Consider the following 144179-nt stretch of genomic DNA (forward strand, 5'->3'; position numbering starts at 1 on the left):
TGCTGCAATCGCTGTGACACTGTAACGTAGCGTTTCACATGCAGATACACCTGCAGTCACACACAGAATATAGGCATGCTGCAGCCGCTGTGACACTGTAATGTAGCGTTTCACATGCAGATACACCCGCAGTCACACACAGAATATAGGCATGCTGCAGCCGCTGTGACACTGTAATGTAGCGTCTCACATGTAGATACACCCGCAGTCACACACACAGAATATTGGCATGCTGCAGCCTCTGTGACACTGTAACGTAGTGTCTCACATGCAGATACACCCGCAGTCACACACAGAATATAGACATGCTGCAGCCGCTGTGACACTGTAACGTAGCGTCTCACATGCAGATACACCCGCAGTCACACACAGAATATAGGCATGCTGCAGACGCTGTGACACTGTAACGTAGCGTTTCACATGCAGATACAGCCGCAGTCACACACAGAATACAGACATGCTGCAGCCGCTTTGACACTGTAACGTATCGTCTCACATGCAGATACACCCGCAGTCACACACAGAATATAGACATGCCGCAGCCACTGTGACACTGTAACGTAGCGTTTCACATGCAGATACAGCCGCAGTCACACACAGAATATAGGCATGCCGTAGCCGCTGTGACACTGTAACGTAGCCTCTCACATGCAGATACAGCCGCAGTCACACACAGAATATAGGCAAGCCGCAGCCGTTGTGACACTGTAATGTAGCGTTTCACATGCAGATACACCCGCAGTCACACACAGAATATAGGCATGCTGCAGCCGCTGTGACACTGTAACATAGCGTTTCACATGCAGATACACCCGCAGTCACACACAGAATATAGACATGCTGCAGCCGCTGTGACACTGTAACATAGCGTCTCACATGCAGTAACACCCGCAGTCACACACAGAATATAGGCATGCAGCAGCCGCTGTGACACTGTATCGTAGCGTCTCACATGCAGGTACAGCCGCAGTCACACACAGAATATAGGCATGCTGCAGCCGCTGTGACCCTGTAACGTAGCGTCTCACATGCAGATACACCCGCAGTCACACACAGAACCTAGGCATGCCGCAGCCGCTGTGACACTGTAACGTAGCGTCTCACATGCAGATACACCCGCAGTCACACACAGAATATAGGAATGCCGCAGCCGCTGTGACAGTGTAACGTAGCGTCTCACATGCAGATACTGCGGCAGTCACACACAGAATATAGGCATGCCGCAGCCGCTGTGACACTGTAACATAGCGTCTCACATGCAGATATACCTGCAGTCACACACAGAATATAGGCATGCCGCAGCCGCTGTGACACTGTAACGTAGAGTTTCACTTGCAGATACACCCGCAGTCACACACAGAATATAGACATGCTGCAGCTGCTGTGACACTGTAACATAGCGTCTCACATGCAGATACACCCGCAGTCACACACAGAATATAGGCTTTCCGCAGCCGCTGTGACACTGTAACGTAGCGTCTCACATGCAGATACACCCGCAGTCACACACAGAATATAGGCATGCTGCAGCCGCTGTGACACTGTAACGTAGCGTCTCACATGCAGATACACCCGCAGTCACACACAGAATATAGGCATGCTGCAGACGCTGTGACACTGTAACGTAGCGTTTCACATGCAGATACAGCCGCAGTCACACACAGAATACAGACATGCTGCAGCCGCTGTGACACTGTAACGTAGCGTCTCACATGCAGATACACCCGCAGTCACACACAGAATATAGACATGCCGCAGCCGCTGTGACACTGTAACGTAGCGTTTCACATGCAGATACAGCCGCAGTCACACACAGAATATAGGCATGCTGCAGCCGTTGTGACACTGTAACGTAGCTTTTCACATGCAGATACAGCCGCAGTCACACACAGAATATAGGCATGCTGCAGCCGTTGACACTAACATAGCGTCTCACATGTAGATACAGCCGCAGTCACACACAGAATATAGGCATGCTGCAGCCGCTGTGACACTGTAACGTAGCCTCTCACATGCAGATACACCCGCAGTCACACACAGAATACAAACATGCTGCAGCCGCTGTGACACTGTAACGTAGCGTCTCACATGCAGATACACCCGCAGTCACACACAGAATATAGATATGCCGCAGCCTCTGTGACACTGTAATGTAGCGTTTCACATGCAGATACAGCCGCAGTCACACACAGAATATAGGCATGCTGCAGCCGCTGTGACACTGTAACGTAGCGTCTCACATGCAGATACACCCGCAGTCACACACAGAATATAGGCATGCTGCAGCCGCTGTGACACTGTAACGTAGCGTCTCACATGCAGATACAGCCGCAGTCACACACAGAATATAGGCATGCTGCAGCCGCTGTGACACTGTAATGTAGCGTCTCACATGCAGATACACCCGCAGTCACACACAGAATACAGACATGCTGCAGCCGCTGTGACACTGTAACGTATCGTCTCACATGCAGATACACCTGCAGTCACACACAGAATATAGACATGCCGCAGCCGCTGTGACACTGTAACGTAGCGTTTCACATGCAGATACAGCCGCAGTCACACACAGAATATAGGCATGCTGCAGCCGTTGTGACACTGTAACGTAGCGTTTCACATGCAGATACAGCCGCAGTCACACACAGAATATAGGCATGCTGCAGCCGTTGTGACACTAACATAGCGTCTCACATGCAGATACAGCCGCAGTCACACACAGAATATAGGCATGCTGCAGCCGCTGTGACACTTTAACGTAGCCTCTCACATGCAGATACACCCGCAGTCACACACAGAATACAGACATGCTGCAGCCACTGTGACACTGTAACGTAGCGTCTCACATGCAGATACACCCGCAGTCACACACAGAATATAGGCATGCTGCAGCCGCTGTGAAACTGTAACGTAGCATATCACATGCAGATACAGCCGCAGTCACACACAGAATATAGGCATGCTGCAGCCGCTGTGACACTGTAACGTAGCGTCTCACATGCAGATACACCCGCAGTCACACACAGAATACAGACATGCTGCAGCCGCTGTGACACTGTAACGTAGCGTCTCACATGCAGATACACCCGCAGTCACACACAGAATATAGATATGCCGCAGCCACTGTGACACTGTAATGTAGCGTTTCACATGCAGATACACCCGCAGTCACACACAGAATATAGACATGCCGCAGCCACTGTGACACTGTAACGTATTGTCTCACATGCAGATACACCCGCAGTCACACACAGAATATAGGCATACTGCAGTCGCTGTGACACTGTAACGTAGCGTCTCACATGCAGATACACCCGCAGTCACACACAGAATATAGGCATGCTGCAGCTACTGTGACACTGTAACATAGCGTTTCACATACAGATACACCCGCAGTCACACACAGAATATAGGCATGCTGCAGCCGCTGTGACACTGTAACGTAGCATCGCACATGCAGATATACCCGCAGTCACACACAGAATACAGACATGCCGCTGCCGCTGTGACACTGTAACGAAGCGATTCACATGCAGATACAGACGCAGTCACACACAGAATTTAGACATGCCGCATGCAGATACACCCGAAGTCACACGCAGAATATAGGCATGCTGGAGCCGCTATGACACTGTAACGTAGCGTCTCACATGCAGATACAGCCGCAGTCACACACAGAATATAGGCATGCTGCAGCCGCTGTGACACTGTAACGTAGCGTATCACATGCAGATACAGCCGCAGTCACACACAGAATATAGGCATGCTGCAGCCGCTGTGACACTGTAACGTAGCGTCTCACATGCAGATACACCCGCAGTCACACACAGAACATAGGCATGCCGCAGCCGCTGTGACACTGTAACGTAGCGTCTCACATGCAGATACACCCGCAGTCACACACAGAATATAGGAATGCCGCAGCCGCTGTGACAGTGTAACGTAGCGTCTCACATGCAGATACTGCCGCAGTCACACACAAAATATAGGCATGCCGCAGCCGCTGTGACACTGTAACATAGCGTCTCACATGCAGATATACCTGCAGTCACACACAGAATATAGGCATGCCGCAGCCGCTGTGACACTGTAACGTAGAGTTTCACTTGCAGATACACCCGCAGTCACACACAGAATATAGACATGCTGCAGCTGCTGTGACACTGTAACATAGCGTCTCACATGCAGATACACCCGCAGTCACACACAGAATATAGGCTTTCCGCAGCCGCTGTGACACTGTAACGTAGCGTCTCACATGCAGATACACCCGCAGTCACACACAGAATATAGGCATGCTGCAGCCGCTGTGACACTGTAACGTAGCGTCTCACATGCAGATACACCCGCAGTCACACACAGAATATAGGCATGCTGCAGACGCTGTGACACTGTAACGTAGCGTCTCACATGCAGATACAGCCGCAGTCGCACACAGAATACAGACATGCTGCAGCCGCTGTGACACTGTAACGTAGCGTCTCACATGCAGATACACCCGCAGTCACACACAGAATATAGACATGCCGCAGCCGCTGTGACACTGTAACGTAGCGTTTCACATGCAGATACAGCCGCAGTCACACACAGAATATAGGCATGCTGCAGCCGTTGTGACACTGTAACGTAGCTTTTCACATGCAGATACAGCCGCAGTCACACACAGAATATAGGCATGCTGCAGCCGTTGTGACACTAACATAGCGTCTCACATGTAGATACAGCCGCAGTCACACACAGAATATAGGCATGCTGCAGCCGCTGTGACACTGTAACGTAGCCTCTCACATGCAGATACACCCGCAGTCACACACAGAATACAGACATGCTGCAGCCGCTGTGACACTGTAACGTAGCGTCTCACATGCAGATACACCCGCAGTCACACACAGAATATAGATATGCCGCAGCCTCTGTGACACTGTAATGTAGCGTTTCACATGCAGATACAGCCGCAGTCACACACAGAATATAGGCATGCTGCAGCCGCTGTGACACTGTAACGTAGCGTCTCACATGCAGATACACCCGCAGTCACACACAGAATATAGGCATGCTGCAGCCGCTGTGACACTGTAACGTAGCGTCTCACATGCAGATACAGCCGCAGTCACACACAGAATATAGGCATGCTGCAGCCGCTGTGACACTGTAACGTAGCGTCTCACATGCAGATACACCCGCAGTCACACACAGAATACAGACATGCTGCAGCCGCTGTGACACTGTAACGTATCGTCTCACATGCAGATACACCTGCAGTCACACACAGAATATAGACATTCCGCAGCCGCTGTGACACTGTAACGTAGCGTTTCACATGCAGATACAGCCGCAGTCACACACAGAATATAGGCATGCTGCAGCCGTTGTGACACTGTAACGTAGCGTTTCACATGCAGATACAGCCGCAGTCACACACAGAATATAGGCATGCTGCAGCCGTTGTGACACTAACATAGCGTCTCACATGCAGATACAGCCGCAGTCACACACAGAATATAGGCATGCTGCAGCCGCTGTGACACTGTAACGTAGCCTCTCACATGCAGATACACCCGCAGTCACACACAGAATACAGACATGCTGCAGCCACTGTGACACTGTAACGTAGCGTCTCACATGCAGATACACCCGCAGTCACACACAGAATATAGATATGCCGCAGCCTCTGTAACACTGTAATGTAGCGTTTCACATGCAGATACAGCCGCAGTCACACATAGAATATAGGCATGCTGCAGCCGTTGTGACACTGTAATGTAGCGTTTCACATGCAGATACACCCGCAGTCACACACAGAATATAGGCATGCCGCAGCCGCTGTTACACTGTAACGTAGCGTCTCACATGCAGATACAGCCGCAGTCACACACAGAATATAGACATGCCGCAGCCGCTGTGACACTGTACCGTAGCGTCTCACATGCAGATACACCCGCAGTCACACACAGAATATAGACATGCCGCAGCCGCTGTGACACTGTAACGTAGCGTCTCACATGCAGATACACCCGCAGTCACACACAGAATATAGGCATGCCGTAGCCACTGTGACACTGTAATGTAGCGTCTCACATGCAGATACACCCGCAGTCACACACAGAATATAGGCATGCTGCAGCCGCTGTGACACTGTAATGTAGCGTCTCACATGCAGATACACCCGCAGTCACACACAGAATATAGGCATGCTGCAGCCGCTGTGACACTGTAATGTAGCGTCTCACATGCAGATACACCCGCAGTCACACACAGAATATAGGCATGCCGCAGCCACTGTGACACTGTAATGTAGCGTCTCACATGCAGATACAGCCGCAGTCACACACAGAATATAGGCATGCTGCAGCCGCTGTGACACTGTAATGTAGCGTCTCACATGCAGATACACCCGCAGTCACACACAGAATATAGACATGCCGCAGCCACTGTGACACTGTAACGTAGCGTCTCACATGCAGATACAGCCGCAGTCACACACAGAATACAGACATGCTGCAGCCGCTGTGACACTGTAACGTATCGTCTCACATGCAGATACACCTGCAGTCACACACAGAATATAGACATTCCGCAGCCGCTGTGACACTGTAACGTAGCGTTTCACATGCAGATACAGCCGCAGTCACACACAGAATATAGGCATGCTGCAGCCGTTGTGACACTGTAACGTAGCGTTTCACATGCAGATACAGCCGCAGTCACACACAGAATATAGGCATGCTGCAGCCGTTGTGACACTAACATAGCGTCTCACATGCAGATACAGCCGCAGTCACACACAGAATATAGGCATGCTGCAGCCGCTGTGACACTGTAACGTAGCCTCTCACATGCAGATACACCCGCAGTCACACACAGAATACAGACATGCTGCAGCCACTGTGACACTGTAACGTAGCGTCTCACATGCAGATACACCCGCAGTCACACACAGAATATAGATATGCCGCAGCCTCTGTAACACTGTAATGTAGCGTTTCACATGCAGATACAGCCGCAGTCACACATAGAATATAGGCATGCTGCAGCCGTTGTGACACTGTAATGTAGCGTTTCACATGCAGATACACCCGCAGTCACACACAGAATATAGGCATGCCGCAGCCGCTGTTACACTGTAACGTAGCGTCTCACATGCAGATACAGCCGCAGTCACACACAGAATATAGACATGCCGCAGCCGCTGTGACACTGTACCGTAGCGTCTCACATGCAGATACACCCGCAGTCACACACAGAATATAGACATGCCGCAGCCGCTGTGACACTGTAACGTAGCGTCTCACATGCAGATACACCCGCAGTCACACACAGAATATAGGCATGCCGTAGCCACTGTGACACTGTAATGTAGCGTCTCACATGCAGATACACCCGCAGTCACACACAGAATATAGGCATGCTGCAGCCGCTGTGACACTGTAATGTAGCGTCTCACATGCAGATACACCCGCAGTCACACACAGAATATAGGCATGCTGCAGCCGCTGTGACACTGTAATGTAGCGTCTCACATGCAGATACACCCGCAGTCACACACAGAATATAGGCATGCCGCAGCCACTGTGACACTGTAATGTAGCGTCTCACATGCAGATACAGCCGCAGTCACACACAGAATATAGGCATGCTGCAGCCGCTGTGACACTGTAATGTAGCGTCTCACATGCAGATACACCCGCAGTCACACACAGAATATAGACATGCCGCAGCCACTGTGACACTGTAACGTAGCGTCTCACATGCAGATACAGCCGCAGTCACACACAGAATATAGGCATGCCGTAGCCACTGTGACACTGTAATGTAGCGTCTCACATGCAGATACACCCGCAGTCACACACAGAATATAGGCATGCCGTAGCCACTGTGACACTGTAATGTAGCGTCTCACATGCAGATACAGCCGCAGTCACACACAGAATATAGGCATGCTGCAGCCGCTGTGACACTGTAACGTAGCATCTCACATGCAGATACACCCGCAGTCACACACAGAATACAGACATGCTGCAGCCGCTGTGACACTGTAACGTATCGTCTCACATGCAGATACACCCGCAGTCACACACAGAATATAGACATGCCGCAGCCGCTGTGACACTGTAACGTAGCGTTTCACATGCAGATACAGCCGCAGTCACACACAGAATATAGGCATGCTGCAGCCGTTGTGACACTGTAACGTAGCGTTTCACATGCAGATACACCCGCAGTCACACACAGAATATAGGCATGCTGCAGCAGTTGTGACACTAACATAGCGTCTCACATGCAGATACAGCCGCAGTCACACACAGAATATAGGCATGCTGCAGCCGCTGTGACACTGTAACGTAGCCTCTCACATGCAGATACACCCGCAGTCACACACAGAATACAGACATGCTGCAGCCGCTGTGACACTGTAACGTAGCGTCTCACATGCAGATACACCCGCAGTCACACACAGAATATATATATGCTGCAGCCTCTGTGACACTGTAATGTAGCGTTTCACATGCAGATACAGCCGCAGTCACACACAGAATATAGGCATGCTGCAGCCGTTGTGACACTGTAACGTAGCAATTCACATGCAGATACACTCGCAGTCACACACAGAATATAGGCATGCCGCAGCCGCTGTTACACTGTAACGTAGCGTCTCACATGCAGATACAGCCGCAGTCACACACAGAATATAGACATGCCGCAGCCGCTGTGACACTGTACCGTAGCGTCTCACATGCAGATACAGCCGCAGTCACACACAGAATATAGGCATGCTGCAGCCGTTGTGACACTGTAACGTAGCGTTTCACATGCAGATACAGCCGCAGTCACACCCAGAATATAGGCATGCTGCAGCCGTTGTGACACTAACATAGCGTCTCACATGCAGTAACACCCGCAGTCACACACAGAATATAGGCATGCCGTAGCCGCTGTGACACTGTAACGTAGCTTCTCACATGCAGATACAGCCGCAGTCACACACAGAATATAGGCAAGCCGCAGCCGTTGTGACACTGTAATGTAGCGTTTCACATGCAGATACACCCGCAGTCACACACAGAATATAGGCATGCTGCAGCCGCTGTGACACTGTAACATAGCGTTTCACATGCAGATACACCCGCAGTCACACACAGAATATAGACATGCTGCAGCCGCTGTGACACTGTAACATAGCGTCTCACATGCAGTAACACCCGCAGTCACACACAGAATATAGGCATGCAGCAGCCGCTGTGACACTGTATCGTAGCGTCTCACATGCAGGTACAGCCGCAGTCACACACAGAATATAGGCATGCTGCAGCCGCTGTGACCCTGTAACGTAGCGTCTCACATGCAGATACACCCGCAGTCACACACAGAACCTAGGCATGCCGCAGCCGCTGTGACACTGTAACGTAGCGTCTCACATGCAGATACACCCGCAGTCACACACAGAATATAGGAATGCCGCAGCCGCTGTGACAGTGTAACGTAGCGTCTCACATGCAGATACTGCCGCAGTCACACACAGAATATAGGCATGCCGCAGCCGCTGTGACACTGTAACATAGCGTCTCACATGCAGATATACCTGCAGTCACACACAGAATATAGGCATGCCGCAGCCGCTGTGACACTGTAACGTAGAGTTTCACTTGCAGATACACCCGCAGTCACACACAGAATATAGACATGCTGCAGCTGCTGTGACACTGTAACATAGCGTCTCACATGCAGATACACCCGCAGTCACACACAGAATATAGGCTTTCCGCAGCCGCTGTGACACTGTAACGTAGCGTCTCACATGCAGATACACCCGCAGTCACACACAGAATATAGGCATGCTGCAGCCGCTGTGACACTGTAACGTAGCGTCTCACATGCAGATACACCCGCAGTCACACACAGAATATAGGCATGCTGCAGACGCTGTGACACTGTAACGTAGCGTTTCACATGCAGATACAGCCGCAGTCACACACAGAATACAGACATGCTGCAGCCGCTGTGACACTGTAACGTAGCGTCTCACATGCAGATACACCCGCAGTCACACACAGAATATAGACATGCCGCAGCCGCTGTGACACTGTAACGTAGCGTTTCACATGCAGATACAGCCGCAGTCACACACAGAATATAGGCATGCTGCAGCCGTTGTGACACTGTAACGTAGCTTTTCACATGCAGATACAGCCGCAGTCACACACAGAATATAGGCATGCTGCAGCCGTTGACACTAACATAGCGTCTCACATGTAGATACAGCCGCAGTCACACACAGAATATAGGCATGCTGCAGCCGCTGTGACACTGTAACGTAGCCTCTCACATGCAGATACACCCGCAGTCACACACAGAATACAAACATGCTGCAGCCGCTGTGACACTGTAACGTAGCGTCTCACATGCAGATACACCCGCAGTCACACACAGAATATAGATATGCCGCAGCCTCTGTGACACTGTAATGTAGCGTTTCACATGCAGATACAGCCGCAGTCACACACAGAATATAGGCATGCTGCAGCCGCTGTGACACTGTAACGTAGCGTCTCACATGCAGATACACCCGCAGTCACACACAGAATATAGGCATGCTGCAGCCGCTGTGACACTGTAACGTAGCGTCTCACATGCAGATACAGCCGCAGTCACACACAGAATATAGGCATGCTGCAGCCGCTGTGACACTGTAATGTAGCGTCTCACATGCAGATACACCCGCAGTCACACACAGAATACAGACATGCTGCAGCCGCTGTGACACTGTAACGTATCGTCTCACATGCAGATACACCTGCAGTCACACACAGAATATAGACATGCCGCAGCCGCTGTGACACTGTAACGTAGCGTTTCACATGCAGATACAGCCGCAGTCACACACAGAATATAGGCATGCTGCAGCCGTTGTGACACTGTAACGTAGCGTTTCACATGCAGATACAGCCGCAGTCACACACAGAATATAGGCATGCTGCAGCCGTTGTGACACTAACATAGCGTCTCACATGCAGATACAGCCGCAGTCACACACAGAATATAGGCATGCTGCAGCCGCTGTGACACTTTAACGTAGCCTCTCACATGCAGATACACCCGCAGTCACACACAGAATACAGACATGCTGCAGCCACTGTGACACTGTAACGTAGCGTCTCACATGCAGATACACCCGCAGTCACACACAGAATATAGGCATGCTGCAGCCGCTGTGAAACTGTAACGTAGCATATCACATGCAGATACAGCCGCAGTCACACACAGAATATAGGCATGCTGCAGCCGCTGTGACACTGTAACGTAGCGTCTCACATGCAGATACACCCGCAGTCACACACAGAATACAGACATGCTGCAGCCGCTGTGACACTGTAACGTAGCGTCTCACATGCAGATACACCCGCAGTCACACACAGAATATAGATATGCCGCAGCCACTGTGACACTGTAATGTAGCGTTTCACATGCAGATACACCCGCAGTCACACACAGAATATAGACATGCCGCAGCCACTGTGACACTGTAACGTATTGTCTCACATGCAGATACACCCGCAGTCACACACAGAATATAGGCATACTGCAGTCGCTGTGACACTGTAACGTAGCGTCTCACATGCAGATACACCCGCAGTCACACACAGAATATAGGCATGCTGCAGCCACTGTGACACTGTAACGTATTGTCTCACATGCAGATACACCCGCAGTCACACACAGAATATAGGCATGCTGCAGCCGCTGTGACACTGTAACGTAGCATCGCACATGCAGATACACCCGCAGTCACACACAGAATATAGACATGCTGCAGCCGCTGTGACACTGTAACATAGTCTCACATGCAGATATACCCGCAGTCACACACAGAATACAGACATGCCGCTGCCGCTGTGACACTGTAACGAAGCGATTCACATGCAGATACAGACGCAGTCACACACAGAATTTAGACATGCCGCATGCAGATACACCCGCAGTCACACACAGAATATAGGAATGCCGCAGCCGCTGTGACAGTGTAACATAGCGTCTCACATGCAGATACTGCCGCAGTCACACACAAAATATAGGCATGCCGCAGCCGCTGTGACACTGTAACATAGCGTCTCACATGCAGATATACCTGCAGTCACACACAGAATATAGGCATGCCGCAGCCGCTGTGACACTGTAACGTAGAGTTTCACTTGCAGATACACCCGCAGTCACACACAGAATATAGACATGCTGCAGCTGCTGTGACACTGTAACATAGCGTCTCACATGCAGATACACCCGCAGTCACACACAGAATATAGGCTTTCCGCAGCCGCTGTGACACTGTAACGTAGCGTCTCACATGCAGATACACCCGCAGTCACACACAGAATATAGGCATGCTGCAGCCGCTGTGACACTGTAACGTAGCGTCTCACATGCAGATACACCCGCAGTCACACACAGAATATAGGCATGCTGCAGACGCTGTGACACTGTAACGTAGCGTCTCACATGCAGATACAGCCGCAGTCGCACACAGAATACAGACATGCTGCAGCCGCTGTGACACTGTAACGTAGCGTCTCACATGCAGATACACCCGCAGTCACACACAGAATATAGACATGCCGCAGCCGCTGTGACACTGTAACGTAGCGTTTCACATGCAGATACAGCCGCAGTCACACACAGAATATAGGCATGCTGCAGCCGTTGTGACACTGTAACGTAGCTTTTCACATGCAGATACAGCCGCAGTCACACACAGAATATAGGCATGCTGCAGCCGTTGTGACACTAACATAGCGTCTCACATGTAGATACAGCCGCAGTCACACACAGAATATAGGCATGCTGCAGCCGCTGTGACACTGTAACGTAGCCTCTCACATGCAGATACACCCGCAGTCACACACAGAATACAGACATGCTGCAGCCGCTGTGACACTGTAACGTAGCGTCTCACATGCAGATACACCCGCAGTCACACACAGAATATAGATATGCCGCAGCCTCTGTGACACTGTAATGTAGCGTTTCACATGCAGATACAGCCGCAGTCACACACAGAATATAGGCATGCTGCAGCCGCTGTGACACTGTAACGTAGCGTCTCACATGCAGATACACCCGCAGTCACACACAGAATATAGGCATGCTGCAGCCGCTGTGACACTGTAACGTAGCGTCTCACATGCAGATACAGCCGCAGTCACACACAGAATATAGGCATGCTGCAGCCGCTGTGACACTGTAACGTAGCGTCTCACATGCAGATACACCCGCAGTCACACACAGAATACAGACATGCTGCAGCCGCTGTGACACTGTAACGTATCGTCTCACATGCAGATACACCTGCAGTCACACACAGAATATAGACATGCCGCAGCCGCTGTGACACTGTAACGTAGCGTTTCACATGCAGATACAGCCGCAGTTACACACAGAATATAGGCATGCTGCAGCCGTTGTGACACTGTAACGTAGCGTTTCACATGCAGATACAGCCGCAGTCACACACAGAATATAGGCATGCTGCAGCCGTTGTGACACTAACATAGCGTCTCACATGCAGATACAGCCGCAGTCACACACAGAATATAGGCATGCTGCAGCCGCTGTGACACTGTAACGTAGCCTCTCACATGCAGATACACCCGCAGTCACACACAGAATACAGACATGCTGCAGCCACTGTGACACTGTAACGTAGCGTCTCACATGCAGATACACCCGCAGTCACACACAGAATATAGATATGCCGCAGCCTCTGTAACACTGTAATGTAGCGTTTCACATGCAGATACAGCCGCAGTCACACATAGAATATAGGCATGCTGCAGCCGTTGTGACACTGTAATGTAGCGTTTCACATGCAGATACACCCGCAGTCACACACAGAATATAGACATGCTGCAGCCGCTGTGACACTGTAACGTAGCAATTCACATGCAGATACACCCGCAGTCACACACAGAATATAGGCATGCCGCAGCCGCTGTTACACTGTAACGTAGCGTCTCACATGCAGATACAGCCGCAGTCACACACAGAATATAGACATGCCGCAGCCGCTGTGACACTGTACCGTAGCGTCTCACATGCAGATACACCCGCAGTCACACACAGAATATAGACATGCCGCAGCCGCTGTGACACTGTAACGTAGCGTCTCACATGCAGATACACCCGCAGTCACACACAGAATATAGGCATGCCGTAGCCACTGTGACACTGTAATGTAGCGTCTCACATGCAGATACACCCGCAGTCACACACAGAATATAGGCATGCTGCAGCCGCTGTGACACTGTAATGTAGCGTCTCACATGCAGATACACCCGCAGTCACACACAGAATATAGGCATGCTGCAGCCGCTGTGACACTGTAATGTAGCGTCTCACATGCAGATACACCCGCAGTCACACACAGAATATAGGCATGCCGCAGCCACTGTGACACTGTAATGTAGCGTCTCACATGCAGATACAGCCGCAGTCACACACAGAATATAGGCATGCTGCAGCCGCTGTGACACTGTAATGTAGCGTCTCACATGCAGATACACCCGCAGTCACACACAGAATATAGACATGCCGCAGCCACTGTGACACTGTAACGTAGCGTCTCACATGCAGATACAGCCGCAGTCACACACAGAATATAGGCATGCCGTAGCCACTGTGACACTGTAATGTAGCGTCTCACATGCAGATACACCCGCAGTCACACACAGAATATAGGCATGCCGTAGCCACTGTGACACTGTAATGTAGCGTCTCACATGCAGATACAGCCGCAGTCACACACAGAATATAGGCATGCTGCAGCCGCTGTGACACTGTAACGTAGCATCTCACATGCAGATACACCCGCAGTCACACACAGAATACAGACATGCTGCAGCCGCTGTGACACTAACGTATCGTCTCACATGCAGATACACCCGCAGTCACACACAGAATATAGACATGCCGCAGCCGCTGTGACACTGTAACGTAGCGTTTCACATGCAGATACAGCCGCAGTCACACACAGAATATAGGCATGCTGCAGCCGTTGTGACACTGTAACGTAGCGTTTCACATGCAGATACAGCCGCAGTCACACACAGAATATAGGCATGCCGCAGCCGCTGTGACACTGTAACGTAGCGTCTCACATGCAGATATACCCGCAGTCACACACAGAATATAGGCATGCTGCAGCCGTTGTGACACTAACATAGCGTCTCACATGCAGATACAGCCGCAGTCACACACAGAATATAGGCATGCTGCAGCCGCTGTGACACTGTAACGTAGCCTCTCACATGCAGATACACCCGCAGTCACACACAGAATACAGACATGCTGCAGCCGCTGTGACACTGTAACGTAGCGTCTCACATGCAGATACACCCGCAGTCACACACAGAATATATATATGCTGCAGCCTCTGTGACACTGTAATGTAGCGTTTCACATGCAGATACAGCCGCAGTCACACACAGAATATAGGCATGCTGCAGCCGTTGTGACACTGTAACGTAGCAATTCACATGCAGATACACTCGCAGTCACACACAGAATATAGGCATGCCGCAGCCGCTGTTACACTGTAACGTAGCGTCTCACATGCAGATACAGCCGCAGTCACACACAGAATATAGACATGCCGCAGCCGCTGTGACACTGTACCGTAGCGTCTCACATGCAGATACACCCGCAGTCACACACAGAATATAGGCATGCCGCAGCCACTGTGACACTGTAATGTAGCGTCTCACATGCAGATACAGCCGCAGTCACACACAGAATATAGGCATGCTGCAGCCGCTGTGACACTGTAATGTAGCGTCTCACATGCAGATACACCCGCAGTCACACACAGAATATAGGCATGCCGCAGCCACTGTGACACTGTAATATAGCGTCTCACATGCAGATACAGCCGCAGTCACACACAGAATATAGGCATGCTGCAGCCGCTGTGACACTGTAATGTAGCGTCTCACATGCAGATACACCCGCAGTCACACACAGAATATAGGCATGCCGCAGCCACTGTGACACTGTAATGTAGCGTCTCACATGCAGATACACCCGCAGTCACACACAGAATATAGGCATGCTGCATATCATTATAGTCAGCAGAAGCTGTATGGGCATCCTATTTGCATCGCTGAGTCACACAGCGCTCACACGTTATGTTTAACGTGACTTGAAGTGGACACATCTGTATATATCAGCAGGCTAGGATGCATGCTCTTGTTTCCAACTACCAATCCATCTCCATTTTGCCTTCAAACTCCTTGAGCATATTGTTTACAACCGGCTTACCACCTTTCTTTCCTCCCACTCCCTGCTTTACCCATTTCAGTCTGGCTTCCGTACTCTCCACACCCTGGAAACTGCCCTGACGAAAGTCACCAATGACCTCCATGCTGCCGAGTCCAAGGGCCACTACTCTCTGCTCATTCTTCTCTACCTCTCTGCTGCTTTTGACACTGTTGACCCCCCCTCTTTTGCTGCAAATCCTTCACTCCCTTGGTCTACATGATACTGCCCTCTCCTGGTTGTCCTCCTACCTCTCCTCTCATGACTCTACTACCCCACTAACGGTAAATGTTCCCCAAAGTTCTGTTCTTGGACCTCTCCTGTTCTCTCTCTATACGTCTTTAGGTGAGCTCATCAGCTCTTTTGGCCTCCAATATTATCTCTATGCTGATGACACTCAGCTCTACTTACTGTACCCTCCCCTGACCTCTCCAACTCACTTGTATCTCTGGACCTGATTCAGAGCCAGACGCTCTGAATCAGGGCCGTCCCTCCTCCCACAGGTATAGCGAGCGGCCAAAATGATGGTCGCGATGGTCAAGATCATCGGGCTTGCGATGAGACCCTTGCGGTAGGGTCTCGCTGCCGCAAGCCCTGGAGTGCTTTTTTCCACTGACATCACGTGATGTCAGTGGGGCCGGCCCCAGACAGTAGGCATTCCCATGGGAACGCCTCCGTCTGGGCAGCCATGCCCACCAAAGGGGGCGTGCTGTCAATCACCATCGACAGCACACCCCCTTTGGTGCGAGACCCATAACGGCTTGGCCGTCGTTATTCGGGTCTCGCACATGCGCACAACGGAGCCGCCTCCGTCATGCGCAGTTGGGCAACATCAACCTGCCTGCGAGCGCTCACGAGCGGGTCTGAATCAGGCCCTCTGTCTCTTTGCTATCGCTTCCTGGATGTCCCAGTGCTTTCTTAAACTTAATGGGCCAAATGTAAAAGGGTGAGAGAGTTTAGCAGTAAACTCTCACACTTTTTAAACTTGCCTAATGTAATAATAATTTTATTTATATAGCGCTTTTCTCCTAAAGGACTCAAAGTGCTTTACATTTGCCTTTACAGTACAACACACAAAATAAGCTTAAACAAGGGACATTAGTGAAATGCTTGGGTGAAGAGGTCTTGAGTCTATTTTGAAGGATCCTAGAGTGGAGGCCTCTAGATCTGTGCGGGGAAGTAAGGTTGGAGCCCCAAAACTGAAAGCTCAACCCCCAGACGAATTCCGGGAGAGTCTAGGTACTGTTAATAGCCCTTCGTCAACGGATCACATGCTCGCGTGGGATGGTAAGGAATCAGAAGCTGCTTTAGATACCTTGAGCCATGGTCATGTAGGGCTTTGTAAGTTAGTAAGCCAATCTTGAAACTATTTGCCATCTGACAGGCAGCCAGTGAAGGGAGTTGAGGCTATGTGGCTGGAACGGGGCTGGTTGGTCAATAGCCTGGCAGCTGCGTTTTGTACCAACTCCAAGCGGTGCAATTCTTTTGCTGGGAGTCCAAAGTAGAGTCCGAGCACATGGAAAGTCTCATGTTTTTACACTCAGAAAAACTCTTAACTATTTAAACTCTCATCCAGATGTTTTCCCATTTTGAAGATAAAACTCGACCATTGTGAGAGTGTACTGCTAAACTCTAGTGTGTACAGACCTTGTTAGTGGCGGGATCCGGCATCGGCAAGTGCATACACACTTGCCGATGCCTGCAGCGACAGAACGATGGAGCAAGCCATGCTGCATTCGGGAGCATGGCCCCCGCTGACGATATCGCCCGTCGGTCCTGCATGCAGGTCCGACGGGCGATGTGGCTGACGACGCTCGGGAGCGAGCATCGTCAGTGACATAGCAGGTACACACTATTGTGTCCAATCTGTTGCTTCGATCCACCAGATCGGACGACATATCGTCTAGTGTGCACCCAGTATAAGACTGAGCTGATCATCTTCCAACCCTCCCGCAATATCATCAATTGACAGCTCAACTATCACCTCTAGCCCCCAGTGGGTACTGTCTTGGAGTTATCCTGGACTCCTCCCTTTTCTTCAAACCACACATTCACCACCTCTTGCAGTCCTGCCGCTTCCATCTCGAAAATATTTCCAGGAACAGACCCTTTCTCACCCTGGATGCTACGAAGACCCTCATCATCTCTAGGTGGAGCACTGTAACCTCCTCTTATCTGGCCTCCCACCTTTCTCCACTTCAATCGGTCCTTAGTTCTGCTGCTCGGCTCATCTTTCTCTCCAAACGTTCTACATCTGTCTCCCCTCTCCTACAAGCCCTACACTGGCTCCCCTTCCCCTTCAGATCCCAATTCAAGGTTCTCACACTCATCCCTCACATCTCTGACCTCATCTCTCATCCGCCCTTTTCGCTCTGCAAATGCACACCGCCTCCCCTGCCAACTAATTACTTCCTCCTCCAAGATTTTGCCTGTGCTGCTCCCCACCGCTGGAACTCTCTCCCTCTCCCCATCAGACTCTCCACAATCATTCAAACGGGCTTTCAAGACTCACTACTTCACCAAAGCCTTCCAGCTCCCATCCTAACCCCCTGCTCCATGCTCTTTCCTCCCTCCCCGTCTCCCCCATCCAGACTGTCACCCCTGCCCCTCCCCATTAGAATGTAAGCTCTCACGAGCAGGGCCCTCTACCCTCGTGGTTTTCCTTCCGATTACCTTCGGCACACACCTGAACGAGATCAGCCTGATTTGGCCAGATCGGGATGACAAATTGGGCACACCGTGCAGTGTGTATGCCCGATTTGTGCGCTTCCATGCGATATCGTGTGACTGGCCGCGTTATCGCATGTGAGGCTGTACATATTAACGAAGGACGGAACAGTGATCGTTCCTGCGTTCAACTCTTGTGTGTACCAGCCATCGTGCAATGTCCACAGTGAAGGCAAATCGGCCCGAAACATGCCCTGCACTAATGAGTGTCTGACCTCACCATGGCACCAGCTAGGGCGGTTCTGGGTAATTGCTGCCCCTATGTATGTGAGGCACGGACTCGTCGTACACACACAGAGCACGGGCCGGACTCTCTACCCCCCCTGTCAGTGGTCATCGCCGCCCGCAGCAGCAACACCACAACCTACTACCCCCTCACACGTACACAACCGTCGCCATCTTTCAAACTCCGCACGAAGCCTTCTGATTGGTCCTCCTGCCAGTAACTGACCCGCCAATCGTCCGCTCCTATCCGACAGCCAACCGTGAGCACTTTTACAACCCCGAGCTGGTTTGAATCGTAGCCACGCCCCCCGCCACGATGATCTCCTGGGTGTAGGCGGGGAGAGGGACGGACTGTTTAGCTGCGCTCTGACCAATCAGCTTAGGCGGACGTCTGCCTGCGGACCAATGAGAGCGGACGTTACATCCGTTTGTGCTGTGTGAGCGGCGCGGCCAGTATAGTGAGTGTGAGGAGTCTCCGCTGGACGGGATGTGAGTGATGGGCAGCCGGTGACAGGAGGTGAGTGCGGGCTCCCCTGAGTCAGGTCACTCACATACTGACCGCCAGGGGGTCACTAATCTGCTGCTGTAGCACTACAAGCCCCAGCATGGCCGGACAGCTTAGTGTATTAGACATGACTGGAGTAGGGTCACTGTCTGCTGCTGTAGCACTACAAGCCCCAGCATGGCCGGACAGCTTAGTGTATTAGACATGACTGGAGTAGGGGGTCACTGTCTGCTGCTGTAGCACTACAAGCCCCAGCATGGCCGGACAGCTTAGTGTATTAGACATGACTGGAGTAGGGTCACTGTCTGCTGCTATAGCACTACAAGCCCCAGCATGGCCGGACAGCTTAGTGTGTTAGACATGACTGGAGTAGGGGGTCACTGTCTGCTGCTATAGCACTACAAGCCCCAGCATGGCCGGACAGCTTAGTGTATTAGACATGACTGGAGTAGGGGGTCACTGTCTGCTGCTGTAGCACTACAAGCCCCAGCATGGCCGGACAGCTTAGTGTATTAGACATGACTGGAGTAGGGTCACTGTCTGCTGCTATAGCACTACAAGCCCCAGCATGGCCGGACAGCTTAGTGTATTAGACATGACTGGAGTAGGGGGTCACTGTCTGCTGCTGTAGCACTACAAGCCCCAGCATGGCCGGACAGCTTAGTGTATTAGACATGACTGGAGTAGGGTCACTGTCTGCTGCTGTAGCACTACAAGCCCCAGCATGGCCGGACAGCTTAGTGTGTTAGACATGACTGGAGTAGGGTCACTGTCTGCTGCTGTAGCACTACAAGCCCCAGCATGGCCGGACAGCTTAGTGTATTAGACATGACTGGAGTAGGGGTCACTGTCTGCTGCTGTAGCACTACAAGCCCCAGCATGGCCGGACAGCTTAGTGTATTAGACATGACTGGAGTAGGGGTCACTGTCTGCTGCTGTAGCACTACAAGCCCCAGCATGGCCGGACAGCTTAGTGTATTAGACATGACTGGAGTAGGGGCACTGTCTGCTGCTGTAGCACTACAAGCCCCAGCATGGCCGGACAGCTTAGTGTATTAGACATGACTGGAGTAGGGGTCACTGTCTGCTGCTGTAGCACTACAAGCCCCAGCATGGCCGGACAGCTTAGTGTGTTAGACATGACTGGAGTAGGGGTCACTGTCTGCTGCTGTAGCACTACAAGCCCCAGCACGGCCGGACAGCTTAGTGTATTAGACATGACTGGAGTAGGGGGTCACTGTCTGCTGCTGTAGCACTACAAGCCCCAGCACGGCCGGACAGCTTAGTGTATTAGACATGACTGGAGTAGGGGGTCACTGTCTGCTGCTGTAGCACTACAAGCCCCAGCATGGCCGGACAGCTTAGTGTATTAGACATGACTGGAGTAGGGGTCACTGTCTGCTGCTGTAGCACTACAAGCCCCAGCATGGCCGGACAGCTTAGTGTGTTAGACATGACTGGAGTAGGGGTCACTGTCTGCTGTTGTAGCACTACAAGCCCCAGCACGGCCGGACAGCTTAGTGTATTAGACATGACTGGAGTAGGGGGTCACTGTCTGCTGCTGTAGCACTACAAGTGATGTCAGTGGGGCCGGCCCTAGACGGTAGGCGTTCCCATGGGAACGCCTCCGTCTGGGCAGCAACGCCCACCAAAGGGGGCGTGCTGTCAATCACCATCGACAGCATGCCCCCTTTGGTGCGAGATCCATGTCGCTATGCGGGTCCCGCTTGCGAGCGGGTCTAAATCAGGCTCTCTGTCTAATACTTTCCAGAGCGCGGACATCCTGTGGTAAGCGGCGATCCTAGATGTCCCCTAGCGCATAGATCAGGGACAGAATAATACATCTCCTGCAGTCTATCACATTGGCCTGAGTTAATGATACACGTTCCAGGTATAATGTGATAGCGGTGCTAATGATACACGTTCCCGGTATAATGTGATAGCTGTGCTAATGATACACGTTCCAGGTATAATGTGATAGCTGTGCTAATGATACACGTTCCAGGTATAATGTGATAGCGGTGCTAATGATACACGTTCCCGGTATAATGTGATAGCGGTGCTAATGATACACGTTCCCGGTATAATGTGATAGCGGTGCTAATGATACACGTTCCTGGTATAATGTGATAGCGGTGCTAATGATACACGTTCCCGGTATAATGTGATAGCGCACGTTCCTGGTATAATGTGATAGCGCACTTTCCTGGTATAATGTGATAGCGCACGTTCCTGGTATAATGTGATAGCGGTGCTAATGGTACACGTTCCTGGTATAATGTGATAGCGGTGCTAATGATACACGTTCCCGGTATAATGTGATAGCTGTGCTAATGATACACGTTCCCGGTATAATGTGATAGCTGTGCTAATGATACACGTTCCCGGTATAATGTGATAGCGGTGCTAATGATACACGTTCCTGGTATAATGTGATAGCGGTGCTAATGATACACGTTCCTGGTATAATGTGATAGCGGTGCTAATGATACACGTTCCAGGTATAATGTGATAGCGGTGCTAATGATACACGTTCCCGGTATAATGTGATAGCTGTGCTAATGATACACGTTCCAGGTATAATGTGATAGCGGTGCTAATGATACACGTTCCAGGTATAATGTGATAGCGGTGCTAATGATACACGTTCCCGGTATAATGTGATAGCGGTGCTAATGATACACGTTCCCGGTATAATGTGATAGCGGTGCTAATGATACACGTTCCTGGTATAATGTGATAGCTGTGCTAATGATACACGTTCCAGGTATAATGTGATAGCGGTGCTAATGATACACGTTCCCGGTATAATGTGATAGCGGTGCTAATGATACACGTTCCCGGTATAATGTGATAGCGGTGCTAATGATACACGTTCCTGGTATAATGTGATAGCGGTGCTAATGATACACGTTCCCGGTATAATGTGATAGCGCACGTTCCTGGTATAATGTGATAGCGCACTTTCCTGGTATAATGTGATAGCGCACGTTCCTGGTATAATGTGATAGCGGTGCTAATGATACACGTTCCAGGTATAATGTGATAGCGGTGCTAATGATACACGTTCCCGGTATAATGTGATAGCTGTGCTAATGATACACGTTCCAGGTATAATGTGATAGCTGTGCTAATGATACACGTTCCAGGTATAATGTGATAGCGGTGCTAATGATACACGTTCCCGGTATAATGTGATAGCGGTGCTAATGATACACGTTCCCGGTATAATGTGATAGCGGTGCTAATGATACACGTTCCTGGTATAATGTGATAGCGGTGCTAATGATACACGTTCCCGGTATAATGTGATAGCGCACGTTCCTGGTATAATGTGATAGCGCACTTTCCTGGTATAATGTGATAGCGCACGTTCCTGGTATAATGTGATAGCGGTGCTAATGGTACACGTTCCTGGTATAATGTGATAGCGGTGCTAATGATACACGTTCCCGGTATAATGTGATAGCGGTGCTAATGATACACGTTCCCGGTATAATGTGATAGCGGTGCTAATGATACACGTTCCCGGTATAATGTGATAGCGGTGCTAATGATACACGTTCCCGGTATAATGTGATAGCTGTGCTAATGATACACGTTCCCGGTATAATGTGATAGCGGTGCTAATGATACACGTTCCCGGTATAATGTGATAGCGGTGCTAATGATACACGTTCCCGGTATAATGTGATAGCGGTGCTAATGATACACGTTCCCGGTATAATGTGATAGCGGTGCTAATGATACACGTACCCGGTATAATGTGATAGCGGTGCTAATGATACACGTTCCTGGTATAATGTGATAGCGGTGCTAATGATACACGTTCCTGGTATAATGTGATAGCGCACGTTCCTGGTATAATGTGATAGCGGTGCTAATGATACATGTTCCTGGTATAATGTGATAGCGGTGCTAATGATACACGTTCCTGGTATAATGTGATAGCGGTGCTGATGATACACTTTCCTGGTATAATGTGATAGCGGTGCTAATGATACACGTTCCCGGTATAATGTGATAGCGGTGCTAATGGTACACGTTCCCGGTATAATGTGATAGCGGTGCTAATGGTACACGTTCCCGGTATAATGTGATAGCGGTGCTAATGGTACACGTTCCTGGTATAATGTGATAGCGCACGTTCCTGGTATAATGTGATAGCGGTGCTAATGATACACGTTCCTGGTATAATGTGATAGCGGTGCTAATGATACACGTTCCTGGTATAATGTGATAGCGGTGCTAATGATACACGTTCCCGGTATAATGTGATAGCGCACGTTCCTGGTATAATGTGATAGCGGTGCTAATGATACACGTTCCTGGTATAATGTGATAGCGGTGCTAATGATACACGTTCCAGGTATAATGTGATAGCGGTGCTAATGATACACGTTCCCGGTATAATGTGATAGCTGTGCTAATGATACACGTTCCAGGTATAATGTGATAGCGGTGCTAATGATACACGTTCCCGGTATAATGTGATAGCGGTGCTAATGATACACGTTCCCGGTATAATGTGATAGCGGTGCTAATGATACACGTTCCCGGTATAATGTGATAGCGGTGCTAATGATACACGTTCCCGGTATAATGTGATAGCGGTGCTAATGATACACGTACCTGGTATAATGTGATAGCGGTGCTAATGATACACGTTCCTGGTATGTGATAGCGCACGTTCCTGGTATAATGTGATAGCGGTGCTAATGATACACGTTCCTGGTATAATGTGATAGCGGTGCTAATGATACACGTTCCTGGTATAATGTGATAGCGGTGCTAATGATACACGTTCCTGGTATAATGTGATAGCGCACGTTCCTGGTATAATGTGATAGCGGTGCTAATGATACACGTTCCTGGTGTAATGTGATAGCGGTGCTAATGATGCACGTTCCTGGTATAATGTGATAGCGCACGTTCCAGGTATAATGTGATAGCGGTGCTAATGATACACGTTCCTGGTATAATGTGATAGCGCACGTTCCTGGTATAATGTGATAGCGGTGCTAATGATACACGTTCCTGGTATAATGTGATAGCGGTGCTAATGATACACGTTCCCGGTATAATGTGATAGCGCACTTTCCTGGTATAATGTAATAGCGCACGTTCCTGGTATAATGTGATAGCGGTGCTAATGGTACACGTTCCTGGTATAATGTGATAGCGGTGCTAATGATACACGTTCCTGGTATAATGTGATAGCGGTGCTAATGATACACGTTCCTGGTATAATGTGATAGCGGTGCTAATGATACACGTTCCCGGTATAATGTGATAGCGGTGCTTATGATACTCGTTCCCGGTATAATGTGATAGCTGTGCTAATGATACACGTTCCCGGTATAATGTGATAGCGGTGCTAATGATACACGTTCCCGGTATAATGTGATAGCGGTGCTAATGATACACGTACCTGGTATAATGTGATAGCGGTGCTAATGATACACGTACCTGGTATAATGTGATAGCGGTGCTAATGATACACGTTCCTGGTATAATGTGATAGCGGTGCTAATGATACACGTTCCTGGTATAATGTGATAGCGCACGTTCCTGGTATAATGTGATAGCGGTGCTAATGATACACGTTCCCGGTATAATGTGATAGCGGTGCTAATGGTACACGTTCCCGGTATAATGTGATAGCGGTGCTAATGGTACACGTTCCTGGTATAATGTGATAGCGGTGCTAATGATACACGTTCCCGGTATAATGTGATAGCGGTGCTAATGGTACACGTTCCTGGTATAATGTGATAGCGCCCGTTCCTGGTATAATGTGATAGCGGTGCTAATGATACAAGTTCCTGGTATAATGTGATAGCGGTGCTAATGATACACGTTCCAGGTATAATGTGATAGCGGTGCTAATGATACACGTTCCCGGTATAATGTGATAGCTGTGCTAATGATACACGTTCCAGGTATAATGTGATAGCTGTGCTAATGATACACGTTCCAGGTATAATGTGATAGCGGTGCTAATGATACACGTTCCCGGTATAATGTGATAGCGGTGCTAATGATACACGTTCCTGGTATAATGTGATAGCGGTGCTAATGATACACGTTCCCGGTATAATGTGATAGCGCACGTTCCTGGTATAATGTGATAGCGCACTTTCCTGATATAATGTGATAGCGCACGTTCCTGGTATAATGTGATAGCGGTGCTAATGGTACACGTTCCTGGTATAATGTGATAGCGGTGCTAATGATACACGTTCCCGGTATAATGTGATAGCGGTGCTAATGATACACGTTCCCGGTATAATGTGATAGCGGTGCTAATGATACACGTTCCCGGTATAATGTGATAGCGGTGCTAATGATACACGTTCCCGGTATAATGTGATAGCTGTGCTAATGATACACGTTCCCGGTATAATGTGATAGCGGTGCTAATGATACACGTTCCCGGTATAATGTGATAGCGGTGCTAATGATACACGTTCCCGGTATAATGTGATAGCGGTGCTAATGATACACGTTCCCGGTATAATGTGATAGCGGTGCTAATGATACACGTACCCGGTATAATGTGATAGCGGTGCTAATGATACACGTACCTGGTATAATGTGATAGCGGTGCTAATGATACACGTTCCTGGTATAATGTGATAACGGTGCTAATGATACACGTTCCTGGTATAATGTGATAGCGCACGTTCCTGGTATAATGTGATAGCGGTGCTAATGATACACGTTCCTGGTATAATGTGATAGCGGTGCTAATGATACACGTTCCTGGTATAATGTGATAGCGGTGCTAATGATACACTTTCCTGGTATAATGTGATAGCGGTGCTAATGATACACGTTCCCGGTATAATGTGATAGCGGTGCTAATGGTACACGTTCCCGGTATAATGTGATAGCGGTGCTAATGGTACACTTTCCCGGTATAATGTGATAGCGGTGCTAATGGTACACGTTCCTGGTATAATGTGATAGCGCACGTTCCTGGTATAATGTGATAGCGGTGCTAATGATACACGTTCCTGGTATAATGTGATAGCAGTGCTAATGATACACGTTCCTGGTATAATGTGATAGCGGTGCTAATGATACACGTTCCCGGTATAATGTGATAGCGCACGTTCCTGGTATAATGTGATAGCGGTGCTAATGATACACGTTCCTGGTATAATGTGATAGCGGTGCTAATGATACACGTTCCAGGTATAATGTGATAGCGGTGCTAATGATACACGTTCCAGGTATAATGTGATAGCTGTGCTAATGATACACGTTCCTGGTATAATGTGATAGCGGTGCTAATGATACACGTTCCCGGTATAATGTGATAGCGGTGCTAATGATACACGTACCTGGTATAATGTGATAGCGGTGCTAATGATACACGTTCCTGGTATAATGTGATAGCGGTGCTAATGATACACGTTCCTGGTATAATGTGATAGCGCACGTTCCTGGTATAATGTGATAGCGGTGCTAATGATACACGTTCCTGGTATAATGTGATAGCGGTGCTAATGATACACGTTCCTGGTATAATGTGATAGCGGTGCTAATGATACACGTTCCTGGTATAATGTGATAGCGGTGCTAATGATACACGTTCCCGGTATAATGTGATAGCGGTGCTAATGGTACACGTTCCCGGTATAATGTGATAGCGGTGCTAATGGTACACGTTCCTGGTATAATGTGATAGCGGTGCTAATGATACACGTTCCCGGTATAATGTGATAGCGGTGCTAATGATACACGTTCCTGGTATAATGTGATAGCGCCCGTTCCTGGTATAATGTGATAGCGGTGCTAATGATACACGTTCCTGGTATAATGTGATAGCGGTGCTAATGATACACGTTCCCGGTATAATGTGATAGCGCACGTTCCTGGTATAATGTGATAGCGGTGCTAATGATACACGTTCCCGGTATAATGTGATAGCGCACGTTCCTGGTATAATGTGATAGCGGTGCTAATGATACACGTTCCTGGTATAATGTGATAGCGGTGCTAATGATACACGTTCCAGGTATAATGTGATAGCGGTGCTAATGATACACGTTCCCGGTATAATGTGATAGCTGTGCTAATGATACACGTTCCAGGTATAATGTGATAGCTGTGCTAATGATACACGTTCCAGGTATAATGTGATAGCGGTGCTAATGATACACGTTCCCGGTATAATGTGATAGCGGTGCTAATGATACACGTTCCCGGTATAATGTGATAGCGGTGCTAATGATACACGTTCCTGGTATAATGTGATAGCGGTGCTAATGATACACGTTCCCGGTATAATGTGATAGCGCACTTTCCTGATATAATGTGATAGCGCACGTTCCTGGTATAATGTGATAGCGGTGCTAATGGTACACGTTCCTGGTATAATGTGATAGCGGTGCTAATGATACACGTTCCCGGTATAATGTGATAGCGGTGCTAATGATACACGTTCCCGGTATAATGTGATAGCGGTGCTAATGATACACGTTCCCGGTATAATGTGATAGCGGTGCTAATGATACACGTTCCCGGTATAATGTGATAGCTGTGCTAATGATACACGTTCCCGGTATAATGTGATAGCGGTGCTAATGATACACGTTCCCGGTATAATGTGATAGCGGTGCTAATGATACACGTTCCCGGTATAATGTGATAGCGGTGCTAATGATACACGTTCCCGGTATAATGTGATAGCGGTGCTAATGATACACGTACCCGGTATAATGTGATAGCGGTGCTAATGATACACGTACCTGGTATAATGTGATAGCGGTGCTAATGATACACGTTCCTGGTATAATGTGATAACGGTGCTAATGATACACGTTCCTGGTATAATGTGATAGCGCACGTTCCTGGTATAATGTGATAGCGGTGCTAATGATACACGTTCCTGGTATAATGTGATAGCGGTGCTAATGATACACGTTCCTGGTATAATGTGATAGCGGTGCTAATGATACACTTTCCTGGTATAATGTGATAGCGGTGCTAATGATACACGTTCCCGGTATAATGTGATAGCGGTGCTAATGATACACGTTCCCGGTATAATGTGATAGCGGTGCTAATGGTACACGTTCCCGGTATAATGTGATAGCGGTGCTAATGGTACACGTTCCCGGTATAATGTGATAGCGGTGCTAATGGTACACGTTCCTGGTATAATGTGATAGCGCACGTTCCTGGTATAATGTGATAGCGGTGCTAATGATACACGTTCCTGGTATAATGTGATAGCGGTGCTAATGATACACGTTCCAGGTATAATGTGATAGCGGTGCTAATGATACACGTTCCCGGTATAATGTGATAGCTGTGCTAATGATACACGTTCCAGGTATAATGTGATAGCGGTGCTAATGATACACGTTCCCGGTATAATGTGATAGCGGTGCTAATGATACACGTTCCCGGTATAATGTGATAGCGGTGCTAATGATACACGTTCCCGGTATAATGTGATAGCGGTGCTAATGATACACGTACCTGGTATAATGTGATAGCGGTGCTAATGATACACGTTCCCGGTATAATGTGATAGCGCACGTTCCTGGTATAATGTGATAGCGCACTTTCCTGATATAATGTGATAGCGCACGTTCCTGGTATAATGTGATAGCGGTGCTAATGGTACACGTTCCTGGTATAATGTGATAGCGGTGCTAATGATACACGTTCCTGGTATAATGTGATAGCGGTGCTAATGATGCACGTTCCTGGTATAATGTGATAGCGCACGTTCCTGGTATAATGTGATAGCGGTGCTAATGATACACGTTCCTGGTGTAATGTGATAGCGGTGCTAATGATGCACGTTCCTGGTATAATGTGATAGCGCACGTTCCAGGTATAATGTGATAGCGGTGCTAATGATACACGTTCCTGGTATAATGTGATAGCGGTGCTAATGATACACGTTCCTGGTGTAATGTGATAGCGGTGCTAATGATGCACGTTCCTGGTATAATGTGATAGCGTACGTTCCTGGTATAATGTGATAGCGGTGCTAATGATACACGTTCCCGGTATAATGTGATAGCGGTGCTAATGATACACGTTCCCGGTATAATGTGATAGCGGTGCTAATGATACACGTTCCCGGTATAATGTGATAGCGGTGCTAATGATACACGTACCTGGTATAATGTGATAGCGGTGCTAATGATACACGTTCCTGGTATGCGATAGCGCACGTTCCTGGTATAATGTGATAGCGGTGCTAATGATACACGTTCCTGGTATAATGTGATAGCGGTGCTAATGATACACGTTCCTGGTATAATGTGATAGCGGTGCTAATGATGCACGTTCCTGGTATAATGTGATAGCGCACGTTCCTGGTATAATGTGATAGCGGTGCTAATGATACACGTTCCTGGTGTAATGTGATAGCGGTGCTAATGATGCACGTTCCTGGTATAATGTGATAGCGCACGTTCCAGGTATAATGTGATAGCTGTGCTAATGATACACGTTCCTGGTATAATGTGATAGCGGTGCTAATGATACACGTTCCTGGTGTAATGTGATAGCGGTGCTAATGATGCACGTTCCTGGTATAATGTGATAGCGTACGTTCCTGGTATAATGTGATAGCGGTGCTAATGATACACGTTCCTGGTATAATGTGATAGCGGTGCTAATGATACACGTTCCCGGTATAATGTGATAGCGGTGCTAATGGTACACGTTCCTGGTATAATGTGATAGCGCACGTTCCTGGTATAATGTGATAGCGGTGCTAATGATACACGTTCCTGGTATAATGTGATAGCGGTGCTAATGATACACGTTCCTGGTATAATGTGATAGCGGTGCTAATGATACACGTTCCCGGTATAATGTGATAGCGGTGCTAATGATACACGTTCCTGGTATAATGTGATAGCGGTGCTAATGATACACGTTCCTGGTATAATGTGATAGCGGTGCTAATGATACACGTTCCTGGTATAATGTGATAGCGGTGCTAATGATACACGTTCCCGGTATAATGTGATAGCGGTGCTAATGATACACGTTCCCGGTATAATGTGATAGCTGTGCTAATGATACACGTTCCCGGTATAATGTGATAGCGGTGCTAATGATACACGTTCCAGGTATAATGTGATAGCGGTGCTAATGATACACGTTCCCGGTATAATGTGATAGCGGTGCTAATGATACGCGTTCCCGGTATAATGTGATAGCGGTGCTAATGATACGCGTTCCCGGTATAATGTGATAGCGGTGCTAATGATACACGTACCTGGTATAATGTGATAGCGGTGCTAATGATACACGTTCCTGGTATAATGTGATAGCGTACGTTCCTGGTATAATGTGATAGCGGTGCTAATGATACACGTTCCTGGTATAATGTGATAGCGGTGCTAATGATACACGTTCCTGGTATAATGTAATAGTGCTAATGATACACGTTCCTGGTATAATTTGATAGCGGTGCTAATGATACACGTTCCTGGTGTAATGTGATAGCGGTGCTAATGATGCACGTTCCTTGTATAATGTGATAGCGTACGTTCCTGGTATAATGTGATAGCGGTGCTAATGATACACGTTCCTGGTATAATGTGATAGCGGTGCTAATGATACACGTTCCCGGTATAATGTGATAGCGGTGCTAATGGTACACGTTCCCGGTATAATGTGATAGCGGTGCTAATGGTACACGTTCCTGGTATAATGTGATAGCGCACGTTCCTGGTATAATGTGATAGCGGTGCTAATGATACACGTTCCTGGTATAATGTGATAGCGGTGCTAATGATACACTTTCCTGGTATAATGTGATAGCGGTGCTAATGATACACGTTCCCGGTATAATGTGATAGCGGTGCTAATGGTACACGTTCCTGGTATAATGTGATAGCGGTGCTAATGATACACTTTCCTGGTATAATGTGATAGCGGTGCTAATGATACACGTTCCCGGTATAATGTGATAGCGGTGCTAATGGTACACGTTCCTGGTATAATGTGATAGCGGTGCTAATGATACACGTTCCTGGTATAATGTGATAGCGGTGCTAATGGTACACGTTCCCGGTATAATGTGATAGCGGTGCTAATGATACACGTTCCTGGTATAATGTGATAGCGGTGCTAATGGTACACGTTCCCGGTATAATGTGATAGCGGTGCTAATGATACACGTACCTGGTATAATGTGATAGCGCACGTTCCCGGTATAATGTGATAGCGGTGCTAATGATACACTTTCCTGGTATAATGTGATAGCGGTGCTAATGATACACGTTCCCGGTATAATGTGATAGCGGTGCTAATGATACACGTTCCTGGTATAATGTGATAGCGGTGCTAATGATACACTTTCCTGGTATAATGTGATAGCGGTGCTAATGATACACTTTCCTGGTATAATGTGATAGCGGTGCTAATGATACACGTTCCCGGTATAATGTGATAGCGGTGCTAATGATACACGTTCCTGGTATAATGTGATAGCGGTGCTAATGATACACGTTCCCGGTATAATGTGATAGCGGTGCTAATGATACACTTTCCTGGTATAATGTGATAGCGGTGCTAATGATACACGTTCCTCTGTCCTTTGATGCAGAAGAGCTAGTCACAGCAACACCATTTATTTCTGTTATTATTTAGTAACATTTTTATTTTATTTTCTGTTCCAGATATTTGATTGGTGGAGTTACCGCAGAGCAGCGCCATGAGTTGGGTGGTGGAAGAGTGGAAGGAGGGTCTGCCCACAAAGACCCTGCACAAGATACAGGAGCTGGAGGGTCAGGTAGATAAACTGAAGAAGGAGCGTCAGCAGCGGCAGTTCCAGCTGGAGTCTCTGCAGGCGGCCATCCAAAAACAGAAACAGAAGGTAGGATCACGGGAGAGAGTAATGCATGCCGACACGGGAAGGAGGATCGCGCTGACCGCGTCCTTTCCATCTGCTGTGCTCTGGCCTCAGACCGATGATCGTTTGGTTTGATGAACACACGCACAAGACGCGCTAAATTACAGCCGGCGTATGTCTTATGTTTCCTTTTCTCTTCACTTTAATAATGCGGTATTTGCCTTTTGATGTTGCTAGCGCAGAGATTGACCTCTATTTCCAATTGAACTCCAAACAAAACGCGGCGATACGTTATTTCATTATCTCACATATTCTGTTTTGGTGTATAAGTTGTGAAATGCACCACGGAGTCAACCCAAGACAGTCGGCTCATCCTGCGGCTTTTATTCATTGTGTTTTCTATGTTGTGGGTGCCCTGAACAGGTGGAGAGCGAGAAAGGAGAAGTAACTGCGCTGAAGCGAGAGAATCAGAGTTTAATAGAATTATGTGACAACATGGAGAAGACCAGACAGAGACTGACTCAGGAGCAGCAGGTGAAGGACACTCAGCTCAACATCCTGGAGGGGCAGCTCAGCGCCAGCAAGAAGCACATTGACAAGCTGGAGCTAGAACTGAAAAGGTTAGCATGCTGGGTAACATACACGTAACATGATGCTGGATGTAGTTAGCATGCAGACCTGATGCATGCATCCAACCAAATTTAATAACATCTACTTCTGCCTCTGTGGTATTTCCACCCTTAAAAGGTGCATACACACTAGACGATATGCTCCCTGAGCGATATCGTGTAGTGTGTCCCCGGCAGGCTGTGCTCAATGTCGTTCATGACATTGAGCACAGCCGCTGAACGATATCATTAGCGATATCGTTCAGCGCCGGGCTCTCTCACCCATTCCCTGACATGCAGCAACCTGACGAGGTCGTCAGGTTGGCCTGCATGTCAGCCCGATGAACGAGGATGACGAACGACCCGCGGGAACGCGCGTCGTCGTCATCGTTCATCTTTTTTGTGTTAAAAATGGACGATAAAGTGGACGACTGAACGATAACGATATCGTTATCGTTCAGTCGTCCACTTTAATCGCCCAGTGTGTACGCACCATTAGTGTCTGCGATTACTGATGTTGGTACGGAATCGGTATGAAATGCCGCCGGCCGCACGGCCGGTGGTTCGATTCCCGTCAGCGGCAGGCCGACATCAGCAGAGTTCTGAGCAGCGGAAGCCCGACAGCGCTGGAAATCCCGATCGTGGATAGGTAAGTATCCACTAACCTAACCCCCCTAACCCTAACCCTCCTTAGGGGTGCCTAACCCTAATCCCCCCTCTTAGTGCCTAACCCTAACCACCCCCTTCCCCGCTGCCTAAACCTAAGTCCCCCGGGGGGGTGCCTAACCCTAAACCTCCCTCCCCCTAGCCTAACCCTAACCCTCCCGAAAGGATGCCTAACCCTAAGTTATCAGGATGCCGGGCACCGGTCTCCCGGTGTCGGGGAAATGTGGGCGTCTAAATCTGGGATATGACAGTCGGGAAGCCGGCTGCCGGTATTTAGGCAGTCGGCTTCCCGATTGCATACCGTTGGTACATTCACACTGTTCTCCGTCACTCAAGTCCTTTCCATTGCAATGAAATCCTGTCTGTTTCTTTAATCTCAGTCTGTAGCCATTATCAAACTCCTTATACTGGGCGCATATTTTGTTAAACAAGTACCGTGACTGCGTTCCAGCTTAGATTAAGACCTTTGGGCCTGATTCAGAAATGGACAAAACCGCACACGGGAAGCCGCACACGGGAAGCCGCACACAAGCAACTGTGCAATTCCATCCATTTAAAATGCAATGCAGAAGGAGGTGTCACACACGTCCTTGCTGCATTTGCATGATCCCAGAGCTGCGACCGAGGTTGCAGCCTGGGGTCACCTTTGGAGCAATCGCGACAACTGGTCGCGATTGTTGCCGATGCTTCTTTGGCCAGGCTGCGGGAGCTAAAGCTTCCGGCAGCCCGGCTTGGTCCTGGCAGCTGGCAAGGCCAGGAAGTCAGCGTGCACCCACACAGACTCTGGCCTCGTCCCTCCGGAAAACGGGGGGGTGACGCGCCCCTTTTCCGTTAACGCTGCTAGGTAACGCTTCCGCTCCGCCTCCCAAACGCCGCAGCCTGTCAATCAGGCTGTGGCTGGGAGACACTGCAAGCGGACTCGCAGTCGGAAGGCTGCACATTCGCAGTACACTTCCTGCGCATGCGCAGTCCTCCCACCATCGGAGATGTATGCTAACCCGATGGTTAGTGCCCATCTCTGAATCCGGCCCTTTGTGTCCTGGTAGCACAGATTAGATTGTATTGATGCCAGTGGTGATGGGCAGCTGTGTGCAGAGCACTGTGGGCCCAATTCAGCAGGAGGAGATTTCCTGGCCTCTTTCCCCATCTGCGATGACCGGTCTGCGTGACCACGTGGTCACTCAGCTGGCCAGGGATGCAGGTCAGATCATTAATGCATGCAGGCGGCATGACGGAATTGCAAAGCTGCTTGTGTGTAGTTTTATAATACCGTCCGCTACTGAACCACCACCAGTGTGTGAAAGCAGAGATTCGGATAATCGCTATAGTTATACAAACTCATTAGTTAGATGCACTAAAAAGTGTGTCTAACCAATAGTAGAAAACAGGTCTGTAATTCTAGTTATGTAAGAAACCGTTTGCATCTATTCTATCCGGTTGAGTCTACAGTCCCTTAATGGCTACTGCGCATAGTGTGTGGTGTCTCCTAGGATGAGTGTTCTCTGATAAATCTGTAACACTTCTATCTGCCCTGATATTCTTACTCCTGCAGTCGTCATGGGCTGGGACAAGCAGGAGTTCTATGATCGTGGTAGAATTTCTGTCATTCCTTATATAGATGTAACAATATGAATATTCTTTCTTGCGATGGATATTTTTAGATGAAAGGTGGTTTATATCCGCTTCCTAAATAAATGTATATTTCATGTAATATGGACTCACAATCTACAGTGCTATCCTCTAATTTGGTAGTGTTCGACCAAAGTGGTTTATTGTATAATTGTGCTGACCAAAAAACTACAGATCATTCTGCATAGTTCTGGTCCTGTGCTTAAACATGGATATCCTTAAAACGTGTACTGTTATGGCGGCGTTTGGGAAACTCTGGCCTAGTGGCTTAGAGAGATGCAGACGATATTGTATATGAAGTCATTGGTGGCCTGTCCAGCTCCGGCAGCAGAGCAGTAACCAAAACAGACACCTTTGTTTGCTGATAGTCTGCACCGAGGGATAACACAAACCTTATATATATCTTATATTATATTATATTATTGTAATTTATTTCACTCTTCTGGGCACAAATAGTCCATGTATTTTGTAGCCACTGTCCTGCTACCAATATGCCAGTATATATTGTGTCCTTACCGAATGTCTCTGTTATACAGGTATAAGAATGATTTGGAGAGAAGCCAGCAATCGTTTAATGCCGGGGACATGTCTGTCTGTGTTACTCCTCAGAAAAGTGTTACTGTCTCATTTACACCCGTTAAGTTCAATGGTAACTGTAATTCTCCCTTTTTTACTGGCATTTAAATCGCTACTTAAGAAGAACATCTGTAACGCAATCCATTTGTTTTTCAGATCCTAAGTACGAGGAACTGCAGGAGAAGTACAGCGCTGAGCTGGAAGAGAGGAAGAGGCTGGAAACTGAGTTAAAAGTCCTTCACATTAAAGTAAGAATAAGCCCCAATACTAATTATTATATATATACTCATATTCGTGTTGTAAAATTAGATGAATTAAATCACTTTTCCCAGATTATTCCACTTGATACCACCCCTAATAAATAAAGATATATATATATATATATATTTCTACTTCAGGGTCCATAGGGGTCCACAGGGTGACCTTGGGGTATAGCTGGATCCTGGATCCTCGGGCACCACGGAGTTAAAGCTTTCAGCTGCTCCCTGGATGCACTTGGGTCCAACCTCCCCTATACCCCGCCCCCGAGCCACAGGCACCTCAGTTTTAGATGGTGCCCGGCCGGAGTCGGGTCACCCTGCGGGGTGGGCTGCTGGAGCAGCCCCCTAAAGCTTTTAATTTTTTATTTAACTTAGTTAAATTTATTTATTTATTTTTTACTACAGTTTTTCTACAGAGCGGCAGCGCTGGGCTGTCTGTACAGACGCCCACGCTGCCGCTCCTTCTCCCTGCTGGCGCCGCGACGCCAGCACTGAACTGGGGATCGCGGCGGGGGAAGCCAGAGTCTGTACTAGCCGGACTCTGGCTTCCCCCGGGACTGCTGCCGGAAGACGCCGGGGAGATCAGGTAAGCCGCGCACCGCTGATTAGCGGCGGTGCGCGGGTTCCTTTCAAATGCAGTCCCATGCCCCCGGTCTAGGGGACAGACCGGGGGCGCTAGCGGTGGCGGCGGGCCCCCCCCTCCAGCGGAGGCATACCCCGCCAGACCACTAGACCACCAGGGTTAATATCGCGGCAAGCGGGATGCCGGCAACCCGGGGGTTAATATGCTAGCCAGGGGAGGAAGCCTTCCCTGTCTAGCGGCTCCTCCCCTCAGCTCAGCGCGCCTTTCAGCTCGTAGTCTGGCGTCGCTGAGCTGCAGCTACTCGGCCACTCCTCCTCTGAGGTCTCCAGCGGCCATTTTCTTACTGGCAGCGTGGATACTCTCAGGGAGCACGCGGACCGGTCCCCCTGTGTACCTCTCCCCTGCAGAAGGACAGTGTACACAGCGCTATTGCCCTCCCAGACACTGAATCTGGGAGGTTGATTGTAGTGGAAAGGTGCAGTGAGTATATCTTCCTGCATGGTATGTGACTTTTGCTAGTGCTGCCTGTCTGTGTCTTTTTTCTACTTACTGTCAGCCTATACCTATCCCTTTCCTTCTCCTACAAGCCCTACAGGTGTGCGGGGGAAGGGTGTTTCTACTGACCTCACCTATATAGATCACGTATTGGTGAGGTCCGTCACATACAGTTGTGTGCTACACGGTGCCATATTGTGGGCTGTTGTCCAGCACACGGGTGAGTGCGCACGTTTTCTTCCAACGTCATGTCCGAGGAGGAGATTGAGCACTCCGGGGCTCCAGCATTGTTCTCCTGCAGGCGCTGTTCTGCAGGAGTGGATAGGGAGGATTTGTCACAGGACGGCCTGTGTGGACGGTGCCAGGCGCTCCCTGGTATGTCTAAACCTCCCATGTCGCAGGAGCCACCATGGGCGATGTTTTCCCAGGTGCTGGTGTCCATCGCGGACCGTCTGTCGGTCCCGACTGCCGCCCCTACTAGGGCGTTGCCCCTGCCTGCCATTCCCCGGGTGTCCCACAATTATTGCAGACTCCCCCGGGGTCTCAGCCTGTTGGTCCCTATGCGGGGTTGCCAATGTATATTCAGTCCACCCCTGTGGCACAGCAGGCTGTGGTGCCGTTTCAGGCTCCTGTGGCAGCTCCTCCACCCTGGGTGGATGCGCTTTCCCACACTGTCCAAGATTTGGCGGCAACATCTTCGGCTTTTCAGTCGATGTTGCGCAGTGATGTGCCCTCCAGGGCGTCTAAACGCTCAGTCATGGCGCAGGCTGCGCATCTTCCGGATTCTGAGGTGTCCTCGGATGATGGTAAGGTGCAGGATGACTCTGCCTCCGATGCCTCAGTCCAGGAGGTAGACAGTAAGTCTTCCATCAATGTGCGGGCTCTGGTTAAGCCGGTGCAGGCCATTCTTCTGATTGAGGATGAGGCACCCGCTCCCAAGTCGAGGTATCCTAGTTTTGAAAGAGCTAAGGTTACTTCTGCAGCGTTCCCCTTGTCTGATCAGTTGACTGATCACATGGCGGTGGCCTGGCAGACACCCAGTAAGCGTTTCCTGCCACAGAAACGCTTGGCGTCCAATTATCCATTCCCGGAGGCGCATTGTAAGAAATAGGAAATTCCGCCTGCAGTCGATTCCCATGTAACACGCCTCATCAGGAGTGCTACTTTGCCATTGCCGTCTATATCCTCGCTGAAGGATCCTACGGACAGGAAGGTGGAGACTTGTTTAAAGTCTATTTATTCTCTCTCAGGGGCGGTAGCCCGGCCATCCATGGCCATCTCCTGGGTGGCCAAGGCCATTGAGGGGTGGGCCAACGCCTTGGAGGACGCGTTTACGGATGAAGCTCCGGACGTCCAGAGGGCGTTGTTAGGACAGATGAGAGATGCCGCCTCCTACAATGGAGAAGCATCTTTGGATGCTAGCCTGTTGACCTCTAGGGTTTCGGCGGCAGCAGTGTCTGCTCGTAGATCCTTGTGGTTGCGGTCTTGGAGAGCAGACGCGGATTCAAAGAAAGGCTTGGAGGCCTTACCTTTTAATGGAGAATTACTATTTGGTCTGGACCTGGACAAAATAGTAGATACCCTGGCGAAATCCAAGTCAGCCTTCCTCCCTTCAGCTACTACACCTGCTAAGGTCCGGAGCTCGGCCTTTCGTTCCTTTCGGGTTCAGGGCAAGGCAAAGGGTCAGTCCTTCCCGAGGCAGTCCGCACCCAAGACCGCCTCAAAGCCAAAGAAGCAAGCCTGGAGTGCTAGGCGCCCTTCTTCCAAGCCAGAAGATAAGCCTTCTGCGTGATGGGACGGGCCTCCCTCTGGGGGACCCCAGAGTGGGAGGCTGACTTCTTCAATTCGCCCAGTGCTGGCACAATACCACCACGGATGCCTGGGTGCGAGAAGTGGTCTCCCTGGGGTACGCCCTGTCTTTTCGGCACAGGCCGCCTTGCCAGTTTTTTTTGCACAAGTCCTTCTCAGGACAAAACCAAGGCCTTGCAGGTTCAGGAAGCCATAGAGGCCTTGCTGACGTCGGGGGTCATTATACCCGTACCACAGTCTCAACGTGGGATGGGGTATTACTCTACGCTGTTTCTGGTGCAGAAACCCAATGGCTCTCATCGCCCCATCCTCAATTTGAAGTCCCTGAACAGGTTTCTCAGGGTTCCCAAATTCAGGATGGAAACTTTGCGTTCCATCATTCTGGCGATGGAACCGGGGGATTATATGGTCTCCCTGGATATCCAGGACGCCTACCTCCATGTGCCTATAGCAACATCGCACCAACAGTTTCTGCGGTTTGCTATTCTCCACAACCACTACCAATTCAGGGCTCTACCCTTTGGTCTCTCCTCGGCACCAAGGGTATTTACCAAGGTGATGGCGGTCATGGCGGCTCACCTTCGGAGCCAGGGGATACGGTTGCTACCGTATCTAGACGACCTCCTCTTGCTGGCAAGCTCCCCGGAGGTACTGATCCAGCATCTCCACCTGACGGTCGCTTGTCTACAGGCGCACGGCTGGTTGATCAACTGGAAGAAGTCCTCCCTCATCCCATCACAGCGGATGGTTCATTTGGGGACCCTGCTGGACTCTCGTCAGCAACGGATTTTTCTGACTCCAGAGAAGGTCTCCTCCTTACAGCTGCGGATTCACGGCTGTCTGAGCAGTGGCATAGTGTCGGTGCACTCAGCGATGAGAGTTTTGGGGTCCATGGTGTCGGCATTCGACATGGTGGAGTTTGCCCAGTTCCATTCCAGGCCCTGCAGGGGCTAATTCTTTCGGAATGGAACGGATTGCCACACAGGATCCGCTCTCAGATGCTGGTGTTGTTCTCGGAGGTGCGTCTGTCCCTAGCCTGGTGGCTGCAGACAGCTCATCTCCTAGAGGGGCGCCCCTTTTGGATCCCGGAATGGGTTCTGCTCACGACAGATGCCAGTCTTGGGGTTGGGGGGCGGTGACAGGCTCCTTGTCACTTCAGGGTCGTTGGTCGGCGGAGGAAGCGATTCTTCCCATCAACATCCTGGAACTGCGGGCAGTATACAGAGCCCTGCAGTCGTCCGGCACCGCTCTTCACGGAAGGGCCGTTCAGGTGCAGTCAGACAACGCCACCACGGTGGCGTACATCAATCACCAGGGAGGGACTCGCAGTCGAGCTGCGATGTCGGAGGTGTCCCGCGTCCTGGCTTGGGCGGAGCGCTATCTTGCAGCTCTCTCGGCAGTTTTCATCCCAGGAGTCCTCAATTGGGAGGCAGACTTCCTCAGCCGTTACGACGTGCATCCCGGGGAATGGTCGCTTCATCCAGAAGTATTCCAACTACTCGTGGACAAGTGGGGGCTGCCAGAGCTGGACCTGATGGCGTCCCGTCACAATCACAAGCTGCCCGTGTACGGGTCAAGGACAAGGGACGCAGGCGCAAGTCTGATAGACGCGCTGTCGGTGAGATGGCTGTTTCAGCTGGCTTACTTGTTCCCTCCAATATCTCTGCTGCCTCGGGTCCTGCGCAAGTTCAAACAGGACGGAGGCACACTGATCCTGGTGGCCCCAGCGTGGCCCAGAAGGCCGTGGTACTCCGATCTGCGGAGCTTGTCCATCGACGCTCCGTTCCTCCTACCTCAACGGCGGGACCTGTTGTCTCAGGGGCCCTGTCTTCACCCGGATCTGAGTCGACTATCTTTGACGGCGTGGCTCTTGAGACAGCCGTCCTGAGGTCTCGGGGCTTTTCTAGCTCCGTTATTACCACCATGCTGAGGGCGCGCAAGCCTGCTTCCGCGAGGATCTATCACAGAGTGTGGCACACTTTCTTTCAGTGGTGCGAAGCCAGAAACTATGATCCCCAGGTGTTCCGGGTTTCGCGTATTCTGGCTTTCCTTCAGTCGGGTTTGGACTTAGGATTACGTCTTTCCTCGCTGAAGGTGCTCGTGTCTGCTCTGTCGGTGTGGTTCCAGCGCAGGATCGCTGCTAGGCCGGACGTACACACCTTTTTCCAGGGAGTTTTGAGAATCCAGCCTCCCTTTGTGCCACCTGTGGCCCGTGGGATTTGGCGGTGGTTCTTCGGGCCTTACAGGGTCCGCCTTTTGAGCCCTTGGAGTCAGTGGAGCTCAAGTGGCTAACTTTTAAAACTGTTTCCTCTTGGCAATTGCTTCTGCCAGGAGGGTTTCAGATTTGGGGGCGCTTTCTTGTCGTCCCCCTTTTCTGATTTTTCATCAGGACAGAGCGGTGCTTCGCACTCGTCCTGATTTCCTGCCTAAGGTGGTTTCCAGGTTCCACATTAATCAGGAAATTGTTGTACCAGCCTTTCAGTCGCCTGATCTTTCGGCTGGGGAGACTTCCTTAGACGTCCGTGCACTCCAGGTTTATGTGGACCGGACTAGTTCTGTGAGGAAGTCGGATTCTTTGTTTATCCTCTTTGGTTTTCACAAGAGGGGTTGGCCTGCCAACAAACAGACTCTAGCCCGTTGGCTTCGTTCTGTTATTATTGAGGCTTATATGCAGGAGGGTTTACCTGTTCCAGCCTCTGTTAAGGCTCATTCCACTCGGTCTGTGGGTCCCTCTTGGGCTGCTAGCCGTGGCGCCTCTGCTGTTCAGCTCTGTAAGGCGGCCACCTGGTCTTCCATTCAGACCTTTTTGAGGTTCTATGCGTTTGACACCTTTGCCTCTCAGGATGCATCCTTTGGGCGCCGGGTTCTCCTATCAGCACAGGAGCGTCCCCGCCCTTAGTTGGACTGCTTTGGGACATCCCCAAGGTCACCCTGTGGACCCCTATGGACCCTGAAGTAGAAAACAAGAGATATGGTAAGAACTTACCTTTGTTATCTCTGTTTCTACGAAGTCCATAGGGTCCACAGGGCACCCGCCCTGACGCACCTGTCTTCATATGGGCTGTGTGACTGGTCACCGGTTTTCCGTCTCCCGTTTCTGTGAGTATGGTTCTTGTGTGTTCCAGTCTTCCTTCTCTCTGTTTCGTCTCCTCCTCCGGCCTGGGCTGCTTACCAACTGAGGTGCCTGTGGCTCGGGGGCGGGGTATAGGGGAGGTTGGACCCAAGTGCATCCTGGGAGCAGCTGAAAGCTTTAACTCCGTGGTGCCCGAGGATCCAGGATCCAGCTATACCCCAAGGTCACCCTGTGGACCCTATGGACTTCGTAGAAACAGAGATAATAAAGGTAAGTTCTTACCATATCTCTTGTTATTTGGGGCAGTGACTGGGTCAGATGTGGTGATAGAGCTGCGCAGTGCTTCTCTGGCTGTGTATTAGGGGCGGTGACTGGGTCAGATGTGGTGATAGAGCTGTGCAGTGGTTCTCTGGCTGTGTATTTGGGGCAGTGACTGGGTCAGATGTGGTGATAGAGCTGCGCAGTGGTTCTCTGGCTGTGTATTTGGGGCGGTGACTGGGTCAGATGTGGTGATAGAGCTGCGCAGTGGTTCTCTGGCTGTGTATTTGGGGTAGTGACTTGGTCAGATGTGGTGATAGAGCTGCGCAGTGGTTCTCTGGCTGTGTATTTGGGGCAGTGACTGGATCAGATGTGGTGATAGAGCTGCGCAGTGGTTCTCTGGCTGTGTATTTGGGGCAGTGACTGGGTCAGATGTGGTGATAGAGCTGCGCAGTGGTTCTCTGGCTGTGTATTAGGGGCAGTGACTGGGTCAGATGTGGTGATAGAGCTGCGCAGTGGTTCTCTGGCTGTGTATTTGGGGCAGTGACTGGGTCAGATGTGGTGATAGAGCTGCGCAGTGCTTCTCTGGCTGTGTATTAGGGGCAGTGACTGGGTCAGATGTGGTGATAGAGCTGCGCAGTGGTTCTCTGGCTGTGTATTTGGGGCAGTGACTGGGTCAGATGTGGTGATAGAGCTGCGCAGTGGTTCTCTGGCTGTGTATTTGGGGCGGTGACTGGGTCAGATGTGGTGATAGAGCTGCGCAGTGGTTCTCTGGCTGTGTATTTGGGGCGGTGACTGGGTCAGATGTGGTGATAGAGCTGCGCAGTGGTTCTCTGGCTGTGTATTTGGGGCAGTGACTGGGTCAGATGTGATTATAATCTGGTATATTTAGAAGTATAATCTCTGGCGACGGTAACTAAGATGGAGGAGTGTCCATACGTGCTGCGCCTAAGACTATTTTGCGGTTGTTTATATAATCACACCACTTGTGCATTATAACTGTTCTGTTACCTAATGTATAACGGCCAATGCTTCACTTGGAACCTTTTATGTTTCCTTCTCCAGATGGTGAACCAGTCTTCTCAGCCCTCTTCGCAAAACCCCATAAATCACCGCGACATTGCACGACACCAGTCCTCCTCCTCTGTGTTCCCTTGGCAACAAGAGCCGACACCAGGCCGCGCGTCATCCAGCAGCCGTGACTCTTCACTTAAGAGGAGTTTCCCTGCAACCCAGTGTCCATGGGAACAAGAGGAGACGCCAAGCAAAAGAAGCTTTAAACCGGAGAGTGGGAACCGAAGTTTCTGCGACTCCTATAACAATTCAGCAAACGAGCAACTTAAGAACCAAAATCAAGGTGATCTTCATATTTGTGGCTTTTCCCCCATACTTTGTAAATCTTGTAGTTGTCACCTCTTTACCTCTTTCTCTGTAGAGACCTTTGCTAGATGCCTGAAGCTTCTCTCCAATATGCATTTGGTGCATGAGTCTGGATGAGTCCTTAAGCACTGATAGTCTGGCTGTCCTATGTCTGAGCTGACCACATCTTCTGCTGTGAGCTAGCACTGATAGTCTGGCTGTCCTATGTCTGAGCTGACCCACTTCTGCTGTGAGCTAGCACTGATAGTCTGGCTGTCCTATGTCTGAGCTGACCACATCTTCTGCTGTGAGCTAGCACTGATAGTCTGGCTGTCCTATGTCTGAGCTGACCCACTTCTGCTGTGAGCTAGCACTGATAGTCTGGCTGTCCTATGTCTGCGCTGACCCACTTCTGCTGTGAGCTAGCACTGATAGTCTGGCTGTCCTATGTCTGTGCTGACCCACTTCTGCTGTGAGCTAGCACTGATAGTCTGGCTGTCCTATGTCTGAGCTGACCACATCTTCTGCTGTGAGCTAGCACTGATAGTCTGGCTGTCCTATGTCTGCGCTGACCCACTTCTGCTGTGAGCTAGCACTGATAGTCTGGCTGTCCTATGTCTGTGCTGACCCACTTCTGCTGTGAGCTAGCACTGATAGTCTGGCTGTCCTATGTCTGAGCTGACCCACTTCTGCTGTGAGCTAGCACTGATAGTCTGGCTGTCCTATGTCTGCGCTGACCCACTTCTGCTGTGAGCTAGCACTGATAGTCTGGCTGTCCTATGTCTGTGCTGACCCACTTCTGCTGTGAGCTAGCACTGATAGTCTGGCTGTCCTATGTCTGAGCTGACCACATCTTCTGCTGTGAGCTAGCACTGATAGTCTGGCTGTCCTATGTCTGCGCTGACCCACTTCTGCTGTGAGCTAGCACTGATAGTCTGGCTGTCCTATGTCTGTGCTGACCCACTTCTGCTGTGAGCTAGCACTGATAGTCTGGCTGTCCTATGTCTGTGCTGACCCACTTCTGCTGTGAGCTAGCACTGATAGTCTGGCTGTCCTATGTCTGAGCTGACCCACTTCTGCTGTGAGCTAGCACTGATAGTCTGGCTGTCCTATGTCTGTGCTGACCCACTTCTGCTGTGAGCTAGCACTGATAGTCTGGCTGTCCTATGTCTGAGCTGACCCACTTCTGCTGTGAGCTAGCACTGATAGTCTGGTTGTCCTATGTCTGAGCTGACCCACTTCTGCTGTGAGCTAGCACTGATAGTCTGGCTGTCCTATGTCTGTGCTGACCCACTTCTGCTGTGAGCTAGCACTGATAGTCTGGCTGTCCTATGTCTGAGCTGACCCACTTCTGCTGTGAGCTAGCACTGATAGTCTGGCTGTCCTATGTCTGAGCTGACCCACTTCTGCTGTGAGCTAGCACTGATAGTCTGGCTGTCCTATGTCTGTGCTGACCCACTTCTGCTGTGAGCTAGCACTGATAGTCTGGCTGTCCTATGTCTGAGCTGACCCACTTCTGCTGTGAGCTAGCACTGATAGTCTGGCTGTCCTATGTCTGAGCTGACCCACTTCTGCTGTGAGCTAGCACTGATAGTCTGGCTGTCCTATGTCTGAGCTGACCCACTTCTGCTGTGAGCTAGCACTGATAGTCTGGCTGTCCTATGTCTGAGCTGACCACATCTTCTGCTGTGAGCTAGCACTGATAGTCTGGCTGTCCTATGTCTGAGCTGACCCACTTCTGCTGTGAGCTAGCACTGATAGTCTGGCTGTCCTATGTCTGCGCTGACCCACTTCTGCTGTGAGCTAGCACTGATAGTCTGGCTGTCCTATGTCTGTGCTGACCCACTTCTGCTGTGAGCTAGCACTGATAGTCTGGCTGTCCTATGTCTGAGCTGACCCACTTCTGCTGTGAGCTAGCACTGATAGTCTGGCTGTCCTATGTCTGAGCTGACCCACTTCTGCTGTGAGCTAGCACTGATAGTCTGGTTGTCCTATGTCTGAGCTGACCCACTTCTGCTGTGAGCTAGCACTGATAGTCTGGCTGTCCTATGTCTGAGCTGACCCACTTCTGCTGTGAGCTAGCACTGATAGTCTGGCTGTCCTATGTCTGAGCTGACCCACTTCTGCTGTGAGCTAGCACTGATAGTCTGGCTGTCCTATGTCTGAGCTGACCCACTTCTGCTGTGAGCTAGCACTGATAGTCTGGCTGTCCTATGTCTGAGCTGACCCACTTCTGCTGTGCGGAAGCACTGAATGGGCCCACTCATATGCTACTAATAAGTTAGTGTGCCAGGTGGGTTGGATGAATATTTACTATGAACACGAATGCTGGCTTCACCATAACTGTCCTAACTTCTTACATAGCAGAGAATCCTTTCATCTGACTTTTTTAATTTAAAACACAGCTGCCGTAGCCGCAATAGGATGCGAGCGGTAGTGCAGGTTTAGGGTACAACCCCACCAAGCCTCATGTACTGTTCAGTGGTCTTCTCACTATCACCGAACTGAAGTGGGTGCGCCACTGTGGATGGAAGGAGCTGATGGCTCTCGGGGCCGGTAGTCCCAGCCTATCCTAGTTATACAAGTAGATGGGACAGGAGAGTATTGTAACCTGTTGCTTCAGTTCTATCAGTTAAATTATATATATCTGACCTAAAGTGTAAATCTGCTCAGTTTATACCGTCTGTCATGGCTGTCAGTGCCGGCTTCCCCCCAGCTGGGATCTGGTAAACGTGGTGTTGACCCCCTAATGTAACAGTGACTAATTCTGCATAATGTTCTCAAAGCTAGTTCTATGGTTACTAATTATAATGGATTTAATTCCCTTCACAGAGCTGAGATCCAAAGTTACCGAGCTGGAGCTGCAGCTACAAGTTCAAGAAAAAGAGCTGAAAAATCACCTTCACAAACTCCAGGAGACTCGGACCCTGTTAGAGAAGTCCCAGGCCGAGCTGGCGGAGAGAGACAAAGCCCTGACTAAGAGCCGCGACGACTTTGCCCGGGTTACGGCGCAGCTCGAGCAGTCTGCAGACAAGGTACCTGGCATATGCATGTGGCTCTAGGTCCCCACCGACAGATGGCGTCAGGTAGACCTAATGGTAATTGTACTCCAGCATTGCTACCAGTTGTACCACTTGCGTACAGTATTTACTATACCTCCCCTTGCTAGCAGTACACTGGCCTGTTATCGCTTAGATCTACACTGGTCCCACTATAAAGTTTGCCTGAAATCTAATGTTTGCCTGATTGCGTATCTGTATGTGAGTCAGCGACCCTTATTGAGACTAGTGTTAATGGCTAGTAATAGTATATACTGTATGTCTGGTATTAATGGCTAGTAATAGTACATACTGTATGTCTGGTATTAATGGCTAGTAATAGTACATAGTGTATGTCTGGTGTTAATGGCTAGTAATAGTATATACTGTATGTCTGGTATTAATGGCTAGTAATAGTACATACTGTATGTCTGGTATTAATGGCTAGTAATAGTACATACTGTATGTCTGGTATTAATGGCTAGTAATAGTACATACTGTATGTCTGGTATTAATGGCTAGTAATAGTACATACTGTATGTCTGGTATTAATGGCTAGTAATAGTACATACTGTATGTCTGGTATTAATGGCTAGTAATAGTACATACTGTATGTCTGGTATTAATGGCTAGTAATAGTATATACTGTATGTCTGGTATTAATGGCTAGTAATAGTACATAGTGTATGTCTGGTATTAATGGCTAGTAATAGTACATACTGTATGTCTGGTATTAATGGCTAGTAATAGTACATAGTGTATGTCTGGTATTAATGGCTAGTAATAGTATATACTGTATGTCTGGTATTAATGGCTAGTAATAGTACATAGTGTATGTCTGGTATTAATGGCTAGTAATAGTACATACTGTATGTCTGGTATTAATGGCTAGTAATAGTATTTCTACTTCAGGGTCCATAGGGGGTCCACAGGGTTGACCTTGGGGTTATAGCTGGAACAGGATCCATGGGCACCACACAGTTAAGCTTTTAGCTCCCAGGATGCACTTGGGTCCTCCTCTATACCCCGCCCCCGAGCCACAGGCACCTCAGTGTAAGCTGGTGCCCGGCCGGAGTCGGTCACCGCGCAGGGGGGCTGCAGGAGCAGCCCCCAGAAGCTTTTTATTTTAAGTTAAATTTTATTTAGTTTTAATCTATTTTTACTACAGACGGCAGCGAAGGGCTGTCTGTACAGACGCCCACGCTGCCGCTCTGATCCCCGACTGGCGCCGCGACGCCAGTACTGATCTGGGGATCGCGGCGGGAGGATAGAGTCCGTACTAGCCGGACTCTGTCTACCTCCCAGGACTGCTGCCGGAGTCGCCGGGGATGCAGGTAAGCCGCGCGTCGCTGGCTAGCGGCGGCGCGCGGAATGCCTTAAATGCAGTCCTTTAGCCTCCGGTCCTGGGGACAGACCGGAGGCTGCTGGCAGTGGCGGCGGGCCCCCCCCATAACCCGTGGGACCACTAGACCACCAGGGATAACCGGCAAGCGGGAAGCCAGCATCCCTGGGGTTATCGCCAGCCAGTGGAGGAAGCCTTCCCTGTCAGCGGCTCCTCCCCTCAGCTCAGCGCGCCTTTCAGCACGCAGTCTGGCGTTGCTGAGCTGCAGATTCCTCGGCCACTCCTCCTCTGAGGTCTCCAGCGGCCATTTTCCCACAGTGGCAGCGCAGATCTCAGGGAGCACGCGGACCGGTCCCCCTGTGTACCTCTCCCCTGATTAAGGACAGCGTACACAGCACTATAGCCCTCCCAGACACTGAATCTGGGCAGGTTGATTGTAGTGTAAAGGTGCAGTGAGTATATCTTCCTGCATGGTATGTGACTTTTTGCTAGTGCTGCCTGTCTGTGCTTATTTTCTACTTACTGTCAGCTTATACCTATCCCTTTACTTCTCCTACAAGCCCTGCAGGTGTGTGGGGGAGGGGCGTTTCTACTGACCTCACTTATATAGATCACGTATTTGTGAGGTCCGTCACATACAGTAGTGTGCTACTCAGTGCCATATTGTGGGCTGTTGTTCAGCACACCGGTGAGTGCGTTTCACTTCTACCCTGGTGCCAGATATATAATATATTCTGTCATGTCAGATGAGGAGGTTGAGCGCTCAGTGGCTCCGGTGTTGGCCTCCTGCGGACGCTGTTCTGCAGGAGTAGATAGGGAGGATTTGTCACAGGATGGCCTGTGTAGTCGATGCCAGGTGGCTCCTGGCCCATCCAGACCTTCTCTGGTGCAGGAACCACCGTGGGCAATGTTTTCTCAAGTGCTGGTGTCTATTGCGGACCGTCTGTCGGTCCCGACTGCTCTCCCTACTAGGGCGGTGCCCCAGCCGACCATCCCCCATTCCCCGGGTGTCCCGCAGTTATTGCGGAGTCCTCCTGGGTCTCAATCAGTTGGTCCCTATGCGGGGTTGCCTATGTATATACAGGCTTCCCCTGTGCCGCAGCAGCCTGTGGTACCTTTTCAGGCCCCTATGGCGACGCCTCCACCATGGGTGGATGTGCTCTCCAACTCAGTGCAAAATTTGGCGGCCGCTTCCTCGGCTTTTCAGTCAATGTTGCAGACTGACATGCCTTCTAGGATTTCTAAACGCCCACTCATGACACGGGCTGCTCAGGTATCGGACTCAGAGGGTTCCTCAGATGATGGGGAGGTCCCTGATGACACTGACTCGGACGCCTCGGTCCAGGAAATGGATACCAAGTCGTCCATTAATGTGCGAGCACTAGTTAGGGCGGTGCGAGCTATTCTTCTTATAGAGGATGAGGCACCGGTTCCTAGGTCGAAGTTTCCTAGTTTCAAAAAAACTAAGGTGGCTTCTGCGGTGGTTCCCCTGTCGGATCAGTTGACGGATCATATGGCGGTAGCTTGGCAGGCGCCCAGTAAGAGATTCCTTCCTCAGAAGCGGTTGGCTTCTAATTACCCCTTCCCTGAGGCACATTGTAAAAAATGGGAAACTCCACCGGCGGTGGATTCCCATGTCACCCGTTTAACTCGGGGCGCCACCTTACCATTACCGTCGATATCCTCGCTGAAGGATCCCACGGACAGGAAAGTTGAGACTTGCTTAAAGTCTATTTACTCCCTCTCCGGGGCGGTGGCCCGACCGTCCATGGCCATTTCCTGGGTGGCCAAGGCCATTGAGGGGTGGGCCAATGCATTGGAAGATACCTTCCCGGACGACGCTCCGGATGTCCAGTGGGCGTTGTTGGGACAAATGAGGGACGCCGCTTCTTACATTGGAGAAGCTTCTTTAGATGCTAGTCTGCTGACCTCGCGGGTATCGGCTGCAGCGGTGTCTGCCCGCCGATCCTTATGGTTGCGGTCCTGGAGAGCGGACTCTGATTCAAAGAAAGGTCTGGAGACCTTACCTTTCAATGGGGAATTACTATTTGGTCCGGACTTGGACAAAATAGTGGACACCCTGGCTAAATCCAAGTCGGCCTTCCTCCCTTCGGCGGCACTGCCTGCTAAGGTTCGGAGTTCGGCTTTTCGTTCCTTTCGGGTTCAGGGTAAGGCGAAAGGTCAGTCCTTCCCGAGACAGTCTGCGAGTAAGACGGCCTCTAAACCCAAGAAGCAAGCCTGGAGTGCTCGGCGCCCTTCTTCCAAGCAGGAAGATAAACCTGCGGCCTGATGGGACGGGCCTCCCTCTGGGGGACCTCAGAGTGGGAGGCCGACTTCTTCAATTTGCCCAGTGCTGGCACAATACCACCACGGATGCCTGGGTTCGAGAAGTGGTCTCCCAGGGGTACGCCCTGTCTTTTCGGCACAGACCACCCCACCAGTTTTTCTGCACAAGTCCTTCTCAGAACAAGACCAAGGCGTTACAGGTTCAGGAGGCTATAGAGTCCTTGCTGAAAGCAGGGGTCATTGTTCCCGTTCCTCTATCACAACGAGGGACGGGGTATTATTCGTCTCTGTTTCTGGTGCAGAAACCCAATGGTTCTCATCGCCCTATCCTCAACTTGAAGTCTCTGAACAAATTCCTCAGAGTTCCCAAGTTCAGGATGGAAACGTTATGTTCCATCATTCTGGCGATGGAACCGGGGGATTACATGGTGTCCCTGGACATCCAGGACGCCTACCTCCATGTTCCGATAGCATCTTCACACCAGCGGTATCTGAGGTTCGCTATCCTTCAACACCACTATCAGTTCCAGGCGCTACCCTTTGGTCTCTCCACGGCACCGAGCGTGTTCACGAAGATTATGGCGGTCATGGCCGCACATCTTCGGAACCAGAATGTACGGCTGCTGCCGTACCTGGACGACCTCCTGTTGCTGGCGAGCTCCCCGGAGGTACTGCTTCAACATCTCCACCTGACGATCGCTTGCCTGCAAGCGCACGGGTGGTTGATAAATTGGAAAAAGTCCTCTCTGATTCCATCACAGCGGATGGTTCATTTGGGAGCCCTGCTGGATTCGCGTCAGCAAAGGATCTTCCTGACTCCGGAGAAGGTCGCCTCACTACAGCTGCGGATACGCAGTTGCCTGAGCTGTTGCCGCCTGTCGGTCCATTCGGCTATGAGAGTTCTGGGGTCCATGGTGTCGACATTCGACATGGTGGAATTTGCCCAGTTCCATTCCCGGCCCCTGCAGGGGCTGATTCTATCAGAATGGAACGGGTTACCTCACCGGATCCGCTCTCAGGTGCTGGTGTTGTCTCCGGACGTTCGGCTATCTTTGGCTTGGTGGCTTCAGACAGCTCATCTGGTCGAGGGGCTCCCATTTTGGATCCCGGACTGGGTCCTGCTCACGACGGATGCCAGTCTCCGGGGTTGGGGGGCAGTGACCGGCTCTTTGTCGCTTCAGGGTCGTTGGTCAGCGGAAGAAGCACTTCTCCCCATCAACATCCTGGAACTGCGGGCAGTATACAAGGCCCTGCAGTCGTCCGGCCCCGCTCTTCACGGAAGGGCGGTACAGGTGCAGTCCGACAACGCCACCACGGTGGCGTATATCAATCACCAAGGCGGAACTCGCAGTCAGGCAGCGATGTCGGAGGTGTCTCGTATCCTGTCTTGGGCGGAGGGTCACATTCCAGCGATCTCAGCGGTCTTCATCCCCGGAGTCCTCAATTGGGAGGCGGACTTCCTCAGCCGTCACGACGTGCATCCCGGGGAATGGTCGCTTCACCCAGAGGTGTTTCAGCTACTCGTGGACAGGTGGGGACTGCCGGAGCTGGACTTGATGGCCTCCCGTCACAATCACAAGTTGCCCGTTTACGGGTCAAGGACAAGAGACGCAGGTGCAAGTCTGGTGGACGCGCTGTCGGTGACATGGACGTTTCACCTGGCGTATCTGTTTCCTCCGATATCCCTGCTTCCTCGGGTTCTGCGGAAATTCAAGCAGGACGGCGGCATGCTCGTGCTGGTAGCTCCGGCGTGGCCCAGACGTCCTTGGTACTCCGATCTGAGGAGCCTCTCCATCGACGCTCCGTACCTTCTTCCTCAACGTCGGGACCTGTTGTCTCAGGGGCCCTGCCTTTACCCGGATCTGGGTCGGCTGTCTTTGACGGCGTGGCTCTTGAGACAGCCGTCTTGAGGTCTCGGGGCTTCTCCAGTTCGGTAATTGGTACGATGCTCAGGGCACGCAAGCCTGCTTCAGCACGGATTTATCACAGAGTGTGGCACACTTACTTTCAGTGGTGTGAGTCCAGACTTTATGATCCTCAGGTGTTCCGAGTTTCTAGGATCTTGGAATTTCTTCAGTCAGGATTGGATCTCGGCTTACGCCTTGCATCTCTGAAGGTTCATGTGTCCGCCTTGTCCGTGTGGTTTCAACGGCGGATTGCAATACTACCAGACGTTCACACCTTTTTCCAAGGTGTTCTCAGGATCCAGGCTTCGGTTAGGAAGTCTGATTCCTTGTTTATCCTCTTTGGTTTTCACAAGAGGGGTTGGCCTGCCAACAAACAAACGTTAGCCCGTTGGCTTCGTTCCGTTATTTGTGAGTCTTATGCACAGGAGGGCTTACCTGTGCCAGCCTCTGTTAAGGCTCATTCCACTCGTTCTGTGGGTCCCTCTTGGGCTGCTAGACGTGGCGCTTCTGCTGTTCAGCTGTGTAAGGCGGCCACTTGGTCTTCAATTCAAACGTTTTTGAGGTTCTATGCGTTTGACACCTTTGCCTCTCAGGATGCATCCTTTGGGCGCCGGGTACTCCTTTCAGCACAGGAGCGTCCCCGCCCTTAGTTGTACTGCTTTGGGACATCCCCAAGGTCAACCCTGTGGACCCCCTATGGACCCTGAAGTAGAAAACAAGAGATATGGTAAGAACTTACCTTTGTTATCTCTGTTTCTACGAAGTCCATAGGGTCCACAGGGCGCCCGCCCTGACGCACCTGGCTTCAAATGGGCTGTGTGGCTGGTCACCGGTTTTCCGTCTCCTATTGCTGTGAGTATGGTTTCTTGTGTGTTCCAGTCTTCCTTCTCTCTGTTCCATATTCTCCTCCGGCCTAGGCTGCTTACCAACTGAGGTGCCTGTGGCTCGGGGGCGGGGTATAGAGGAGGACCCAAGTGCATCCTGGGAGCTAAAAGCTTAACTGTGTGGTGCCCATGGATCCTGTTCCAGCTATAACCCCAAGGTCAACCCCAAGGTCAACCCTGTGGACCCTATGGACTTCGTAGAAACAGAGATAACAAAGGTAAGTTCTTACCATATCTCTTGTTATAATGTATGTCTGGTATTAATGGCTAGTAATAGTACATACTGTATGTCTGGTATTAATGGCTAGTAATAGTACATACTGTATGCCTGGTATTAATGGCTAGTAATAGTATATACTGTATGTCTGGTATTAATGGCTAGTAATAGTATATACTGTATGTCTGGTATTAATGGCTAGTAAGAGTATATACTGTATGTCTGGTGTTAATGGCTTGTAATAGTATATACTGTATGTCTGGTATTAATGGCTAGTAATAGTATATACTGTATGTCTGGTATTAATGGCTAGTAATAGTACATAGTGTATGTCTGGTATTAATGGCTAGTAAGAGTATATACTGTATGTCTGGTGTTAATGGCTAGTAATAGTACATACTGTATGTCTGGTATTAATGGCTAGTAATAGTATATACTGTATGTCTGGTATTAATGGCTAGTAATAGTACATAGTGTATGTCTGGTATTAATGGCTAGTAATAGTATATACTGTATGTCTGGTATTAATGGCTAGTAATAGTACATACTGTATGTCTGGTATTAATGGCTAGTAATAGTATATACTGTATGTCTGGTATTAATGGCTAGTAATAGTATATACTGTATGTCTGGTATTAATGGCTAGTAATAGTACATACTGTATGTCTGGTATTAATGGCTAGTAATAGTACATAGTGTATGTCTGGTGTTAATGGCTAGTAATAGTATATACTGTATGTCTGGTATTAATGGCTAGTAATAGTACATACTGTCTGGTATTAATGGCTAGTAATAGTACATAGTGTATGTCTGGTGTTAATGGCTAGTAATAGTATATACTGTATGTCTGGTATTAATGGCTAGTAATAGTACATACTGTCTGGTATTAATGGCTAGTAATAGTACATAGTGTATGTCTGGTATTAATGGCTAGGAATAGTACATACTGTGTGTCTGGTATTAATGGCTAGTAATAGTACATAGTGTATGTCTGGTGTTAATGGCTAGTAATAGTATATACTGTGTGTCTGGTATTAATGGCTAGTAATAGTATATACTGTATGTCTGGTATTAATGGCTAGTAATAGTACATAGTGTATGTCTGGTATTAATGGCTAGTAATAGTATATACTGTATGTCTGGTATTAATGGCTAGTAATAGTATATACTGTATGTCTGGTATTAATGGCTAGTAATAGTATATACTGTATGTCTGGTATTAATGGCTAGTAATAGTATATACTGTATGTCTGGTATTAATGGCTAGGAATAGTACATAGTGTATGTCTGGTGTTAATGGCTAGTAATAGTACATAGTGTATGTCTGGTGTTAATGGCTAGTAATAGTATATACTGTATGTCTGGTATTAATGGCTAGTAATAGTATATACTGTCTGGTATTAATGGCTAGTAATAGTACATACTGTATGTCTGGTATTAATGGCTAGTAATAGTATATACTGTATGTCTGGTATTAATGGCTAGTAATAGTATATACTGTATGTCTGGTGTTAATGGCTAGTAATAGTATATACTGTATGTCTGGTGTTAATGGCTAGTAATAGTACATAGTGTATGTCTGGTATTAATGGCTAGTAATAGTACATAGTGTATGTCTGGTATTAATGGCTAGGAATAGTACATACTGTATGTCTGGTATTAATGGCTAGTAATAGTACATAGTGTATGTCTGGTATTAATGGCTAGTAATAGTATATACTGTATGTCTGGTATTAATGGCTAGTAATAGTATATACTGTATGTCTGGTATTAATGGCTAGTAATAGTACATAGTGTATGTCTGGTATTAATGGCTAGTAATAGTACATAGTGTATGTCTGGTATTAATGGCTAGTAATAGTATATACTGTATGTCTGGTATTAATGGCTAGTAATAGTATATACTGTATGTCTGGTATTAATGGCTAGTAATAGTATATACTGTATGTCTGGTATTAATGGCTAGTAATAGTATATACTGTATGTCTGGTATTAATGGCTAGTAATAGTACATACTGTATGTCTGGTATTAATGGCTAGTAATAGTACATACTGTATGTCTGGTATTAATGGCTAGTAATAGTATATACTGTATGTCTGGTATTAATGGCTAGTAATAGTATATACTGTATGTCTGGTGTTAATGGCTAGTAATAGTATATAGTGTATGTCTGGTATTAATGGCTAGTAATAGTACATAGTGTATGTCTGGTATTAATGGCTAGTAATAGTGTATACTGTTTCTACTTCAGGGTCCATAGGGGTCCACAGGGTGACCTTGGGGTATAGCTGGATCCTGGATCTTCGGGCACCACGGAGTTAAAGCTTTCAGCTGCTCCCAGGATGCACTTGGGTCCAACCTCCCCTATACCCCGCCCCCGAGCCACAGGCACCTCAGTTTTAGATGGTGCCCGGCCGGAGTCGGGTCACCCTGCGGGGTGGGCTGCAGGAGCAGCCCCCTAAAGCTTTTAATTTTTTATTTAACTTAGTTAAATTTATTTATTTTTTCTCTAGAGCAGCAGCGCTGGGCTGTCTGTACAGACGCCCACGCTGCCGCTCCTTCTCCCTGCTGGCGCCGCGACGCCAGCACTGAACTGGGGATCGCGGCGGGGGAAGCCAGAGTCTGTACTAGCCGGACTCTGGTTTCCACCGGGACTGCTGCCGGAAGACGCCGGGGAGATCAGGTAAGCCGCGCACCGCTGATTAGCGGCGGTGCGCGGGTTCCTTTCAAATGCAGTCCCATGCCCCCGGTCTAGGGGACAGACCGGGGGCGCTAGCGGTGGCGGCGGGTTCCCCCTCCAGCGGAGGCATACCCCGCCAGACCACTAGACCACCAGGGTTAATATCTTGGCAAGCGGGATGCCGGCAACCCGGTGGTTAATATGCTAGCCAGGGGAGGAAGCCTTCCCTGTCTAGCGGCTCCTCCCCTCAGCTCAGCGCGCCTTTCAGCTCGGAGTCTGGCGTCGCTGAGCTGCAGCTACTCGGGCCACTCCTCCTCTGAGGTCTCCAGCGGCCATTTTCTCTGTGGCAGCGTGGATACTCTCAGGGAGCACGCGGACCGGTCCCCCTGTGTACCTTTCCCCTGCAGAAGGACAGTGTACACAGCGCTATAGCCCTCCCAGACACTGAATCTGGGAGGTTGATTGTAGTGGAAAGGTGCAGTGAGTATATCTTCCTGCATGGTATGTGACTTTTGCTAGTGCTGCCTGTCTGTGTCTTTTTTCTACTTACTGTCAGCCTGTACCTATCCCTTTCCTTCTCCTACAAGCCCTGCAGGTGTGCGGGGGAAGGGTGTTTCTACTGACCTCACCTATATAGATCACGTATTTGTGAGGTCACCGTGTAGCACACAACTGTATGTGACATACAGTTGTGTGCTACACGGTGCCATATTGTGGGCTGTTGTTCAGCACACTGGTGAGTGCGCACGTTTTCTTCCTAAGTCATGTCTGAGGAGGAGATTGAGCACTCCGGGGCTCCAGCATTGTTCTCCTGCAGGCGCTGTTCTGCAGGAGTGAATAGGGAGGATTTGTCACAGGACGGCCTGTGCGGACGGTGCCAGGCGGTCCCTGGTACGTCTAAACCTCCCATTTCGCAGGAGCCACCATGGGCGATGTTTTCCCAGGTGCTGGTGTCCATCGCGGACCGTCTGTCGGTCCCGACTGCCGCCCCTACTAGGGCGTTGCCCCAGCCTGCCATCCCCCATTCCCCGGGTGTCCCACAATTATTGCAGACTCCCCCGGGGTCTCAGCCTGTTGGTCCCTATGCGGGGTTGCCAATGTATATTCAGTCCACCCCTGTGGCACAGCCGGCTGTGGTGCCGTTTCAGGCTCCTGTGACAGCTCCTCCACCCTGGGTGGATGCGCTTTCCCACACTGTCCAAGATTTGGCGGCAGCATCTTCGGCTTTTCAGTCGATGTTGCGCAGTGACGTGCCCTCCAGGGCGTCTAAACGCTCAGTCATGGCACAGGCTGCGCATCTTTCGGATTCTGAGGGGTTCTCGGATGATGGTGAGGTACAGGATGACTCAGCCTCAGATGCCTCAGTCCAGGAGGTAGACACTAAGTCTTCCATCAATGTGCGGGCTCTGGTTAAGGCGGTGCGGGCTATTCTTCTGATTGAGGATGAGGCACCCGCTCCCAAGTCAAGGTATCCTAGTTTTAAAAAAGCTAAGGTTACTTCTACAGCGTTCCCCTTGTCTGATCAGTTGACTGATCACATGGCGGTGGCCTGGCAGACGCCCAGTAAGCGTTTCCTGCCACAGAAACGCTTGGCGTCCAATTATCCATTCCCGGAAGCGCATTGTAAGAAATGGGAAACTCCGCCTGCAGTCGATTCCCATGTAACACGCCTCATCAGGAGTGCTACTTTGCCATTGCCGTCTATATCCTCGCTGAAGGATCCTACGGAAAAGGGTCAGTCCTTCCCGAGGCAGTCCGCACCCAAGACCGCCTCAAAGCCAAAGAAGCAAGCCTGGAGTGCTAGGCGCCCTTCTTCCAAGCCAGAAGATAAGCCTTCTGCGTGATGGGACGGGCCTCCCTCTGGGGGACCCCAGAGTGGGAGGCCGACTTCTTCAATTCGCCCAGTGCTGGCACAATACCACCACAGATGCCTGGGTGCGAGAAGTGGTCTCCCAGGGGTACGCCCTGTCTTTTCGGCACAGGCCGCCTTGCCAATTTTTTTGCACAAGTCCTTCTCAGGACAAAACCAAGGCCTTGCAGGTTCAGGAAGCCATAGAGGCCTTGCTGACGGCGGGGGTCATTATACCCGTACCACAGTCTCAACGTGGGATGGGGTATTACTCTACGCTGTTTCTGGTGCAGAAACCCAATGGCTCTCATCGCCCCATCCTCAATTTGAAGTCCCTGAACAGGTTTCTCAGGGTTCCCAAATTCAGGATGGAAACTTTGCGTTCCATCATACTGGCGATGGAACCGGGGGATTATATGATCTCCCTGGATATCCAGGACGCCTACTTCCATGTGCCTATAGCAACATCGCACCAACGGTTTCTGCGGTTTGCTATTCTCCACAACCACTACCAATTCAGGGCTCTACCCTTTGGTCTCTCCACGGCACCAAGGGTATTTACCAAGGTGATGGCGGTCATGGCGGCTCACCTTCGGAGCCAGGGGATACGGTTGCTACCGTATCTAGACAACCTCCTCTTGCTGGCAAGCTCCCCGGAGGTACTGATCCAGCATCTCCACCTGACGGTCGCTTGTCTACAGGCGCACGGCTGGTTGATCAACTGGAAGAAATCCTCCCTCATCCCATCACAACGGATGGTTCATTTGGGGGCCCTGCTGGACTCTCGTCAGCAACGGACTTTTCTGACTCCAGAGAAGGTCTCCTCCTTACAGCTGCGGATTCACAGTTGTCTGAGCAGTGGCAGAGTGTCGGTGCACTCAGCGATGAGAGTTTTGGGGTCCATGGTGTCGGCATTCGACATGGTGGAGTTTGCCCAGTTCCATTCCAGGCCCCTGCAGGGGCTGATTCTTTCAGAATGGAACGGATTGCCACACAGGATCCGCTCTCAGATGCTGGTGTTGTCCTCGGAGGTGCGTCTGTCCCTAGCCTGGTGGCTGCAGACAGCGCATCTCCTGGAGGGGCGCCCCTTTTGGATCCCGGAATGGGTTCTGCTCACGACAGATGCCAGTCTCCGGGGTTGGGGGGCGGTGACAGGCTCCTTGTCACTTCAGGGTCGTTGGTCGGCGGAGGAAGCGATTCTTCCCATCAACATCCTGGAACTGCGGGCAGTATACAGAGCCCTGCAGTCGTCCGGCACCGCTCTTCACGGAAGGGCCGTTCAGGTGCAGTCAGACAACGCCACCACGGTGGCGTACATCAATCACCAGGGAGGGACTCGCAGTCGAGCTGCGATGTCGGAGGTGTCCCGCGTCCTGGCTTGGGCGGAGCGCTATCTTCCAGCTCTCTCGGCAGTTTTCATCCCAGGAGTCCTCAATTGGGAGGCAGACTTCCTCAGCCGTTACGATGTGCATCCCGTGGAATGGTCGCTTCATCCAGAGGTATTCCAACTACTCGTGGACAAGTGGGGGCTGCCAGAGCTGGACCTGATGGCGTCCCGTTACAATCACAAGCTGCCTGTGTACGGGTCAAGGACAAGGGACGCAGGCGCAAGTCTGATAGACGCGCTGTCGGTGAAATGGCTGTTTCAACTGGCTTACTTGTTCCCTCCGATATCTCTGCTGCCTCGGGTCCTGCGCAAGTTCAAACAGGACGGAGGCACACTGATCCTGGTGGCCCCAGCGTGGCCCAGAAGGCCGTGCTACTCCGATCTGCGGAGCCTGTCCATCGACGCTCCGTACCTCCTACCTCAACGGCGGGACCTGTTGTCTCAGGGGCCCTGTCTTCACCCGGATCTGGGTCGACTATCTTTGACGGCGTGGCTCTTGAGACAGCCGTCCTGAGGTCTCGGGGCTTTTCTAGCTCCGTTAATACCACCATGCTGAGGGCGCGCAAGCCTGCTTCCGCGAGGATCTATCACAGAGTGTGGCACACTTACTTTCAGTGGTGCGAGGCCAGAAACTATGATCCCCAGGTGTTCCGAGTTTCGCGTATTCTGGCTTTCCTTCAGTCCGGTTTGGACTTAGGATTACGTCTTTCTTCACTGAAGGTACACGTGTCTGGTCTGTCGGTGTGGTTCCAGCGCAGGATCGCTGCTATACGTACACACCTTTTTCCAGGGTGTTTTGAGAATCCAGCCTCCCTTTGTGCCACCTGTGGCCCCGTGGGATTTGGCGGTGGTTCTTAGGGCCTTACAGGGTCCTCCTTTTGAGCCCTTGGAGTCAGTGGAGCTCAAGTGGCTAACTTTTAAAACTGTTTTCCTCTTGGCAATTGCTTCTGCCAGGAGGGTTTCAGATTTGGGGGCGCTTTCTTGTCGTCCCCCTTTTCTGATTTTTCATCAGGACAGAGCGGTGCTTCGCACTCGTCCTGATTTCCTGCCTAAGGTGGTTTCCAGGTTCCACATTAATCAGGAAATTGTTGTACCAGCCTTTCAGTCACCTGATCTTTCGGCTGGGGAGACTTCCTTAGACGACGTAAGGGCACTCCAGGTTTATGTGGACCGGACTAGTTCTGTGAGGAAGTCGGATTCTTTGTTTATCCTCTTTGGTTTTCACAAGAGGGGTTGGCCTGCCAACAAACAGACTCTAGCCCGTTGGCTTCGTTCTGTTATTATTGAGGCTTATATGCAGGAGGGTTTACCCAGCCTCTGTTAAGGCTCATTCCACTGGGTCCGTGGGCCCTTCTTGGGCTGCTAGCCGTGGCGCCTCTGCTGTTCAGCTCTGTAAGGCGGCCACCTGGTCTTCCATTCAGACCTTTTTGAGGTTCTATGCGTTTGACACCTTTGCCTCTCAGGATGCATCCTTTGGGCGCCGGGTTCTCCTATCAGCACAGGAGCGTCCCCGCCCTTAGTTGGACTGCTTTGGGACATCCCCAAGGTCACCCTGTGGACCCCTATGGACCCTGAAGTAGAAAACAAGAGATATGGTAAGAACTTACCTTTGTTATCTCTGTTTCTACGAAGTCCATAGGGTCCACAGGGCACCCGCCCTGACGCACCTGGCTTCATATGGGCTCTGTGACTGGTCACCGGTTTTCCGTCTCCCATTTCTGTGAGTATGGTTCTTGTGTGTTCCAGTCTTCCTTCTCTCTGTTTCGTCTCCTCCTCCGGCCTGGGCTGCTTACCAACTGAGGTGCCTGTGGCTCGGGGGCGGGGTATAGGGGAGGTTGGACCCAAGTGCATCCTGGGAGCAGCTGAAAGCTTTAACTCCGTGGTGCCCGAGGATCCAGGATCCAGCTATACCCCAAGGTCACCCTGTGGACCCTATGGACTTCGTAGAAACAGAGATAACAAAGGTAAGTTCTTACCATATCTCTTGTTATGTCTGGTAGTAATGGCTAGTAATAGTACATACTGTCTGGTATTAATGGCTAGTAATAGTATATACTGTATGTCTGGTATTAATGGCTAGTAATAGTACATACTGTATTTCTGGTGTTAATGGCTAGTAATAGTATATACTGTATGTCTGGTATTAATGGCTAGTAATAGTATATACTGTATTTCTGGTGTTAATGGGTAGTAATAGTATATACTGTATGTCTGGTATTAATGGCTAGTAATAGTATATACTGTATGTCTGGTGTTAATGGCTAGTAATAGTACATAGTGTATGTCTGGTATTAATGGCTAGTAATAGTATATACTGTATGTCTGGTATTAATGGCTAGTAATAGTACATACTGTATGTCTGGTATTAATGGCTAGTAATAGTATATACTGTATGTCTGGTATTAATGTCTAGTAATAGTACATAGTGTATGTCTGGTATTAATGGCTAGTAATAGTACATAGTGTATGTCTGGTGTTAATGGCTAGTAATAGTATATACTGTGTGTCTGGTGTTAATGGCTAGTAATAGTACATAGTGTGTGTCTGGTGTTAATGGCTAGTAATAGTACATAGTGTATGTCTGGTATTAATGGCTAGTAATAGTATATACTGTATGTCTGGTGTTAATGGCTAGTAATAGTACATAGTGTATGTCTGGTATTAATGGCTAGTAATAGTACATACTGTATGTCTGGTATTAATTGCTAGGAATAGTACATACTGTATGGTATTAATGGCTAGTAATAGTACATAGTGTATGTCTGGTATTAATGGCTAGTAATAGTACATAGTGTATGTCTGGTATTAATGGCTAGTAATAGTACATACTGTCTGGTATTAATGGCTAGTAATAGTACATACTGTATGTCTGGTATTAATGGCTAGTAATAGTATATACTGTATGTCTGGTATTAATGGCTATTAATAGTATATACTGTATGTCTGGTATTAATGGCTAGTAATAGTATATACTGTATGTCTGGTATTAATGGCTAGTAATAGTATATACTGTATGTCTGGTATTAATGGCTAGTAATAGTACATACTGTATGTCTGGTATTAATGGCTAGTAATAGTATATACTGTATGTCTGGTATTAATGGCTAGTAATAGTATATACTGTATGTCTGGTATTAATGGCTAGTAATAGTACATACTGTATGTCTGGTATTAATGGCTAGTAATAGTATATACTGTATGTCTGGTATTAATGGCTAGTAATAGTATATACTGTATGTCTGGTATTAATGGCTAGTAATAGTATATACTGTATGTCTGGTATTAATGGCTAGTAATAGTACATACTGTATGTCTGGTATTAATGGCTAGTAATAGTATATACTGTATGTCTGGTATTAATGGCTAGTAATAGTACATACTGTATGTCTGGTATTAATGGCTAGTAATAGTATATACTGTATGTCTGGTATTAATGGCTAGTAATAGTACATACTGTATGTCTGGTATTAATGGCTAGTAATAGTATATACTGTATGTCTGGTATTAATGGCTAGTAATAGTACATACTGTATGTCTGGTATTAATGGCTAGTAATAGTACATACTGTATGTCTGGTGTTTTCCCCAGAGGACTTTCTCCGGTTACAGCACAAGGGTGCGGCGCTGTATACTAACCGTACTGTGAATGATGTATTTCAGTGTGCGCAGGCCGAACAGAAATTGAAGAAGGTTTCGGAGGAGTTGAGCTGCCAAAGACAAAATGCAGAGAGCGCTCGTCTGGCTGTGGAGCATAAACTAAAGGAGCGAGAGAAGGAAAATCAGCAGGTGATATAACTTACTATATGTACTATTCCTCCCATAGGCCGTGCTCTGGAATGGCAGCATATTGCAGCTGTGGTGTTGCCCAATAGCAGATACTTGCTCAGGGTGGTTGAATGTATAATATCACCAGCGGTTTATGTAGCATGTTATTGTACGTGTGATGTGCGTCCTGCTCTCTAACGCGTGTTGTGTACTTAGGAGCTCTTACGACAGCAGAATTCCTTCAAGAACATGGAGCAGCAGCTGAATCAGGTGAAGACGAAACTGAACCAGGAGTCCCAGCAAGCTAAGAACGAGTTTAACGCAATCCAGGCGGAACTTGATCGTGTAAGACCCTTACCATACGTTTACATTGCGCTTTTGTATTATCACTGGCTTTTGTCACAGAGGACGTCTTAGGCCCGTATTCAATTAGTTTTCCGTCCGCGATAAAGTTTTGGTTGCCTGATTTTCCGCCTGCATCACGTGTTTTGGATGCGGAAACTTATCGTGCGCGCCCCCGCTTTTTCGCCCTAGTCAATTCCAGACCACGTGAAAACGGCAACCCGTGAAGACGGAACAGGCGGAAAGTGCTGTCAGAAATGGGGATATCTGCCTGTACCCCCGAAAAAAGATGCAGTAACATTGGGGATCAGTCTACTTGTGCCTGAATAGCCCTAATAGTTATTTGGGGAACGTAAGTTGTTTCAATAGCGTCTTATTAGCGCCTTTGCACAAGTGGTGAAGAACGGCATTAAGTAGTAATTTTGGTGAAAATAAGTACCCCTGGCACATTTGGGGTACATGAAAATGGGTGCTAGCATGTCTTAATGTCTCTAAAGTGAAGTTTTAATAAAAGTGAAATTCCTCCGTCATACATGCACCTGCAATCCCAAAAACACTTGGCCCCTTCTTAGAGCACCCCCAGAACCCTGTTTCGCTAGTTTTTCAAGTTGTCCCCCCACTTTGAGCTTTTTTCCCCCCAAAATTAAATTACTTTTTTGGGGTGTTAAGTTTTTTCCAGGAATTTTTTGACGCAGTTGTCCTTTGGGGGTCTGTCCCAAGGGTTCTGAGTCGTCTCCCCATGTTTGCACCCCAAAATAAAAATGTTTCCCTTCTCTTTTCCTGCTATTCAGAGGCGAATCTTTTTCGCCAATTACATTGCATTGACACCCGGCTGGAATAAAATACGGAGGTAAGTTTCTGCCACACGTAAAACCCCGATCCGCGATACTTTTCCGCAGATTTCGGCTTTTCGCGTCTAATTGAATAAGGCCCTTAGTTCTGAAAGTAACTACGTTTTCAGGTAAGATTCGCGGCCTCCGGTTCTCCCTGAGCGCATCATCCAGTGAATAATTACATCTGATCTGGTTCCGTTCAATGAAAACTATTTTAAGCCTTGTCAAAAACTCCTAATTGCAAAGAGATTGCCTCAGGCCGGGCACAGTAAAGGCAGCTGATCACCATATATGTGTTTAGGGGGAACATATAGATGTTACACAGGATGGATAGTAACTGCCGTTGGAAAGTGACCCTGCTGTGCCCTGTGTGCTGTCATTGGGCCCTATTTACGAACCAGCGGGTTTGAGGTGAAAATTTAAAGCTGCACGAACTGTAAGTGTAAAGCTCGTCGTGCGTTACACTTAATGTAAAGCACTTACAAAAGCCGCCGTTTCGGAAGTAAAGCCCATTGTCCCATAACGCTAATGTAGTACTATATGGCCAGACCAGGTACTTCATCTCGCTATGAAGCAGTGATTTCACCTTTGGTTCCCGGCCGTCTGATAGGCTGCATGTTTCATAGAATGTCCAGCATCACCAGTCCTTTCTGACAGTCAGTAATTGGTGGTGTCAGTAAACCCTGGGTGGTACAGTGTTTCCGACTCTACCCCGCTGCGCCCGCAGTCCTTTGCCATAGTTCCAGAGGTGATGGTGGAACCCCAGGAGCTGAGAGGGGAGATTAGATGCACAGAACCAGTGCCTGAGCTATGCTAAGTGCCCTGCTTACTACGTACATTGATATTTTGTCTTTGGTGGCGCTTCTCTGTGTAATGTTTATGTGACTGTTCTTGTTAAGTGAACTTTTTGTTGTTCTGCAGGTGACGCACGGGAAGAGAATTTTGGAGAGTGAAGTAGAGGAGCTGAAGCAGAAACTTCTCAGGACAGAACAGGCTCTGCTTGTAAGCGAGGGTCACGGAAGTGATTTCAGGAGGAGCCTGGAGGTAAAGAATTTCTAACGTCTGCGAGTTTTACATTTGGAAGCGTTATCTTATGTAACCTGTAAAATAACGGTCAGCAGTTTATGTAAGTGATGCTCAGAGATTATTTTCTTTTTCTCTTTTGTCCGATCTGGGAGACACAATCCATGGCATTAATCTGACCAAAGTAAATAAAAATAAAATAAAAATGAACCCGATGGGGTAAAAATATTGTGGAGCGATGTTTGGGAGACGGAGGAGATGAATACCCCTTTTCCACCAAACACCCGGCTCAAACCCAGGACACTGAGCACGGGTCGGAGCCGGGTTTTACCCCTTTCATACTAGTGGCTGGCCCGCTATGTATGTATGAGAAGCTGTATGATTTCTAAATCTTTGTCCCCTGGCAAGGTCTGTATAGTACAATTTATTATTTTTTCTTTAAAATTACTTTTGTTAGGTTCAATCTTTGCAAAGTCTGGTTGCTGTGGGTTTCGGCAAATATGGTATTCTAGCACCAAATATATTATATCAGACTTTGCTCTATTTCTTCATTATTAAGTATGTCCATAGAATGATCCCACAGTACAGAGGTTCCCAAATTCAGTTCTCATGGCACCATAACAGTCCACATTTTAAGGAAATCCATGTTTCTGTACAAGTGACTTACTGAATTAGTACCCCGTTCATTTTGATTAAACCATCTGTGTGCAGTCATGGAGATCCTTTAAAACCTGGACTGCTGAAGTGCCTTAGGACTAAGGGCCTGATTCAGACCCGCTCTCGAGCGCTATGCGCTCGCAAGCGGGTCCATGGTGGCCCAGTGCGCATGCTCGAGACCCGGATAGCGACGGGCAATACGTTGCTCCGGGTCTCGTACCAAAGCGGGCGTGCTGTCTATGTTGAGTGACAGCACGCCCCTTTTGGTGGGTGGGCCGGAGGCGTGGCTGCCCAGACGGAGGCGTTCCCATGGAAACGCCTACCGCTTGGGGGCGGCCCCACTGACCTCATGAGTGATGTCAGTGGGAGTGCTTTCGGCTCTGTTAGAGCCGACAGCACTCTATGGCTTGTGGCAAAGAGACCCTACCACAAGGGTCACGTCCCAAGCCCGATGGTCGCGATGGTCTTGACCATCTCGATCATCTTCCTGGCCGCTCGCTATAGCTGTGGGCAGTCACCCACAGCTATGCGAGCGGCCAGGAGGCCGCTCTAAAAAAACAGAAGGCCGTCCCTGATTCAGAGCGAGCGCTCTGTCAGAGCGTCCGGCTCTGAATCAGGCCCTAAGGTTGGGAACCACTGCCGCAGTAGGTTTACCTGCTTGGACAGGGTGATGTCTTCTCTGTATGTTTGGGTGAGCGTCATGTCTGCTGACTGCGCCATCATGTGAACTTCAGGGACTGTTAGATGCACCGTGCTGAGGGCTGTGGGTTGTACGTTGCTGAGGGCTGTGGGATGCACGTTGCTGAGGGCTGTGGGATGCACGTTGCTGAGGGCTGTGGGATGCACGTTGCTGAGGGCTGTGGGATGCACGTTGCTGAGGGCTGTGGGATGCACGTTGCTGAGGGCTGTGGGATGCACGTTGCTGAGGGCTGTGGGATGCACGTTGCTGAGGGCTGTGGGATGCACGTTGCTGAGGGCTGTGGGATGCACGTTGCTGAGGGCTGTGGGATGCACGTTGCTGAGGGCTGTGGGATGCACGTTGCTGAGGGCTGTGGGATGCACGTTGCTGAGGGCTGTGGGATGCACGTTGCTGAGGGCTGTGGGATGCACGTTGCTGAGGGCTGTGGGATGCACGTTGCTGAGGGCTGTGGGATGCACGTTGCTGAGGGCTGTGGGATGCACGTTGCTGAGGGCTGTGGGATGCACGTTGCTGAGGGCTGTGGGATGCACGTTGCTGAGGGCTGTGGGATGCACGTTGCTGAGGGCTGTGGGATGCACGTTGCTGAGGGCTGTGGGATGCACGTTGCTGAGGGCTGTGGGATGCACGTTGCTGAGGGCTGTGGGATGCACGTTGCTGAGGGCTGTGGGATGCACGTTGCTGAGGGCTGTGGGATGCACGTTGCTGAGGGCTGTGGGATGCACGTTGCTGAGGGCTGTGGGATGCACGTTGCTGAGGGCTGTGGGATGCACGTTGCTGAGGGCTGTGGGATGCACGTTGCTGAGGGCTGTGGGATGCACGTTGCTGAGGGCTGTGGGATGCACGTTGCTGAGGGCTGTGGGATGCACGTTGCTGAGGGCTGTGGGATGCACGTTGCTGAGGGCTGCGGGATGCACGTTGCTGAGGGCTGCGGGATGCACGTTGCTGAGGGCTGCGGGATGCACGTTGCTGAGGGCTGCGGGATGCACGTTGCTGAGGGCTGCGGGATGCACGTTGCTGAGGGCTGCGGGATGCACGTTGCTGAGGGCTGCGGGATGCACCGTGCTGAGGGCTGCGGGATGCACCGTGCTGAGGGCTGCGGGAAGCACCGTGCTGTGGGAAGCACCGTGCTGTGGGATGCACCGTGCTGAGGGCTGTGGGATGCACCGTGCTGAGGGCTGTGGGATGCACCGTGCTGAGGGCTGTGGGATGCACCGTGCTGAGGGCTGTGGGATGCACCGTGCTGAGGGCTGTGGGATGCACCGTGCTGAGGGCTGTGGGATGCACCGTGCTGAGGGCTGTGGGATGCACCGTGCTGAGGGCTGTGGGATGCACCGTGCTGAGGGCTGTGGGATGCACCGTGCTGAGGGCTGTGGGATGCACCGTGCTGAGGGCTGTGGGATGCACCGTGCTGAGGGCTGTGGGATGCACCGTGCTGAGGGCTGTGGGATGCACCGTGCTGAGGGCTGTGGGATGCACCGTGCTGTGGGCTGTAGGATGCACCGTGCTGTGGGCTGTATGTAAACCATGCTGTCAACTCAGGAGGAAGTTGTAAAGAAAAAATGATGATGACAGCGGTGGGCTTGTCCATTATTTATTTTCAAAGAGAAAACTGATTTAAACATGACTTTCTTTGATTCCCCCAATGTTACCTGCACTATAACTGGCTTCTTTGTGTTGTTGATATTAGGAGGCCAAATCTCAGCAAAATGCGTTTAGAAGTCAGCTCGACCAGAAGGCTAAAGAAACTTTGAAACTAGAAGAGGAATTTATCAGAGCCGAGCAGACATTACGGCAGAACCAACTGTTTATGGATGAAGTGAAATGTAAGTGGTTCCCCCCAGCAGCTCTATATATGTAATACACAATATTACAGCTGTCTGGGCTTTGGAGTGATTGCACTGGAATGGAAACGCTTCATATTCTGCTTATTAAATGTCTGTATTATGCTAATTAACAACGCTACAAAACGCATCCAAATGATTTCAACTCTAATTTCGTGGACTTAGTGACTGTTATATTACTAGTATACATTTATCAATATGGGGGGGTGATTACAGCGCTGCCCCCGGGCTTTGCCGTCTACTGTAAAATCTGTTGTCAGAAAAGTAACCTAAACATAAATTGTATCTAATCCCAAAATCTGTTTCTTTGTGTCTGTGACAGAATAGCAATTATACGGTGCAGGGATTTTATATCGTGCTTGGAACAAGTTACTAACCCGTGCGTTGTGGAATATTTTAATTCTATTTCTTTCTCCTTCATCCACTAGGGGACACTGGAGTTCAAGACAGTGGGGTATAGACGGTGGTAGAGTAGAGCCTGGCACTTTAAATAATTTAGAAGTGTGACTGGCTCCTCCCCCTCTATGCCCCATCAGCCCCAGTTTTTAGAATGTGCCCGAGAGAGCCGGTCACATAGGGCTGAGCTCCAGCCCACACTTAGTATTTTTATCTTTATTTTCACTTTATTTTATTTTATAGCTTTCACAAAGCATTGAGGACAGGCTGACAGAGAACTGCGTCTGTCAGCCTGCTACATGGAGGCATCAGGAGACCCGCCACCACTAAAAAAGAGTGCGTGTCGGAGTCCCAGGCACCCTGGCAGTAGCTCAGGGAGGACACGCCACAGCTTAATATAGAGGCTGTGTCCGTGCTTCCGAATGCCTAGCCGCAGCCCTGATGCCAGCAGTGGTAAGTATAATCTCTTCCCCTGACTAGCGGGGGACTAGATCTGCGGCCCCTCCGCCCCCATATAGCTGAACTACTGAGCTCAGCAAACTACCAACCTGGGTCCTTATTTTAGAAGGTCCCCGGTTCTATGCCCGGCATAGAAAATATTCCTTATGCCGGTTAACAAGGGGGCGGAGCCACCGCGCATAAAGTCGCGCTTCCCAGTCAAAATCTCCCTCAGAGAAGGACTGTAATAACATCCCTGCACTCTCCATGCAGGGACACCGCTATCCTGCATCTGTGACAGCGCGGTGCCTTGCTGCGGCTGTCGTTTACAGTGAGACAACTCTCTCTGCAATAGAGGCGGTCTGTTGCTGCAACCCCCACCCCCCGCGCCTGCCGCACTACCTTCTCCCCGAACTAAAGAGACAATCCCGGTCAGTATACCGGAGTGAGCGGGGGCGGAGCTTATTAGGGCGCGTCTCGCATTCTAGCGGCCCCATCTGTAGGCGGGCTCTCCCTCTTCTGTGCGCTTCACTGTAAAACAGCGCTGCTGCTATATAGCGATCTCCGGTTCCAGTGGAGAGCTCCTAAGCAGCGGCGTTCTCAAGGAGGTGCTGGCTTCCGGTTAGGCGGGCTGCCGAAGTTGGGCTCGCTGTAGGAGGCATTGGGTGCGGCCCTGGTTGCGGCTCCTTACAGAGCAGCCAAAGGTAAGGACCCTAAGAGTCAACAGCTTTAGCCGGGGGGCTCCGTTCTCGGCGATGTAGGGGCGGGGCTTAGTCCATTGCTGCGCCCGGAAGTGCGCCGCTTAATTCTACACAGTCTCCCCTTGGGCTGCGCACTTCATGAGATCTCCCAGTAAGGAGAGTTTTATATCCAGCTTCCTCTTAAGGGCAGCATTGGGTACAGTATATTACCTGCGTAAACGCAGTTTAGTGCAGGGTGAATGCAGTGTGGACTGTGCCTGCTAGAGCAGCGAGAGGTCTGAGCCCCTGGAGTGACTGCACCGCGGGAAGTTCAGTTATAGAGAGTGCACTCCACCTTCATGTGGTTGCGCATGCTAGGATAACTCCGCTTAGAATACGCTGTGCTGGGTAAGAAACTGTTACTACACCACCCTTAATAGGCCTGGTCAGTACTTGGAATATCTGGGCAGCTGCAGTATCTAGATAGAACCTAGTTTGGTAAATGCTGAGATAGATTATGCTGATGCATACTGAGCGCAGTGTAGCAGTCTTCCTGCTTACTGAGTTACGCAGCGACAAGGTCCATATTGAACTTGACTCATCTCGGTAGTTCCTATATGGTGGTCAGATTCCACAATGATCTTGTAGAGGGGAGAGCACCGCAAAACAGTCAGCCACAACTCTCCTAACTGCTGCCCTACGTCATTGTGATGTTACTGTGTAGAGGATAGTTATGTCTATTTTAAAATTGTCTATCAAAATGGCTGCACTGTTTGATTAAGTATTAATCAGTACTCATATTGAAGAGCAACACCTCTACATATCATGGGACCCGCCGCCACTATTATAGAGTGAGTGTACGGGCCCCTGACACTAGCTCAGGGAGGAACATGCCGCAGCCTAATACAGAGGATGTGTCCATGTCACTTACCCTCCGCATGATCTGCCGATTGATCTATGTCTGTGTCAGATGGGCCTATATACATCAAGTATACTGCAGGAATTTTCATTGCACTAAGGTCGTCTCCTTGATTCCCACTTTAAAAAAGCGGGTTCAACTGGAGCTCAAATGGCTCACTCGAAAAGGCGGGTACTCCAGTGACAGAAGGGTCCCAGGATCGAAACCAATCTGGGTCATCACGCTGTTCAAATATCCAGGCCCATACGCCGTAGCAGATTGACGGCCACACGCGACACATGAGCAGTCTCCCTGCGTGGAGGTAAGCCACATGTATGTAGATATCTGTATTTTATGCATATGAATTTTGTCCTGGGCTCAACCAAGGTCTTTGCTCAGTTCTTGGCTCTTACTGTTGCTCATGTTAAATATGTGTGGGTATGTGGTCCCTACGGCCACACCACCCTGAACACGCCCGATCTCGTCTGATCTTGGAAGCTAAGCAGGGTCAGGCCTGGTTAGTATTTGGTATATGTATATATGTGTATATATATATATATATATGTATGAATGTATGTATCGCTTCTTATCCTTACCGTAAGGGCAGAGGAGGATCTGTTATCCGTCTTGTCTCATACCTACATATTTTAAAAGAAGCATCCTGCGATTGGAGGCTGGACTCTCCTGATGCGGTTGTTTGGTACAATAACTCCGCTTTACATGGGTACCTGTGTATGTGTAGGTATGTGTAATGTGTGTATGTGTATATATGTATATATATATATATATATCTATGTATATGTATATTAATAAAACGTGTTGGGAATTGTATAGGTGTGTCTATACTTCCACAATCATTAGGTTTACCTATAAGTCCATGGATGGGAAGCCGCCTGGGATTACCAGAAACTGTAGGCGATATCCATATATGATGTCCACACATGTATATAATGGAGCAAACTTGTGGCATTCTAAGAATGCATCAGATATGCTGTATATATGCTAATCTCCTGGGCAGGAGTCTTGACAGGTAAGCTTCCTTGGTTGGTACTAACAGATTGCCTTCTCATGCAACTATGTTTGTCCAGGTGTGCGTGTGTATATGTATAATATATATTCACATTCCTTGTATGAATATTTCCTAATAATGGGAAAACCTGTTTTAACCCTAACTGGGGGTATCACTATAGCCTAATGCAATGTCTATGTACAGGTACCTTCTCAGTATAGGTTCCAGTACTCAATATTATCTCAATAAAATGAGGCTATAAGTGTCCCTAGGTTCTCTTCCTATCAGTACATAGAGAATGCAGGTTCTATTCCATCCTCAGGACCTAATTGTTTAAATGACAACAGACTGCAGTTACTGCTCCTGTCCCTGAAGGCCTACGGCCACCCGCCGAAAAGGCAGGGTCAGGCCTGGCTTGATTAGATTGGTGAGTATCAGGTAAATCCTTGGCCCTGGTGTTCACTTTTGAATCCCTCTCGTTGTGAACACTATAACTTTCAAGGGTCACTGGTGGGGATCCATCATCAAATATTTAATATTCTGTGTGTATCTTGACCTATTCAAGGTCTTACTTAAATCCGCCTGTTAACTAATACGCACTTCACCATTATAAGTGATAATGTACTGATACACTAGCAGACTGTATTTGGAGTATATGTATAAACTCTAGATGTCTACTCATCCCTACTGTTACATGCTCAGGTATAGAGTCCTGTTGTACAACCTTCTTGTCTCCTAACAATTTGCTAGTTTTCTACAGTGTTTTCCCAGACAACATCGCCAGACTGAAGTCTGTGCTGTAGAGCATTGGTTCTTAGCCCACTGAACTACTCTCTATACCTGACGTGACGGGTTGCTGTGAGATGGAAAAGGTTAGTGACCTACATCTCGTCTAGAGGGCTTCTGGTTGCTCACAGGTAAGCGGTACCTCACTAATGCCTCGGCAGATGCTCCAATTTCATGCAACCTGACATTACAAGTCTCCCTTCCGCACCCTAGCTGCCGTCCTAGCAGCCATCCGTTCTCGTAATCAGTTGGCTCTACTACACTTTAGAGCTTTCCTGGTGTGTGGGTGCATAGTTCCAACATTGAGAGTGCTCGCTTCTGCAGCACATATACTAAAAATTGAAACACAAGGATGACACGCAAATTCGTGAAGCATTCCATATTTAATTATCACTTTCTTCTACTAGACTCTGTTGGGGTGATAAAGGACTGTAGCGCATCTATGGGCTACGGCACATCTTTACATTAAAGTGTGACAGCGCTGGGAGCCTGATTCCTGTTCAGTATCTGTGGATATTTTCATCACACTGACAGGTTCCTGATGTGTACCTTTATGGTTGTCCTGCCTTGTTGTACGGGATGCTTCCCTATATTGGTAGCTCTCCTTGGGTGGCTGTTGCATCCGTGCTCTTTAACTGCCAGGGTATCCGAGTTGTTTTCATACTATGTTCGGACCAGCAGTTTGTACTGACTACGCACTTCCATCATGATGGACATGTCTGTTGTTTGGGGTTGTTGCTATGGTTTTCTTTTTAGGCCGGCACAGGGGGTGTGCCGTAAAGTCCCCGTATGGGGCGCCCAATACACGAGTTTGAGACCCGCCCCAAGCGGTAGTGACACACTGCCAGTAGTCTGCTATGGGGAATTATAGCTGCAGGGTTTCAGTTGCTGTTTGATCCCTCTGTTTCAGAGTGGTTGTACTGCGGTCTGACCCTCTGAAAGGAATTGTGGTTTCAATTCTTTCACAGCCGCCTCTGCATCATACCCAGCGGGATCTCCATTGTTGAGAACTTCTATGGTTTAACCCCTTCCGCTGGTTGTCAACCTGGTAGTACTTGGGCCTCGGCGATTGTTCGGTCTTGACTTTTGCCTCGTTGTATACTCCTTATTAGGAGTCTGTGGACAGGATCAGCTCTGTATCTGTAGATTGGTATTATATACGTATATCTATATGAATTCTGTCCAGCAGTGCTGGGTTGCTGCTGTCTGCGAATTATACAGCTTCCTATGTTCGACTCTAGTTTGGCCTGGGTCTGTTTTCAGCTGAGCTTACATTAGCCGTTATTACGTTCGAATTACGCCGTAAGTTGTGGAATTCTTCCGCTGTTTAGCAGGGAGTTGTGATTGTCTCCTCTGCGACTCTTGATTCTCAGCTCTTGCCTTTCCATTGGGCCTACAGTTCTTGGCGCTCCTGGTTTTCGGGTTTGCCAAAGGGTCGGCGAGTTCTCCGCGCTTCCCACCCGGGAGGTTGGCTTTGGGACGTCCCCACTGTCTTGAACTCCAGTGTCCCCTAGTGGATGAAGGAGAAATCAGGATTTTGGTACTTACCGATAAATCCCTTTCTCCGATTCCACAGGGGACACTGGACGCCCGCCCAGCGCTGCGTACCTGCTGTGTTGTTTGGTTCGTTATATGGTTGTGTGACTGCATGTGTTCCCTGCAGTGAGTTCCTCTGTTCTCCTTCAGTCGGTATTGTTCCGTTCTGTGGTCCTCTCCTTCTCATTTTCCTATTGTCCTCCGTCTCCTCTCGGGCTCAGTTCTTAAACTGGGGCTGATGGGGCATAGAGGGGGAGGAGCCAGTCACACTTCTAAATTATTTAAAGTGCCAGGCTCTACTCTACCACCGTCTATACCCCACTGTCTTGAACTCCAGTGTCCCCTGTGGAATCGGAGAAAGGGATTTATCGGTAAGTACCAAAATCCTGATTTTTCTAATCTTATGACGTTTTCATATATGTACTTAAGGTGAGATAATGGTGAGTGCCCGGGGAACATGTATATATTGCTGGTGACTTCGTTATTATAGTGTGACTGCTGCCTAAATGCCATGGAGACGGGCATGTGTCCGGGTGAACACAAACCATTTATTCTGTGGGATAGGGGTGGGCAATAAGATGCCCTCCAGCTGTTGTTGAACTACAAATCCCAGCATACCTTGCAACATATTTAGCATGGCCAAATAGCACAACTATGGCAGGGCAGGCTGGGATGTGTAGTTCTACAACAGCTGGGGGGCCGCTTATTACCCCCCCTACTCTAGGAGCTAGTGACATCACTGGTCATTAAGGCAGATTAGCAACTTGCTAGTTTTTAGCAATTTGATGGGATTCTAATTAATTAATTTTTGTTTATTGAATAAAAGTATTGCCCCGTTATTTGTAGCCAATGCATATAAAAAGCACATGATTCTAATTAACTTTATTAGTCTTTCTGTAACCTACATTTATTACTTTAGTCTTTTTCTCCGTATTATCCCTGTCTTTTTTTCCCCCTGAAGTTACTATAACTGAATTTGTATTGAAAAATAACTAAATCTATACCAATAAGCAGTGTAAGCAAGATGCATTGTTGTAGTTTGATCGTTTTCTCTCTAATTTATCAACCTACAATAATGGGATCTGATGCATGACAAAAAGCTGAAATGACGATGCCTATCATGTCAGTTATGCTAGATGTGACATCACAAACTAAGAGCGTACGTCTGCATCTACCAACCTGCAGTCTGTCTTGAGCATTCCTGTTACTTGGGAGCATACAAGCCAATCGCTAAGACTCTCCTAGGCAGTTCTGAGACGTAATGGGTAGAGTGCAGGACAGGTATTTTATTTCGGCACTAAATCTAATTCTAACGCTGTATTACGAAGCCTTTTAAAATGTTATGTTATTGTAAAAGTGTCTTTACATTATAATATTGCTTGCAGCTCTTTTGATATTTTATATTTCTGCTTCTCCAAAAGGATTAAGATTTCATTTATTTCATTCTATAGACAAAAATAACAGCCTGGAGGCAGAACTGAAAAGCGCTCTGCAGAAGCTGCAAGGACCAGGCTCTGCAAGTGTGCAGCATCTCAATGAGGCAATAACTAAACTGGAAAAGGAGAGAGACTTCGCTCAAGACTTGCTGAAGAAGCGCGAGCACGACATTGAGGAAGCCAAGACTGCGCTAGCTAAAGTGACAGAAGAATCGCAGGCTCTGAAGAACCAACTTGACAGCAAAGAGAGAGAATGCAAAGACCTGGCTAGCACAAATAGTTCACTAAAAAGAGAACACAAAGACGTTACTGATCAACTTTCCAGCCAGAGAGAAGAAAAGTGCGCAAAAGTCAAGGACTTGGAGTCTGTAATCCAGATGCGTAGTGACCAAATAAACGTACTGGACCAAGAGAAGAAAGATTTACACACCCAGATCAAAGCCCTGCAAGACCAAAGTCACGTGAACACGGCTGACTTGGATATTCAGAAAGTGACCTGCGCCAGCCTTCAACATCAGCTAGAATCAGACGGCCAGAAATCCCGAAAGGAAATGGGAGACCTGATGAAGAAAATATCCGAACTGGAGGCGCAACGTGAGGCAGAGGCATCAAACGCCTCTTCAGACCAGATGTTGCATCTAGAGAGTGAGTTAGAGCAGCTGAAAAAACTAAACGGTGAATTAAAAAGCCAAAATGAAAAACTCCTGGAAAGCCAGACGGACATCCAGAAGAAACTGCTAGAGGTGGAGGAGATGCAGGAGCGATTTGCCTCGGAGTCTAGAAGCCAGTTTGAAAGTTTCCAAGACAACATTTCATCCAAACAAAATGTGGATTCTCTCGTTTCCGCCATCAAGGAAAAAGATGAAGAAATCAGCCTGTTATCTGAAAAACTGCGACTTTGTAATGCGGACGTTCAATCTTCTCATTGGAGTAACCAAGAATGTAATGAGAAGCTACAAGAGCTTAGTCTGCTGCGGGAATCCTGGTCTACAGAGAGGAAAACGCTGACTGCGCTAATTGCCTCCATGCAACGAGATCTTGAACAGCTGACTGCGGAACCAAAGACAGTCGACCAATTCAGCAATTTGCTGAAATATGAGGAAATGCAATTGCGCAAGGCAAACGCTGACTTAATGAATCAAGAGGCGACCATTTCCGATGTTTTAACCAACATGGAGGAAGGTGGTCCGGTAGACGTGTGCAGCGCTGAAATTACGAAGGAAAATGACAGTATAAAACCGGAGTTGGCTGAATGGAAAGAAAATCTCTGCAGAACCCAGGAAGAGAATAATCGTTTGCTCGCGGTCAATAAAGAACTGTCTGCACTTGTAGAGAAGCTCCAGAACAATGAACTCTCTCTGAATAAAATCATCGAGGATTTAAGGGTTTGTCTGAAGGATGAGGAAACTTCTATAAAAAATACCCAGGCTAAGTTTGAGAAGCTGAATCCGGATCATGAGGATAATGAAAATCCTGCAGAAAATCTCAACAAGCTTTTCAATAATCTTCAAAGGGAATCTGATCATGCCGAAAGCAATAACAATAGAAATTTGATGACACAAACACCTGAAAGTGCAAAAGAAAAAAACAAGACCATTCCACGTAGTATAGATCAAATCTTAATGATGGAGGATTGTGATGAACACTCAGTAAATTACAGTAACCTTCTTGTTGATGTGACTGAAGGGGTTTCTCCATTTCAGTTAACAGAACCACAAAATCGTTGTGAAAATGAGACTCTGTTAATCAATCTGGATCAGCTGACATTAGCATCTGATGGAGACAGTACAAGGACGCTGCCGGTCTTCTCAGATCTCGGCCAGCTGCCGTCCCAACAATCGACCGCGCTATCGCCTTCAATGGAGAATAGTGCCGGAATAAAGCGTGAAACGCCGGGAAACAGAAGATCGATTACCGCTGAGCTCATTGACGCTCTTCTCAGGCAGTCTCCTCAGCAGCGAGTTTTGTTTTCTGGGATGGAAAATGAAAACGCTTGTGACTTAAAAGACTTGCTAACGTGTTACCAAATGGAACTGAGTAACCTACAAAAGCAGCACTTGGCCGAGCACTCAGCGTGGCAACAGAAACTAAAGGATCAGGCGTTGGAAATGGAGACCAGGCTGGCAGCCGAGATGGCGCAAACGGACTGTTTATCACGTGAGCTGGACGCTGCCAGGCTCGAACTGCAAGTTCTCAACTTAAGTGCACGCTCGCTGCTGTCGTTTGACAGTGATGATGTAAGTGTGGGGGAAGTTACTTGAATACTGATTTTGTTGGGCTCTTCCTACAGAGTGAACGGGTAATCTCATGTCTGAGCACAGTGATACAAGCGCTTTGAACTTTTACTAAACTTTTTTTTTGTCCGGCATTGCGCCAATGACCTCATATCACTCACTATATTTCAATGGTTTCCTTCCCTTGTCACTGGGCCAGGGCTCAAGCCATGGTATGGTAAAGGGACGCCTGGCATTAGCTTGACCGCAGAACTCGCATAGATGGTGAAGGATCATGGGAGAGGGGAGGAAAAACAGTGTCAGACTAGTGAGTAATTGTTACGCCAGCAGGTGAAGTGAAAACCTTTTTGTAGAAGTTAGTGCAAAACTTTGATTTTTCTTTTGGAAAGAATGAGTTTTAATTGGATTGCAACTGCACTTAGTGCGAGTTTGCCTTGAAAACGGCTCGCGCAAGCCAATTCGCACCTTATTGGTTTGACCTCTTAGAATAGAAAGAACAATGTACGCTGTCATCAGACAAAAAAAGGGCTTATTCACTTTATAAGTAACATTTATTAAAAAAAAAAAAATATTTGACAGAACACACTGTCCTTTTTATATTTAGGTTGGGGTCTGAATTGATTGTACACTGAGAGATTTATTTTTGTGTTTTAGTTAACCACAAGGTCGGATCCGTCTGACTTGAGCATCTGCACGTTCTTGCCCATGAGCAGTCTCTCCCTGGGTAATGCTGAATTGCGAAGCTCTGAATATCTAAAACATGGTCGGCAAAGTCCAGAGGAGGCCAATGCAGGAGAAACCGTAGATGTGGAGAACGTGGAAATGATCAGTCATGGGAATGTTCTCGATCACACAGGAAATAATGAAAATTCATCTAGGGAGAAGAAGAGGAGAAAGGACAGTAACTCTGAGTTCCACGTAGATAACTTGGAGGCTCAAGTTGTCTCGGAGTTTCTCCCGCTCAAGTCTCCCGAGACGCTTAATGAAAATCGGAAACTCCTTCAAGTTATTCATGAAAAAGAGCAGATTAATCAAACTTTGCTGCTGGAAGTCAAAGGCCTATCTACACAAATTGAGAAGCAGAGGGCTGAGCTTACCGGCAAAGAGAGAGAAAACCGGGAACTTGGAAGCAAGTCCGAGGAGCTGCAAACTGAAAGATTGGAATTGCTAACAAAAATGAAGTTGATCTGTAATGAGAAACTGCACTCCGCAAGCAGAATTGCTGACCTTGAGAAAGAGCTTCAGAATACATTGAATACCATGGAGATGGTGAAAGCGCAGATGTCTGAGTTGTCTGGTGTGCGGGAAAGTTTAGAAATCTCTAGCAAAGAATGGAAAGAAAACTATCTTCAAGCAGAAAGCGAGCTGAGAAGGATCCAGTCTGAAAAAGCAAATATTGAGGCTCATGCCTTGTCTCTGGAAGCGGATCTGGATGCCCTTCACGCCCAGTGCCAGCGCTTACAGGAGGAGAGTAAAGACACATTGAACTCTCTCAATGATTTGCAAGAGCACCTTAATGCCATTCTAGCTCAGAAATCTCAGATAAACCAGGAACTGGAGACTTTACTAGAGGAAAAGGAAGATCTGGAACAAACGTATAAGAAGCTGAAGGAAAGGGAGGCAGAGCTGGAATCCAGTAAATTAGGCTCTAAAGAACTAATAAAGATACTGGAAGCGGATATACGGACATTGAAAGAGGAGCTTCAGGCTGCAAAATCAACCGCTGAACAGCTAATTGCAGAACATGATGAAATGGCTCGCTCGCAGGAGAATGAAAGGACGCAGCACAAAGAGCTGCAGAGTCTGGTGCAGCACATACAAGAGGAAAAGAACTTTCTGCGCAGCGAGCAGGACGCTCTTCAGGCTCGGCTGAGTGCAGCCCAAGGGGAAAACGGCAAACTGTCGCGTGCGCTGGAATGCTGCCAGTTTGAAAAGCATGGACTGGCCAGCAGGCTGAGCTCCGCTCAGGAAGAGGTCGCTCTCATGCGTACGGGTATCGAGAAGCTTAAGGTTAAGATTGAGTCCGATGAAAGGAAGCAGCGCCGTGCTGTGGAAAAGCTGAAAGAGAGTGAGAGGAGATTTGACAGGATCAACGATAGAGTAGAAACTTTGGAACGAGAATTGCTCATGACCGAGGAGAATTTGGAGAACGCCATCCTGCAGACTGAGGCCGCCAAGGAGGAAGCGGAGAGCCTGAGTTCACAAAAGGAGACTTTGGAAATTGAACTGAACTGTATAAAGAGGAAGCTCGGGGATCTGGAAAAAGAGCATCTAAGCAGCCAGGAGAAGATAGCCGACCTAGAAGCCACAATTGTAAGCGTTACCAATACTCTGGAGAGCAGAGAAGTTGAGCACTCTCTGTTTAGAGATAATTCAGAGGAGCAACATGCGCTACTTCACACACGGCTGGAAGAGTTACATGTGCAGAAAGCCCTTTCCGACCACCGGTATGAAGCTGCCACAGCTGAACATGCAGACATGACCACTAGAATAGAGCAACATAAAGCACAGTTGGAGGAGGCCAAGGCGGTCAACGATGATCTCAAGATGTCTGTTGAGAGGCTGGCTTTGGAACTAGAAGAATGCAAAGTTCAACTGTCTGAAAGGACTCAGCAACTTGCGGCATGTGAGAGCCAGTGTAAGGAAGCCGATGAGCGGGAGATGACCTACTCTGCAGGACTGTCCTTATCTGAGGCTGAACGAGAGACTTTGATAAATGAGAAGAAGAGTCTACAGACAGCAGTGGAAGAACTGGAAGCCAGGGTGCGGACACTGTCAGCCGGGAAGGACTCTCTGCAGGCTGTAGTTACTGGCCTGGAAGCATCTTGCAGTGATCTGGAAGCACAACTTGAATCTGCAAAATTTGGAAGACAAGCTCTTGTGGAGCAGGTAATTATGAATAAGTCACCACCTTAGGTCCTGGCCATGTTTAATCTACTTACCTACTTGCCCTATAGTAAGACCTCGCCCAAAGGACTTTAATGCCACTCTACCTTATTGGCCTGCAACCATCAGAACTCCCATGTAAGCCTCACGTGAACATCGCACTGGTTGAACAGAGGTTGCTCCCATCCAACCACGTGCTGCAATTATTGCACACCCCTGTCTTATAAGACTCAGAGGGGTATTCAATATGAAACGTTAACTTCACTGCCGAAGTTAACGTTTCATATCAGAGTTTTTTTTCTGCGTTAAGTCTGGTGCGCGCTCCCGCTTATCCCCGTATTCAATATAAAATTAACGAAAACGGGAAACTCCGAAGTTGGATTTGCCTAAAGTTACAAATTTTTCCTTAAAATAATTGTAAGACCCCCCTAAAGTTGTAAAAACATGGGGGATCACTATGGGTACCCCCGTTTTAGCCTTTAATTGAAAGTCGGGGATTTTAATAGCCGCAGCAGGTGCTTCTTTCCCGACATTGAAGAAGTGATTCAGAAGAGCACTTAGGTTATTTTTTTTCGTTTTTTTAAGTGGTCCCATCAAATTTGGGGTACATGAAAATGGGTACTAGCAATTCTACTTCAGGGTCCATAGGGGGTCCACAGGGTTGACCTTGGGGTATAGCTGGATCTACATCCACGGGCACCACGTAGTTAAAGCTTTCACTGCTCCCAGGATGCACTTGGGTCCGTCCTCCTCTATACCCCGCCCCCGAGCCACAGGCACCTCAGTTTTAGTTGGTGCCCGGCCGGAGTCGGGTCACCCTGTCGCAGTGGGGCTGCAGGAGCAGCCCCATAGCTTTATTTTAAAAGAGAAATTTTTAATTTTTTTCTACTTTTTTTACACTTCTAGAGCGGCAGCATCAGACTGTCCTTTTGGACGTCCACGCTGCCGCTCCTTCTCCCCGCTGGCGCCGCGACGCCAGTACAGCTCTGGGGATCGCGGCGGGACCCCAGATCCTGTACTAGCCGGGCTCTGGGGACTCCCTTGCCTGCTGCCGGACGCGACGGGGATCAGGTGAGCGTGTCCGCTAGACCACCAGGGTAACAGGCTGGTAGCGGGACCGGCAACCCGGGGGTTAATTGCTAGCCAGGGGAGGCAGCCTTCCCTGTCTAGCGGCTCCTCCTCTCAGCTCAGCGTGCCTTTCAACTAGCAGTCTGGCGTCGCTGAGCTGCTCTTATCTCTCGGCCACTCCTCCTCTTAGGTCTCCGGCGGCCATCTTTACTGGCAGGCATCGCAGACTCCCAGGCGGTATCAAGTGGACCGGTCCCCCTGTGTACATCTCCCCTGCTAAAGGACAGTGTACACAGCGCTATAGCCCTCCCAGACACTGAATCTGGGCGGTTGATTGTAGCGGAAGGTGCAGTGAGTACTAACTTTTCTGCATTGTATGTGACTATTGCTAGTGCTGCCTGTCTGTGACTTATTCTCCTTACTGTCAGCTTATAACTATCCCTTTCCTTCTCCTACGGCCCGACAGGTGTGTGGGTGAAGGGCGTTTTTCTGATACCCTCACTTATATAAAACACGTATTTGTGGGGTCAGTCACATACTGTTGTGTGCTACACAGTACCATATCTGGGCTGTTGTGTCGCATACTGGTGAGTGTGCGGGTGTTAAAACCGTAATTCCTCTGGTGATACGTATTTCTTGTGTATTTACGGTATCATGTCTGATGAGGAGACTGAGCGCTCTGTGGCTCCTGTGCTGCAGACGCTGTGCTGCTGGAGTTGATGGGGAGGACTTATCTCAGGATGGTCTGTGCGGGCGGTGCCTGCTGGTACCGGGCCCTTCCAACCCCCCTGTGTCACAGGACCCTCCTTGGGCGATGTTTTCACAGGTGCTGGCGTCTATTGCGGACTGGTTATCGGTCCCGTCAGTCCCTTCTAGGGCGTTACACCAGGCCACCATCCCCCATTCCCCGGGTATTCCGCAGATATTGCAGTCTCCCCCCGGGGCCCAGACTGTGGGTCCTTACTCGGGACTGCCTGTGTATGTGCAGTCTCCCCCAGTGACGCGTCAGTCTGTAGTGCCTTTGCAGAGTTTTGCTCCGACGGCTCCTCCGCCTTGGGTGGATGTTCTCTCCAGCTCCGTACAGAGTCTGGCGGCTTCATTCTCAGCGTTTCAGTCGATGTTGCAAAGTGATGTGCCACCAAGGGCGTCTAAACGTCTGGTTGTGAGTTCACTAGCTGCGCAGTTGTCGGACTCGGAAGTGTCCTCAGATGATGGAGAAATCCATGAGGACTCTGACTCTGATGCCATGGGGCAGGAGGTGGAAGCCGTCCTCCATTAATGTTCCAGCCTTAGTTAGGGCGGTGCGGGCTATCCTACATGTTGTGGATGATGCGCCGGCTCCTAGGTCGAAGTTTCCTAATTTTAAGAAGGCCAAGGTGACTTCAACTGTGTTCCCCCTGTCTGATCAATTAACGGATCATATGGCGGCGGCCTGGCAATTACCCAGTAAGAGGTTCCATCCACAGAAGAGGTTGGCGGCGAACTATCCTTTTCCTGAAGCTCATTGCAGGAAATGGGAGACTCCGCCGGCGGTGGATTCCCACGTTACCCGCTTGATCAAAAGCGCGACGCTGCCATTGCCGTCTATCTCCTCTTTGAAGGATCCCACGGACAGGAAGGTGGAGACTTGTTTAAAGTCCATTTATTCTCTTTCCGGGGCGGTGGCTCGTCCGTCCATGGCTATCTCCTGGGTGGCTAAAGCCATTGAGGCCTGGGCCATTGAAGTGCCTTGGAGGATACTTTTCCTGATTAGGCTTCGGATTTCCAGAGAGCGTTAGTGGGACAGATGCGGGATGCAGCTTCCTATATCGGGGAAGTGGCTTTGGATGCCAGCCTGCTCACTTCTAGGGTGTCGGCTGCAGCGGTGTCTGCTCGGCGCTCCCTGTGGCTGAGGTCCTAGAGGGCTGATGCAGATTCAAAAAAGGGTCTGGAGGCCTTGCCTTTTAATGGTGATTTACTATTTGGTCCGGATTTGGACAAGATTGTGGATACTTTGGCTAAGTCCAAGTCGGCTTTCCTCCCTTCGGCCTCTGCGCCGGCTAAAGTGAGGAGCTCTGCCTTTCGGTCCTTTCGGGTTCAGGGTAAGGCCAAGGGCCAGTCCTTCCTGAGACATTCGGCGACCAAGGCCACACCCAAGCCCAAAAAGCAGGCATGGAGTGCTCGGCGCCCTTCTTCCAAGCAGGAGGATAAGCCTGCTGCCTGATGGGACGGGCCTCTCTCTGGGGGACCCCAGAGTGGGAGGCCGACTTCTCCAATTCGCCCAGTGTTGGCACAATACCACCACGGATGCCTGGGTTCGAGAAGTAGTCTCTCAGGGGTACGCCCTGTCTTTTCGGTTCAGGCCGCCCCACCAGTTTTTCTGCACGAGTCCTTCTCTGGACAAGACCAAAGCTGGCCAGATTCAGGTAGCTATAGAATCCTTGCTACAAGCAGGGGTCATTGTTCCCGTTCCGCAGTCTCAGCGCGGGACGGGGTACTATTCTACTCTGTTTCTGGTGCAGAAACCCAATGGTTCTCATCGCCCTATCCTGAATTTGAAGTCTCTGAACAGATACCTCAGAGTTCCCAGGTTCAGGATGGAAACGTTACGTTCCATCATTCTGGCGATGGAACCCGGGGATTATATGGTCTCCCTCGATATCCAGGACGCCTATCTCCATGTGCCCATAGCTCCGGCACATCAGCGGTATCTGAGGTTTGCTATCCTGAACCATCACTACCAATTTCGGGCGTTGCCTTTCGGCCTTTCCACGGCTCCGAGGGTGTTCACCAAGGTGATGGCAATTATGCCTGCCCACCTTCGGGGTCAGGGTATACGACTGTTGCCGTACCTGGACGATCTTCTGCTGCTGGCGAGCTCCCCGGAGGTGCTTCTTCGACATCTCCACCTGACCATTGCTTGTCTTCAAGCTCACGGGTGGTTGATAAATTGGAAGAAGTCCTCTCTGGTTCCATCTCAACGGATGGTCCATCTGGGAGCACTTCTGGATTCTTGTCAACAAAGGATTTTCTTGACTCCGGAAAAGGTGTCCTCCCTACAACTGAGGATACACAGTTGCCTGAGCAGTGGCAGGGTTTCGTTTTTTTCGACAATGAGAGTCCTGGGGTCCATGGTGTCGGCATTCGACATGGTGGAATTTGCCCAGTTCCATTCCAGGCCCCTGCAGGGGCAGATTTTATTGGAATGGAACGGGCTACCTCACCGGATCCGATCCCAGATGCTGGTGTTGTCCCCGGAAGTGCGCCGGTCTCTGGCGTGGCGGCTTCAGTCATCTCATCCAGGGCCGCCCCTTTTGGATCCCGGACTGGGTTCTGCTCACGACAGATGCCAGTCTCCGGGGTTGGGGGGCAGTGACAGGCTCGTTGTCTCTTCAGGGCCGTTGGTCGGCGGAGGAAGCCATCCTGCCCATAAACGTTCTAGAGCTGCGGGCAGTGTACCGTGCTCTACTGTCATCAGGCACCATTCTTCACGGAAGAGCCGTTCAGGTGCAATCGGACAACGCCACCACAGTGGCATACATAAAACACCAGGGAGGGACTCGCAGTCGAGCTGCGATGTCGGAGGTGTCTCAGATCCTGGCTTGGGCGGAGTGCCACCTTCCGGCGATCTCTGCAGTCTTCATCCCGGGAGTCCTCAATTGGGAGGCGGACTTCCTCAGCCGTCACGACGTGCATCCCGGGGAATGGTCGCTTCACCCAGAGGTGTTTCAACTTCTCGTGGACAAATGGGGACTGCCGGAGTTGGACCTGATGGCCTCCCGTCACAACTGCAAGTTGCCCGTGTACGGCTCAAGGACCAGAGACGCAGGCGCAAGCCTAGTGGACGCGCTGTCTGTGAAATGGACGTTTCACCTAGCGTACCTGTTCCCTCCGATCTCCCTGCTGTCTCAGGTGCTCAGAAAAATCAAACAGGACGGGGGCACGTTTCTGCTGGTGGCCCAGGCGTCCTTGGTACTCCGATCTCAGGAGCTTGTCCGTAGACGCCCCGTTCCTTCTGCCTCAGCGTCGGGACCTGCTGTCTCAGGGGCCCTGCCTTTACCCGGATCTGGGTCGGCTGTCTTTGACGGCGTGGCTCTTGAGACAGCCGTCTTAAGGTCCCGGGGTTTTTCTACCTCTGTCATCGGTACCATGCTGAGGGCGCGTAGGCCTGCTTCGGCACGGATTTACCACAGGGTGTGGCACACTTACTTTCAGTGGTGTGAGTCCAGAAACTTTGATCCTCAGGTGTTCAGGGTTTCTAGGATTTTGGCATTTCTACAGTCCGGTCTTGATCTGGGCTTACGTCTTGCTTCCCTGAAGGTTCATGTGTCGGCTCTGTCGGTTTGGTTCCAACGACTGATCGCTACCTTGCCTGATGTTCACACCTTTTTCCAAGGTGTGCTTCGGATTCAACCTCCCTTTGTGCCTCCTGTGGCTCCATGGGACTTGGCGGTGGTTCTTCGGGTCCGGCAGGGACCTCCTTTTGAACCTCTTGAGTCTATTGACCTCAAGTGGTTAACACTAAAAACTGTGTTTCTCCTGGCAATTGCTTCGGCCAGGAGGGTATCTGAGTTGGGGGCGCTTTCCTGTAGTCCCCCCTTTTTAATTTTTCACCAGGACAGAGCAGTGCTTCGCACTCGTCCTGAGTTTTTGCCTAAAGATGTCTCTAAGTTCCACATTAATCAGGAACTGGTGGTGCCAGCTTTTCAGTCACCTGATCTTTCAGCTGGTGAGGCTTCATTGGACGTTGTCCGTGCTCTACGAATTTATGTTGATCGGACTGCTTCGGTTAGAAAGTCCGATTCCTTGTTTGTCCTCTTTGGTTTTCATAAGAGGGGTTGGCCTGCCAACAAACAAACGTTAGCCCGTTGGCTTTGTTCTGTTATTAGGGAGGCTTATATACAGGAACGTTTACCTGTTCCGGCCTCTGTTAAGGCTCATTCCACTCGGTCTGTGGGTCCTTCTTGGGCTGCTAGACGTGGTGCCTCCGCTGTTTAGCTGTGCAAGGCAGCCACTTGGTCTTCCATTCAGACATTTTTGAGGTTTTATGCGCTTGACACCATTGCCTCTCAGGATGCCTCCTTCGGGCGCAGGATTCTCCTTTCTGCTCAGGAGCGTCCCCGCCCTTAGTTGAACTCCTTTGGGACATCCCCAAGGTCAACCCTGTGGACCCCCTATGGACCCTGAAGTAGAAAACAAGAGATATGGTAAGAACTTACCTTTGTTATCTCTGTTTCTACGAAGTCCATAGAGTCCACAGGGCGCCCGCCCTGACGCACCTGGCTTCAAATGGGCTGTGTGGCTGGTCACCGGTTTTCCGTCTCCCATTTCTGTGAGTATGGTTTCTTGTGTGTTCCAGTCTTCCTTCTCTCTGTTTAGTCTCCTCCTCCGGCCTTGGCTGCTTACCAACTGAGGTGCCTGTGGCTCGGGGGCGGGGTATAGAGGAGGACGGACCCAAGTGCATCCTGGGAGCAGTGAAAGCTTTAACTGTATGGTGCCCGTGGATCCAGATCCAGCTATACCCCAGGGTCAACCCTGTGGACCCTATGGACTTCGTAGAAACAGAGATAACAAAGGTAAGTTCTTACCATATCTCTTGTTTTTTTGGCGTCCCTAAAGTAAGTTTTTAAAAATTCTGCATTTGTGCACCTGCCGCTAATAATCTATTCTAGAAAACACCTGCCGCTTTTTATCTATTCTAGAAAACACCTGCCGCTAATAATCTATTCTAGAAAACACGTGCCGCATACTTGCAGAATAGCCCTGAACCTACTTCCCTATTGTTTAACAATTTTTTCCCATTTTTTTTTTTTATTTTTTTTTGCACCCCAATTTTAAATTAATTTTTTGGGGTGTCCCTATTTTTTTTAAAAACTTTTTTTGACACAGTTCTTTTTTAAATGTCAATCTCAGGGGTGCAGGCTATTTTTTTTAAGCCTGCACCCCTAAACCCCAATTCTGCACTTTTTTTCGACACCTATACAATGGTGAAAAGTTATCACCGATTTTTATCAAAGACTTTTCAAAACTGCGATAAGTTTTTGATATTGAATACGGTGTAAAACTAAAACAAGTGATATTAACGCAAAAACGATAAACAGTGCGATATTAACGCAAAAAACACCCATTTTGAATACCACTCATAATCTTTAGAACGGGGTTATCCAGCTTTGACAATTCCTTTCCCTGCTGTTAATCAGATTCCCAGTCCCATTTTAGGTGGTTTGAAATCCTGACGAGGACCACCATTTGGCCTAATACCGGGAATGAGAATGTATAATGTGAAGATACGTTGTACAGACAGACAAATGCCTTTGCACCCCTGTAGCATCATTGCAGCTAGGAACGACAAAGCCGTAATGGCTGCAGTAATTACGTGTGACCTACATTCATGAGTGTAGATTAGGATAGGAATGTAATTGCCGGGGATCCTCAGTACATTGTAGCCCAGGCTTGGTGAGCTGCCCAATAATTGTCCATGTGCTGGAGACTTTACTCACAGTCCTTTGCATGTACGTAACCCACCAGCAGCAAATGTTTTCTCTTTCCCTCTGCTGTAATTCAGGTGACTGAGCTGGAAGGAAACTGTTCTAGCTGGCAGAGCAGACTGCAGGACGCCGACGTACAGATGAAAGCTACTGAAGAGCAGAACTGCAGTGAACGGAAACGTTTGGATGTAGAAATACAGACGATGAGACGACAACACGAGGAGAGCAGTGTAAGTGTCTCTGTGCTTCTCTCTTACTATTGTTATATATACACCTTATACAGATGATGAGAGGATAACACGAGGAGAGCAGTGTAAGTGTCTCTGTGCTCCTCTCTTACTATTGTTATATATACACCTTATACAGACAATGAGAGGATAACAGGAGGAGAGCAGTGTAAGTGTCTCTGTGCTCCTCTCTTACTATTGTTATATATACACCTTATACAGACAATGAGAGGATAACACGAGGAGAGCAGTGTAAGTGTCTCTGTGCTCCTCTCTTACTATTGTTATATATACACCTTATACAGACAATGAGAGGATAACACGAGGAGAGCAGTGTAAGTGTCTCTGTGCTCCTCTCTTACTATTGTTATATATACACCTTATACAGACAATGAGAGGATAACACGAGGAGAGCAGTGTAAGTGTCTCTGTGCTTCTCTCTTACTATTGTTATATATACACCTTATACAGACAATGAGAGGATAACACGAGGAGAGCAGTGTAAGTGTCTCTGTGCTCCTCTCTTACTATTGTTATATATACACCTTATACAGACAATGAGAGGATAACACGAGGAGAGCAGTGTAAGTGTCTCTGTGCTCCTCTCTTACTATTGTTATATATACACCTTATACAGACAATGAGAGGATAACACGAGGAGAGCAGTGTAAGTGTCTCTGTGCTCCTCTCTTACTATTGTTATATATACACATTATACAGACAATGAGAGGATAACACGAGGAGAGCGGTGTAAGTGTCTCTGTGCTTCTCTCTTACTATTGTTATATATACACCTTATACAGACAATGAGAGGATAACACGGGGAGAGCGGTGTAAGTGTCTCTGTGCTCCTCTCTTACTATTGTTATATATACACCTTATACAGACAATGAGAGGATAACACGAGGAGAGCAGTGTAAGTGTCTCTGTGCTCCTCTCTTACTATTGTTATATATACACCTTATACAGACAATGAGAGGATAACACGAGGAGAGCAGTGTAAGTGTCTCTGTGCTCCTCTCTTACTATTGTTATATATACACCTTATACAGACAATGAGAGGATAAGACGAGGAGAGCAGTGTAAGTGTCTCTGTGCTCCTCTCTCTTACTATTGTTATATATACACCTTATACAGACAATGAGAGGATAACACGAGGAGAGCAGTGTAAGTGTCTCTGTGCTCCTCTCTTACTATTGTTATATATACACCTTATACAGACAATGAGAGGATAACACGAGGAGAGCAGTGTAAGTGACTCTGTGCTCCTCTCTTACTATTGTTATATATACACCTTATACAGACAATGAGAGGATAACACGAGGAGAGCAGTGTAAGTGTCTCTGTGCTCCTCTCTTACTATTGTTATATATACACCTTATACAGACAATGAGAGGATAACACGAGGAGAGCAGTGTAAGTGTCTCTGTGCTCCTCTCTTACTATTGTTATATATACACCTTATACAGACAATGAGAGGATAACACGAGGAGAGCAGTGTAAGTGTCTCTGTGCTCCTCTCTTACTATTGTTATATATACACATTATACAGACAATGAGAGGATAACACGAGGAGAGCAGTGTAAGTGTCTCTGTGCTTCTCTCTTACTATTGTTATATATACACCTTATACAGACAATGAGAGGATAACACGAGGAGAGCAGTGTAAGTGTCTCTGTGCTCCTCTCTTACTATTGTTATATATACACCTTATACAGACAATGAGAGGATAACACGAGGAGAGCAGTGTAAGTGTCTCTGTGCTCCTCTCTTACTATTGTTATATATACACCTTATACAGACAATGAGAGGATAACACGAGGAGAGCAGTGTAAGTGTCTCTGTGCTCCTCTCTTACTATTGTTATATATACACCTTATACAGACAATGAGAGGATAACACGAGGAGAGCAGTGTAAGTGTCTCTGTGCTCCTCTCTTACTATTGTTATATATACACCTTATACAGACAATGAGAGGATAACACGAGGAGAGCAGTGTAAGTGTCTCTGTGCTTCTCTCTTACTATTGTTATATATACACCTTATACAGACAATGAGAGGATAACACGGGGAGAGCAGTGTAAGTGTCTCTGTGCTCCTCTCTTACTATTGTTATATATACACCTTATACAGACAATGAGAGGATAACACGAGGAGAGCAGTGTAAGTGTCTCTGTGCTTCTCTCTTACTATTGTTATATATACACCTTATACAGACAATGAGAGGATAACACGGGGAGAGCAGTGTAAGTGTCTCTGTGCTCCTCTCTTACTATTGTTATATATACACCTTATACAGACAATGAGACGACAACACGAGGAGAGCAGTGTAAGTGTCTCTGTGCTCCTCTCTTACTATTGTTATATATACACCTTATACAGACAATGAGAGGATAACACGAGGAGAGCAGTGTAAGTGTCTCTGTGCTTCTCTCTTACTATTGTTATATATACACCTTATACAGACAATGAGAGGATAACACGAGGAGAGCAGTGTAAGTGTCTCTGTGCTTCTCTCTTACTATTGTTATATATACACCTTATACAGACAATGAGAGGATAACACGAGGAGAGCAGTGTAAGTGTCTCTGTGCTTCTCTCTTACTATTGTTATATATACACCTTATACAGACAATGAGAGGATAACACGAGGAGAGCAGTGTAAGTGTCTCTGTGCTCCTCTCTTACTATTGTTATATATACACCTTATACAGACAATGAGAGGATAACACGGGGAGAGCAGTGTAAGTGTCTCTGTGCTCCTCTCTTACTATTGTTATATATACACCTTATACAGACAATGAGAGGATAACACGAGGAGAGCAGTGTAAGTGTCTCTGTGCTTCTCTCTTACTATTGTTATATATACACCTTATACAGACAATGAGAAGATAACACGAGGAGAGCAGTGTAAGTGTCTCTGTGCTCCTCTCTTACTATTGTTATATATACACCTTATACAGACAATGAGAGGATAACACGAGGAGAGCAGTGTAAGTGTCTCTGTGCTCCTCTCTTACTATTGTTATATATACACCTTATACAGACAATGAGAGGATAACACGAGGAGAGCAGTGTAAGTGTCTCTGTGCTTCTCTCTTACTATTGTTATATATACACCTTATACAGACAATGAGAGGATAACACGAGGAGAGCAGTGTAAGTGTCTCTGTGCTCCTCTCTTACTATTGTTATATATACACCTTATACAGACAATGAGAGGATAACACGAGGAGAGCAGTGTAAGTGTCTCTGTGCTCCTCTCTTACTATTGTTATATATACACCTTATACAGACAATGAGAGGATAACACGAGGAGAGCAGTGTAAGTGTCTCTGTGCTCCTCTCTTACTATTGTTATATATACACCTTATACAGACAATGAGAGGATAACACGAGGAGAGCAGTGTAAGTGTCTCTGTGCTTCTCTCTTACTATTGTTATATATACACCTTATACAGACAATGAGAGGATAACACGAGGAGAGCAGTGTAAGTGTCTCTGTGCTTCTCTCTTACTATTGTTATATATGCACCTTATACAGACAATGAGACGACAACACGGGGAGAGCAGTGTAAGTGTCTCTGTGCTCCTCTCTTACTATTGTTATATATACACCTTATACAGACAATGAGAGGATAACACGAGGAGAGCAGTGTAAGTGTCTCTGTGCTCCTCTCTTACTATTGTTATATATACACCTTATACAGACAATGAGAGGATAACACGAGGAGAGCAGTGTAAGTGTCTCTGTGCTCCTCTCTTACTATTGTTATATATACACCTTATACAGACAATGAGAAGATAACACGAGGAGAGCAGTGTAAGTGTCTCTGTGCTCCTCTCTTACTATTGTTATATATACACCTTATACAGACAATGAGAGGATAACACGAGGAGAGCAGTGTAAGTGTCTCTGTGCTCCTCTCTTACTATTGTTATATATACACCTTATACAGACAATGAGAGGATAACACGAGGAGAGCAGTGTAAGTGTCTCTGTGCTTCTCTCTTACTATTGTTATATATACACCTTATACAGACAATGAGAGGATAACACGAGGAGAGCAGTGTAAGTGTCTCTGTGCTTCTCTCTTACTATTGTTATATATACACCTTATACAGACAATGAGAGGATAACACGAGGAGAGCAGTGTAAGTGTCTCTGTGCTCCTCTCTTACTATTGTTATATATACACCTTATACAGACAATGAGAGGATAACACGAGGAGAGCAGTGTAAGTGTCTCTGTGCTCCTCTCTTACTATTGTTATATATACACATTATACAGACAATGAGAGGATAACACGAGGAGAGCAGTGTAAGTGTCTCTGTGCTCCTCTCTTACTATTGTTATATATACACATTATACAGACAATGAGAGGATAACACGAGGAGAGCAGTGTAAGTGTCTCTGTGCTTCTCTCTTACTATTGTTATATTTACACCTTATAAAGAAAAGAAAAACTTGTGAAAGAAACTGGTTTTCCCTTTAGTGACCAGGTCTAGGGACAATCTGTGCGGGATGTGACGTGAGCAATTCATACAGAAATAAAACCACATTGGGACAGGACGGAATCAGAACACTGTATTTGAATGTTTTGCTATAACCTTTTAATAGCAAATAGTTGATCATGTAAACTTTGTATTCCACATTGTATCCATGATCAATCGCTGCATTTATCGCCAGAATTGGCGATAAGGGGGCGTAGTAACAGCATCAGAAGCCCTATTTAATTAGTTAATTTTCTTTTTTTGTTCCTATTTTTTTCTTCTTTTTTTTTTTTTATTTTAAAGCGTTTTATAATGCTACTGTTAGATACAATATTTTAATTTTCTTTAAGCAGTATGTCCTGAGTAATGTCTTGAGAACCCCTCTTTGACCAAATATAACACATAAGCAATATTGTATGAACTATAAGAGAGCGGAGCGTGTATTAGAGTCTGGTCTGCTGTCTGCAGGCTCTACTCCTGGCCACTACATCAGAAACCGCAGACATGGAGAATACTGTGACTAGCCTGCAGGGGGCGCTGGAGTCTCAGGCACAGAAACACAAGGATGATATCATGGAATATGAAAAGCGCCTTCTCCAGGCTGATTCCCGGCACCAGTCGCTGCTGAATGATATGGTGAATCAGGTGAGCGAGTTATGTTATACCTGCATCACGGTAGATGAGTTTGGTATAAAACCTCTACATGAAAAAGAGAGACAATAACTAATCTATACCAGCGGTGGGCAATAAGCGGCCCTCCAGCTGTTGTTGAACTATAAATCCCAGCATGCTTTAGCTTGGCCAAATAGCAAAACTGTTGCAGGGCATGCTGGGATGTGTAGTTCTACAAATCTGGGGGCCGCTAATTACCCATCCCTAATCTAGACAGTCAATAGGTCGACAGGGACAAAAGATCGACATGGGGAAAGATAGGTACAAGAAGTCAACATGAAAAAGAATGACACGTTTTTTTTTAGTTTACTAACACCAATCTTATTTCTAACCCTACCTCCTGGGCCTAACCGTAACAGTCAGGGTAAGTGCCTAACCCTAAACGTCCCTCCTAGAGCCTAACCCTCCGGTAAGTGCCTTGCCCTAAAATTAAAAAAAAAAAAAAAAGTTGACCATTTTTGTGGCAACCATTTGTGTCAACCTTTTGTACCTGTCTATCTTCATTCATGTCGACATTTTGTGTGTTGACCTTTTGTCCCTGTCGATCTATTGATTGTCTTCTATGTGGTGTGTATCTAGAGATTGTCGACCTTTTAAATGTAGATCTAGTGACTGGAACCAGCGTTAGAGGACAATTTAAGGCGTTCTATGTTCTAAGGAAGCCGCTGACCGCTATGGAAGAGATGCACTGTAAGAAGATCTGTGATAAATAGGAATGTGCATGGGAACGGCGGTAACGCATTAAATTTGTAAAAAAAAAAAAAAAATGTTTGTGGTATTGAAGGGGCCAAATCTGCACATTCAGACATCTACATTGATTTGTCCCCACAGTTCTGCAATAACACTGCTAGTTTATGTAATCTGTTACTAAGGGCTGGGGATTGGGAAACATAACATGTGATGGCGTTCTCCTCTGCGCACAGCTCCCTCCATGCTCACATGCTGGTGAGAGGACGTAGAATATTTTATTCAACCCAAATGGAACTAAATGCCGGCTTGTATGTATGTGTATTTTGTCACAATGTTAACATTTAAAATGTCAAAAAGGTCTGAATGTCGGCAATCAGTGTCTACATTGACATAACATCGACATTGTCGGAACGTAGACACATGATTTTAGTGTTAGGTCTGCTGAGAGGTTTTTGGTTAATATCCCATTGTCGGCATTCTGTCACCATTCCCTCATATGCTGCACCCCTTTGCCCAATTGTCGCCCATGCGTCCTCTTCCTGAGGACGCCCAAATCCTTCTCCCAGTGACTTTTCTTATTTGTTAAAGTTTCCTGCTTCAGACCTTAGCGTACCGTAAATTATAAATAAAGGAGATGTTTCAGCAGAGGTTAGAAAATCCCTATTTTGGAAACATTGAGTCTGCAAATATTCAGAATATTTAGTTGGGGGACGTTACACCTAATTGATCTCTGCTGATCACCATCTACTAAATCATGTGCTAATTAAGGCTTCAACTTGTACTGTTACCCATCACCCCCTGTAACTAGCAGATGATGAAGAGTCCATTCCCGGTGCCTGTGCATTCCCCGGTGCCTGTGCATTCCCCGGTGCCTGTGCATTCCAGGAAAACTCGCATCCAGCGGATTTTGTTGAAAACTGGACTCTTTAAATTCAGACAAAGCTCTGTCACATCTAAGTCACTAATTAGCTAGAGTCACGCCCCCAGCGCAGATATCTCAGCACTGTATGCGACGCCCTTCTCCTGGTTATCACTGGGACAAGCTCTGGTATATTCCAGTGCGGTTAGTGGTGGGTTCTTCCATAACAGAGGGGTCCCAGGAATGGTGCCTCAGTGTAAGGAATCCCCAGATGGACTCCAAGGTTATAAAAGTGGTATCTTCCTTGTCTTTGCAGCACAAAGGAGACATTGATCGTTATCAGGAGAAGCTGACGTCTGTAGAAAGGCTAATTATTGCGCACAGACAGGAAATTGATTGCTTAAAAGGCAGCAATGGAGAATTGAGGGAATCCTTGTGCAAAGCTCAGGGGCAGCTGGCGGAGCTAACGCGCCTGAAGGTGAGTGTAGGCAGCTGTGGTGTAATGCGTCATTTATCGCCTGACTGATACCATTTATAGACATTCACAGGCTGCACTATTTGCTGAACGCGCTTGTTACATAACATGTACAGTGTATATGGGGTTTAAATTAGGGGCATCTGTGAAAACCTGCATCAGTCGCCCTGGCCGGTAAATTGTTTTACTTGAATAACGTCACTGTTAGAGCCACACCCCCTGCGCCGCAGCAGGGGCGCCCATTTGAGCATTGACTTAATATTTATGAGAACACAGCGCTTTTATTCCCTCGCTATTGGTAATGCTGCAGCGTCAGCAGGTATTTCTGTGATGGCGCTCGCACATTGATTCCCTGCGTTCGGATTTTGCATCACCATGCCAAATGGCTGCTTCCATTTTGTAGTTCACGAAGTCTCTCTTCACCACTGGTTATAGTGAATTAATACATTCTCCTTAAAATTGGTGCAGGCCTCAATATTCCTGTCGCCCCGGTGTGTAACCGCTGCATTGTAATAGGTGGTTGCGTTGTCACATCTGCGTTCCATCTGTCTCTCTGTTGTTAGGTTGTCCTTGATCAGCTAAAAAAGGAAAATGCTACAAGCTGTAAAAATCTCCATCACTGGATAAATTCATGTAGAGAGCTGGAACGGGAGAAGGAGCATCTGCAGAAACAGGTCTCCCAGCAAGAGAAGTCTCTCAGGGGCGTAATGCACATAGATGAAGGTAAGTTCTCTCAACTTCACTGTATTCTGCATAAATGCTTAAGCTCATTAGTGTAGGCTTGCTCGCTTAGGCTCATTAGTGCAGGTTTGCTCACTTAGGCTCATTAGTGTAGGCTTGCTCGCTTAGGCTCGTTGGTGTAGGCTTGCTCGCTTAGGCTCGTTGGTGTAGGCTTGCTCGCTTAGGCTCGTTGGTGTAGGCTTGCTCGCTTAGGCTCGTTAGTGTAGGCTTGCTCGCTTAGGCCCGTTGGTGTAGGCTTGCTCGCTTAGGCTCGTTGGTGTAGGCTTGCTCGCATAGGCTCGTTGGCGTAGGCTTGCTCGCATAGGCTCGTTGGCGTAGGCTTGCTCGCTTAGGCTCGTTGGCGTAGGCTTGCTCGCTTAGGCTCGTTGGCGTAGGCTAGCTCGCTTAGGCTCGTTAGCGTAGGCTAGCTCGCTTAGGCTCGTTAGCGTAGGCTAGCTCGCTTAGGCTCGTTAGCGTAGGCTAGCTCGCTTAGGCTCGTTAGCGTAGGCTAGCTCGCTTAGGCTCGGTAGCGTAGGCTTGCTCGCTTAGGCTCGTTAGCGTAGGCTTGCTCGCTTAGGCTCGTTAGCGTAGGATAAGAGATTATGACGCAGATTCAGAGTGTTACATTGAATCAATACTCGCTCAAATTCACGCGATTTCATTAGATCTGCGCGGGGGCCGCACTGTGAAGATCTGGTTCTGTGACGCCGGTCGCAGTGCCTTGAAAGTTGCAGCATGACTGACATTCTGCTGGTCTGGGTGGCGATGGGTGGAGTATTTGTGGCATTTTATGGGCGTGCCGAAGCCAGCGACTGCCTTCGCAGGTGCGGTTTCACTGGGCCCGGCAGCATAATTTTGCCGGACATCCTGTAAACTGAGGGTTACTGAGGTGTCCAATGCCCTTCGCACACAACGGCGGATCAGAGAATTGCGCAGCTTTTTACATATGGCAGAGCCCCGTCCCCTATTGTCTCATACCTACCCTTAGCTCAGCTATCTAGGCCCGATGGTATGTGTTATTACTATGCTTACACCTGTATATTTTTCACATTTATGTTACATGACTGCACTTTGTATCTTTGCTCTGTATGTTGCTGGGGAAATGTAAAGAATAATAATATGCTGAGCATAGAGAGTGTCTAGCCACTAATAAATGTTCACTTCCCCCATAATTCAGCAGCAAAGAGGTAAAAACCGCGCAGGGGTTGTGTCATTGTGAATACTCGCCCTGGATCCCGGTGCCTCAGGCTCTCTCCCTGATAGGAGGCGGCAGAGAGTGCTATGTTCATTTGTAGCACCAGAGCCTCTGGTCTGTCCAATCAGCACAGGTGTTAGAAATGATCACATGTTCTGGCGTCCATTTGTTGTTGTTGTTGTGTCATTAGTTTCTCTATTTAGTGCTATATTTTCATGTCATTCTGATCGGAGTCTTCTCTTCTCATATAGATACAACCCTGAACACCAGCGCTAATGACCCCATATCAGAGCTAGAGGAATTAAGACGTTGTTTGGAAGAGAAGACGCTGGAGGCGGAGGAAAGCGTTGACAAATACTGTAATCTGCTGATCAAAAGTCACAAATTAGAGGACGCCAATGACATGCTGAAAAAGCAGTTGGACTTCCTGAGCTCCAGGCTGAGGGCAGCTGAATCCAAGATAGAGGGGAACTCGCCATCACCGGCATCAGACAACGCCATAAACGCATCTGACGGGAAAGGAGGAAAAAGTAGTAAGTCCGCTCAGGGACCCGTGAAGTGCGCTCCCATGAAGTCCGCTCCCGTAAAGTCCGCTCAGGGGCCCGTGAAGTCCGCTCCCGTGAAGTCCACTCAGGGGCCCGTGAAGTCCGCTCCCGTGAAGTCCGCACAGGGGCCCGTGAAGTCCGCACAGGGGCCCGTGAAGTCCGCTCCAGTGAAGTCCGCACAGGGGCCCGTGAAGTCCGCTCCAGTGAAGTCCGCACAGGGGCCCGTGAAGTCTGCACAGGAGCAAGGGAAGTCCGCTCCAGTGAAGTCCGCACAGGGGCCCGGGAAGTCCGCTCCAGTGAAGTCTGCACAGGGGCCCATGAAGTCCGCACAGGGGCCCGGGAAGCAGGCTAATAAGAGACAGAGAGAGTCTGATGACACCGGGCACAATCCCACAACACCCCAATGTGTGACCAAGAAAGTGAAGAAAACTGGAATTCACACCACAGAGGAGGACAAGTTTGAGCCCGAAGGTCTTCCGGAGGTTGTGAAAAAAGGTACGCCACCTAGCGTTATTTGGGGGGCCTCATTCATGGGTAATTGTGGCCATACTATAGGGAATAAGTATAAATGCAGAGGTAAATATCCCCTTAATTAGCAGAGTATGAGTGGGGAGGTTAATCCACCAATAATGGTTAGCGATCAATGGTTACCTCTGGATGGTAACATTTTACCATTGATTTTGGAAGGGGGAGGTGTTTCTAATGGCAAAATACCATCGATTTTCAGCACTGCGCTGTACAGCTGCAGTGTATTTTGCGTGGATCTGTACCATCGGTGGTTAAAAACTATGGACCGTCAATGTTGAACCAGTCGATGGCCATCCCTAAACATTGCCAAATCCTATGTGTTTATCCAAATATATAAAGCTCCAGACAGTCCAGCTTTTTAGCTCCCAGAATGCTCCGTTCCTTCCCCCTATACCCCAGCCCTAAGCCTAAGGCAATTCACTTTTGCTGGTGTTCGGCAGGAGTCGGTCACCTTTTTAGACAGTGGGCTGCCTTATGCAGCCAAAGCTTTCTTTTTAGGATATTCTTACACTGAGGACGTCTGTGCGGTCTCTCCATCACCTCTCCGCGGCCGCAACTCCAGCCACAGCTCGGTACTTTCGGCAGGGGCTCCCGGGGACCTTGCTAGCCGGCCCCACAAGAGGAGCCCAGACTGCAACGCGGACTTCAGGGGACAGGTAAGACGGGTTAGCGCGGTGACCCGCAGTTTAGCAGTCTTTACCTCCGGTCTCGGGGGACAGACAGGAGCTGCTGAGTGGTAACGCCCAGAGCTGGCTGGGGGATTCACTAGACCACCAGGGACACCATCTGGACTGGGAATCCAGCGCCCCGGGGGTTAAAAATCGGCATGGGGAGGTCAGCCATTCCCTTTGAGCAGCCCCTCCCCCCAGCTCTAGGCGCCATTCTATCACGGTCTCGCGCTCAGAGCTGCTTTCCTCCTCAGACCACGCCCTCTCAGATCTCCGGCGGCCATTTTCTCTAATACAGAGCCACAGCGCTCTCTGGGAAACGCTGGGCCGGTCCCCTTAGACCCCTCTCCCTGGATTAAGTAGCACAAAGAGAGAAAGTTATTCCTTTGCGGGGCTCTCGCGGACCAATAAACCTTACAATTTGCCGGAAATGATGTCAACTAAATTGAGGAGATTGTGACAAATGTTAAAATATAACCTTTATTAATATTTGAAATAATATTGTTGCCCGCGAAATGTAAACTAGAATAATGTTAAATCGCATGAAAATCAAAATAAAATAAAAATTGTATTTAATCCAAAAGAAAATCAATAAATAAAAGTTGTACAACCACTATGTGTCTCTTGTATGCTTTATTTCTTATAATCAATACTTCATAATAGATACTAATAGCAATCGGGTGTCTGTAGAACTGAGGACCTATCACACTTATTCAAATAAATAGATAGAAATTCAAGTTGTATCCAAGGGTCTTATTCACTGACCAGCAGCAGCACCACCTTTACCTAACACAAAGTGCGGCTGTTTATTCACGTTTAGGGAGATCTCAGATGTCTATGAAAGCGGCCGCTATTAATATGTTTTCTCACCAGATTGAATTACAGGGTTTCAATTCAGTTGTATAATGAAACACAGAACATAACTGAATGTACAGCTTGTGTTCTTATTTAGGGTGATCATTTACAATCTTATTATCTTAGTATGTATGTAAGTGTGCTGCCATTGCTTAAAGCTTGTATAGAAATGTATTCGCCACACTATAATCACTAAGCTGTATAAATGTATGAGGTACACGGAGTGAGATCCCACACGTGGCTTGTCATTTATATTACAAGGGTGACCACCGCTATTCGGTTACAATAGCATGCACTGATAGCCTGCTGTTATTATCATCTGTTCACAGAATATTCTATTAGATAATGGTGCAGACTATATTGAGGGGACAATCCAAGAATATTCCTTTACTGGATCTCTTAGGGATGGGGAGAATGAACTGTGCCTGTTGTAAAAGGGAATGACCCCTGATGAAATAAGAGGACTAAACATAATTTTCCCGTTCCCCTTAATGAGGACATTCATGAGATTTGCACAGACTCTATAAAGGGTTATCATAGAGTAAGAGACTCGATTATTGTTAGAGACTTTGGAATCTGCGCAAATTCCTAATATACTTCATACCAAGCAACTCTTACATCCTGTATGATGAGTGTCTGAGATCTCCCTAAACTTGAATAAACAGCCTCACTTTGGGGTCTATGTACGAAGCAGTGATAAGAGACAGAGTGAAAAGTGATAAGAAAGTGATAAGGCACCAGCCAATCAGCTCCCAACTGTCATCTCACAGGCTGTGTTTGAAAAATGACAGTTGGGAGCTGACTGGCTGGCACCTTATAACTTTCTTATCACTTTTCACTCTGTCTCTTATCACTGCTTAGTCCATAGACCCCTGTGTGTTAGATAAGGTGGTGCTGGTGGTCAATATATAAGACCCTTGGATACAACTTGAATTTATATCTATTTATTTGAATAAGTGTGCTAGGTCCTCAGTACTATAGACACCCGATTGCTATTAGTATCTATTATGTATTAGTATCTATTATGAAGTATTGATTATATCTAATAAGAAATAAAGCATACAAGAGACACATATAGGGGTATTCAATATGGGAGCGATAACATCGTTTTTTGCGTTAATATCACTTGTTTTAGTTTTACACCGTATTCAATTTCAAAGACTTATCGCAGTTTTGAAAAGTCTTTGATAAAAAAACGGTGATAACTTTTCACAATTGATTAGGTGTCGAAAAAAAGTACAGACCCCTGAGTTTGACATTTAAAAAAGAACTGTGTCAAAAAAAGTTTTTAAAAAAAATAGGGACACCCCAAAAAATTAATTTAAAAATTGGGGTGCAAAAATAAAAATGGGAAAAAATTGTTAAACAATAGGGAAATAGGTTCAGGGCTATTCAATTTAGTTGACATCATTTCCGTCAAACTGTTAGGTTTATTGGTCAGAGAGCCCCGCAAAGGAATAACTTTCTGTCTTTGTGCTACTTAATCCTGTTACCTGTATACCAGGTTGCACCTACTTGTTAATTTACTTTATATCCAACAGTCTAAAAGGCTACTATTAACATCATTTACAATAGGAAGGACATGTGATACATTTATCTGTGCAGGTAGGTCATTTTTTTAGTTTACACCTCTCCCTGGAGTCAGGTTATGTAGCGCTATAGCCTACCAGCCACTGGGTCTGTGTGCCCCTGGGTCTGTGTAGTGCCCCTGGGTCTGTGTAGTGCCCCTGGGTCTGTGTAGTGCCCCTGGGTCTGCCAGCCACTGGGTCTGTGTAGTGCTCCTGGGTCTGTGTAGTGCCCCTGGGTCTGTGTAGTGCCCCTGGGTCTGTGTAGTGCCCCTGGGTCTGCCAGCCACTGGGTCTGTGTAGTGCTCCTGGGTCTGTGTAGTGCCCCTGGGTCTGTGTAGTGCCCCTGGGTCTGTGTAGTGCCCCTGGGTCTGTGTAGTGCCCCTGGGTCTGCCAGCCACTGGGTCTGTGTAGTGCCCCTGGGTCTGTGTAGTGCCCTTAGCAGCCATATTATTTCTGCATTGTATGTGACTTATGCTAGCACTGTCTGTCTGTTTTCCATATACTGTAGCTTATATCTTTCCCTTTTTTTCTCTTATAGCCCTAAATATACCAAAAACGACTGCACTTCACATTCACTTGTATTTGTGAAGGTTGTCACATACTGTGCAGTTGCACTCCACTCAGTACCATATCCGAGCTGTGATCTCCTGCAGTTTATCTAAACCATAGGTAGAATCACTGTAGTGCATGCTCACTTGTGTTTGGTGATTATTGTCACACACTTGATGGTTGCCTATTGCTCAGTGCCATACTGTGTGCTATACTACTCTGCAGCTAAGTCTAGCAAGGGCAAGAGTAGCAAGCAAGCAAACGGCTGCACCTATACTGCTATCATGTAGAGCCTGTACAGCAGGTTTATCTGAGGAGGATTTAATTCAGGACTTTGTGCAAAGTGTTTATACTTAATCAGGCCTGTCAGTCCCTCCAGCCTCTGCCCAAGAGCCCCCCTGGGCCTCCTTGTGTCAGGTGCTGACAAATATTGCAGACCCCCCTAGCAGTCTCGGCAGTAATTCCCCCTACGGGGTTACCACAACAGGTACAAGCAATACAAGTACCTCCTATGCCCCCTCTGTGGGTAGATATGTTCTCTTCCTCAGTACAGAGTCTGGCGGCTTCTTCTACAGCCTTTCAAATTATGTTGAAAGTGAGCAGCCCCTACCTAGGAAAACTACTAAGCGCCCTGTGTTCTCTTAACTGTCTGCGCAACTCTCAGATTCTGAACGGTCATCAGAAGAGGCAGACGATGCTGATATTTCTAATACGGAGTCTCCCTCAGGGGAGGAAGAACTCCAGTCAGAATCAATATACCGGCTTTAGTGCGAGCGGTGAAGTCTGTCCTCCAGATAACAGATGATGAGCGCACCCCCAAACCAAAACACCCGCTATTTATAAAACAAAAGGTGGTTTTGGCAGAGTTTCCTCACTCAGATCAGCTTTCGGAACACATGACAGCAGCTTGGAATACTCCTGGTAAAAAGATTCAGGCCCAAAAGCGCCTGATCTCTTTTTATCCTATTCCGGCAGCTGACTGTGCCAGATGGGAAGCTCCCCCTGCAGTAGATTCCCATGTCTCACATTTGCATAAAAGCCCCGTTTTACATTTCTCTACAGCTTCTTCACTGAAGATCCCAATGGATAGGAAGATTGAGGCTGACCTAAAATCTGTGTATTCTCTTATAGGAGCTATTGCCTGTCCAGCTTTGGCCATGTCCTGGGTGGCTAAGGCCATTGAAGGCTGGGCAGATGCTTTAGAGCAATCATTCTCCTTAGAGGCCTCCCAAGAACAGATGTCCTATATAGCTAACATCAGGGATGCGGCCTCCTATTTAGGAGAAGCGGCTTTGGATACTAGTCTCCTGGCCTTGAAAGCCTTGACTACTTCAGTGGTTATCCGCCGTAGTCTTTGGCTTCGTTCATGGAAAGCGGATACTGACACCAAGGCCTTAGAGTCTCTACCCTACATTGGGGAGATCCTGTTTGGCTCTGACTTGGATAAACTTGTGGCTACATTGGCAGCATCAAAAACTGCCTTTCTCCCCTCAGCATCCACACCCAAACCTCGGGTTCCGGTCCTTTCGTTCCCAAGGCAGGGCTAAAGGTCAATCCTCTCCTCGACACACCGCTTCCACTAAGGCTTCAAAGTCTGAGCAGACCTGGGCCACCAGACGCCCAGCCAGCTAATCTGAGGACAAGCCTTCAGCCTGAGGAGATGGGCCTCCCCCTGGGAGATCCCAGAGTAAGAGGCCGACTTCTGCAGTTTGCCCAGCACTGGCATCTGACTACCACAGACGCCTGGGTACAAGAAGTGGTCTATCACGGGTATGCCATTCTTTTCTAAGAAGGCCACCCCAACAATTTTGTTGCGCAGGCCCTTTTTTGGATTTGAACAAGGCCCTGCTCCAAAAAGCCATTCAGTCCTTGCTGCAAGTGGGGGGTAATAGTTCCAGTTCCGCCGTCACAGCAAAGGAAAGATTATTACTCCACCCTGTTTATGGTTCAGAAACCAAACTGGTCTTATCGCCCTATCCGCAATCTAAAATCTCTGAACATGTTCATCAGGCTGCCCAGGTAGCGTATGGAAACCCCCTGCTCTATTTTCCTAGCTATGGAGCCTGGGGACTGTATGGTATCTCTGAACATTCAGGACGCTTACCTACATGTACCTAAAGCGCCCTCTCACCAGCAATACATTTCCAGTTTCGGGCTCTGCCCTTTTGGACTTACTTCAGCTCCACGGGTCTTTACCAAAATTATGGCTACCATGGCAGCCCACCTGCGAGGTCAGGGGAACCGGCTGCTCCCATACGTGGACAACCTCTTGCTCTTAGCAAGCTCTCCAGAGGTTCTTCGCCACCATATACAGGTAACCCTTGCTTTCCTGCAAGGACATGGCTGGCTAATTAACTGGAAAAAGTCCTCCCTGAGCCCTTCCCAAAAGATGGTCCATCTGGGGGCTCTTTTAGATTCTCGGACTCAAAATCTTCCTGACAGCGGACAAGTTCTCCACACTGCAACAAGGAGTGTGCAGATTGCTCCACAGTCGCCGAGTGTCAATTCACTCAGCAATGCAAATTCTGGGATCCATGGTCTCCACCTTCGACATGATGGAGTACGCTCCGTTCCACTCAAGGCCCCTGCAATACCTAATCCTTTACAGGTGGAACGGGTTACCTCACCGGATCAGATCCCAGACGATGGTGCTCTCTCCAGAGGTGCGTCGGTCCCTCTCCTGGTTTCTACAGATGGCACACCTAACCCAGGGTCACCCCTTCTGGATCCCGGGAATGGATCCTCCTGACGACGGACGCAAGCCTCCAGGGCTGGGGCGCAGTGACCGGCCAACACTCCTTCCAGGGCCGTCGGACATTGGTCGAGACGACCCTACCAATCAACATATTGGGACTCTGAGCCATGTACAGTGCCCTCACTCTGGCTCAGGACATTCTTCAGGGTCGGCCTGTACAGGTGCAGTCAGACAAACGCCACTGCAGTGGCCTACATCACTAACCAGGGAGGCACTCAAAGTCGGTCAGAAATGTCAGAAGTGTCACGTATTCTCACATGGGCCGAATGTCACCTCCCGCCCATCTCAGCGTTGTTCATCCTGGTAGTTCTGAATTAGGAAGCAGACTTCCTCAGCCGTCATGATGTCCATGCCGAAGAGTGGTCTCTCCACCCAGAAGTCTTTCAACTCCTAGTGGACAAGTGGGGCCTTCCAGAAGTGGACATCATGGCCTCTAGATACAATCGCAAGCTGCTGGTGTACGGGTCCAGAACAAGGTATGCCGAAGCAGCCTTCGTAGACGCCTTGTCAGTGAAGTGAACTTCCCATCTGGGGTACCCAGGGCGGTTCTATGCATATGCATGGTACGCAGCGGAGTAGGGCGCCACATAGTGGAGGGCGCCTCAGCTGCGGGCCACGGGCAGACTGTGTCTCTGTGACACAGCTGCACCGCGCATGTAGTGCTGACCGGATGGAGTTCGGTCAGCTCTCCACAGTGACAAACACACAGCCGCTGGCAGCCGTGTGTGTGGTTTAATTAGCAGCCAATGAGAGTCTGTCAGACTCTCATTGACTGATGCGCCCACTGCCGGAGCCGTCCTGGAGCTCACTCATGAGCACCATCTTCCGGCTCCCGCAGTGGGTAATGGGAGAGACGTCATGACTACTGGGGGCACTACAAGGGGGGGGGGGGGGGGACTACTACTAGGGGCACTACAAGTGGGGGACTACTACTAGGGGCACTACAAGGGGGGGACTACTACTAGGGGCACTACAAGGGGGGGACTACTACTAGGGGCACTACAAGGGGGGGACTACTACTAGGGGCACTACAAGGGGGGGACTACTAGGGGCACTACAAGGGGGAGGGACTACTGCTAGGGGCACTACAAGGGGGAGGGACTACTGCTGGAGGGACTACTGCTAGGGGCACTACAAGGGGGAGGGACTACTACTAGGGGCACTACAAGGGGGAGGGACTACTGCTAGGGGCACTACAAGGGGGAGGGACTACTGCTAGGGGCACTACAAGGGGGAGGGACTTCTACTAGGGGTACTACAAGGGGGAGGACTACTACTAGGCGCACTACGTGGGGGGGACTACTACTAGGGGCACTACGTGGGGGGGGCACTGCATAGGGGGGCCACCACTGTGGGCACTGCATCAGGGGACCACTACTGGGGGCACTATATAAAGGGTAATACTGGGGGTACTGCATAGGGGAGGACTATAACTGGAGCCACTATTTAAAGAGCACTGCATAAGGGGTACCACTATTGGGGGCACTGCATGGGGGGGTGACTACTACTGGGGGCACGGCATAGGGGGGACTACTACTGGGGCACTAAATAAAGGGCTTACTATTGGGGGCACAAGGGGCAAAGCACAGGGGGACTACTACTGGGGGCACTGTATAAGGGGCACTGCATAGGGGGGGGATCATTACTGGGGGCACTGCATAGGGGTGGATCACTACTGGTGGCAATGTATTTGGGGCCTGCATAAGAGGGACCACTTCTGGGGGCATTGCATACAGGGGGTACTGTATAAGGGGCACTACTGGGAGAACTGCATTAAGGTGCATATAGAATGGAAAGGACTGTTCCCAGAGTGACGAGAAAGGGGCGTGTGTCATGGTTATGGCTTTTTCCATGAGACCACGGGTCCTTAATTTGTTTGGGCACGCGCAACAATATGCCTTGGGGCACCAAAAAATATACTCTCTTACCAAAATATTTGGGCTAGGGCTAGCCATAGGCGTACCTATTCCCTCCAGTCTCCCTGCTTCCTCGAGTCCTTCGGAAGTTCAAGCAGGACGCTGTCCTACTGGTGGCTCCGGCCTGGTCCATGTGACATTGGTACTCCGATCTTCAGAGCCTCTCCATAGATGCTCTTTTCCTGCTTCCTCAACAGCCAGATCTGTTGTCTCAGGGTCCCTGTCTACATCCAGACCTAGGTTGTTTGTCTTTGATGGCATGGCTCTTGAGACAACTCTCCTGAGATGCAAAGGGTTTTCTCGCTCTGTGGTCCAGACTATGCTCAGAGCGCGTAAGCCAGCATCTGCCCCGGATCTATCACAGAGTGTGGCATACATACTTCCAGTGGTGTAGTACCAGAAACTACGACCCTCAGGTTTTTAGGGTCTCTAGAGTCCTGGCCTTCCTTCAAGCAGGACTGGACCTTGGACGTCTAGCCTCGCTAAAAGTGCATGTATTTGCTCTGTCCATCTGGTTCCAGCGCAGACTTGCTACACTTCCGGATGTCCACACCTTTCTCCAAGGTGTATTCAACCCCCCTTTGTCCCTCCAGTGGCTCTGGTTCTCCATGCCTTTCAGGGACCTCCGTTTGAACCCCTGGATTCAGTGGAACTCAAATGGCTTACTGCAAAGACCATCCGCTCGTAGGGTGTCAGGTTTAGGGGCACTTTCCTGTTGCTCCACATTTCTGATCCGTGCTCTCGGGATCTACGTGGACCGTACAAGTTCTCTTCGGAAAACAGATTCTCTATTTGTCCTTTATTGATTCCACATGAAGGGCTGGTCAGCTAAGAAACCAGATTGTTTTTTTATGACGATCTCACAGTTCTATACGCAGATGGGCCTTTCTGTACCGGCTACCGTCACTTCTCATTCCACTCGCTCTGTGGGTCCCTCGTGGGCAGCCCGCCGTGGCGCCTCAGCTGAACAGTTTTGTAAGGCGGCGTGTGGTCTTCTGTCCACAACTTTCTTTGGTTTTATGCCTTCGATACCTTTGCCCCTCAGGATGCTTCATTTGGACGCAGGATTCTCCTCTCAGCGCGGAAGCGTCCCCACCCTTGCATACAGCTATGGGACATCCCCATTGTATCCCTGTGGATCCCTATGGACCCTGAAGAAGAAAATGAGCGTTATGGTTAAACTTACCTTCATTAACTCTTTCTTCAAAGTCCATAGGGTCCACAGGGCGCCTGCCCCTGGCTTCTCTGGGTTGGGTTTCCTGGTCTCCGTCTCCCTAATATGTGAGTGTGATTCTTTTGTGTACCAGTCTTCCTTCTCTCTTTCCTCCTCCTGTCTTGGGCTTGTTACAAAACTGAATTGCCTCAGGCTTAGGGGTGGGGTATAGGGGGAAGGACCTGAGCATTCTGGGAGCTAAAAAGCTTGACTGTCTGGTGTTCGGTCCTTAATCACTACCTACACCCCATGGTATCCCTGTGGACCCTATGAACTTCAAAGAAAGAGAGTTAACGAAGGTAAGTTTTACCATAACTCTCATAACTCTTAATATAATACATTTCTTTATAGGATTTGCTGATATCCCGTCAGGAAAGCGAAGCCCCTTTATTCTCCGGAGGACAGCAGTGCCATTAAGGAAAAGCCCCCGTCTCCATTCACAGACAAACTCTCCGTCCATTTCCAGTACACAGATGGATGATCTAGAAAACCTTGCTGATCTTGCCAGTCCGCCAGCAGGGGGCAGCAAATCGTACACGGTAAATCAATGTGCTTTGGTTATCATCTCGGATGGAAGATTATATAGAATTAGTCTGTGAATTAATGTAAATGCAGCCTCCATTAGCACTTGTGTTAAAACGTAACATTATAAAAGCTTCCACAGCGGAGTACAGTGTGCAGCTTCCCTTAATTAGAGCATATACTCACGTTTGACACCAAAGGGGAGTTAAGTTAATGAGATGTGGTCAAGGTCTCTAATTAAAGTAAAAAAATGACTGTATGAATTTAGATTCTACCAATGATTTTGCTGTGTCAAGCGGGTGAGCTTTGATTTACTTGTCAGCATATTTATAATCAAGCAATTAAAACCCCTTATGGTGCGTACACACTGGGCGATTAAAGTGGACGACTGAACGATAACGATATCGTTATCGTTCAGTCGTCCACTTTATCGTCCATTTTTAACACAAAAAAGATGAACGATGACGACGACGCGCGTTCCCGCGGGTCGTTCGTCATCCTCGTTCATCGGGCTGACATGCAGGCCAACCTGACGACCTCGTCAGGTTGCTGCATGTCAGGGAATGGGTGAGAGAGCCCGGCGCTGAACGATATCGCTAATGATATCGTTCAGCGGCTGTGCTCAATGTCATGAACGACATTGAGCACAGCCTGCCGGGGACACACTAGACGATATCGCTCAGGGAGCATATCGTCTAGTGTGTATGCACCTTAAGTGTTGAGCAACTGTTATTTATGTCATGGTTTTTTAAAGTGGTACTCCCTCCCCCCACAAGGAAAGGCTCTACTTCCTAAGAGGGTTCAGCATGATACACGTTGGGGTCTATTTACTAACCCTTGGATGGAGATAAGGTGAACTGAGATACAGTACCAACCAATCAGCTCCTAATTCATTTTTCAAACGCAGCCTGTGACATGGCAGTTAGGAGCTGAATGGCTGGAAATGTATCTCCATTCACTTTTTCTCCATCCAAGGCTTAGTAAATAGACACATAAGATACAGAGACTGATGTACTGGCCTATGATCACTCTGGTGTAGTGGGACAGTGTGTGAGCAGCACTCGGGCAGGAATCAGCATGTTACACATAGATACAGAGACTGATGTACTGGCCTATGATCACTCTGGTGTAGTGGGGACAGTGTGTGAGCTGCACTCGGGCAGGAATCAGCATGTTACACATAGATACTGATGTACTGGCCTATGATCACTCTGGTGTAGTGGGGACAGTGTGTGAGCAGCACTGGGGACAGACTGATGTACTGGCCTATGATCACTGGTGTATTGGGACAGTGTGTGAGCAGCACTTGGGCAGGAATCAGCAAGTTACACATAGATACTGATGTACTGGCCTATGATCACTCTGGTGTAGTTGGACAGTGTGTAAGCAGCACTCTGGCAGGAATCAGCATGTTACACATAGATACAGAGACTGATGTACTGGCCTATGATCACTCTGGTGTAGTGGAACAGTGTGTGAGCAGCACTCGGGCAGGAATCAGCATGTTACACATAGATACAAAGACTGATGTACTGGCCTATGATCACTGGTGTAGTGGGAGAGTGTGTGAGCAGCACTCGGGCAGGAATCAGCATGTTACACATAGATACAGAGACTGATGTACTGGCCTATGATCACTGGTGTAGTGGGACAGTGTGTGAGCAGCACTCGGGGAGGAATCAGCATGTTACACATAGATACAGAGATTCATGTACTGGCCTATGATCACTCTGGTGTGGTGAGACAGTGTGTAAGCAGCACTCGGGCAGGAATCAGCATGTTACACATAAATACAGAGACTGATGTACTGGCCTATGATCACTGATGTAGTGGGACAGTGTGTGAGCAGCACTCGGGCTGATCACTCTGGTGTAGTGGGACAGTGTGCAAGCAGCACTCGGGCTGACCACTCTGGTGTAGTGGGACAGTGTGTGAGCAGCACTCAGGCAGGAATCAGCATGTTACACATAGATACAGAGACTGATGTACTGGCCTATGATCACTCTGGTGTAGTGGGACAGTGTGTGAGCAGCACTCAGGCAGGAATCAGCATGTTACACATAGATACAGAGACTGATGTACTGGCCTATGATCACTCTGGTGTAGTTGGACAGTGTGTAAGCAGCACTCGGGCAGGAATCAGCATGTTACACATTGATCATAGACCAGTACATCAGTCTCTGTATCTTTCTGGTGTAGTGGGACAGTGTGTAAGCAGCACTCGGGCAGGAATCAGCATGTTACACATAGATACAGAGATTGATGTACTGGCCTATGATCACTCTGGTGTAGTGGTACAGTGTGTAAGCAGCACTCGGGCTGATCACTCTGGTGTACTGGGACAGTGTGTGAGCAGCACTCGGGCAGGAATCAGCATGTTACACATAGATACAGAGACTGATGTACTGTCCTATGATCACTCTGGTGTAGTGGTACAGTGTGTAAGCAGCACTCGGGCTGATCACTCTGGTGTACTGGGACAGTGTGTGAGCAGCACTCGGGCAGGAATCAGCATGTTACACATAGATACAGAGACTCATGTACTGGTCTATGATCACTGGTGTAGTGGGACAGTGTGTAAGCAGCACTCGGGCAGGAATCAGCATGTTACACAGAGATACAGAGACTCATGTACTGGTCTATGATCACTGGTGTAGTGGGACAGTGTGTGAGCAGCACTCTGGCAGGAATCAGCATGTTACACATAGATACAGAGACTGATGTACTGGCCTATGGTCACTGGTGTAATGAGACAGTGTGTAAGCAGCACTCGGGCAGGAATCAGCATGTTACACATAGATACAGAGACTGATGTACTGGCCTATGATCACTGGTGTAGTGGGACAGTGTGTGAGCAGCACTCGGGCAGGAATCAGCATGTTACACATAGATACAGAGACTGATGTACTGGCCTATGATCACTCTGGTGTAGTGGGGACAGTGTGTGAGCTGCACTCGGGCAGGAATCTGCATGTTACACAGAGATACAGAGACTCATGTACTGGTCTATGATCACTGGTGTAGTTGGACAGTGTGTAAGCAGCACTCGGGCAGGAATCAGCATGTTACACAGAGATACAGAGACTGATGTACTGGCCTATGGTCATTGGTGTAATGAGACAGTGTGTAAGCAGCACTCGGGCAGGAATCAGCATGTTACACATAGATACAGAGACTGATGTACTGGCCTATGATCACTGGTGTATTGGGACAGTGTGTAAGTAGAACTCGGGCAGGAATCAGCTTGTTACACATAGATACAGAGACTGATGTACTGGCCTATGATCACTGGTGTAGTTGGACAGTGTGTAAGCAGCACTCGGGCAGGAATCAGCATGTTACACAGAGATACAGAGACTCATGTACTGGTCTATGATCACTGGTGTAGTGGGACAGTGTGTGAGCAGCACTCGGGCAGGAATCAGCATGTTACACATAGATACAGAGACTGATGTACTGGCCTATGATCACTCTGGTGTAGTTGGACAGTGTGTGAGCTGCACTTGGGCTGGAATCAGCATGTTACACATAGATACTGATGTACTGGCCTATGATCACTCTGGTGTAGTGGGGACAGTGTGTGAGCAGCACTGGGGACAGACTGATGTACTGGCCTATGATCACTGGTGTATTGGGACAGTGTGTGAGCAGAACTCGGGCAGGAATCTGCAAGTTACACATAGATACTGATGTACTTGCCTATGATCACTCTGGTGTAGTGGGACAGTGTGTGAGCAGCACTCGGGCAGGAATCAGCATGTTACACACAGATACAAAGACTGATGTACTGGCCTATGATCACTGGTGTAGTGGGACAGTGTGAGCAGCACTCGGGCAGGAATCAGCATGTTACACATAGATACTGATGTACTGGCCTATGATCACTCTGGTGTAGTGGGACAGTGTGTGAGCAGCACTCGGGCAGGAATCAGCATGTTACACATAGATACAGAGACTGATGTGCTGGCCTATGATCTCTCTGGTGTAGTTGGACAGTGTGTGAGCAGCACTCGGGCAGGAATCAGCATGTTACACATAAATACAGAGACTGATGTACTGGCCTATGATCACTCTGGTGTAGTGGGACAATGTGTAAGCAGCACTCGGGCTGATCACTCTGGTGAAGTGGGACAGTGTGTGAGCAGCACTCGGGCAGGAATCAGCATGTTACACATAAATACAGAGACTGATGTACTGGCCTATGATCACTGGTGTAGTGGAACAGTGTGTGAGCAGCACTCGGGCAGGAATCAGCATGTTACACATAGATACAGAGATTGTTGTACTGGCCTATGATCACTCTGGTGTGGTGGGACAGTGTGTAAGCAGCACTCGGGCAGGAATCAGCATGTTACACATAAATACAGAGACTGATGTACTGGCCTATGATCACTGGTGTAGTGGGACAGTGTGTGAGCAGCACTCGGGCTGATCACTCTGGTGTAGTGGGACAGTGTGTGAGCAGCACTCGGGCTGATCACTCTGGTGTAGTGGGACAGTGTGTGAGCAGCACAGGCAGGAGTCAGCATGTTACACATAGATACAGAGACTGATGTACTGGCCTATGACCACTCTGGTGTAGTGGGACAGTGTGTGAGCAGCACTCGGGCAGGAATCAGCATGTTACACATAGATACAGAGACTGATGTACTGGCCTATGATCACTGGTGTAGTGGGACAGTGTGTAAGCAGCACTCGGGCAGGAATCAGCATGTTACACATTGATCATAGACCAGTACATCAGTCTCTGTATCTTTCTGGTGTAGTGGGACTGTGTAAGCAGCACTCGGGCAGGAATCAGCATGTTACACATAGATACAGAGACTGATGTACTGGCCTATGATCACTCTGGTGTAGTTGGACAGTGTGTGAGCAGCTCTCGGGCAGGAATCAGCATGTTACACATAAATACAGAGACTGTTGTACTGGCCTATGACCACTGGTGTAGTGAGAGCAGCAGTCAGGCAGGAATCAGCATGTTACACATAGATATAGAGACTGATGTACTGGCCTATGATCACTCTGGTGTAGTGGGACAGTGTGTGAGCAGCACTCGGGCAGGAATCAGCATGTTACACATAGATATAGAGACTGATGTACTGGCCTATGATCACTCTGGTGTAGTGGGACAGTGTGTGAGCAGCACTCGGGCAGGCTATGAATACACAGTAGTATGTCAGTGTTATATATGTACAAAGTTACAATAATCATGATTTGTTGTTGTTATTAATGAACATATCTTCTAATTGCAGCCCAGAGCCGTAGATACCAGTCAGCTGAGATCAGATCTGGCGCTAATGCATGTTTCATCGCCGCTGTCTACTCGCAACAAGCTGACGAGCCAAATGGCGGAGAATCCCTGTACCGTACAATTGGCGGAGGACGGAACATGTCTCTCAGCTTTACATGACCAGTCTGAGGAGGAGGGAACCTGCCATGTCCAGTGACCTCACATCAGCATTTTACTATTTTATTCACTTTTATTTATTAGATGCCATAAAAGGTTCCGCAGCGTGTTACAGCCTATACAGAAAGAGCGCAAACAAAACAGGATATAGGACGCAGCGGTGTCCACGTCTTTAGGAGGTTCCCGTCTGCGACTTTATGCAAGCGCCGCTACAAAGCCCTTCACTGGTGTACATCCGTGCATGTGCAAGGTTTGCTCCCTCTCAGCTTTCGTGCACGCTAATAGCGATTGGTGCATCCTTAGACTTCTGTGTATGTAGCTACACACATGTGACACTCCCGTAACACACCCGTGCCTGCGCTAACTCACCTCCCTGGAACGCCCAACACATTTTCAAGACCCCTTTCAGATTGTGCGTCTCCCGTGCGCTTCATTTGCTACTCTGAATGTGCGCACGCTGTCTGGACGCACGCGCCAAAGAAAACAAAATTGCTCCGCTGCATCTGACTCCGAATCAGGTCCTTAACCTCTAATAAAGGAAGATGCCAAGAGTCCAGAGTCACAGGACCACCTCTCTAGTTCTGGGCAGGACCCTTCCATGTCCCCAGAATGGGCGGTATTCTTGGCGGCATGGACACAATCACATGCTGGGCACTGAGACCCCTCCAGCCCATGGTGACATGACGGCAGCATGCTGTTACTTCATTTGTCAGCTGCTGTGAAGCTCCCGTAACCCTAAATATCCCAGTGGGGCGTATTGCCTGAGATGTGGTGACAGGCGGCCAATGGATGACACTAAGGTCACTGACATGTACGTGGTACCTGCGTGAGAAGACGTTTGCTGTGTAGCTGATGGCTGGACTCTGGCCATAAAGGGATGTACAAGGTCAGCAGCAGTAGATTCTCACAACGATACCCAATTGTATTTAGGGGTCTGATACGCGCCAAGAACATCCCCCACAAAGTTGCATCACCACCACCAGCCTGAGCCGGTGACCCAAGGCAGGATATCGTGTCTGTGCCACATTCTGACCCCTCCATCGCATGTTGCGGATAAATGGAGATTCATCAGACCATGTCTCTGTGTAGTGTCCGCTATAACCATACATCCCTGCATTATATGATTTCCCTCTGGCAGATATCCGGGGGGAGGTTCTCGTCATCATAGTTCTGCCTGCCGCTGTCCCCAGCAGCAGCGGGGGATGTGACCATGATAACGTGAACCGCATCATCACGCCCACGTCACTATTGAGATCCGAGAGGGATGTCTACTCTTCCCGGGCGGCTCCACCATAATCAGGGGTCAGATTCTGTCAGATGAATGCATGTGTATACATATGTGCGTTGACTATGCTAAATAATTCTGTGTACTACCATATATACCTATCGGCATTATGATACCGCTGGCATGTATTGCAGGGTATATGTTACACACCTTATATACTGTACTGACGGCATCGCATTATACACACCAGTCTCTTCTATCCGTCTTAAGGCGCCTACACACTTGGCGATATTTTACCCGATGCATTGGAACGGCAGATCGTGTAAAATATGCCCGCGATGCGCGTCCACCACTGGTCGTACATCGCATCGTCAGATCTGCCAATCTGGGACACAATGCACTGGAGAAAGTCTGGATGCACAATAGATCGTTTGTAAATTGGACACTTTAAACACCAAATCGTGTGCAGAGCTGCTGGGGGGGAGTTTTAAGGGAAATCGTACACATCGTGGGATCGTGAGCACATCGCCAAGTGTGTAGGCACCTTTACTTCTCTTAACGCTGAAATCATCATATTTGTACATTGTTACAACCTAATTTTAGAATCCGCTTTGTAATATTTGTTAATATTTATGTGTTGTACATATTTAATGTTTTTTACTACTTTTTTTAGCCGCTATATTGCTAACGGTATACTTGTTTTATTCCTGGAATTTAAAGGATTCCAACCATGTCCTATGTATTTACATTATGAATTTATATAAAAAAAAAATGTAAATATGAAGGAGACTTGTTTTTATTGTGCGCAGTCGGTGGAATTGCGCTATGTTAGACGATAAGTTAATGGATGCTCCCTGAAACTAGTAATATATGAAAAGCGCTAATGACCGATGATTCAAGATTCGTAAAATAATTGTTGTTTTTAAAATACATTTAATCACAGAAAATGTCCATTACAATGTGGTGACAGTCTCATTAAAAACATTTGTGTCCCTGTATACATGATACAGCTTGGCAAATAGCAATATAAGCAGGATTATTGTACTCATTGCGTCCTAGCCAGGGTTGCATAAAATTGGTTTAAATAAAAAAATAAAAAAAGGATTTATTTGACTTAAATCAGATTATTTGGATTTAAATAGGATTTTTTTATTAACAATTTTTTTTAAGTAAACGTTTTACATTTTTAAACGTTTATATAATTTTTTATTAAAAAAAAAAAGCCTATTTAACTAAATCAGTTTTTTTTTTTACATTTTTTTTTTTTATCCAATTTTATGCAACCCTGGTCCTAGCCATATAGATCATTGGTCACTAGTACAGCATCCATAAACAGTGGTAATTATAACCCATCCCATGAATTATTATACCCTTATCATTATTCTGTCACAACGCATAAAACAATGGCTACATCTGACAGATAGCTAGTGACTAATCATCATACTGACCTGAGTGTACAGTGTTTGTGTTTTATATATAACTTTATGCGCAAGATACTGTATGGCCTGGACAAGGGGCGTGGCCACAACTTGGCGCTTCACGCTATACCGAAAGACTGGTTCTGTTTGTAGTCAGTCCATAAAAGGTAGGACTGCTATATAATAAAGGTTATGCTACTGTACATGTCACTTTATGACCACCTGGTAAAGCCCCCATCACCTATCACAGACAATCAAATATTAGCTTAGTTACGGCAATTCCCAATTTAGACTATCCGTAACATAAATAATTTGTGTTTATTTATTAACCGTTATATAGCCCCATCATATCACATTGTGCTTTATAATTGGGAACAAATGGTAATAAAACAATCCTGGGTAATTGATACATGAGGATAAGTGTTACTACGTATTATATAACGGTCCAGCCAGATTGCAGAGGCTCTTGGTGGGTTATATGATCCAGTCACACGGTAATGTTGCCTCCAGTCAGCATAACGCAAAGGATAAGAAAGAGAAAACATATATATTTGTGTCTGCTGTATAGAGAGGATGTAATTGGGTAGGATAGCTTATGGAGGATATATGTGTGTGCTGTATAGAGAGGATGTAATTGGGTAGGATAGCTTATGGAGGATATATGTGTGTGCTGTATAGAGGGGATGTAATTGGGTAGGATAGCTTATGGAGGTTATGTGTGTGCTGTATAGAGGGGATGTAATTGGGTAGGATAGCTTATGGAGGATATGTGTGTGCTGTATAGAGGGGATGTAATTGGGTAGGATAGCTTATGGAGGATATATGTGTGTGCTGTATAGAGGGGATGTAATTGGGTAGGATAGCTTATGGAGGTTATGTGTGTGCTGTATAGAGGGGATGTAATTGGGTAGGATAGCTTATGGAGGATATGTGTGTGCTGTATAGAGGGGATGTAATTGGGTAGGATAGCTTATGGAGGATATGTGTGTGCTGTATAGAGGGGATGTAATTGGGTAGGATAGCTTATGGAAGATATGTGTGTGCTGTATAGAGGGGATGTAATTGGGTAGAATAGCTTATGTAGGATGTGTGTGCTGTATAGAGGGGATGTAATTGGGTAGGATAGCTTATGGAGGATATGTGTGTGCTGTATAGAGGGGATGTAATTGGGTAGGATAGATTATGGAGGATATGTGTGTGCTGTATAGAGGGGATGTAATTGGGTAGGATAGCTTATAGAGGATATGTCTGTGCTGTATAGAGGGGATGTAATTGGGTAGGATAGCTTATGGAGGATATGTGTGTGCTGTATAGAGGGGATGTAATTGGGTAGGATAGATTATGGAGGATATGTGTGTGCTGTATAGAGGGGATGTAATTGGGTAGGATAGCTTATGGAGGATATGTCTGTGCTGTATAGAGCGGATGTAATTGGGTAGGATAGATTATGGAGGATATGTGTGTGCTGTATAGAGGAGATGTAATTGGGTAGGATAGCTTATGGAGGATATGTGTGTGCTGTATAGAGGGGATGTAATTGGGTAGGATAGCTTATGGAGGATATGTGTGTGCTGTATAGAGGGGATGTAATTGGGTAGGATAGCTTATGGAGGATATGTGTGTGCTGTATAGAGGGGATGTAACTGGGTAGGATAGCTTATGGAGGTTATGTGTGTGCTGTATAGAGAGGATGTAATTGGGTAGGATAGCTTATGGAGGATATGTCTGTACTGTATAGTGGGGATGTAATTGGGTAGGATAGCTTATGGAGGATATGTGTGTGCTGTATAGAGGGGATGTAATTGGGTAGGATAGCTTATGGAGGTTATGTGTGTGCTGTATAGTGAGGATGTAATTGGGTAGGATAGCTTATGGAGGATATGTGTGTGCTGTATAGAGGGGATGTAATTGGGTAGGATAGCTTATGGAGGATGTGTGTGTGCTGTATAGTGAGGATGTAATTGGGTAGGATAGCTTATGGAGGATATGTGTGTGCTGTATAGAGGGGATGTAATTGGGTAGGATAGCATATGGAGGATATGTGTGTGCTGTATAGAGAGGATGTAATTGGGTAGGATAGCTTATGGAGGATATGTGTGTGCTGTATAGAGGGGATGTAATTGGGTAGGATAGCTTATGGAGGATATGTGTGTGCTGTATAGAGGGGATGTAATTGGGTAGGATAGCTTATGGAGGATATGTGTGTGCTGTATAGAGGGGATGTAATTGGGTAGGATAGCTTATGGAGGATATGTGTGTGCTGTATAGAGGGGATGTAATTGGGTAGGATAGCATATGGAGGATATGTGTGGGCTGTATAGTGGGGATGTAATTGGGTAGCATAGCTTATGGAGGATATGTGTGGGCTGTATAGTGGGGATGTAATTGGGTAGCATAGCTTATGGAGGATATGTGTGTGCTGTATAGAGGGGATGTAATTGGGTAGGATAGCTTATGGAGGATATGTGTGCTGTATAGAGAGGATGTCATTGGGTAGGATAGCTTATGGAGGATATGTGTGTGTGCTGTATAGGGGGGATGTAATTGGGTAGGATAGCTTATGAAGGTTATGTGTGTGCTGTATAGAGGAGATTATGGAGGATATATGTGTGCTGTATAGAGGGGATGTAATTGTGTAGGATATCTTATGGAGGATGTGTGTGTACTGTATAGTGGGGATGTAATTGGGTAGTATAGCTTATGGAGGATATGTGTGTGCTGTATAGTGGGGATGTAATTGGGTAGTATAGCTTATGGAGGATATGTGTGTGCTGTATAGTGGGGATGTAATTGGGTAGGATAGCTTATGGAGGATATGTGTATGCTGTATAGAGAGGATGTAATTGGGTAGGATAGCTTATGTAGGATGTGTGTGCTGTATAGTGGGGATGTAATTGGGTAGGATAGCTTATGGAGGATATGTGTGTGGGCTGTATAGAGGGGATGTAATTGGGTAGGATAGCTTATGGAGGATATGTGTGTGCTGTATAGAGGGGATGTAATTGGGTAGGATAGCTTATGGAGGTTATGTGTGTGCTGTATAGTGGGGATGTAATTGGGTAGGATAACTTATGGAGGATATGTGTGTGCTGTATAGTGAGGATGTAATTGGGTAGGATGGCTTATGTAGGATGTGTGTGCTGTATAGAGGGGATGTAATTGGGTAGGATGGCTTATGGAGGATATGTGTATGCTGTATAGAGAGGATGTAATTGGGTAGGATAGCTTATGTAGGATGTGTGTGCTGTATAGTGGGGATGTCATTGGGTAGGATAGCTTATGGAGGATATGTGTGTGGGCTGTATAGAGGGGATGTAATTGGGTAGGATAGCTTATGGAGGATATGTGTGTGCTGTATAGAGGGGATGTAATTGGGTAGGATAGCTTATGGAGGTTATGTGTGTGCTGTATAGTGGGGATGTAATTGGGTAGGGTAACTTATGGAGGATATGTGTGTGCTGTATAGTGAGGATGTAATTGGGTAGGATGGCTTATGTAGGATGTGTGTGCTGTATAGAGGGGATGTAATTGGGTAGGATGGCTTATGGAGGATATGTGTGTGCTGTATAGTGGGGATGTAATTGGGTAGGATAGCTTATGGAGGATATGTGTGTGCTGTATAGAGGGGATGTAATTGGGTAGGATAGCTTATGGAGGTTATGTGTGTGCTGTATAGTGGGGATGTAATTGGGCAGGATAGCTTATGGAGGATATGTGTGTACTGTATAGTGGTGATGTAATTTGGTAGGATAGCTTATGGAGGTTATGTGTGAGCTGTATAGAGGGGATGTAATTGGGTAGGATAGCTTATGGAGGATATATGTGTGCTGTATAGAGGGGATGTAATTGGGTAGGATAGCTTATGGAGGATATGTGTGTGCTGTATAGAGGGGATGTAATTGGGTAGGATAGCTTATGGAGGATATGTGTGTGCTGTATAGAGGGGATGTAATTGGGTAGGATAGCTTATGGAGGATATGTGTGTGTGCTGTATAGTGGTGATGTAATTGGGTAGGATAGCTTATGGAGGATATGTGTGTGCTGTATAGAGGGGATGTAATTGGGTAGGATAGCTTATGGAGGATATGTGTATGCTGTATAGTGGGGATGTATGCGCGCGGCATCCTTTCAGTGTCAGGAGAGGGCTGGTGGAAGTCCAGCTAGTGAGGCTCCCCCCAGCCTGACGTTATTTGGAGGCGTGCCATGCGAGCACACCTACAAATAACGTCACATAGGGGGCGAAGGGTGCTCCGACCCCTGTAGCCGGCCCTGATGATACCTTTATCGTTAATAGACTTAAAGCAAAATACAGACACAGAATAGGGACTCACATGCAAAAATATTGTCCCATCCTACAAGTATATGAAAGTGTAGACCTACAGCAATTTGTAGGGGGACAATCCTCTGGCTGACGTATGTTTCACTAAAGCCTGATCACCCGTGGCGTTTGTGTAATGGGTGCAGGGTCCGCAGTGATCTAGTTTTGTATACTGTATGCACTGGTGAAGCTACTTAAGGCTTTGTGTCACCTGGGGCAAAGACTCAATATCATGGTTATAAGTATCACAATACTTTTGAGGGAGGTCAGAGCCTCAAACAGTGATTAATAATTGAGGGGATCATTGATACACTGTAACATTAGAAAACAACATAACTAATAATATCGGGTTCTCACAAAGCCCCAATTATTGGGGAAATCCTGCCATATAAATTTTCTAAATAAGGAGTGACATCACATTTCTCTAAGGTCGTCCAGGCAAAAGACAACAGGGGCCGGCTCAAACCAGAAATAACCAGTCTTGGCCTGTCTGGAGTCTGTGCTGTCATAATGGTAACTGCCTGTATCAGGGCTTTGCTGTTGCTGCCTCTATCATACACCACCAGAGCCCTGACACCACGCAGCTCACCTGCAGAAGGACATACTCGCACCTGGTTAGTGACTGGACAAAAATAAGGGCAGCTTAGTTACATGCGTCGGCAGACACCGCACAGCTCGCCAGCAGAAGGACATACTCTCGCAGGCCAGTGTGAGAACTCCAGCTACTGATGGTCTGGTGGAGTAGTCTGCACTAGTATCTAGCTGGGAGCAGGCCAGTGTGAGAGCTCCAGCTACTGATGGTCTGGTGGAGTAGTCCGCAATAGTATCTGGCTGGAAGCAGGCCAGTGTGAGAGCTCCAGCTACTGATGGTCCTGTGGAGTAGTCCACACTAGTATCTAGCTGGGAGCAGGCCAGTGTGAGAGCTCCAGCTACTGATGGTCTGGTGGAGTAGTCCGCACTAGTATCTGGATGGGAGCAGGCCAGTGTGAGAGCTCCAGCTACTGATGGTCTGGTGGTGTAGTCCGCACTAGTAGCTTGATGGGAGCAGGCCAGTGTGAGAGCTCCAGCTACTGATGGTCTGGTGTTGTAGTCCGCACTAGTATCTAGATGGGAGCCGGCCAGTGTAAGAGCTCCAGCTACTGATGGTCTGGTGGAGTAGTCTGCACTAGTATCTGGATGGGAGCAGGCCAGTGTGAGAGCTCCAGCTACTGATGGTCTGGTGGAGTAGTCTTCACTAGTATCTGGATGGGAGAAGGCCAGTGTGAGAGCTCCAGCTACTGATGGTCTAGTGGTGCAGTCCGCAGTACTATCTGGATGGGAGCAGACCAGTGTGAGAGCTCCAACTACTGATAGACTGGTGGAGTAGTCCGCATTAGTATCTGGATGGGGGCAGGCCAGTGTGAGAGCTATGGCTACTAATTGTCCTGTGGTGTAGTCTGCATTAGTATCTGGATGGGAGCAGACCAGTGTGAGGGCTATGGCTACTGATGGTCCGGTGGAGTAGTCCGCACTAGTGGCACTGTGTAAAAAAATAACGTTCAGTAGGTGCCGTGCTATTCTCTATTTACTTGAAGTGCTGTGAGTCAATATGAATCACAATTAGAATATAGAATCGCAGGAGCAGCAACCCAGTACTAGTGCTGCGGCTGCTGCCAGTCATGATAGTACTTTGTTGTTAATAAAAACATCACCTCTAATAAGAAAGGGAAAAATTACTGCTGGAAAGGGTAAAATTGGCAACATGCCATACACCACACTCAATGGCAAGGAAATGCTCAGGCCATGGACTTTGTTTGTGAGTGGTGGTGCTACTGCTGTTTCATGCACTAGCAGAATGCTTATTACCGAAACCAGGGTCAAATGCAGTCAGGTATCTTCTTTTGTAACCTCTTATGATGCTTTATACAAGATTTGGTGATATTAGTGCGCAACAAGTCCCCAAAATCAGCCAGCAGAGTACAATAAGGAAGTTTTCACCTTTCTTCCATAAATGCACTTGTATAGAATAAAACGATTTTAATCTCCACTTAGGCGCTTTCAGGGATTGTGGAATGCGAGCGCCCAATAGGCCTCTTTTGGTAAGCTGATCAGGTCGTCTACCGGATACTTAGCTTTCGGTTTCAGTTCTGCTTTGGACAAAGGACCTTGAATTCGAAACGCGTTAAGTGGTGGCTGCGGACTTGATACATCAGACCTGGTGGCTATTCCATCTTTCGGTTCCCCTTCTTTTGGACAAGCGAAGTATCCGGAACTTGGCTTCATCCTGGATGTATTTAACATCTCAGTGGCCGTGGGAGAACCTGTGCCACATTAGCCGAGGGTCTGCTTATATGCCTGATATCATTTTAAATATGTGAGTGTAACAATTGCAATGAAAATGACTCGTTTATCTCTGCACTACTGGTTCCTTTTCTCTTTTGTGTGTTTCTCTGTGTACACAAATAGGAGTACCCATTTCTACATATAGAGATGCAAAGGAGAAAGACACATAGTAATTAGTAAGAATACAGACTCATGATATGAACTGTGGTCTACGTGGTAATCCCTGAAAGCGCTGAAGTGGAGACAAAAATCGTTTTATTATATACAAGTGCTCTAATGATGCTGCAACACCTTCTTGCTCTAGTAGAGGTGTCACCTTCAAAGCAGACAAATCCGTGCCCCAAACAAAGAGGAACACTAAGGGCCGGATTCAGTTACCCACGATAAGCCCCAAACTGGTGTTAAGCAGATTTTTTCTCAATGAGTTTTCGGGGAATAGTTATTGGGCTTTTCAGTTCTCCGGGGCGTAAAGTCTATGTTGGAGTTAACACCAGTTTGTTATCGGGACCCCAGAAGCAGATGAAAACTTTTTCAAATCCCATAGTTTTAGGTAGAAATGTCAGGACTTGCTTGAGAATCCGTTGGACATTTCCATTAATAACTAATTAGGCATAACAAAAATTTTTAATTAGCTTAATTTGACCAATAATTACATCATATTTGGGGTGAAAAGAATAAAAGTGCTGGAAAATGGGTTTAAAGTAGTGGAAAAGGTATTTTGGGGGGCAGTATTAATGGATCAGGTGTTTTAAACATTTCAGGAGGCAGCGACAGGTGTATTTTTTAATGTTTGTTAAAAGTGCCCAACTGTATGCAGCTACTCACCCCAGGACCTTTATCCCAAGCTCGTGAGTGTCCAGCAAGGGTGTTATCCGGATACCCCTGGTGCTGACTTTACCCATGGTGACACTCACCATCTAATATTAAGTATGTTCTGTTAATCATTTTTATATCTCATTTGTGTTCATTGAATAAATTAATTTCTACTTCAGGGTCCATAGGAGGTCCACAGGGTTGACCTTGGGGTATAGCTGGATCTGGATCCACGGGCACCACGCAGTTGAAGCTTTGCTGCTCCCAGGATGCACTTGGGTCCGTCTTCCTCTTTACCCCGCCCCCGAGCCACAGGCACCTCAGTTTTAGTTGGTGCCCGGCCGGAGTCGGGTCACCCTGGGCAGTGGGGCTGCATAAGCAGCCCCTAAGCTTTATTTTAATTTAAAAAAAAAAAAGATTTTATTTATTTATTTTTTACTTCTTCAGAGCGGCAGCATCAGACTGTCCATCTGGACGTCCACGCTGCCGCTCCAACAGCCCCGCTGGCGCTGCAACGCCAGTACTGATCTGGGGATCACAGCGGGACCCCGGAGTCAGTACTAGCGTGGCTCCGGGAGCTCCCACTGACTGCTGCCGGATTCTACGGGGCCAGGTAAGCCGCGTGCAGCGCTTTGCGCTGCGCGCGGGGATGAAATGCAGTCTTTAGCCGCCGGTCTCTGGGGACAGACCGGCGGCGCTAGTAGCGGCGGCGGGCTCCACCTGCATCAGGAATACCCCGCGTGACCGCTGGACCACCAGGGTGTAAGGTCTGCGAAGGGAACCGGCATCCCTGGGGGTTAATTACTAGCCAGGGGAGGCAGCCTTCCCTGGTTTAGCGGCTCCTCCCCTCAGCCCAGCGCACCTTCTCTCAGGCGTGCTGGCGTCGCTGGGCTGTTCTCTCTCTCTCGGCCACTCCTCAGAGCTCTCTGGTGGCCATCTTCTCAAGGCAGCAACGCAGAGCTCCCAGGCGGTATCAAGTGGACCGGTCCCCCTGCGTACCTCTCCCCGGCAAAGGACAGTGTTCGCAGCGCTACAGCCCTCCCAGACACTGAATCTGGGAGGGTGATTGTAGCTGAAGGTGCAGTGAGTATAACTTCTCTGCATGGTATGTGACTATTGCTAGTGCTGCTGTCTGTGCTTTTTCTACTTACTGTCGGCTTATACCTATCCCTTTCCTTCTCCTATGGCCCGCAGGTGCGTGGGGGAGGGGTGTTCTTTCTGTGTACCTCACTTATATAGATCTACGTATTTGTGGGGTCCGTCACATACAGTGGTGTGCTACTCAGTTCCATATTGTGGGCTGTTTGTGTTGCATACTTGGGAGTGCGCAGGTGTTATACGCCTTACCTCGTTTCGGTGATACTATTTTATTGCAAAAGTTTTGGTGTCATGTCTGATGAGAATGAGCGCTCCGTGGCTCCTGTGTTGATTTCCTGCCGGCGCTGTTCGGCAGGGGTTGATGGGGTGGATTTGTCTCAGGACGGTCTGTGCGGACGGTGCCAGCTGGTACCTGGTTCCTCTAAACCCCCGGTGGCGCAGGATCCTCCTTGGGCGATGTTTACACAAGTGCTGGCGTCAATCGTGGACCGGCTTGCGGTCCCGCCTGCGGTCCCTTCTAGGGCGTTTCCCCAGCCTACCATCCCCCGTTCCCCGGGGGTTACGCATCTGGTGCAGTCTCCTCCCGGGTTTCAGACTGTGGGTCCTTATGCGGGATTGCCTCTATATGTGCAGTCTCCCACGGTGACGCAGCAGTCAGTGGTACCCTTTTAGGGGTATCCTCAGATGGTACCCCCTCCCTGGGTGGATGTCCTCTCCAGCTCTGTTCAGAGCCTGGCGGCCTCATCATCAGCTTTTCAATCACTGTTGCATTGTGATTTGCCCCCAAAAGGTGTCCAAGCGACCCGTTCCGGCTTCACTGGTGGCACAGTTCACGGACACGGATGTGTCTTTGGATGACAGAGAGATCTATGAGGACTCTGACTTGGATGCCGGGGCCCAGGAGGTGGAGGCTAAGTTCTCCATTAATGTGCCGGCTTTGGTTAGGGCGGTGCAGGCCATCCTTCATATAGATGAGGATGCGCAGGCTCCCAGGTCGAAGTACCCTAATTTTAAAAAGGCCAAAGTAGCTTCGACTGTTTTTCCCCATCCGACCAGTTGACTGATCATATGGCGGGGGCCTGGCAGTTGCCCAGCAAGAGATTCCAACCGCAGAAATGGCTGGCTTCCAACTATCCTTTTCCTGAGGCTCATTGCAGGAAATGGGAAACTCCGCCTGCGGTGGATTTCCATGTCACCCGCTTACTTAAAAGCACTACGTTGCCTTTGCCGTCGATCTCCTCTCTGAAAGATCCTACGGACAGGAAAGTGGAGACTTGTTTAAAGTCTATCTACTCTCTCTCTGGGGCTGTGGCCCGTCCATCCAAGGCCATCGAGAGCTGGGCCAAAGCTTTAGAGGATACCTTTCCGGATGATGCTTCGGATATCCAGAGAGCGTTGATAGGACAAATGAGGGATGCGGCTTCCTACATTGGGGAAGCATCGTTGGATGCAAGCTTGCTGACCTCTAGGGTGTCGGCGGCAGCTGTGTCGGCGCATCGGTCCTTGTGGCTGCGGTCTTGGAGAGCTGACGCAGACTCCAAAAAGGGCCTGGAGGCCTTACCTTTTAATGGAGAGTTGCTTTTTGGTCCAGACTTGGACAAAATAGTGGATACTCTGGCTAAGTCTAAGTCAGCCTTCCTTCCTTCGGCTTCTGCACCTACCAAAGTACGGAGCTCTACTTTTCGGTCCTTTCGGGTTCAGGGCAAGGCTAAAGGTCAGTCCTTCCCGAGGCAGTCGATGACCAAGGTCTCTTCTAAGCCCAAGAAGCAGGCCTGGAGTGCCAGACGCCCTTCTTCCAAGCAAGAGGATAAACCTTCTGCCTGATGGGATGGGCCTCCCTCTGGGGGACCCCAGAGTGGGAGGCTGACTTCTTCAATTTGCCCAGTGCTGGCACAATACCACCACGGATGCCTGGGTTCGAGAAGTGGTCTCCCAGGGGTACGCCCTGTCTTTTCGGCACAGACCGCCCCACCAGTTTTTCTGCACGAGTCCTTCTCAGGACCAGACCAAGGCTTTACAGATTCAGGAGGCTATAGAGTCCTTGCTTAAAGCAGGGGTCATTGTTCCCGTTCCTCAATCACAACGAGGGACGGGGTACTACTCTACTCTGTTTCTGGTGCAGAAAGCCAATGGTTCTCATCGCCCTATCCTCAATTTGATGTCTCTGAACAAATTCCTCAGAGTTCCCAAATTCAGGATGGAAACGTTACGTTCCATCATTCTGGCGATGGAATCTGGGGATTACATGGTGTCCCTGGATATCCAGGACGCCTACCTCCATGTTCCGATAGCACCTTCGCACCAGCGGTATCTGAGGTTCGCTATCCTTCAGCATCATTATCAGTCCGGGCGCTACCCTTTGGCCTCTCCACGGCACCGAGGGTATTCGCAAAGGTTATGGCAATCATGGCCGCTCAACTTCGGAACCAGAATGTGTGGCTGCTGCCGTATCTGGACGACCTCCTGTTGCTGGCGAGCTCCCCGGAGGTACTGCTTCAACATCTCCACCTGACTATCGCTTGCCTGCAAGTGCATGGGTGGTTGATAAATTGGAGAAAGTCCTCCCTGATTCCATCACAACGGATGGTTCATTTGGGAGCCCTGTTGGATTCTCGTCAGCAAAGGATCTTCCTAACACCGGAGAAGGTCTCCTCCCTACAGCTGCGGATACGCAGTTGCCTGAGCAGTTGCTGCCTGTCGGTCCATTCGGCTATGAGAGTTCTGGGGTCCATGGTGTCGACATTCGACATGGTGGATTTTGCCCAGTTCCATTCCCGGCCCCTGCAGGGGCTGATTCTATCGGAATGGAACGGGTTACCTCACCGGATCCGCTCTCAGGTGCTGGTGTTGTCTCCGGAGGTTCGGCAGTCTTTGGCTTGGTGGCTTCAGACAGCTCATCTGGTCGAGGGGCTCCCCTTTTGGACCCCGCCTAGGTCCTGCTCATGATGGATGCCAATCTCCGGGGTTGGGGGGCGGTGACCGGCTCATTGTCTCTTCAGAGTTGTTGGTCTGTGGAAGAAGCTCTTCTCCCCATCAACATCCTGGTACTGCGGGCAGTATACAGGGCCCTGCAGTCGTCCGGCCCCGCTCTTCACGGAAGGGCTGTTCAGGTGCAGTCCGACAACGCCACCACGGTGGCGTATATCAACCACCAAGGAGGAACTCGCAGTCGGGCAGCGATGTCGGAGGTGTCTCGCATCCTTGCTTGGGCGGAGTGCCACAATCCAGCGATCTCGGCGGTCTTCATCCCTGGAGTCCTCAATTGGGAGGCAGACTTCCTCAGCCGTCACGACGTGCATCCCAGGGAATGGTCACTTCACCCGGAGGTGTTTCAGCTACTCGTGGACAGATGGGGGGCTGCCGGAGCTGGACTTGATGGCCTCCCGTCACAATCACAAGTTGCCCGTTTACGGGTCAAGGACAAGAGACACAGGCGCATGTCTGGTGGTCGCGCTGTCAGCGAAATGGACGTTTCACCTGGCGTACTTGTTTCCTCCGATATCCCTACTTCCTCAGGTCCTGTGGAAATTCAAGCAGGACTGTGGCACACTCGTGCTGGTAGCTCCGGCGTGGCCCAGACATCCTTGGTACTCCGATCTGAGTAGCCTCTCCATCGACGCGCCGTACCTTCTTCCTCAGCGTCGGGACCTGTTGTCTCAGGGGCCCTGCCTTTACCCGGATCTGGGTCGGCTGTCTTTGACGGCGTGGCTCTTGAGACAGCCGTCTTGAGGTCTCGGGGTTTCTCCAGTTCGGTTATTGGTACCATGCTCAGGGCACACAAGCCTGCTTCCACACGGATTTACGACAGGGTGTGGCGCACTTACTTTCAGTGGTGTGAGTCCAGAAGCTATGATCCTCAGGTGTTCCGAGTTTCTAGAATCTTGGAATTTCTTCAATCAGGTTTGTTCCTCGGCTTCCGCCTTGCCTCTCTGAAGGTTCATGTGTCCGCTTTGTCCGTGTGGTTCCAACGGCGGATTGCTACAGTGCCAGATGTTCACACCTTTTTCCAAAGTGTTCTCAGGATCCAGCCTCCCTTCGTGCCTCTTGTGGCTCCTTGGGACTTGGCGGTGGTGCTACGGTGGTGCAGAGCCCTCCTTTTGAGCCTCTTGAGTCAGTGGAACTCAATTGGCTGACATTTAAGACAGTTTTTCTCCTGGCAATTGCTTCTGCAAGGAGGGTGTCAGAATTGGGGGCGCTTTCCTGTCGCCCTCCTTTTCTGATTTTTCACCAGGACAGAGCGGTGCTCCGCACTCGTCCTGAGTTTTTACCTAAAGTGGTCTCGAAGTTCCACATCAATCAGAAACTTGTTGTACCAGCTTTTCAGTCACCTGATCTTTCAGCTGGTGAGGCTTCCTTAGATGTAGTCCGGGCGCTTAGAATCTATGTGGACCGGACTGCTTCGGTTAGCAAGTCTGATTCATTGTTTGTCCTCTTTGTTGGCAGGCCAACCCCTCTTGTGAAAACCAAACAAACGTTAGCCCGTTGGCTTTGTTCCGTTATTTGTGAGGCTTATGCACAGGAGGGTTTACCCGTGCCGGCCTCTGTTAAGGCTTATTCCACTCGTTCTATGGGTCCCTCTTGGACTGCTAGGTGTGGCGCCTCTGCTGTTCAGCTGTGTAAGGCGGACACTTGGTCTTCAATTCAGACGTTTTTGAGGTTTTATGCGTTTGACACCTTCGCCTCTCAGGATGCATCCTTTGGGCGCCGGGTTCTCCTTTCAGCACAGGAGCGTCCCCGCCCTTAGTTGAACTGCTTTGGGACATCCCCAAGGTCAACCCTGTGGCCCCCCTATGGACCCTGAAGTAGAAAATAAGAGAGAGGGTAAGAACTTACCTTTGTTATCTCTGTTTCTACGAAGTCCATAGGGTCCACAGGGCGCCCGCCCTGACGCACCTGGCTTCATATGGGCTGTGTGACTGGTCACCGGTTTTCCGTCTCCCATTTCTGTGAGTATGGTTTCTTGTGTGTTCCAGTCTTCCTTCTCTCTGTTTAGTCTCCTCCTCCGGCCTTAGCTGCTTTCCAACTGAGGTGCCTGTGGCTCGGGGGCAGGGTATAGAGGAGGACGGACCCAAGTGCATCCTGGGAGCAGCAAAGCTTTAACTGCGTGGTGCCTGTGGATCCAGATCCAGCTATACCCCAAGGTCAACCCAAGTGGACCCTATGGCCTTCGTAGAAACAGAGATTACAAAGGCAAGTTCTTACCATATCTCTTGTTTTTTTGCATTTATCTACCAGTTGAGTGTATCTTATATTCAGCGCCTGGGGTCACTATATACTATTTTCACTGCATTTACATTAGGGCTAAGGGACCCCCAATAGTGACCCCAGCAGCAGTTTTTTGTGCTCAGTATCCACCCACTTTTTGTATTCCCTGACACACAAATAAAATTATACACATTTTAATGTACCCAGAATTTCACTACAGCAGCACTTTTGGCCCAAAAAGCTTTCTGCCATCATTATAAAAAAAAATTGTTTTTGCCAGTTCTGTAGTAAGATTATGCGTAAAACATGAGTGCACAGACATGTGATAAGGGTTTTGTTCAGGCAAAGAGTCAGTTTTACTGCATCTAAGGGGTATCCACGTTAGTAATGTGTGAGTCTGACAATGTACTCGTAGAGAAGCCTCCTGCCACCATTTCTGCAGCTCCAAGAGGTCTAGCGTATTATCTTTTTCTTTAAATTTAGCATCATCTTCACATCGCAGACACAGCGAAACATCCCTCACAGTATACTAGAGAGGCTGGATTGCGATTTTTCCCGCACAGGAATTAGTTTCAAACACGTACAGAGTCACAGATGAAGCACATCAGAACCTGGCGTAACAAAAAGCCGCAGCTTGTGCATCCTGGCACTTCCTATACAGAATCAGACTGATTCACATACAGATGTATAAATGTTGCACATCAAATTTATCAGTGCAGTCTAACAAAGCAGGTTTGGTGCTTCCAATTGTCTTTTATGTGCAAATAATACACTTATTGTGAGCAAAAAATTCTGCAGGGCCAATTCGCACGGGACCAGGCCTACTGAGAGAGGCTGTTTGGCACAATTGAAACCACAGTGTTTGAGGACACATCTCTACATATGATATTCAACCATAATAGGGTGGTGCTATATTAATAAACGGTAATACTTGAATAAACTGGAAATATAATAAACCTATTATTCAACATATCACATTTATACACACAATGCAGCATTTTACTTACAGCCAGCAATTATTTCTACGCACTCATTATATCTCCATCCCGACAGAAAGCTCTGTGCTCTGACCGGGATTTCTTGTAAATTATGTAAAACATTTTGTCAACAATGAAAGTGAATCCGTCTGTGAGGCGTCCGATGAGAGCGGTGGGAGCAGCAGGACGTCTGCGGTACTAAGTGTTCAGGAGCTGAGAGAGATTTGTACCCCGAGGAAGATTTTCTGAGCTGCGCTGACGCCCGTCATAGCTGATGGAGGAATCTAACCTCACGCATCTTTCCAGCTCAGCTCTAAGTTCTTGCACCAGATTCTCCTTTTTCACCTGAAGATTTGGCGGTGACAAAAAATAATTTTATAGTTATACGGAAATTATTTATTTTCAAGCTTCATTAATTTTAAAGCGACCATTTAACATGAACATATATAAAATCATATCAATTACTGACCTGAATAATATATCCAAAATAACATCAATGTTTATATTTGGCTATGTCCATCGTGCATTACTCCATAGCAGAGCAGAGCATGTCATTAGGGAGGCACTTCTGTCTGAGTTAGCAGAGCATGTCATTAGGGAGGCACTTCTCTGTCTGAGTTAGCAGAGCATGTCATTAGGGAGGCACTTCTCTGTCTGAGTTAGCAGAGCATGTCATTAGGGAGGTACTTCTCTGTCTGAGTTAGCAGAGCATGTCATTAGGGAGGTACTTCTCTGTCTGAGCAGAGCATGTCATTAGGGAGGTACTTCTCTGTCTGAGTTAGCAGAGCATGTCATTAGGGAGGCACTTCTCTGTCTGAGCAGAGCATGTCATTAGGGAGGTACTTCTCTGTCTGAGTTAGCAGAGCATGTCATTAGGGAGGTACTTCTCTGTCTGAGTTAGCAGAGCATGTCATTAGGGAGGCACTTCTCTGTCTGAGCAGAGCATGTCATTAGGGAGGCACTTCTCTGTCTGAGCAGAGCATGTCATTAGGGAGGCACTTCTCTGTCTGAGTTAGCAGAGCATGTCATTAGGGAGGCACTTCTCTGTCTGAGCTAGCAGAGCATGTCATTAGGGAGGTACTTCTCTGTCTGAGTTAGCCTACCTATTATATATATATATATATATATATATATATATACGGCCCTTATATTTGTAGAGTAGTGATCTTTACATCAGATCTACTGTGTTGTTCGTTCTATTGCTGTGTCAGCTATAATCAGACAGTATCACTACAGAGTATATTATCCCTCCTGTCTGTAAATAACATTGCTGTTATGTCTTCTGTTGATTTGTTATCAAGTTCGGTATAACTCCAGATGATATCTCCTGTTAATTCAGTATGTCTGGGGATCCTCCATTCCGGCACGCTGATCTGGGTTCACCTACTAGCAATTGCTGAATAAAATTTCTTGTTTAATTAGTATACCTCTCAGGTACAACATAACCCTGTATGTGACACTATTATAAATGCAATGTTTCACTAGTTGATTGCACTTTGGAGAGTGTCATTGTATTACTATTATTTCATATAGCTAACGCTCTCAGCATTGAAGATGAATCCCCTTGGGGGCTACTCTCCACTCAGAGGGTCACACTGCACAGATTTCAATACACATCATCGCCATTATGTACGTAGCAGGAGAAACTGCTGCAAAATAAAAATAAAAAACTATGTATTGCTAACTGCCTAAATAGAAACTAGCTTCTCCATTATTAACATTAATTCCTACACCTGTCCGCATAAATTAGTATCATCTACGTGTCTGGTCCGTTCTTTATGTCTGATTTTAATGGGGTCAGCATTTGGTCGCAGCCAGGGCGCAGCAATAGGGACTTACAGCTTACAGACGCCGCCCGGTCATCTGCTTTCAGGGCTTACTGAGATGGGTTGTGGTGTGCTGGTCCTTGGCCGTCGGCATGGGTCAGGGAAGGTTTGACCAGACACTTCTGCTGGAGTTTTTCCTGATCATAGAGGCCATGTAGCTTCGGGGTGAGCGTCTCTGTAACTCTAGCGTAGTATTTTGGCGCGACAGCCTTGGCGTTGTTCAGGTTGTTAACCATCAGCGAGCGTCTTCCTTGCCGGTTCTGCAGTGGCTTGCTAGGCTAGTTTTGCGTTTTTTATTCTGCAATGTCTGGTTCAGGCTAAGCAGGTCCCTGGAGTCAATAATACCATTGCAGATGCGCTGTCTAGGTTTCACTAGGGGTACTTGCTAGCGATTTTTCGGCATGCCAACCAGAGGTTTAGACTACTCGCTTTCAGGGGTTTGGAGAGATTTTAATTTTTTCCTATGGAGGCGACAAATAGCTTCCCTATAAAAATAGAAAGGATCCTAGTAGGTTTTTGTTTTTACCTCCAGCCTGGTGGCAGCTGGTGTTTGTCAATAACATCGTTAATGTTTTATGTTGTCATGTCTGCGGTTTGCACGTGTGCATGGTGTGGTTTGAGTTGTGGGTTCTTCAATACCTTTATTAAATAAACTATATTATTTTCTTACTGGATGGTAGGATGACAGCCCAATCTGGATTATTGGCCATTCCTTCATTTATTGGGGCGCTAATGGGGCCATCCAGGAGACGATTTTAGCCCTGTCCAACCTCTAAACAATATTCTCTTGAAATTTGATCTTCCATTCTGAACGATTTGCAAACGATTTTTAATGATTGAACAATAACGATTATCGTTATCGTTCAATCGCCTGCTAAAATCGTCTAGTGCACAGGTTCTCAAACTCGGTCCTCAGGACCCCAAACAGTGCATGTTTTCCATGTCTCCACACTGAATCAAGTGAAATAATTAGCTCCACCTGTGGACCCTTTAAAATGTGTCAGTGAGTAATGATTACACCTGTGCACCTGCTAGGTGACCTGCAAAACGTGAACTGTGTGGGGTCCCGAGGACAGAGTTTGAGAACCACTGGTCTAGTGGATGCCCCCCATAAGTCTGCTTGTTGCTCATGACTTAATGGTAGGTGGTTGGGGTTTGGTGGGATGCTGTGGCGTGAATTGAATGGGATTTGATGTCTACGGTGCGAATGTTTTGGCTGGCCTAAGGTGTTGATCGTGCACTTGGATGGAGATGTTGGTGGAGTTGTGGTTCATCGTGCACTCAGGATCAAGGACGTGCATTTGTTTAGGTCTGACGGGGACCATATGTCGGAGGCAATTTTGCTTCTGTTTGTGGAGGTGTTGTTTAAGGTTTATTGTGGAGTTAGTTGAGTTTGGAGGCGGGGTACGGCTTGAGTTGCATGAATACCCCTTATTCGCTAAAGTGAATTATTGCTTTCCAGTCTAATCGTGTGGTTCCAAAGCACAAAAAGTTATATTATTGCAAGAAAAAGTATAACACGCTTTGATTTAAACAATTAGCGCAAAAAGCAAGTAAATAAAAAGGTAAAAAACCAATACATATGCGTGCGCACTGGATCCAGTCTCCAGCCATCACTCCTGACGTCTGGGGTCACTTGGGCATAACTGAATACTAGCTAAAGTACACAAGCTATATACCTTACAAGTTTCAACAATAACAATAGAGACAAGCAAACAGGTTTTCATTGGTTCTTGCTTCAGTCTGTCTGGTACGATGCAGGTCATAGGTCAGTTCATACGGTGTCATCAGGGGTATTTATCAGCCTCCCAACAGTCTTTGTGTGTCTTTTCCCGCCAAAGTACAGGTTTAAGCTGACTACAACACTGCATACAAAGATTTACATTCTAACCAATAACTCTCTATAATCCATAACTAGCAAACGCAAGATGCGAATCCTTTGCCGATAGGAGCGGAAATCTGCAAATAAACAGGGATTTAGTATGATACCAGACATGACGTGTCTACTATATTCTAAACCTTAGTTTTCACTTAGGTACATATTACATCATAATTATTGATTAATAATACCTTTTATAACTCACTTTATTAACTATTGCGAATGGGAACCATTGTATACATATGCGTTCGCATATGTGCATCGATGTAGGAAATGTTTGTATGTATGTCTGTAAAGATGCACGCGGGCATCTATGTGTACGCAAGTGGATACACATACGAGCGTCTATGTGTATGCATATATGATTGTGTGCTTGTTATGTAAATCAGTGTATGTGTCATGGATTAAGATATATATATATATAAAACTTTATCCATTAACTGGCATATTTGATATTATGTCTGACTGAACCAAATTCCAAGGTGTCATAGGCAATAAAGTCTTTCTGCTCAGAGATGACCAGCAGATACCTGCCGGAGTCACAATGTCTGATAACACATCAAAGGTCCTCCTCTGCCTATTTGGAATGTAAATGCCAGTCCCTCTTCTACAGTAGCATTGAACAAAAAGGCATACAATTGCCAAAGATAGTCAGACTTCTGACAATGGTTTCTAACTTTGCATTTAAAATACTCCTAAACACATACCAGTATCTGTGTGCATTTTTAATTACTTGTTACAGACATATACACAGGACCTGTTTCCCATAAACTGACTCTGTGCTGCATCGGATTTCGCTGACACAGAGTGATGTCCATTTTACTCTTTATCAGACCATAGACGACTAGATCGTCAGATAATAATTGCAATCGATCATATCCAATTATTTGACTTCGACAGTTGCCTTGCTTTGGCGGAAAAGAACGGTAGTGTGTTTTTAGTTATACAAATTAGATGGGTGCTCCAATGATAGGCCAAAATAGTCCCTTCTGGGAAATGATACAGCTCGTGTGGGCGTGCTTTTTGCTGGAGAGTTGAACACCAACGATGATGTGTTTGGTCTGCGTGTGTTTTGTGGGAGTGTGCGTTCTTTGTTGTCTGCCACCATACTAACTTTAAGTTCACAATCAATTTCAATGGGCAACATCTAATTCGATAGCCCAAATTCAATATTTTATTATTAATAATCTGATGTCAAATAAATTTGACCTTTAATTTTAAATCCAACTCCTGTTGTCCGTGTGTTTATTTTAGATAAGTATTTAGTTGTGTTAAGTCTGTAAGGTATAATGTACATATCAACAATAGGGAGTTTATGAAGTATTGTTGTCACAAAGTTTGCTGCTTCAGTGTTGTTAGACCTTTTGTCAGATGTTACTATGGTATACTGAGGTAACATTACAGCATTACATAAGTGTCAGATGTTACTATGGTATACTGAGGTAACATTACAGCATTACATAAGTGTCAGATGTTACTATGGTATACTGAGGTAACATTACAGCATGACATAAGTGTCAGATGTTACTATGGTATACTGAGGTAAAATTACTGCATTACATAAGTGTCAGATGTTACTATGGTATACTGACGTAACATTACAGCATTACATAAGTGTCAGATGTTACTATGGTATACTGAGGTAGCATTACATAAGTGTCAGATGTTACTATGCTATACTGAGGTAACATTACAGCATTACATAAGTGTCAGATGTTACTATGGTATACTGACGTAACATTACAGCATTACATATTTGTCAGATGTTACTATGGTATACTGAGGTAGCGTTACATAAGTGTCAGATGTTACTATGGTATACTGACGTAACATTAAAGCGTTACATAAGTGTCAGATGTTACTATGGTATACTGAGGTAACATTACATAAGTGTCAGATGTTACTATGGTATACTGAGGTACGTTACAGCGTTACATAAGTGTCAGATGTTACTATGGTATACTGAGGTAACATTACAGCATTACATAAGTGTCAGATGTTACTATGGTATACTGAGGTAACATTACAGCATTACATAAGTGTCAGATGTTACTATGGTATACTGAGGTAGCATTACATAAGTGTCATATGTTACTATGGTATACTGAGGTAACATTACAGCATTACATAAGTGTCAGATGTTACTATGGTATACTGACGTAACATTACAGCATTACATATTTGTCAGATGTTACTATGGTATACTGAGGTAGCGTTACATATTTGTCAGATGTTACTATGGTATACTGACGTAACATTAAAGCGTTACATAAGTGTCAGATGTTACTATGGTATACTGAGGTAACATTACATAAGTGTCAGATGTTACTATGGTATACTGAGGTACGTTACAGCGTTACATAAGTGTCAGATGTTACTATGGTATACTGAGGTAACATTACAGCATTACATAAGTGTCAGATGTTACTATGGTATACTGAGGTAACATTACAGCATTACATAAGTGTCAGATGTTACTATGGTATACTGAGGTTGCATTACATAAGTGTCAGATGTTACTATGGTATACTGAGGTAACATTACAGCATTACATAAGTGTCAGATGTTACTATGGTATACTGAGGTAACATTACAGCATTACATAAGTGGCATATACAAAAAACAGAGTTGCAGATGCACTATGCGATCATTACTGTATACATATACATTTATAATATAGAATTTCAGAGGTAGTTTGCATATCAATGGCAACTGATACGGGCCTGCCCACCAGCGTCAAGGTTACCTCATTGAGCAGGTCCCTAACACTCTGGGGTTCACATCTGGGATGCAGAGCACCCCAAAAGTCAGCTCAGCCAAAGACCTCCCCAGGGCATCACTCGAAAAAAAGGGTGACAGTGAAGTGTTGAAGTATCAGGTGTGTAAAGTAATTAACAAGTGTTATAATAATGATAAGGGTAGAATGTGTGTGAAAAAATACATAAATAATAAACAAACATGAAGGTGATATACAAAGTGACTATATGTATTAAATGGTGATGCCCTGGAGAGGTCCAGCCAAGACAGCTCAGGGGGCCCCACACCCAAACGCTCACCCCAAATAAACTGATACTAACAATATAAATAGGACTTACTTGTAATTATGCCTGTTGCCTTGTGCAGTCAAATGCTAGGTCCCTGCTTAAAAACATATGAGGGGGTGGGGGGAGGGGTGCAAATCTAGACTGGAGCAATCTCAGGCTTCAGATGTGTGTATAAATACACAATATGGGGTATAAGGAGGGGCTCTAGACTGCACACCCTAATAGTAATGAAAGGTGCTATCATGCTGAGATTTCAAAGTGGTATACTGAGGTAACATTATAACATTACATAAGTGTCAGATGTTACTATGGTATACTGAGGTAACATTACAGCATTACATAAGTGTCAGATGTTACTATTGTATACTGACGTAACATTACAGCATTTCATAAGTGTCAGAGGCTTTTATTGACAATCATATTAAGTTTATGCAAAGAGTGAATATTTGCAGTGCTGACCCTTCTTTTCCAAGACCTCTGCAATTTGCCCTGGCAGCTGTCACTCACCTTCTGGGCCACATACTGACTGATGGCCGCCCATTCTTACCTAATCAGTGCTTGGGAGTTTGTCAGAATTTGTGGGTTTTTGTTTGTCCATTCGCCTCTTGAGGATTGGCCACAAATCCTCAATGGGATTAAGGTCTGTGGAGTTTCCTGGCCATGGACCCAAAATTTAGATGTTTTGTTCCGCGAGCAACTTAGTTATGACTTCTGCCTTATGGCAAGGTGCTCCATTATGCTGGGAAAGGTATTGTTCATCACCAAACTGTTCTTGAATGGTTGGGAGATGGTTGGATAACCTCTGCTGCCTTTCCTGAAGCTTTACCAGGCCAGCCAGCTCTGCCCTATGTGTTATACCCTTTGGTTTGTGGTATCCGCCTTATAGCATCATTAACCCTTACGTACCCCACTTTCCCTCCATTATCTACTGTGTGCATTTTGCTCCCTTTCCCCTGCCTTAGACTACTGTTTCTATCCATTTCTGCAGTTTTACTTTCCCGTACTGCATTAATATTATATTATTACCTGCTTGTTCTGTGTTATAGTAGCGTCACCTGCTTGTTCTGTGTTATAGTAGCGTCACCTGCTTGTTCTGTGTTATAGTAGCGTCACCTGCCTGTTCTGTGTTATAGTAGCGTCACCTGCCTGTTCTGTGTTATAGTAGTGTCACCTGTCTGCTCTGTGTTATAGTAGCGTCACCTCCCTGTTCTGTGTTATAGTAGCGTCACCCGCCTGCTCTGTGTTATAGTAGCGTCACCCGCCTGTTCTGTGTTATAGTAGCGTCACCCGCCTGTTCTGTGTTATAGCAGCGTCACCTGCCTGTTCTGTGTTGTAGTAGCGTCACCTGTCTGCTCTGTGTTATAGTAGCGTCACCCGCCTGTTCGGTGTTATAGTGGCGTCACCCGCCTGTTCGGTGTTATAGTGGCGTCACCCGCCTGTTCGGTGTTATAGTGGCGTCACCCGCCTGTTCGGTGTTATAGTGGCGTCACCTGCCTGTTCTGTGTTATAGTGGCGTCACCTGCCCTTTTACCCTCTTCACCCCTCTCCCAGCAACACTATGGTGTCCCCTGGAAAGGGATTGAAATGTTGGCGGCTGTTTATGCGCCGATTCAAATACTGACAGTGGATGCCCGACAGGGGCAGGTAAGTACCCTAACCTTCCCTTAGTGGTGCCTAACCGTAACCCGTATTTCGACACCTATCATAAATCCCTAGCCGGCATTCCGCTGTTGTGATTGCGGCCGCCGGTCACATGACTACATCCCTTTCCCCTCTCTATCTCACGATGCCTCATTACCCCATCCCCAGACTTCTTCCCCTCTCTCCTCACACCTCAGTTCATATCCTTCACCAGGAACCACCAGCCTCATCTACATCCCCCTGCTCCTACCCTCCCCTTCTGTGCTCTCTGGTACACCAGATCCAGTGGCCATAAATTACTACCACAACCTTTTTCTCCTACTGATTTTATCTATTTTCCCTCACAGAACCCTGTCATTCCCCATCTAACCCCACCTTACCCACTGCCCTCTCTGTCACCAACTCTACCAGCCCTGGTGACCGACCATGTGGTGGTGTGGGGCCTCCTTTCCTCCCGCGGCACCTTCCGGGTCATTCCACCTGAACCCTCCATTGCATCATTACCATATTATTAAAATGCTTGAAATCGCATTATTAACAGGTTGGCATTACAGCTTCGACCTCACTTGTCCTGAGCGCCAACATTTTGATTGTCTAACGCTGGGTACGCATTGGACGATGTATCGTTCGTACAGCCGTCGAACGACTTATCGTCCCAACTGTCTCATGGTGTGCAAAAAATATCACATCGTTCACCGATATATTGCGTCGGCCGCGCACATCCGCCTGTGCGTACAGACAACTGACTGACCCATATGCTGGCCGCAGCAACCACCGACAATTATGTCACAACCGGCTCCTGGGGCCAGACATACGGTTCTGCCAATTGGTAAGTGTGTATGCACAGTCACAAAGCCAAATCGGTTGGTCGGCCAGCTGGCAGTTCCGTCGGCCAAGTGCGCACCCTACATAACACACGTACAGAACCCATGGTCACCACATACAAGGGGCAATAATGCACACAATTTTAATACCACAAACGACAATGCTGTGCCAAGTTCACATTCTCTAGAGGAAAGAAATTTGCTTTTAGTTCATTTTTTTGCAATTTCAATATATAAACAACAACAACGTTTTTTTGGCCATTTTGGGTTCTGTATAAATAATTGCCACTGAATTGGGAATGTGAGCAGGTAAAAAAGGGCCAAAATAGGCTCAGGACAGGGGTGAGAAGACCCTCAGCGATGAAGGGGTTAATAACCGCACTGCATAGGATAAACCGCATCAATTCTGGCAGTAACTGCTGTAGAAGAAAGTAATTAATAAACACACAGGATAGGACAAATGACACCAATTCCAGAATTAATTGTACACTAATTAGGTACAGTGTATTCAAAATAAAATATCACAGGACAAAATGGCACGTTAGCGATTGCTGGTTGATTTCCCCAGTGGACATCGGCCCTTGTTGTACTGTTGCAGAATATAAATCAGACTGATGTGTAAAAGCAGAATGGGAAAACCCGTCATGTTTGGGATAATGAGTTGTTACATACAGCAGTGCCCATGACCTTTGACCCCTGCGACCTATGTCAGGTCCCAGCGTAACAGTGTCAGGGGAAAGGTTGCAGGTTCTTAGTTAGAAAACCCAATATCTACAGTACTTGTTATTGCAGTATTGATCTACTGTAGCACAAGTCAGGAAACACAATATCCAAATCCTTTGTTCAGGGAAACAAATACCTGACTTCAGGAGTGTGGTCTAATGTATACTCGCCTACTTATAAAATAACATTTCAGGGAGAGTGTGAAAGCAACACCTATGAGCGTGGTGGTAAAGTGGGCGTGTACTGCTACATCTGAGAGGCGTGTCATACATGTGATAGGCATGTACTGCTACATCTGAGAGGCGTGTCATACATGTGATAGGCGTGTACTGCTACATCTGAGAGGCGTGTCATACATGTGATAGGCGTGTACTGCTACATCTGAGAGGCGTGTCATACATGTGATAGGCGTGTACTGCTACATCTGAGAGGCGTGTCATACATGTGATAGGCGTGTACTGCTACATCTGAGAGGCGTGTCATACATGTGATAGGCGTGTACTGCTACATCGGAGAGGCGTGTCATACATGTGATAGGCGTGTACTGCTACATCTGAGAGGCGTGTCATACATGTGATAGGCGTGTACTGCTACATCTGAAAGGCGTGTCATACATGTGATAGACGTGTACTGCTACATCTGAGAGGCGTGTCATACATGTGATAGGTGTGTACTGCTACATCTGAGGGGCGTGTCATACATGTGATAGGCGTGTACTGCTACATCTGAGGGGTGTGTCATACATGTGATGGGTGTGTACTGCTACATCTGAGAGGCGTGTCATACATGTGATAGGCGTGTACTGCTACATCTGAGAGGCGTGTCATAACACTGACTTCCATCCAAATCTAAATAAGCCCCAAAGCAGTTAGTAAGATCTACTTGTTGATGAAAACACACTGATACTTTTCATAAAATACATGTAGCCATAGGGATCATTGTGCCTTATACCCAATGCAGGGAAATGATACTAATGATCCCATTTGAATGAATATATATTTGTTTTTTTCATATATAATGGCTACATAATGAGGGTAAGGTGCAATCAAAATGCTGGACTCTTCAGGGAGTCAGGGAGACTGCTACTATTTCAGGGAGTCTCCCTGACAATGAGGGAGAGTTAGCAAGTAAGATCTCAGGTTATACAGCATTAAAACAATACTAAACAAAGAAAAACATTTCTCGGAAATTCCCACTATATAAGCCCTGTGGCGGAACTAGAGAGTGGTGGGCCCAGGTGCAAGAATATGCTTTGGGTCCCCACATGCAGTGCCCCCAGTAGTAGTCTCCCCTACGCAGTGCCCCCAGTAGTAGTCCTCCCCGTATACAGTGGCCCCAGTAGTAGTCCCCCCTATACAGTACCCCAGTAGCAGCCACCCCTTCTATACAGTCCCCCAAGTAGTAGTCCCCCCTATACAGTACCCCAGTAGCAGCCACCCCCTCTATATAGTGCCCCCAGTAGTAGTCCCCCCTATACAGTACCCCAGTAGCAGCCACCCCCCCTATACAGTTCCCCCAGTAGTAGTCCCCTCTATACAGTACCCCAGTAGCAGCCACCCCCTCTATACAGTCCCCCCAGTAGTAGTCCCCCTATACAGTACCCCAGTAGCAGCCACCCCCTCTATACAGTGCCCCCAATAGTAGTCCCCCCTATACAGTGCCCCCAGTAGTAGCCCCCCCTATACAGTGCCCCAGTAGTAGTCCCCCCTATACAGTACCCCAGTAGTAGTCCCCTCTATACAGTCCCCCCAGTAGTAGTCTGCCCTATACAGTACCCCAGTAGCAGCCACCCCCTCTATACAGTCCCCCCAGTAGTAGAGTCCCTATACCAGTGTTGGCTAACCTTGACACTCCAGCTGTTGTGGAACTATATATCCCAGCATGCAATCCACAGTTTTAGCATGCCCTAATAGCAAAACTGTAGCAGTGCATGCTGGGTTATGTAGTTCCATAACAGCTGGAGTGTCAAGGTTAGCCAACACTGCCCTATACAGTACCCCAGTAGCAGCCACCGCCTCTATACAGTGTCCCCAGTAGTAGTCCCCTCTATACAGTGCCCCCATTAGCGGCCCCCTCTATACAGTGCCTCTGTAGCGGCCACCCCCTCTATAAAGTGCCCCCAGTAGTAGTTCTGCCTATACAGTACCCCAGTAGCAGTCACCCCCTCTATACAGTGCCCCCAGTAGTAGTCCCCCCTATACAGTACCCCAGTAGCAGCCACCCCCTCTATACAGTGCCCCCAGTAGTAGTCCCCCCTATACAGTACCCCAGTAGCAGCCACCCCCTCTATACAGTGCCCCCAGTAGTAGTCCCCTCTATACAGTGCCCCCAGTAGCGGCCACCCCCTCTATACAGTGCCCCCAGTAGTAGTTCCCCCTATGCAGTGTCCCCAGTAGTAGTCCCCTCTATACAGTGCCCCAGTAGTAGTTCCCCCCTATGCAGTGCCCCCAGTAGTAGTCCCCTCTATACAGTGCCCCCAGTAGTAGTTCCCCCCTATGCAGTGTCCC

General features: G+C 48.1%; 1 protein-coding gene across 2 annotated transcripts; it reads left to right on the forward strand.

Moving 5' to 3' along the window:
• The first annotated feature begins 19699 nt into the window (after positions 1-19699).
• Positions 19700-116572, forward strand: CENPF (centromere protein F). Of its 2 annotated transcripts, none has more exons than XM_088481052.1 (20): positions 19700-19771; positions 32428-32624; positions 33024-33220; positions 36040-36152; positions 36236-36327; positions 43623-43914; positions 46749-46951; positions 63167-63292; positions 63488-63616; positions 65368-65490; positions 68514-68649; positions 75862-78083; positions 78735-80969; positions 88579-88731; positions 93691-93867; positions 95760-95921; positions 96482-96641; positions 98085-98873; positions 108782-108969; positions 114205-116572. In XM_088481052.1, the coding sequence occupies exons 2-20, from the start codon at positions 32463-32465 to the stop codon at positions 114397-114399; spliced, it is 7854 nt and encodes a 2617-aa protein (XP_088337178.1). In that variant the 5' UTR covers positions 19700-19771; positions 32428-32462; the 3' UTR covers positions 114400-116572. The 2 variants fall into 2 exon arrangements, with proteins under 2 accessions (XP_088337178.1, XP_088337179.1); XM_088481053.1 differs by lacking the exon at positions 19700-19771 and adding an exon at positions 21452-21547.
• Positions 116573-144179: the final 27607 nt, after the last annotated feature.

This window comes from Taudactylus pleione, unplaced genomic scaffold, assembly GCF_031769625.1.
Source record: "Taudactylus pleione unplaced genomic scaffold, aTauple2 ptg000261l, whole genome shotgun sequence".
Classification (NCBI taxonomy): Eukaryota; Metazoa; Chordata; class Amphibia; order Anura; family Myobatrachidae; genus Taudactylus; species Taudactylus pleione.

Bases quoted from the DNA above. Each gene is read 5' to 3' on its own strand.
- CENPF (XM_088481052.1), top strand. From the start codon at position 32,463: ATGAGTTGGGTGGTGGAAGAGTGGAAGGAGGGTCTGCCCACAAAGACC. The intron at 33,221-36,039 runs GTTAGCATGCTG...TCTGTTATACAG, and splicing joins CTGGAGCTAGAACTGAAAAG to GTATAAGAATGATTTGGAGA. The intron at 43,915-46,748 runs GTGATCTTCATA...TTCCCTTCACAG, and splicing joins ACTTAAGAACCAAAATCAAG to AGCTGAGATCCAAAGTTACC.